This window comes from Anomalospiza imberbis, chromosome 27, assembly GCF_031753505.1.
Source record: "Anomalospiza imberbis isolate Cuckoo-Finch-1a 21T00152 chromosome 27, ASM3175350v1, whole genome shotgun sequence".
Classification (NCBI taxonomy): domain Eukaryota; kingdom Metazoa; phylum Chordata; class Aves; order Passeriformes; family Viduidae; genus Anomalospiza; species Anomalospiza imberbis.
The window spans coordinates 3,891,664-4,030,975 of NC_089707.1; the positions used below are offsets into that span (position 1 = coordinate 3,891,664).

The 139,312-nt window shown below is 49.4% G+C and overlaps 5 protein-coding genes and 2 long non-coding RNA genes across 13 annotated transcripts; 3 read left to right on the forward strand and 4 right to left on the reverse strand.

The window, feature by feature from the left end:
- Positions 1 to 5,399: 5,399 nt before the first annotated feature.
- On the reverse strand, positions 5,400 to 80,838 carry KDM4B (lysine demethylase 4B). 5 transcript variants are annotated; one of them, XM_068173897.1, is made up of 23 exons: positions 80,648 to 80,795; positions 69,463 to 69,613; positions 67,905 to 68,080; positions 66,834 to 66,948; positions 65,354 to 65,547; positions 50,066 to 50,115; positions 47,329 to 47,432; positions 44,632 to 44,769; positions 34,317 to 34,513; positions 33,812 to 33,844; positions 30,675 to 30,844; positions 24,175 to 24,617; positions 23,578 to 23,698; positions 20,680 to 20,858; positions 19,186 to 19,408; positions 16,328 to 16,404; positions 16,086 to 16,141; positions 15,504 to 15,612; positions 9,754 to 9,936; positions 9,125 to 9,289; positions 8,300 to 8,419; positions 7,385 to 7,477; positions 5,400 to 6,701 (listed from the first exon to the last, which is right to left on the reverse strand). In XM_068173897.1, exons 1-23 carry the CDS (start codon positions 80,785 to 80,787, stop codon positions 6,516 to 6,518), a joined length of 3,423 nt encoding a protein of 1,140 aa, XP_068029998.1. In that variant the 5' UTR covers positions 80,788 to 80,795; the 3' UTR covers positions 5,400 to 6,515. The 5 variants fall into 5 exon arrangements, with proteins under 5 accessions (XP_068029998.1, XP_068029999.1, XP_068029997.1 ...); XM_068173898.1 differs by having other exon boundaries at positions 19,186 to 19,399; positions 24,175 to 24,620; XM_068173896.1 differs by having other exon boundaries at positions 24,175 to 24,620.
- LOC137463011 (uncharacterized) lies at positions 53,918 to 57,113 on the forward strand. Its single transcript, XR_010993818.1, has 2 exons — positions 53,918 to 54,596; positions 55,450 to 57,113. It is a non-coding gene; the product is annotated as an uncharacterized lncRNA (long non-coding RNA).
- A 2,923-nt stretch (positions 80,839 to 83,761) lies between the features above and the next one.
- UHRF1 (ubiquitin like with PHD and ring finger domains 1) lies at positions 83,762 to 95,926 on the reverse strand. Its single transcript, XM_068174112.1, has 16 exons — positions 95,737 to 95,926; positions 92,911 to 93,174; positions 91,989 to 92,161; positions 91,380 to 91,595; positions 90,539 to 90,645; positions 90,179 to 90,365; positions 89,323 to 89,446; positions 89,141 to 89,248; positions 88,262 to 88,366; positions 87,625 to 87,731; positions 86,930 to 87,092; positions 86,691 to 86,828; positions 86,215 to 86,326; positions 85,941 to 86,098; positions 85,582 to 85,680; positions 83,762 to 85,192 (listed from the first exon to the last, which is right to left on the reverse strand). Exons 1-16 carry the CDS (start codon positions 95,887 to 95,889, stop codon positions 85,046 to 85,048), a joined length of 2,361 nt encoding a protein of 786 aa, XP_068030213.1. The 5' UTR covers positions 95,890 to 95,926; the 3' UTR covers positions 83,762 to 85,045.
- A 6,486-nt stretch (positions 95,927 to 102,412) lies between these two features.
- On the forward strand, positions 102,413 to 111,345 carry LOC137463122 (perilipin-3-like). 2 transcript variants are annotated; one of them, XM_068174108.1, is made up of 8 exons: positions 102,413 to 102,473; positions 106,342 to 106,412; positions 106,858 to 107,053; positions 107,620 to 107,702; positions 107,983 to 109,198; positions 109,616 to 109,815; positions 110,000 to 110,128; positions 110,206 to 111,345. In XM_068174108.1, exons 2-8 carry the CDS (start codon positions 106,353 to 106,355, stop codon positions 110,764 to 110,766), a joined length of 2,445 nt encoding a protein of 814 aa, XP_068030209.1. In that variant the 5' UTR covers positions 102,413 to 102,473; positions 106,342 to 106,352; the 3' UTR covers positions 110,767 to 111,345. The 2 variants fall into 2 exon arrangements, with proteins under 2 accessions (XP_068030209.1, XP_068030212.1); XM_068174111.1 differs by lacking the exons at positions 102,413 to 102,473; positions 106,858 to 107,053.
- Positions 111,346 to 112,093: 748 nt separating this feature from the next.
- Positions 112,094 to 116,301, forward strand: TICAM1 (TIR domain containing adaptor molecule 1). Its single transcript, XM_068174113.1, has 2 exons — positions 112,094 to 112,190; positions 113,000 to 116,301. Exon 2 carries the CDS (start codon positions 113,528 to 113,530, stop codon positions 115,589 to 115,591), a length of 2,064 nt encoding a protein of 687 aa, XP_068030214.1. The 5' UTR covers positions 112,094 to 112,190; positions 113,000 to 113,527; the 3' UTR covers positions 115,592 to 116,301.
- Positions 116,302 to 118,135: 1,834 nt separating this feature from the next.
- Positions 118,136 to 122,148, reverse strand: FEM1A (fem-1 homolog A). Its single transcript, XM_068174114.1, has one exon. It carries the CDS (start codon positions 121,991 to 121,993, stop codon positions 119,999 to 120,001), a length of 1,995 nt encoding a protein of 664 aa, XP_068030215.1. The 5' UTR covers positions 121,994 to 122,148; the 3' UTR covers positions 118,136 to 119,998.
- A 3,927-nt stretch (positions 122,149 to 126,075) lies between these two features.
- Positions 126,076 to 138,132, reverse strand: LOC137463132 (uncharacterized). Of its 2 annotated transcripts, XR_010993848.1 has the most exons (5): positions 137,572 to 138,132; positions 135,052 to 135,129; positions 131,913 to 132,048; positions 131,523 to 131,671; positions 126,076 to 127,357 (listed from the first exon to the last, which is right to left on the reverse strand). It is a non-coding gene; the product is annotated as an uncharacterized lncRNA (long non-coding RNA). The 2 variants fall into 2 exon arrangements; XR_010993849.1 differs by lacking the exon at positions 135,052 to 135,129.
- Positions 138,133 to 139,312: the final 1,180 nt, after the last annotated feature.

The window sequence follows — 139,312 nt, forward strand, 5'->3', positions numbered from 1 at the left end:
CTGGAGGAAGCCCTAAGGGAACCACCAGGAGCTCCTTGAACTGGCAGCCTGCTCGTGGAAGGAATTTTCTTCCTCCTCTCCCAACACGGTGCAGTCAAATCCTGAGGAAAGAAATGGAGTGGGAACAAAGCAGCTGGGAGAGCCCACTTGCAATTTTCTACAGGAAAGCAGAGCTGTTCAATTGAAAGCAAAGCTGTACAAAAGGAAAAACTTCCCCCACTGAGCACTGACATAAAAATAAGGAGGAGGAGGAGGATGGCAGGAGAAGAAGCAGATTATAACCATGGCCCTGGGAAGTGTGGCACAGAGAGGCTGCACTGCAGGAAAAGGAAAAGGGGAAAAAGGGAAAAGGGAAAAGGGAAAAGGGAAGAGGAAAAAGGGAAGAGGAAGAAGGGAAGAGGGAGAAGGGAACAGGGAAAAGAGGAAAGGGAAAAGAGGAAAGGGAAGAGGAAGAAGGGAAGAGGGAGAAGAGAAAAGGGGAAAAGGGAAAAGAGGGAAGGGGAAAGAGAAAAGGGGAAAAGGGAAAAAGGGGAAAGGGAAAAGGGAAAAGGGAAAAGAGAACAGGGAAAAAGGAAAAAGGGAAAAAGGAAAAGGGAACAGGGAAAAGGGAACAGGGAGAAGGGGAAAGGGAAATGGGAAAAGGGAAAATGGAAAATGGAAAAGAGAACAGGGAAAAAGGAAAAGGGAAAAGACAAAAGGGAGCATGGAAAAGACAAAAGGGAAAAGGGGAAAGGGAAAAGGGAAAAGGAAAAAGGAAAAAGAACATCAGTGCTGGGAAGCTGCAGCAGGACACGGCAGCTCCCGGGACAGGCTGATCCCTGTTCCCAGGCTGGCAGGTCCCAGGTGCAGGGCTGGAGGTGTTGTCACCTCTGTGCCACCCCTGTGCCACCCCTGTGCCACAGCAGCTCCCAGCCCAAGCTCCCTCTGCCCTCACACCCAGACTGAGCCCGAAACTCTTCCCATCTTGGTACAACCACAGGAACTTCTCAGCTCAGGGGTGGTTTTTGCTCAGCTGTATCCAGGTGTAAATCAGGAGTGGAAAACCAACAAAAAAATCGAATTTCAACAAGTTTTGTCTCTCATCGCATTCCACCCCTGCCATGGCAGGGACACCTTCCCCTGTCCCAGGCTGCTCCAAGCCCCATCCAGCCTGGCCTTGGACATTCCAGGGATCCAGGGGCAGCCCCAGCTGCTCTGGGCACCCTGTGCCAGGACCTGTCACTGCTGCTGCTCAGGGCAGAGCTCCACCAGGTCCATGTCACCTGCAGGTGCTTCACCACGTGGGTCTGAGCACAAACACCCGAAGCCTGGAAAAATCCCGAGGACACCTCTCACTTCTGAGAAAAACTGCAGGGAAATTTATTTGGACAAAATGGATTTAAGTGCTCGATTTGGGAGCATCACAGAAGTGAGAGAAATCACAGCATTTAACAAGCAGCCAATTGTCTCTAAGCTGAATTAGTGAAAAATGTGATGATAAATTGCTTCTGTAGCCCAGGCCCATCCCCAAGCAGAGGGATCTCACACAGTTGTGCTCAGGCAGATTTTTCACTTCGTGCTGACAAAAATCTCACACTAATCACCCAGCCCAGGCCACAAAGCTCCTGGATTGCAGTGTTAATTCCATGTTACAGCTGAATCCCAGATTAACCAGACACACCACGTCCCCAGCTCCAAGTGGCTCTGAGCTATTCAGGTGACACAGAGAAGGAAACCTCAGCTCTAAGCAGAGCCACGAGAAATCAGACTTGCACCAGAGCTCTTCTCCCACCTCGTGGCTTCTCCACAGAGAAAACTGCCCAGCAACCCTTCTGCATCCCAAATCAACTCAGATTCATCTCTTTAGTCAGGCAGATGAATCCCTGCTCCTCTCCAGGCAGCAGCATCTTGGCCTGGATCATGGGTAACTGACCATTCACTCCTAATCAAAGACAATTTGCTGCATTTTCCAGAGATGGCTCCGTTAAATGAAGCAGATGAGCAGTGGATCTGGCCATTTCTTTATTTTTAAACCCTGATCTGAGGCATAGGGGAGGGTATCACTCCTGTTTCAGACACAGGCTGGCTGTGAGCTCGTTTGCTAGGGGATATTAGCAGCTGGCATCTGAAATGGCAAAGCTGGGTTGGAGAGGTAAGCCAAAGTGAACTGTGCTGAAACAGAGCCAAAATCCTGTTTGTTCCACAGGAAAAATGGTTAAACTGTGGTCACTGTGTAATTCCAAACAGTATTTGCACAGTGACCTTTACATTTCCCCTGTTGGAAACCAAAAATTTAATTGTTTTGCTGCTCTCATGCAGAATAAATAACTCCCAGTGATTTTCTATTGGTGAGCAAGTAACCCAAGGACTTCTCTTCTTCTGCTACCAAAGCTGCCAAATAATTCTATGTCAACAGCTCCAGCTCATCTGAGTCTCAGGATTGTGCCAAAACTGCCTTTTTTCGTGTGCCTGTGCCAGCAGAGTCGTTCATGGGACGAGGAACAAAAGATGACCTGAAAGTGGGGCTGGAAATCAGGAACCCACAGGGGAATCTCTTCCCGGGAGCGCCAAGCAGTTTGTTCACTCTGTCCCTGTAACTTCGGGATCCCTGCAGGTCCCACCTGTGCCCTCGGACTCGGGCACTGCTCCAGTGTCAGGCTTGGACTCGCTGGTGTGAGCTCAGCCCGGGCCTCCTGGCGTTGCCATGTGTGGGAACCCAGCACATCCCTCTGGCTGCCCTGGCTGGCTCCAGACCCTGGCAGGGGGCTCAGGGACCTTGGCACCAAGTCAAAAACACCTGTGGCTTCCATTTTAGCCCATGGGAAAAGCTGCCAACTTTGTGTGAGGAATTACAAGCCACAGGGGTTTGAGTAGTGTGGTAGTTGAATTAACACAGGGTGGAAAAGTGGAATTTTGGGGCTTTTTAGAATGGGGTTCAGGGGACAAGATGGAGGGGTTTGGGCGTGTCCTGACCTCCTCCTATGTGTTGCTGTGATGGTGACACTTTTCTGTTGGTTTAAGGCACAGACACACTGCCCAACAGAAATGACAGACATTGGCACGTTACTGTAAACGTGGCACACGGAGTTTTTGGTATAAAATGTGAACACCGCCCTGAGGGCAGACAGAATGCCATGGCCGACCTGCTGGACAGAGCTCAGCAGGGCAGAGAGAGAATGTTCTGGATAAGGGAAATAAACAACCTGGAGAAGCCGACCCTGCGCATCCAGACTCCTCCTTTGGCTGCTCGGGCTGGGAAACGAGGACTTTTACACTCTCGGGGTCATCCCAACACCCAGACCCCAAGAGCCATGCCCGGGTCAGCAGAACCCCCTGGAGCCCCACAGCTCCCAGAGCAGCCCCGGGGAGCAGCAGAACCCGGGAATGCCCATCCCACCCTGATTCATCGGGCAGCTCCTGCCAGAGACATCTCCAAAATCACACAGCAGAGTTCAACCTCCAAAAGCTTGGTGGGTTTCAGTTCCTTTGTGGGCTTTTTGTGGGTGTAAATTCCAAGAGTTCCTCCCCACTGGACAATTCCTCAGGAAAACTAAAAAGCTGCAAAAGACTGGAAGTTGGAGATTTCTTTCACATAACCTGCAGCATCAGCCTCATCCTGCAAGAACTGGAGAGGAGTTTATCAAAAAGCTCTGGATGGGAAATTTAAGGTGTTTAAATGAAGTTTCAGGAAGATGCTGCTGTTTGAGGAGGTTCAACGACCTCCTGCTGCACAAGACTTTAAACTTAAGAAATGAAGAGACTTCAACCCCCCAAAAAGTGTCATTCTGAAATGCTCAACAGCTTTTAATTCATTTTGAACCTAGAGGCAGAGGAAAAAATAGGCAAAAAATACATCACAGCCTTAATCTAGGGGGAGAAAGAAAAAAAAAAATCATTGTTTTTATAGCACATAATCAGACACAAATATATTTCACTGGAGGAAGGGGTAGGAATGTGCATTTCCTATTTCTTTTTCAACAGGCTGATGCCCAGAGGCCATCAGTATGGCCACTATCCTGAATCTGCACAAGTCATTCCTAAACCAAAAAGAGGGATTTTAAAAGTCAACAAAAAGAGAGAAAAGCCTTGTACCAAGGGCGGGCATTCGACAGTTCCAGGTTCATGTTTCAACATAACTCAGCATCTGAATATGGGGTGAGGAAACACACTTCTGTTTTTACAATATAAATAGTATTTGGGAAAGGTACTACATATGGATACAGCTATTGCAGGACTCGAACATGCAGAGGAAATTCCCCGTCGCTCACAACCACTCATCCCATCCCACCCTTCCCTTCCCTCCCACCTCCAAAAAAATTCCTCTGCTGGTTAAATTTCTCTTTCAATGGTTTTAAATATTTCTCCCGTGGCCTGGCAACATTCTTAGTCTTTTACACAGCAAGTTTTCTACTTAATCACATTTCAACCGACAGGAGACAGCTCTGTAGGAGGAACAACCGAGGCTCGGGAGAACCTTGCCATTTTTTTCAAACTTTTATTAGTCTCAGTTTGGTTTTATTCGTGGAGACATCTACTGAAAACGTCAAAAACTCAGAAATAAAATAAAAAAAACCAAAAGCAGAACCCTGTTTCCAAGGTCTTACAACCAGGCACGCGCAGCCACGCACACAAAAAGGACCCGTAGCAGAGGCAGGAGAAAGGAAGAGACCTCCAATCCTCAAGGGAGAACAAAACCAAAGTAAAAAAAGAATTAAATTGCTTTATTCTATCTCCACTCTTTCACTAGGACAGTTTAATACCCACGGAGTCTCTTAAGATGCTAATCTACCATCTGCTAGCCCACAAATCCTTCCCACTTATTCCCTTAAAGATCCAGCCAGAGCGTTGCTTAACAGCCTCTCCCCTGGAACAACGACCACCTTGGAAAGGGGCTTAAAAATAAGAATATAAACAAGAATATTGTCTCTCTCCATCCAGTAATTTCAGGGAATTAAGTGGAAAAGATTGCAGTGCAGCATTCCAGGTTGCTTGCTGGCCCGGCCGGGGCGTGGAGGGAGGGGAAGGTCTGGGTGCTCCCTCCTCTCCCCCCTGCACCTGAACCTTCCCAGCTCTGCCACGGCCCCTTCCAGCTCGGGACCAGCACTGCCTTGTTCTGTTCTCTCCCTCTGAACTGACTGAGGTCCTCCAAAGAGAGTGGAAGACTTTCCAGTGGCTTCGGCAGGGTTTGGATCAGGCTCTTTCCCAAGCACTGCTCCACATCAGCTCTTCAGCCTGAGGCGACTTCCAAACGTCCAGGTGGGAGCTGCCCACTCAACACTTCAGGGTTGGGGTTTGCCTTTAATGCTCCTTCAATCCTCAGTGAGCTGAGTCCAATCAAAGGCAGGGCTTGCACTCTTCTTCCCCAGGAGTAACTCACAGGCTCAGTCTTTACTTAAGGAAAGGATGTCACGACAATCAGATGTTTGAGGAATTTCTTCTTTAATAGGATAAAAGAAAAACATACAAACACCTCCCAAGCTTCTGTCATGGAATGATTCTCACACTGTAAGGAGCACAACTCAAAAAAAAAAAAATTAGAAAATAAAGAGACAAAGGAAAGAGAAAGGAGAAGTGCTAAGGGAGAAGTGCCGGGGAGCCTCTCACCGCAGCAGACGGGGCAGCTCGTGGGGAGCTAACACAAGCAGCAACAGAACACTTGCCAAACCAGGGTGGCACACTGGAACTCAAAGCCATGCTGATCCTGAACTAGAAAGCAACCGTGATGGCAAAGATGGGGAAGGAAGATGACAGGAATGACCCAAACCTGGCCATTTCTTCCCTAAGCCCCTCCCCGGTGACGTGGCAGCGATGCCAACATCCATCCCAGGGCTTTCAGAGAGCCAATGGCAGAAACATCCCAGCGGAGAACATTTCTTCCCCCACCTTCCCCAGCTTACAAAGATAGTGTTTCTTTACAAAAGAAGAACCCAGAACATTCCAGGACATCTGCTCTTGCTCTCCCTCTCCCCGCTGTAACATCAGTCACAATTCATTTGGGGGCGAGGGGGGAGGATTTAATTTATTTTCTGTTTTAAAGCCATAATCTAGAAAAATGTTTTGTGGAAACTTTCATTTTCCTATTTTTGCTTGCTTTTTTTTTTAATAATGCTCATTCATAGAAAACTTCACAAAGGTGACGTCTATGTACAGAAAACACGATTCCAAAGGCTGCTTCAGTAGTCAATGTAATAGCACCTTGAAAGACAAAAGTTTGACAGATTTGAAAAAGTCATTTTGTTAAATTTTAACCCTTTCCTCATAAAAAAGAACCAGTCACAAAGCTCCATCTGTAGAAACTCTTCCAAAGTCTCCGTGTGAAAAGCTGAAGGGTTTCCAAGATCCCCAGCTCTTGGTCAGTAACTCCTGGCAAGGTCGAGGTAGCAGCCAGACAAGGATTTCCTGCAGTCCAAACCAAGAGGAGATGAAAGAAATTCACAGCAGACTATTGCACAGGGCTGGTCTTCCATTCCACAGTTTCCTAATTATTTTTCCACTAACTCAAAAAGGGTTAATTGAATATTTTCAATGAATCCTGGTTAAAACATGTTGCTCTGAGTCCCAGGCTGGTACTGTGTCTGCAACAGGCTCTCCATAAAGGCCAGGTAATCTGGGGTCTGTCCATATTCTTCAGGATTTCTTGGATTCCCCAGCCGGGGACGCTTGGCTGCTCTCACTTCATCTCCTGAAAATACATCTTCCTGAGGGGCCCCAGTGCTGAGGGACTGCAGGAGACACAAAACAACCATTAGGGGCACAGCAGGAAAACAGGAGAGACCCACAGTCCCCTTGGGCTGGGAACAACCTGGGCATTCTCCAGCCCCATCACCTGGTAAAAGGAAATGGCTTTAAAGGGTAAAGCACCAGGTCTGAAAACAGCCAGCAGGTCTGGAACCGAAAAAAAAAAGCTAGGAAATAAATCCCTCATCTTTTCTAGGCTCTGTAATTCCACTGTATGCACTTAAAGACAGCCTGATCTTGTAGATTAAGAGATTTGTAGGTAAGAGCCACACTCTAAATCTCCAGTTTGGTGAGAAAAGGGGGTTTGGTCTCAAGGTGATAATCAGTTCTCCAGAAACCCCCGAGCTGCAGCCCAGCTCACCTCACACTTGGACAGGATGACTCCATATAACTGAATTCATATGGTGTAAAATGATCTGAACATAATCTTTTAACCAGAGAAAATAAAACTCTGAGCTGAACACGTGCAAGGGGAAATCATTTCTGTGCCTCTCAAGCATCCATGGCCAGGATTTCTTCCACTCTGTGTATTTTGGGAATGACAAGCAGTTTTACAGCCACAGAAATCGGAGGCTGCATTCACCTAATGTCTAAAAAATACATGAAGAAAATGTGAAGGGGTTCTGCAAGCTGCAGCTGGTTTATTGTTTGCTTTTTTGGTACCCACCAGGCGAGACTTGACTCTCTTGGGAAGCTCTTCCTCCAAGGTATAAATATCCCCACGCTTTACCATTAGCTGAGAGCCATCTTCAAACTCCACCTGTAGGGAAGCAGAAGATGAACTCAGAGCCAGCCTGTGCCACACCTGGGCCCTCCAGGAACACCCAGCAAGCATCAGGGGCTCAGCTCCCATGGATGTCTCCAGGGCTGCTGTGGAATGAGCACTCCCAAGCTCTGGTGAGGATGCTGAGCCCAAAAAGTGCTGCTTTCAGTGCTGTTCAGGCACCTCTGCCTTATCCAAGTGGATTCATTCAGCTCTCCATGAATCCTAAAATATCTGTACTCCAGCTGGCCCAGCACCTCACATTTCTACTGATTTTTGATTCATATTCTGAAAAAAGCAGCTTTTCACTTATAATGAAAGCAGCCCTCTATTCAGGCCAATATGGTAATAAGAATTTCTTTCATCTTAAACAAAGCATTTTCACAGGTCACAAGGAAACAATTCCAGCTACTAAAGTACATTTGTATTTCAACCAGCAGAAATAGTCAGCCAGGTACAAAAAACTCCTCCCATGAAACTCTTTTTGCTAAGCACTGATTATATAATGAATTATGCATCAGATGTTCCAGGGATGTTTATTCATGGAAACGTGCACAGCAAAATGTTAAAACTATTAAAAGTTTTTAAGGGATTCTTATTTCCTTTGCCCAAGACTTTAATACACTTTTCTGCATAAAGCAGAAGGACACAGAGCACAGTTTAATAGGGGTGTCAAGTTCAGGCTAGACAAACTCAGAGGAAATAAATCATCTGCTCCCAATATCTCCTCCTGCTCTGCCCAGCTCCAGCAGCCCATCCCTGGGCTGCTCAGCTCTCCCATCCTGGAGCACACCCCAGGGATCCCTCTGCCACACTCACCTGGTAAATCTGACTGATCTGGGCTGCAATGAACTTGGCCTTGTAGATGATCCCATCCGTCCACTGCAGCTGCACCAGCTCCCCCTCCGGAGGGGGCCCCATCCGGATGCAGTCCCTGCTCTGAGGACAGAGAGAGAGGGGTCAGAAACACAACTCCACCAGAGCTCAGGAGCCAGAGGTGTGCTAAAATCACATGGTAATGAGCAATAAGGTACATTTCTGCACTTGTGATTAATTGTGGGCATCTCAAACAAAACCAGCCTGAGAGACCAGCAATCGACTCTGGCAGCTCCTTCTGCTGCCAACACCAGTTCATGGACATTTCTCATTACAAATCCCACAACATCACATCTCCTGTATCTCAAAAACAAGCAGGACAACTCAGTGAATCAGTGGCACGATCAGGAAGGCAATGCATGAGCTGACAAATCAGCCTCTTCTAGACATTCTCTCTATTAAGTGAATTCCCTGTTTTGAACCAGAAGTGCTTACGAACAATCTGCTTCCCCCATGAATCACACTTGTCAGTTGAAAAATAAGATTATTCAACCACAAAACAAATAGGATGAAATTTAGAACAAACACTGCTTTCTGTGAAGTCATCTGCATTCAGCAAGATCACATCTTTGTAAAGCAACCAAAAAATAAATGAGACAATGTCAGAAACAAGATCTGTCATGAAGAGCGGGATGAGATTTTCTAGGCAAGCAGCAACTTAAAAATTAAAATGAAAAAGTTGAGTTTTGCTTTGCTGTTCCACCCCAAGGCACAGATCACAGTTTGTACACTGCCTGTGACACAGCAGTGTCCCCAGAGCTGCCTTACAATGATGCTCTCGGGGTAAACGTTGTCACTGTAGGAGCCATCGTCGAAGTTCACTTCGTAGAAGGTCTGGGTGCTGGTGCCGATGACCCTGCAGCGATAGTAGAGCCCGTTCCTGTTCTTGGTGATCACTGTCTGCCCCAGGGCCACCTCCCTCCGGAACGGGACCTGCAGGGACACAGCAGGATCAGCTGCCAGCCACAACTGCAAAAGCTGGAATGGTTTGGGTGAGGAGGACCTTAAAGTCCATCCAGTCCCACTCCTGCCACGGCAGGGACACCTCCCACACTCCCAGGGTGCTCCAAGCCCTGTCCAACCTGGCCTTGGACGCTTCCAGGGATCCAGGGGCAGCCACAGCTGCTCTGAGCACCCCCTGCCAGTGTTCTACACTCTTCACAGCTAGGAATTCCTTCCCAATATCCCACCCAAAGCAGCCCTCTTGCAGATTAAAGCCATCCCCAACAATGGCTCCCTGGACAACCCTTCTGCATTAAAAGCACAAAACGTTTTGAGCCAGCACAAGCAGGGAGAAACTATTTTTGAAAACCCCAAAAACCAAGCAACACAACAAAACTCCAAATCCCCCAATCCAACCACCAGCACAGAAGCCCCAATCCCAGCCCAAAACCTACGTTCTGGTTTGCTTTGTGCTTGAAGCAGGTGATGGACACGACGTAGGGCCAGTCGTCAGGCTCCATGGGCACGCCGGCCGCGTGCGCGCACGTCACGTGGAAGGACGTGGAGCAGTGCTCGTAGGAGCACTGGACACAGGCCCCTGACACCTTCTTCATCCTCTTCCTGCAGTACACACACCTCTGCAAGGGAACACAGCTGGAGTCACACCCAGCTCTGCAGGGGAGCACAGCTGGAGTCACCTCTGCAAGGGAACACAGCTGGAGTCACACCCAGCTCTGCAGGGGAGCACAGCTGGAGTCACACCCAGCTCTGCAGGGAAACACAGCTGGAGTCACCTCTGCAAAGGAGCACAGCTGGAATTGCACCCAGCTCTGCAAGGGAACACAGCTGGAGTCACACCCAGCTCTGCAGGGGAGCACAGCTGGAGTCACCTCTGCAAGGGAACACAGCTGGAGTCACACCCAGCTCTGCAAGGGAGCACAGCTGGAGTCACACCCAGCTCTGCAGGGGAGCACAGCTGGAGTCACACCCAGCTCTGCAGGGGAGCACAGCTGGAATTGCACCCAGCTCTGCATGGGAGCACAGCTGGAGTCACACCCAGCTCTGCAAGGGAGCACAGCTGGAATCACACCCAGCTCTGCAGGGAAACACAGCTGGAGTCACACCCAGCTCTGCAGGGGAGCACAGCTGGAATTGCACCCAGCTCTGCAAGGGAGCACAGCTGGAGTCACACCCAGCTCTGCAAGGGAACACAGCTGGAGTCACACCCAGCTCTGCAAGGGAACACAGCTGGAGTCACACCCAGCTCTGCCAGGGAGCACAGCTGGAGTCACACCCAGCTCTGCAAGGGAACACAGCTGGAATCACACCCAGCTCTGCCAGGGAACACAGCTGGAGTCACACCCAGCTCTGCAGGGGAACACAGCTGGAGTCACACCCAGCTCTGCAAAGGAGCACAGCTGGAGTCACACCCAGCTCTGCAAGGGAGCACAGCTGGAGTTACACCCAGCTCTGCAAGGGAGCACACTTGGGGCTCACACCCAGCTCTGCAGGGGAGCACACCCAGAGCTCAGATCACTGCTGGAGCCCTGCAGAGACCCCACAGCCCCCACGGGACGTGGCACACAGCACAGAGCCCGTGGCTGCAGTGCCACAGCCAAAGTGCCCTTCTGTGCCAAGGGGTCAGGCCCACACGGCCAGGACTGTCTGTGTGCACCCACTCAGGATCTCTGCAAGCCAAGAAACTCCAGCAGACATTGTCATTCCCTACCTCAGCACTCCCGTGGCCATGCCAGCACCCCCAGTCACTCAGCCCTGCAGAGCCACGCTGGGCACAGACAGACTGGACTCCAGTTTGGACTGGGCTCACTGGAACCAGGCAAACACCCACCAGTGGTACCAGAGAACTGCTGCCCCCTCACCCTCCTCACAAAAACAGTGCACCTACACTTCATTAATTCCAACAGCAGCTGGATCCTCCCAGGTGCACTGCTGGAAAATAACATTTCCATTTTTCTGAAAGAACAGAATGCAGTAACTGGGTGGCAATTTGCTCGATTATATTTAATGGGACATTGTATTGATCAGATCTCATGGAATATAAAATCATAAAATGGAACAAAAATACTGTGTGTTTATTTTAGATGCATAAGCATATCAACCATAAATATTTTATTGGCATCCATGTCAGATGAGCCACTGTAGATAATTCAGTCAGTTTTGCAAACAAAAGAAATAAACACATTGTATGAAAAAAAACCCAAAATTATGGGGGAAAAAGGTCTGAAATCTTGGAGACATTTTCACACTCATTTTCTGCAAAGCAGATCCAGTTATAAGGTAAATCGATAGGTGTGACTGCTTTAGAAAGAAATTACATTTTCTCAAAGCTAAAAATCCTGAGCCTGATGGCACTGACAGTGAGCAGGAGCTGTAGTGGGAACAAGACAAAGTTTCTCACTCCCTATAACAGCACCAATTCTTGTTTCCAGCCCCTCAGAAATACAGAATAGGAGATTTTGGGAATCCCAGTCTAAAGAATGGATGCTTGCATAATGTTTCCAGGGATCCATTTGGAAACACCACTCAGTTTTTTAACATTTCCAGGAATCTGTCACTGATCAGCAAATCCCAAAATGCTTTGTGCTGGAAGGACCTTAAAGCTCATCCCACTTATCCAGCCCCATCCAACCTGGCCTTGGACACTTCCAGGGATGGGGCAGCTTCTTTACCTTATCCAAGGCTGGGACAAGGCAAATCAGGGCAAAATTAATATCACACACACGAGACAAATGTGCCTTTCATGATTAAAATGAACAAAAGATGTCCCTGACCATGGCAGGGGGTGGAACTCCAAAACCTTCAAGGTTCCATCCAACCCAAACCATTCTGGGATTCTGTGATTTCTTCTCCAGGAATACTTCTCTTCCTTGAAAGCAAAAGATGCCAAAGAACAGATTTGTTCTTCCTTATTCCTGTGCAACACCCCACTCCCTGCCTGGGCTCTGCCCCACATTTATATGAAATAAGTCCCATTCCTTCCTATGAATTAACTGAAGGCAGTTTGTTTACACCAAAGATTAATTTGGCCTTTTTACACAAACGCACAAAAGCCAGGAAATTCAAAGCCAGAGCCTGAGTGCTGCCAGAACGTGGGTTTAGCCTTTAATAAGCTGAGCCTTTATCACTCTGCAAACCATGTTCCAGAGGCTGATAAGCACCAGGAAAGTGCACAGCAGGACTGAGGGGAGTCAATAGCACAGATGCCTTCATTAACCTGTCGATGTCCCCTTGTCCCAGCAGTAGGGACAGCTGCTGACACACAGGGGGCCTGGGGAGCATTAACCCTCCCAGGGCAGGAATCTGCCCCTCCTGATGCCAGCAGGACTCTGCCAAGCCAGGATTAGCACACAGCCAGTGCCACCCTGTGCCCACACAAACTCCCTGTGACAGGCACAAAAGCTGCAGCAAAGGGATGTTCAGAGCAAATATAATCAAAAGATAAATGTGAGTGACAGTGAGCCTGATGTGTAAGGAGTGATGGAGGAACTGACAATTTTTGGCTGTGAGGGTGGTAAAACACTGGCACAGGGTGCCCAGAGAAGCTGTGGCTGCTCCATCCCTGGGAGGCCGGACACTTGGAGCAGCCTGGGACGGTGGAAGGTGTCCCTGCCCATGGCAGGAGTGGCACTGGGTGGGATTTAAGGTCCCTTCAAACCCAAACCAGTCTGGGATTGTATGAAAATGCAGATCTGGAAGTGTGAGAGATGGGATGGACAGAAATACCAGTGCCAAGTGCTGTGGGAGAGCTGCACATGGAGATTTAAAGGCATTTTCTGTGGGAGGGAAAAGAGTCCAAAGCACAGGAGAGAAATCTTCGGAATAAACGCACACCAGAGTCAGGTCACTGCTGAGAGTAAGAAATGGGCTGTCTGCTGCATGATGAACACTGCAATTCATTTACTCCACTGAGGAATGACAGCTAATTATTCCAAATTTCCACGTCATAAATAATTTACGTGCACAGGCCTGTAATGTGCCATCAATCTGGGAGCAGGAAACTGCAGTCCTGAAAATGGTGCCATACCCACAAAAGGACTGAAAAGTCTGTGCTTGCACAGGGAGACCTGGTCCATGCTTAGAGAACAGGATATACCTTTCACCAGATCACTGCCACTCCTTGGTACCTCAGCCCTCATCACAGGAACTTAAAACAATAAAAACATATTAAAAATCAAATTGTAACCATGGATAACCCCTACCCTCTCTCTCCTCCACTGCCCTCATCTATTTACATCAACTGTCCTCATCCTTCACATCACTCCTCCTCTCCTTTTCCATCTTTTCCAGCCACAAAGGCCATCTTCCCAATTTTATCAAATACTGCACCAAGTCCATCGTTGCCAAAGTCAGGAGCTCCAATGCCATCACCTTTTAGTCACCCTCAGTTTATCTTCCTAACTGCAGCTGCTCACCTCCAAAGCACTCAGCCCCCAGCTCCTCCACTGACTCCCCACATGCTCCAGGAATTACCTGCAAATTCCCACAAAGAATCCTAAAACTCCCCACCATGGCTCATGAGTCCCTGCACACAATCTTATCCAATTTACACTCCCTTTGTACCTCACACCCCAAACCAAAGCCTCTGCATTCTGCCATCCAAATTAATTATTTCATCCTTACCTAACTGATAACTCTAAAACTTTCCAAGTGAAGGGCTTAAAGCCAGGCTTTGACATTTGAGCTACAAGCCAGGCTCTGGCTAACAGCAGCATAAGGAATATGTGCCTGTAAATTCCAACACTGGCCTGTGTAAGTCGAGGCACTTGGAGCAAAAATTCTCCAGAATTCCTGAGAAAGGAAGAAAACACGAGGTGCAAATGGAATGCAACAAACAAAATTTCTTTCCAGAGCTCCAGCAGCATTTGGACAACACTCTCAGGGTGGGATTGTTGGGGTATCTGTGCAGGGCCAGGAGTTGGACTGATGGTCTTTAGGGACCCTCCCAACTCAGGATATTCTAGGATTCTATGAAACTTTGCAGTTTTAATTGAGGAATGAAGGAGAAATGGGTGCAGTGGGTCCGTGCAGAGGTTCTGGAAGGCACAGGCTCTGCTTTGGAGCAGAGCAAAACAACAGAGTCAGACACACACAGACACTGCCCTGACCCTGCAGGACTGCCAGGCAGCCAAGGAAGGGTTAAAGAATTAAGTCATGTTTCCTTGAGAGGCTCCATTAAGCAATACAAGTGAGTGTTGTGTAAAAGGATTTTAAGTTCAGCGTTACAAGTGCTGGTAATGAAGAGGATGCACGTTGCAAGTGTCAGCTGATCCATAAAGAACCACCGCTGCAAGATTTATCACCCTGGCACTGCGCTGCCCCATCACTCCTGCTGAATAATGAATGCTTTTTACATTCACATTTGTGTACAAAACCCATTTGCACAACAGAGAAATAACTCTGGAAGCAGGGATAGGTTCCTCCTAATCTCTCACCCGGGCTCGCTGCACTAAGTAGCAGCTCTGTTAACGAATCCATCAGCACCAACCCATCTATCACTGCTCCAGCACCTTCCCCATCCCACACTGTGTCACCCAGCTGACTTCTGTACCAAAAAAGCAGCAAAAGCACAATTTATTTTGCAATAACACACTATAGTGATGGAGCATTAACTAACATTAAGATAAATTGCTCTGAGCTAATGAATCGTCCATTACTAATCCCTCGGATGAGGCCACACAGCTAAATAACAACTTGGAGCTGGGCTTGTATTAAAATCCTTGCAGTCTTGCCTTGCAGTCAGGGTCACAGGAATGTTTATTCATTTCTACAAGAGATTTCTTGATAGAAAAAGAGAAATGCTGTAAGGAAAGGTGAATTAAGAGATGAACGAGTCAGATTCTCTCTAGTCACCACGTCCCTCTGCACTGCTGCTGTGCAGTACTCAGAGTAAACGGAGCTTTCAGGCCCTTTACACCTGACTGCAGGTGGGAAGGAGTCCCAGACTCTGCCCAGGGTACGCCACACACCCAGAGAGTACAGGCACATCTGGAAATCAGAGCTGGTTGTGTGTCAAAGCACTGACAGAGCTCAGCAGACACAAACGATGCGGCTTTTGTTTGGAAATGAGAGCGAGATCACCTCCAACCTCAGCTGCTTCACGAACCCACACAATGATTTTCTGTCCAGGTACATCTTTTCCCTTTGCCTCTTGTTCCCAAACACTGCCCCAGTGAAAGACACCCACCAGTTTCCACCTCTGCTCGGGGATGGCGCTGATATCCACAGGATGACGCTCTATGACATTGAGGAAACGCGCCTCGGGGACAGCAATAGCACAGATTACGTGGACCCACCTGGGGAGCAAAGTGAAGACACAAATCAGGGCCTGCCATCATTTGAATGAAATGCTCAGGAGGGCAGTTAGCATTTCCCTGCCTCCCTCAGCATCGAAGCACATTTCCTGGGGTTGGCAGCCTTGGCAACGCTCCCAATTGACTGTTAATCAGGGTGGCACAAGGTAAATGTCTCGGGAACAACAGAGATCAACCTTCTTCTACACCTGATATTGCACAGTGCTAAACATTGTCTGAGAAGACTTTTCTCTGAGAAACAACCACATTCAGCAGGAGTTCAGAAGCTCTGCTGTCGAGCAGCCTGGTGCAGTGTAGGGCAGCACAGTCACTTGGGCTCATCCTGCCAAGTCAACAAGGAGCAGTTCCTCCAGAACCCCAAAACTTGCTGCTACCCTGAGCATTAAGAACAAATTCACAAGACAATGAGATAAGGTGCAGTATGGAAGGAAAACACACTCAGAACCAGCACTCACCGGCCATCAGTGGTCATCTGGAGAGCTCCTCCCCTGAGATTGCACAGGCAACATTCCTGCGGGAACACAACTCCTTCAGCACGCGACCCAAAAGCTCTGCCAGGCTGTTCATCCTCCCCAGAAAGTGACTACACCCCACCTGGGATGTCAAAGGCAACGTGAATCCTCCCACCACCCATGTGTGTTAGGCAGTGAGTGATGCCAGCAGTGCCAGTGGGAAGGGTGCTGTGTGCAGTCCTTACCGCTGCCCAGGCGCCGGCCGAGCACCGCGAGCACGACCAGCTCTCGTTCACCAGCTCCGGGCGTATCCCGTAACAGCCTGCAACAAACAGAGCCACAGCCTCGTCAGAGCAGGCCTTTCACAGCACTTCTTAGTTTGACTCCATGATTTTTCAGTTCAGAAGCAACTTTGAGAGCGTTTGAGGAACTGTATTCCACAGGCTCCGACAAAATCGGAATTGGGACCAGCAGGTCTGATAACAAACAAACCAAGACCCCCCACCACAGGTAACCCTCACGTTTGTTTTTCACTTTTCTAAGGACTACAACAGCAAGACTCGGTTTCTTTAGGCAGGAACTGGGCTCCAAGGTGATGCCACCACTGCTGGAGTGCACTCACACATCCAAACAGGGAAGGGCGTTGAATTTTGGCAAGGTTGAAGCAGCTACTTTTGCTGTGTGGTGTTATGAGGAAGGACAAGCCTAATAATACTGCAAGGAAATTAAATACCTGCATTCCACATGGTTAACAGTATTTAATTTATGGTTATAGGAAGTGTTAAAAACATTTCATTTTACAGAGCATCAATTACTGTTACATGCAAGCACCAAATCCTCCTACAACAACACTAAAATAGTAAAGTGGTATTATGCCCATTATAAAGACAGGGAAATAAGAACAAAAAAAGTCCTCAAAATGCTATAAAAGGCACTGAGGTTTGTCACTGAAACAACAGAGAAAAGACACAAATACAGTTTTGGAAAAGTAGATCTATGTGATTCCTGCAAGCTTGTAAAGTGAGTGGAAAATTGAAGATAAGCATCTCAACTAACACACAGCTCGTTCCACCCAGCCTCTATCCCTCCTAAAAAAATCTCATCCAGCCTTCACCTCTCCTAACAAACTGAACAGAAAATTTCAGCTGGGAACAACAATCTCAAATTACTGAATTAAACTTAAAAGAAGACATTCAGAAAGTACTGGGATTGCTACCACAGCCTGATTTATAAATATCATCCACTTAACCAGATAAACAGCATGTCAAAAAAAGTCAATACTATGGATCTGCAGCTGCTCTCCACTTCTCAGGTCTCTTTTCATCATATGGCAAATCAGGGCAGCAAATTCCACCCAGGCCTAGAACAGGGACAGGGGTGTTCAGTCCAAAATTGAGCTGAGGGAGAGCCAGACTCTGAGCACAGCCTCAAGCTGCACCAGGGGAGGTTTAGATTGAAAAAGGTTTAGAGGAAAAATGTCTTCATGGAAAGGGTTGTAAAGCACTGGAACAGCCTGCCCAGGGCAGAGGTGGAATCACCATCTCTGGAAGTGTTCAAAACATTCATGGATGTGGCATCTGGGGACATGGCTACTGGTGGGCAGGGTGGTGATGCTGGGCTGACATCTGGCCTCAAAGGTTTTTTCCAACCTCAGTGATTGTGTAAGGGCAGAACAGTCCCATTTACTGAACCCCAGGTTGTCCCATAAGGATAATCCAAGAAAAATATGCTTTTTTAATGGATTTTGTCAGTGCCTCAAAAGTCCAGAAACCTTCCCAAACCTTCCCCTCTCTGTAGGGCCTGGCTGTTGGAACCCAGCACAGTTTGAGAGGGCACTTCCCAAGAACACACAGGCTGCCAGCTGGTTTTAGTCAGCCAAAATACATCTCACCACTGCAATCCTGCAATAAAAGCAAATGGATTCTCTGCAGCAAAGTCAAAGGGATGTCACAGAGCACAAGGAAACAACCAGGCACTGGAGCCTCCATCAGATTTAACACCTGTCCTGTCCTACCCTCAAGGGGAGAGTACAGCCAAAATATAAAACTGAGTCTCTCTAAAAAAAGATGGATCTCAGGTCTGAGCCTGCAGATTAAGATCATCTTGTCCATACCCCTCTGTCCTTAAACAGAACTTGGCCACAGAAACCATCCTGATAGACTGGACTATTGCAGGCCTAAGGATGGACAAGATGCAGCAGCCCTGAATTGTGAAGGCAGGATGAAATCTTCCTCCTCACACGCACTCTGCATCCCATGGCCTGATTAGCCAGAAATGACCATAATCGAGGATTCAGCACAGAAACAAAAGTTCCCTTCCAGTTCCCCAGCCCTGCCGAGCTGCATGGGGACCTGCAGACTCTAAAACTGGAACAACAAAAGTAATTCCAGCTGATGCAAGTCAAATAAGATTCCCCATCTGTCAAGATCAAACAGCTGAACAGTAATTCGTCACAAATGTTAACTGGAGCCTGTACAATCTCCACGAAGGTACACTCCACCAGGATTAATCAGATCTTCTTTTAGACATAACTATCAGGGAAGCAAACAGACATATGTTCCCTTTTGTAATCAAGTGCCATTACTACAAACACTATCAGAGACACTAATAAAATAGATCTCAAACTACTCCATAATCTCTGCTGCATGCAGGAACAATATAGCCTCCCCCAGCAGAACAATATTGGAACGAAATATGTGAGAGAAAAGAGTGCAATAAAGCCTTTGAGTTCTGCTTTATTACAAAAAAATGAAAGGTATCAAAAGAAAGAATCTTTTCTGTGAGACAGAGAAGAATCAGCCAACAAAATAAGCAGTAAAAAGAATATTGGTGTGTATTTTTAAGATCAGTGACTGCCAAGATGGACTTGAATACACAGATGTGCTTTGAAAGGTTCCCTGCCCATGGCAGGGGATGGGAACTGGATGAGCTTTAAGGTGCTTCCAACACAAACCTTTCTGGGATTCCTGATATCCTTGTACCAAGAAACATAAAAATGGGAGTGACAGGATACAAACCTGCCGAGAAGGAACTCAAATACAGCAACACACAGACTCCTGAGTCTCTCAGGACCCGAAGGCTTTGGGGAAGGTGAAACACTCACTAGCATGAACCTGCAGGCAGCATTTGGCACAGGATATCAAGGGACTGGTTCCATCCTCTCCAATGTAGGAATTTGAAGGAAGGGGCTCGGTGTTTTCTCCACTTGAGGTAAAGCACATCTCTGGGATCAGGGGCTTGGTCTTCTGCCCACACTTGGAAAGGTGCACGAACGAGGACGGCTCCCCTGTGGAGATGGGGGCAGCTTCCTTCTCCACCTGTGAGGACTGCAGAGAAAACCCCATCACTGGAACCACCTCTTCCTGGCCATGGTTTTCACTTTCCACTCTGAGCACTCCCCTTGCAAAAAAGTCACTCAACACCTGACACCCAAAAACGGCCTAAAATCCTGATTTCCCCCCCTTGCTTCTCCCCCTCTTCCTCGGGCATCGACTGGGATCTGTAATTTGTTGTGGAAGCTCAAAGAAGCATTAGAATAATGAACAGCTTTTCCTGGTTTTCTTCTGCAAAAATCTAAATTCCTAAATTGCAGCTGAAAACACCAAGGAAAAATAAAAAGGAAAACATTGCTAAAAGCAAAGCCTTCCCTCCCCCTCTCCCATCCCCTTGGCATCCTTCCCTACTTTTCCTGCAAGAAGTTCTCCTGAAGGACATCTCAAGGTTTCTGGTAGCAGACAGGGTTAAAAGCAATGAATAAAACCAGCTCAGCTGCACCCAGTTTTCCTCACAACAGCCAGCAATCGGAACAGATATTTTATTTTCAGTCTGTATAATAAATCAAGGGATTTTATTGAAGGGGGAGGTGGGTTCTGCTTTCCTCAGGAAAAGCTTCCAACACAGCTACAAGTATCTAAGGCACGAATTCCTGGTGGGCACACAAAGCCAGATTTGGCTTTATGTGAGAACAAATCAATGCACAACTGCACAAATAACTAATTCATCTGATGAATTTTGCCTTTCTGCTCATAACATCTCCCAAAGCATATTGGTAGTTTCCAAAAAAAGGTGATAGATGTGCTTACTCAGTAAATTTTTATTTTGTGGCTTGTTTGCATAAATTCAGCAAGTCAGGCCTGTATGGAAACAGGAGCCTGGTGTGACTTTTCTCTGCATGGAACTGTGTTTGCAAAGCTCTTTCAGTGTGATTTCAAAATGAACACTGAGCAAGCCAGAGAAGCCAGGAAAGATAACAAAAAAGGCTCCAGCCACTGCCAAATCCAAACACATTTCTTTGGTGTGCAAATTTGTATGGGTTTGTCTGTATCAGAAATGTCTGCATCCTAACTCACCCATCTGAGCAGTGTCAGAGGTTTAAATGAGACATTAGAGAAAATCTCTTCATGGAAGGTGTGGTCAGGCAATGGCACAGGCTGCCCAGGGAACTGGTGGAGTCACTATCCCAAAAAAAAACACATGGATAACAGAGTGGGGGACATGGCTTTAGGGTGAACACAGTGGTGGGGGAGTGATAGCTGGACTTGATCCTAGAGGTCTTTTCCAACCTTAATGATTCCCTGTCTCTGTGATGAGGAATTACCTGGTTATAGGGGTAGAAGAGGGTGCAGACAGCACAGTATGGCTCACTCAGGGCAGCAGCTGCATTGAACTTCCTTTCAGCTGGGAAATTAAGTGCTTTGTTCTTCCACTGGAAGGAAAGTAAAGATTTCAAAGCCTCTGGATCACTCATATCTTCCTCTCCAGAAAATGGAAACATTTCTAGAATGAAAAGGAAAAAAAAATCCCAAAACAATGAGCAGTAAGTAAAGACAAAAGAGTTTATGGTTAGAAGAGGCAAAAGGAGCCAAGGGTGAATTAAACAGCTCAGGTCTCAACAACACAAGAAGTGCAATAAACAAAAACATTCGACTCTCCATGGCCTCCCATATGCCTATGCCCCAAATACTTCTTTAAATGGACAGGAATCCCCTTTGGGGATAGAATACTCAAGACAGGGACAGCAGTGACCTGAAGGAACAGGCCACGAGGAAGGACAGAATGGAGATTTATTGCCTTTGTAACTCCCTCCCCTTTCCAGCTGGGAAACCTCCACCATCCTTTTCATGAAGATTTAATTTGACTTTTGGTAAGTTCAAAACACATGATGCCAGTGCAAGGAAATGCCCCTTTCCTGCCCCCAGCAGGGAGCTGCATGCTCTGGGAGGTGGGGATGCAGCTGGTGGTGCTGTGGCCAGGCCAGCTCCCAGTTCCCACCCCCCAGGCCAACCCAACCCTCCCAAGGTGCATCCCAGAGCCGCCCTGCCCACACTGACCCTGGCTGGGGTTCAGTGTTCTGGTACAGCCATTCCCACACCACTGAACCTCCCACCTGCACTCCCCACCATCCCTCCCTCTGCCAGAGCTCTGCCAGCGACTGCTCCTGCTAATCAGTTTGCTAATTCCTTATTTTATAAACCTTAAAAAGGTCCTTGGCATTTCATGATTAAACCACTGCAGAATCCATTTGTGGCAGTCTGGGGGTCTGAGTTTCTTACCCTTCCTTATGAAGGAGTTTTGAGTCACTGTTAAGTGTTAAAGACATTTTCCACACAAGGCTGAATGTAAATCATTCCCTGCATCACCAATCTGCAAAGTTTCCAAAAGAACAGGGAACTCAAAAACATCTTGGAAGAACATTATCCCCAGAGCTCAGCACATTAAACCAAATTGTTCACTGCTTCACTGTTAATTACTGGAAATAAGCAGTTTATGTTCTGCTCTACAAGTCTAAGTCTCTTCCCCAGTTCTCCCTCCCTTTAAAGGTTTTCTGACTCTTGGGTTACCTAAAAGGATAAAAGGAACTTGGAGTAAAATGTTAATGGCTGAGTTTACATCTCAGATTTTAAATGTTGGTCATAACGTATTTGTCAGACAATGTGGAAATTTTATTGTGTTTGATGAATCCCTTTTTTGAGGTGATGAGTGCTGGGTGTGTGGCTCTATCACATTTTGTCTGAGGGTTACCCTCTAAAAAGTGTTTATTTCTAAGACATGTATCAAAACCCACATTTCTCCAAATTCCAGTCAAGGCACATCAGGTGACAGACCAGGATTTATGACACCAGTGAAATCAGTGAAACCAGCTGCTTAATCCAGAGTGACAGAGGGAGAGAAGAAAGGGAATGACTGTCGTGTGCTATCACCTTGGCTCCTCCCAGGATGGATCCAGGGGGACACAAGGCATTCAGGATGGCTCCCACGTTGCAAACAACTTGTCTGGGCTGAATCTTTGTGTAACATGTGCGTTCCCTTAATTTACATGCTCACTGTTCCTCCTGCAGATCATCCTGCACATCATTCCCTGAAAAAGCCCGGGGTGCAGAGAGCTGCCTCTATTCCCTGGTGGGGTGGGAAAAATCTGTTTGATCAGATTTTGCCCAGCAGAGCTGTAAATCAGTCCCCAAGAAATGCCAGCTTCCACAAGAGCTGCTCCTGCTCCACCAGCCAAGCCCCCAAACACCATCCAACAAGTCAAAGCAGTGAGAAGAATCCGCCTAATGAGGATCCTCCAGCACAGAGCTGGTTCCAAGGTCTCACACCAAAACAACATAACAAGTCTCAGCTGCCTCTGCACACTTCACTCCATGTTACACACTTGGAAGGCATCAAATGCATCCTCCTTGGTGAGGGAAGGAGCTCTGTGTGCTCAGGAGAAGCTCTTCCTGCAGGAGGCTGCTCTAAAAACAATGGATGCACTCCTGAAGGAGAGTGAACAGGAAAGATGATGTCCTTTGGAATGAGGAGTTGTGAGCAGGGACTGCCAGCTACACCCACATGCATGACCCAGCACACAAAAGCTCTTTGCTGGGGGATTGTCCATATTCTGAGTAATGTGGAAAACGCCTCAAAGTGGGAAATTACACCACAAAACAGAGCTGAGAGGTAAGAATCTTTTCTTTCCCCTCGGTCCAGACTGTTAGGGACTGAAGTGTGGGGAAAGAAGAATCAGTGATGTACAGTTAAAAACCAAAAAACATTTTAATTCTCATTTCTTCATCTGCCAAGGAAAGCTGGACCCCAACACTGATGTGAATTAGGACACAAGCAAAAGGTTAGAACTGACTTTCCTCACACACATGAGAGCAGATCTGACCTCCACTGCCTCCGAGGGGAACAGCTCTCATCCCACTGCAATATCCAAAACAGAGCTTTGCCTTTAAGATATTTTCTGCAAACTCTTTTTTCCCTTTGCCCAAAACGCTGCCTCATTCTGCAGCCAGCAAAATATTTTTCTTGAGTGAAAAAAGGGTGGGAGGTGAGAAGTGACACCTCCCACGGAGGAGTTTTGTTTCCAGCTGGGTTATCAAAACGGGAACACGCTGCATTTCCTACCAGCTACGTGTAACACAGACTTTCAGGCCACCCAGTTTTGTCAAAGGCTTCAGCAATTCCCTGGCTCACAAAGGACATCCACGGGTCCCTGGTGCTGCTCACTCACCTTCATCACTCGAGGTCTCCTGTTTGACCACGGACAGCGGGGAGCGTGTCGGGGGCTTGCCCAGCGGGTGCCGGCGGCTCTTCTTGATCTCCATCTTCATCTTGGAGAAGGCAGAAGCAGCCTGGAAGGAAGCACAACAAGCTGGATGGACACCCCGAAGGAGGGAACAGGACAAGAGAGGCAGAACCCCTGTCATAGAGAGTTCTTGGATTCACACAGCAAACTTTTCTCTGCCTTTTGGCTGAACCACTGAAGCCTTCCGGGCCAATTTCCTGGAGCAGATAAAAGCCAACACCAACTCTTAAGAAGTTGGGTAAACTACAGAGTTTTCTTCAAATCAGGCCAGCCTCAGAACATCTGCAAGCTGCCAATTCCATCAGCTCACGAAAAGTCTGCTCAACCACATACACAGCTGGGAACTCCACGGAAATTGCGACTCATAGAATCCCAGACTGGTTTGGGTTGGAAGGGACCCCAAAGACCATCCAGTCCCAACCCTGCCACAGGGTTGTACACCTCTAGACCAGGTGGTGCTTGCACCCAGCCTGACCTTGGAGCTGTCCTCACGCCAGCCACGGCAGCCTGCGAGCCACTGACCTCCGCCGCGAGCTCGGCGCGCTCCGCCTCGGCGCCGTCCTGCTCCTTGCCGGGGCCCTGCTCGCGCCAGCCCAGCCCCTTCTGCGTGGCGAACTGCTCGAAGGCCTGCTGGCAGGACATGTGCTCCTTGTCGAACACCACCTTCTTGCTGCGGGGCACCACGTACAGCATGGGGATGATGGGCCGCGGCTTGAAGTCGTCCTCCTCGGCCGGCGCCTCCGAGGGCTGCACCACGTTCAGGGGAGCCGCGGGCCGGCCCTGCTCCGTGCCCGGGGCTGAGGGGGGCCCCGGGGGCCGTGCTGCCCCCCCCGGGCCGGCCTCGGGAGGCGGCTGGGGGGCCGGGATGGGCCCCGGCGGCGGCACGGGGGGCTGAGGGGGGAACAGCTGCTTCTTCTTCCGCTCGCCCTTGGCCTTCGGGGGCCGCGCCTTGGCCTTGCACTCCCCTGCTGGAGAGAAAGGCGACACTGAACCCCCACGCCAAATTCTGGGAATGCAGCATTTCCCTGCCTTCCCAGAGCTCTGTGCTGGGCTGGCACGTTCCACCATGGAATATTGTTTCCTCTCCCTTCTCAGAGCCCTGTGCTGGGCTAGCACGTTCCACCATGGAATTCAGCATTTCCCTGCCTTCCCAGAGCTCAGTGCTGGGCTAGCACGTTCCACCATGGAATTCAGCAATTCCTTCCCTTCTCAGAGCTCTGTGATGGGCTAGCATGTTCCACCATGGAATTCAGCATTTCCCTCCCTTCCCAGAGCCCTGTGATGGGCTGGCATGTTCCATCATGGAATTCAGCATCTCCCTGCCTTCCCAGAGCTCTGTGCTGGGCTGGCACATTCCACCATGGAATTCAGCATTTCCCTCCCTTCCCAGAGCTCTGTGATGGGCTAGCACGTTCCACCATGGAATTCAGCATTTCCCTGCCTTCCCAGACCTCAGTGCTGGGCTGGCACATTCCACCATGGAATATTGTTTCCTCTCCCTTCTCAGAACCCTGTGATGGGCTAGCACGTTCCACCATGGAATTCAGCAATTCCTTCCCTTATCAGAGCTCTGTGATGGGCTAGCATGTTCCACCAAGGAATTCAGCATTTCCCTCCCTTCCCAGAGCTCTGTGATGGGCTAGCACATTCCACCATGGAATTCAGCATTTCCCTCCCTTCTCAGAACCCTGTGCTGGGCTAGCACGTTCCACCATGGAATATTGTTTCCTCTCCCTTCTCAGAGCCCTGTGCTGGGCTAGCACGTTCCACCATGGAATTCAGCATTTCCCTGCCTTCCCAGAGCTCTGTGATGGGCTAGCACATTCCACCATGGAATTCAGCAATTCCTTCCCTTCTCAGAGCTCTGTGATGGGCTAGCATGTTCCACCATGGAATTCAGCATTTCCCTCCCTTCTCAGACCTCAGTGCTGGGCTGGCACATTCCACCATGGAATATTGTTTCCTCTCCCTTCTCAGAACCCTGTGATGGGCTAGCACGTTCCACCATGGAATTCAGCATTTCCCTCCCTTCTCAGAACCCTGTGCTGGGCTGGCACATTCCACCATGGAATATTGTTTCCTCTCCCTTCCCAGAGCTCTGTGCTGGGCTAGCATGTTCCATCATGGAATATTGCTTTCTCTCCCTTCCCAGAGCTCTGTGCTGGGCTGGCACGTTCCACCATGGAATTCAGCATTTCCCTGCCTTCCCAGAGCTCTTTGCTGGGCTGGCACATTCCATCATGGAATTATTGCTTTATTGCTTTCCAACGGGCACTGTGAAAGCTGCACACATTCAGCGGTGCCTCAGCACTGACCTAAAGAAGCCACTTCAGAAAGAAAATTCTTGTGTCATTTCTATGGACTGTTAAATTCCTGACTGGAACACAAAGGCTACTAAAAGCAGCGTTTCCTGCAGGGAAAATATCTAAATCCCTAGGAAACTGGACAGTGTGCCAAAAAACCTGTAATATGTCACATTAGCCATGACTCTGTGCTTCAAGTTTTTTGTCCTCCTAAGTCAGGGGCACAAAACCATCCACTGGTGTGCAGGAATTAAATATTTTTGTATCATTAATAAAATAAATATTTTAAACAGTATTTTTTTATCTTTACGCTTTCCTTTTCTAATCTATTTTTCTGTATATTTATATTAGCACAGAAATACACTTGTACATTACAAGTGTACACTTGTGCATTTCTGTGCTATATATGAATAAATGTGTATATAAATAAAGACATACATCAGGAGGTGTGCTCAGATTTTTTTTTTTTTGTGCTGATAAGGAAGTGCAATCAACAGAGCTTGGAGACCCCTATTCTGTTTTAGTAGTTTGCTGCTCCCTGTGTTTGCAAGCACAGCTCTCATCTGGGTATTACTGTGTGTCAATGCACCCAACAGCCCCAGGAAATGAAGAACTGAACAAAGATACTTGAATCATTATTGCCCAAAGATTTCTGCTATCAAGCTTTTTTAAAAAATGCTTTTGAAGCATAAATCAGGTGCAGCACGGAGCTCAGCTGGATCCTGAGATATCTTTTACTCACACCCATGTCCTTGTTTCCCCCAGCTCACTGTCACTCAGTTTATCTGCACAGCTCTCGCGGATGTGACAACACTTCTTGAGCAGATAAACATCCCAGTATTGTCACCAGAGGCAGAACTGGCCTGTGAAAGTCTTCCCCACCTCTCTTCTCTGTGAAGGGATTCACACACTCCCATTTTAGAGCAGTGATTAACATTCCTGCTCTCCACTGAGGGGGGGTCTCAAGGTTGGGATCATCAGGGACAGCCTGTTCACCCCAGTGAAGAAGTTTCACCAACCCCAACCCACCCAGACCCCTCTGTCAGAACCCAGAATGTCCCTTGGACACTCTTGGATGTTCCAGGCCCAGGTCAGAAGCATTTCAGACCCCGGAGTGCAGCCACAGACCCCTGTGGCTTTGAACCTGATCCATGGAACAATTTACCAACCTTGCAGGAAGAACAAGAAATCACAAAAGTTTAGATGTTATAGTAGAAGTAGTCACAAAGTGAGAGGAAGAGTTTTTGAGTGCTGTACAGGGGGGGTTTAGGCCTTGTACAGAGGGGTCTGAGTTTTGTACATGGGGGTCAGAAGTTCTAAGATGGAGGGACTTGGGTGTGCCCTGTCCTCCTTCTTTCTCCTTCCTAACCTCCATGTTCTTGGTGATGTTGGCACTCACAGATTGGTTTAGAGTAGAAAGTCACTGTTCAATACAGGTGATGGGCATTGGGGTAAAACCATAAACATTTAACACTCAATGTGTGATATAAAAGAGGGCACCGGCCCCCTGGGAGTCAGTGTGTGCCCTCTCCTGACTGCTGAACGGACCGCAGCAGCTCAGGGAGAAATCTTTTAGATAACACACAAAAACTACCTTGAGAACGGACCACTGAAGACTACTGAGCCTTTCTTTAGAGGCACAGGTTGGAGGAGAGACTTTTCCATCTTTCAGGGTCACCCCAATCTGGGGGTGAGCCCTGACACCCCTCCACTTCAGGCTACACCAAACCTGACCAGCCCAACCCAAGAATGGAAAATCAGCATAACCATCACATAATAGAGGTTTCTGCATGAAGAAGGGTGAATAATCCCACAACAGGATAAAGTGCCAAAATCCCTGCTGAAATCCCCTAGGGATCACCTTAACCCAAGCATCTCCCAGAAGTCTGATCACTTTATTTACACTAACTTATAAAAATGGGAACAAGTCCAGCTCAAATAATTATAGTTGTACTCATGTAGGCAGTCCATCAGATAAACTGGTTTGTTCTATCACAGAGAAAGGAATATTGAATTTCCTTAGAGAAACAAACATATTGAATGAAAGGCAAATTGGATTTCTCCCCAGTTGCACAAAACCAGATCATATTTACTCTCTATACACTCCAAGAATTCTCTCCCCAACAGCACCACAAATGCCATTCACCAGCTTTATTGACTTCTAAAGGGTAATTTGACAGCAGCTGGCACTGAGAACTGTGCTTGAAAGTTTTTGCATTAAGATGAACAAACGAGTTTGCAAGTGAATCTATGGAATCAGAAGCCAGGAAAATGGGAGGAAAAATTCCAAGAGCCTATCTGGCTATCCTGAACACTTCCAGGAAGGAAAAGGATCTGAAGGCACACATGCACAGGTAGATTAAATGTCTTTCCTGTCCTTCCACTGCAGGAGGATGGCAGGTGTGGGTGGGACACAAGGAACTGCCGGTGACACAAGGTGACACAAGGTGACACAAGGAACACGTGTGGCAGCGCTGTGCTGCCTGTCCAGGGACAATCTGAATCCTCAACAGACCTCTGGAAACTGAGGAGCAGCTGAGGAGCTGGAAAGGGGCTCAGCCTGCAGAAAAGGAGGCTCAGGGGGGACCTTCTGTCTCTGCACAACTCCTGACAGGAGGGGACAGCTGGGGGGGTCGGGCTGGGAACAGGGAACAGGGACAGGAGGAGAGGGAACGGCCTCACATTGCACCAGGGGAGGGTCAGGCTGGACACCAGCAGGAATTCCTCCCTGGAAATGGTGGGGAGGGCTTGGAAGGGGCTGCCCAGGGAGGTTTGGAGCCCCCAGGCCTGGAGGTGGCACTCAGGTTTGCAGTTCCCCTCCTGGGCACAGCCCCAGAAGGAAGAGCTGCTGACTCACAGGAGGATTTCTGCTGCTCAGCACACCCAGACAAGGGCAAAGCCTCAACACTCTCCTTCCTAACGTCCCAAGACAACCTGCTAAAATTCAAAATATATTAATAGCAACATAATAAATTATGAATATAAAGCTGAGTCATAAAAACCAAAAGTAAACACCATAAGGGATCTGGGTCAGAAATCCTGAAAACCTCGAGTTATAAATACTCAGCTTGTCCAAATAACCAACACAAAGCACAAGACCTACTTTGGAACCATGACTACTTTGAAATCTCATTCTTTCTCCTTCTCAAGGTCATGTCTTCTGGTGTAATAGAAAATGAAGTCAAATTAAAACCAGAGAGATAAAGAAAGGAAGTGCAGGAGGTGGGGGGAGCAGAATTACCACGAGCAGGGCCATCCAAACAGATGCTGTTTTCTTCTTCAAGATGAAACCCTAAGACACTGGTGAGAGGCAATGTAGACAGCAGGATGTGGAAAACCAGAGAAGTCATTGGGATTTAATTGCTGTATTGCAGTAGGAAAGCTGAATATTTGTGAGCAGCCACACCAAGCTGGAGTTTGCTCCAGTGGCACTTCTGCAACAGTGCTGAAAATAAGCTTTTCCCTCCTGAGCCAACAGTTACAGAGCTCTTAAGAAGCAGTGGAAGTGTATGATTTGGAAGCCATTCAGCTAGAACAGAGTTTTCATTATTCCTTGGCCATTCTAATGATCTCAGATCTGTCCTTGTCACTTATCTCTCGTCTCCAAAGAAAAATCAGCATTTTTGGGCCATTTATTACAAGCATCAAGTGTTAAACTTGTACAAGAGCCAGGAGCAGACAATTTAACACACTGCTGATGCTCTAAAGCTTAGGGCAATAGAAATTAAGTATCTGCACTGTGCAACAATGGTTTTCCAACTCCTTATTTCTCAAGAAAAGAGAAAATACACTGTCTAGCTGAGAGACTGAACAAAGCCCTCCATTCTCTTCCCAGAGCTTCCACAGATTTCCTTTAAGATCATTATCAAGGTTCTCTAAACAGTTTTCAGCATCAGTTTCTCCAAATGCTAAACAAATAATGGATATATACAATAGATGCAAATTAATTCCCTAGTAAGTAGTGCTGGAGGAGCCTCAAAGAGGGAGTGAGTGTGTCACAGACACAAAAACCACTTAACCACACATCAGGGGGGAAAAAGCAGCTTTTCCCCAGCAAGAACTCCAACCTTTTCTACACAGCCAAGGAAAAGGTGCCACAGAAAGAGCCCCCTGCACAAAGGGTGTGTACAGGCCTGGGGACTGGGTGTGCAGAAGGAATCCCAAAGGACTGGGAGTTGTCATGGCCTGGTTTTAGTTCCAGCAAAGGTTTAATATTTCACGCAGAAGAAGCTGAAAAGCTTCCCTGCTCCAGCTAAACTTGAAGAAACCCAAGTGGGACTCGTGCAGCAGCTGTGGATCCCACCCAAACTGAGGCTCTCTGGATTCAGCCTCTGAAAAATGGGAACAAAGGGAGGGGAAAAGGAAAGAGGAATTGCACAAGGCAGTGCACAAATCATTCTTTTTCAGAGCAGGACACAAAAATACATCTATTTGTTTCTCTATGAAATAATTCAAAATATTCCTCACACAATATATATTTTTTACAATCCTGCAATAGTTTGAGCCTATAGAATTTTCAAGCCCTGCCAAGAAAGCTATTTGGATTGAATCCTTAAAGAGAGGGAAAAATCAATTGCTGCTGTGAATGATGACATATTTCAGTGAGTTTTTAATATTGGGAAAAACTGCTGATATTTCAACAGAAACCAACAGCAGCAGACAAGTTATTCACAGAGGTGTTTTAGAGCTCACCCCAGCTCCTCACTGGTCTGGCCTCACCTTCTCCCTCCATCCCTTTGCTTCTCTCCTCTTCCTCCAGATCCGGCCCCCTTTTCAGCTCCTCTTTTACTTTCACATCTTCCAAGGCAGTTTCAATAGCCATGACATCCCCAAGAGACTTCTGATCCTCTGTTTTGTGTCTTCTGGGTTGACTCCTTTTTCTGTGAGACCTGAAAGCACAGAAGTGTGATTTGACATAAAAGAACAGCCTTCAAAATAGAAAACCATCACTGACTTTAAAAGCTGAATAAAAAACAAAAGGATCTTCTTTGGAGAGAAAACACAAGGTAGCTAAAATAGCTACAGGGCAAAAGAGATATCTGAAAGGGAGCAGATGAACCTTGCATAACACAACATTTAAGATCCATTCACAGCAGCCATTAATTGTCTGGGTTTCCTGAAGAGCTTTTTCCTACCATTACTAATGTAAGCTCACAAGCTGCAGTTAAAGTGATTTTAATTGTGTTTTCAATCTATTTTGCTTGTATTTCAAAATACACATGAAAACTTGTTTAAATCTCTCTTTCATCCTCTGCCTCCATTCCATTATTTCTTTTCATTCTGTCCGTTGCCTCCCTTTGGCAAGCTGCTGGAAGTCTGCAAAACATCATCTTCCAGCTCTGAGACATTACCCAGCACTGCCAGTTCCCAAAAACACACTATAATGAATGCTCAGAGCAAAATCAATAGGCAGTCCGTGATTTTTCAGCAGTAAATTCAGAAGGTCCAAGGCCTTGAAGAAATCTAACTAAAAAATATGCATATTAATAAGAACAGACAAATACTAACGAGGCAATAGCAATGCTGTTCATTCTTTTTAAAGTCAATGCCACTAAGGCAAAGATTACAGGAGCCACAATGCAAAGAGAATGGAAATTCAGAAATCAGGACAAGATTTTTGGGTTGAGAACTGTACCCTCACAGACACTCCCCACTGCTCAAGAGGGACAGGGAGGGAAAACTGGAAGAACAAGAGCCAGAAACTTGTAAGTCAAGACAAATGCAGTTTAATAAGTGAAGGAAAAAGAAATAAAGAAGCCCAGGAAATCCACTCACCACCTCCCCAGGCAGAGCAATGCTCAGCCAGCCCCCAAAAAAGGCACCTCAGAAACCAAACCCCTCCTTTCCTCCTCTCTCCCAGTTTTTATTGCTCCCCATAACATTTTATGGCACAGAATTTCCCCTTGGCCACTCAGGGCCAGCTGGGTCCCCTCCCCACCTCTCACTCACCCCCAGGGTCCCACTGGGCCAGAGTGGGACAAGATAAAGCCTCGACACTGTGCGAGCAACAGCCAAAACTTCAGAGCCTTATGAGCACTGGTGCAGCCCCAAATCCCAGTCACTCCATCCCAGCCAGCCCCAGCACGGGGCTTTACAGAATCTGTAGAATTGCTCCTTGAATTTCAGGTTTAAATCTAACAAGCTGTCTTCTTCCAAAAGGACTGATTCAGAAACTTGCAATTTTTTTAGCATGTAGGCATTTCTTCTTCGGTTGAAAGCTGCATTTTCCTTATGGCCTCACATCCATCATCATGTGACAAAGACTAAAACACACTTTACTCATCGGTCCCAAAGTGCAGAAAAGCTAAAAAGCAGGTCCCCATCCTCAGAGCCCAGAAAACTCAGCTGCTAATTACATTTGGAGCACAACAGAGTTAAGAGCCCTTAACCAGCCTTTAAACTGACAAAGAAGGGAGAAAAAAATTCAACCTGAGATGAATGATGAATAGAAAAGTAAGTTGATCCATATGCACAGGGCCTCTAATTGCCAGACTCTGAGCAGATGGTGGCCCTCCAAGAAGAGCTGGTGCCTTCACACCTGCAGGACAGTCATTAGCAGGAACAGGGGCTGAGCCCAGAAGGATCAGCTCTGCTCCTCTCCCATATTCCAAGAACACACCACCTTCCCTGGGAGGGGAGTGTAGGGTGGGAGGTGAAGATAAAGCTGTAAGACTTTGCCACTGCAGCTGGAACGTTCTGTGGCTGAAGGAGGAGTAGAGTCAAGTGTTACAAGCTGGTTTTAGCAAAGTGTGTTTTATTCCTGTGGCGTGGAAGTGCCAGGCAAAAATTACACCACAGAGCTTTATACTCAGAGGAGAGAAAAAAATTATCTGTTTTGCAGTGCTCTTCTCACTCAGGGGTTGTGGGGGAGAGAGGCAGAAAGCTCAGCATTTAAAGAAAGTGCTTCCAGAACTACAGGCTGAAGGCTGAGCACTTCCAGAAGTGAAGCTGTTCTGTGTCTGACAGAATTCACACACCAGAAATGAAATGGGGACTGGACTAAAACAGTCTCTTGCTGAAGCCATAAAGTAAACAAAGTTGGGTTTTTTAAGGTAACCAAGTCTGACTGACCTTAGAGAAGAAATAACACCTCTCTGCAGAGTTTAAAAGCTCCATTTTTCCAAGAGGGCTGACAAAAAAGCAGCGTTTGTACTCTTTGAAGAACAGACCACAAAGTGACTTAAATTAAGTAGCTACAACTGTGAAGGTTTGGGCAGAGGTGAATCCCCTCCCTCCATCCTGCTGAGAAAAGTCAGGCTTCAAGTAAAACGTTGTCTTGGAAAGACATAAGCACAGGAGAAAGTACAGCTAAGGAGTATTGAACAGCTTCAAAACTGCTTCAGGATAATGCTGGAATAATCCAGGGAACACTGAACAGATAAGCAAAAAAAGGACCTGGATCTTTTGCAATAGGCTCAGGCTGAGAGAGAGGCTTCTCTGCTGGGTAATAGGCTCAGGGAGGGAAAATAATCCTTGGTGTTCATACAGTACCTTACACTGTGCACATCAGCTACATCAGGAACCCTGAACAGTCACAAAACTGCAGCAGCACTTCTATCAGTGACCAGTTCCCTTTCCCCACCCCCAGTTCCCACCACACATCCCTGCCAGCCCAGGAGAGCAGCTCAAGAGGGAAAACCAGAAGAGCCATGAGACAGTTGAGGTTCTCCAGTGATGGAGATCACAGAAATCCAAACCAAGACAAAACCTGAGGAACCTCAAGGCCTGAAGATTTCCTGGGGGCTTTCACAAAAAAAAAACTCAGTGACTGAGGAAAAGAGTCCCAGAGCTGCTATTTAAGAAACTTGCCAGGAAAAAGAATGAAGGGATTGACATTGCTGAGGGAGGTCACATACCGGTGTTTGTTGTCCTCTTCCTCATCTCCTATCCTATAAAGCAAGATTCCAACAGGAAAAGGTTAGCATGCCAAATTTTCAATTCAAGCATGCTGTAACACACAAAAATCACAGACTTGTAGAAAATTAATACAAAGATCAAAGGAAGCACAGAAAGGCATGCATAAAATCCCCTTTGCAACTGATGGGCTTTTTTAAACTCCTGCTTTCTGATCAGTGAAGCTCTAAATGTTCACCATAGATTTTTTTTTTGTCTTCTAGGATAAGAGATGAGATGTGAGGGAGCACAAAGTGTCCCACTTTGAAAAGCATGTGCTTTTATAACATGGGAAGGGAACAGGACCATGAGGGACACATCACCCCAGACAAATGACACGAGGAACTGCATGAAAAGAACAAAAAGAAGAAAATAAAAGAGTTTGAACTATCTCCAGTGGAGAAGGGCAGCATTGACAATCTCAGCAGTTAAACTCCAGGGCAGGGCTCAGACACTGCCTGTCTTTACCTGCGGAGCAGTTTTGCCTTCAGCTCTGCCTTGGTCTCGTTCCAGGCGTCGAGCTCGGGGCTGCTCAGGGCCGTGGGCTTCATGTGGTCCAGGACAGCGATGTCCTTGCCCTGCTTCCAGAGGTCGTAGCGCTCGGGCTGCAGCACCCTGACAAACACGTCCATGGAGATCTTCACCATGTCCTTGCGGCACGTGCACTGCAAGAAACGCCGCACGCGTCACCAGGGGCCTCCAGAGGGAAATCTGCTCTCCCACAGCTGCCTAGAGAGGGTTTCTGGAAGGGCCACTGCTGGCAATGCCTCGGCTCCACCTGCTCCTGGAAAACCAGCTGCCACTCCAATACTCTTCGAGGCTAGTGGAAAACTCTTTCCCAAGGATTTTGTTCTCCCTCTAAGCCCCCCAACAAGCCAAAGCCTCCTGGGATTGGCACTGCTCGAGTCCTGTGCTGCAGGCATTAGACACAATTACTCTGTCTGGTCTAGCCCAGGTCAGAGTCTGCCCTCAAGCCCACGTTCCCTCCATCAGCCTCTGTCTGGCAGAGTTTTCCAGGCTGAAAAGATATTATTGGTACCACTTCATAACTCAGAAAAGCCTTACAGGAACCAAAGCCTGACCTAGAGCACAGGGCAGTTAAACTTCATAATGATACATCCTGACATGGCACAGCAATCCTGCACAAAAGGGAAGAAATAAAAACCCTGCAGTAACTACAACCTGCATCCAAACCATTACGTGGGAGAAAATGTGCTTTATTCATTTCAACTGGCATATGCTCATTAAAACTAACTTGGAGTTACACCCCTGCCATTGCAAGGTGGTTTTCCTTGGATGTATCCCTTTGCTGTGATGAATCAACAGACTGAGTGCAGCAAGGGGATTCTCACCCTGGGCACTGGTGTCAGTCTCAAAGAATGAGCCTTTATAAACTTCATCAGAAGAAGGTAGAGGATGGAAAAGGACCCAGGAACCCCCCAGGTGCCTCTGGGGGCTGCAGACACAGCTCTCTTGGGGGCTCTGCTCTAAGGTGCAAAGCTTTGCTTGCACTAAATTGCTTTTCAGCTCCAAGCTGAGGCTGAGGTAATTGGAGCCACTTTGCAGGATTGATTTGGGTTTTTTTCCACCCTTCCTTTACACTTTTTCAAAACCATTCTATAGATTCTTTTGGCAGAAGTGCCTGAAATTAAACCTGCTTCTCCCCTTTCTCCCTTCCCTTTTCACCACCATCACTAAATAATTTATGGCCATAGCTGAGAATTCACTGAGAGAGGGAGAGAGAAGAGTCCTTCTGTACAGTTCTCTACCATCCCACATCCTCCAGCTCCTGTTTCCCATTGTGCAGGGACTGGGGCAGTGTTGGTAACCCGAGTGTGCTGAGTGGGAAGGAGCATTTATGGATGGACACTTTCAGGAAAACTACATTTAATGAAAAGCAGCTGAGGCCAGAAAGGCTGGAAATACAATTTGGCCACAGCACAGCAGGAACACAGATGGCACCCAAGCTTCCAACCCCAGCCCAGGCAGGAGCTTCCCACAGCACCTCCATCAATCCTGGCCTGAGGGATTGAGCAGGTTTTTTTAAAAGAAAGTTTAGGAGCATCTGAGCAGAGCTACAAAGAGGAACTCAGAGGAGCATCCCCAGCAGAGCTGGGGACTGACCTCCTCAGAGGCTGAAAAATGGCTTCAAAGGGGAGCTCTGTGTTTGGTGATCTTGACCTGGACCCAAGAGGTGCAGCACAGACAAACCCACACCTTCAACTCTGCCAGCAAAGCCTGAGGCACTCGGGGCCAGAGATCTCCAGAGCAGTTTCCAGGCACCAGCAGCTCCAGAGGCTCCCCAGCTGCACCCCCTGGGCAGTGCTGGAGAAGCCCACGCCGAGCTCTGGGGATGCTGCTGGGCTGGACCCAGCACTGGCACTGTGGCCTCCACATCCCACAGCAGCCAAGCTCCTTTCTGTCCACAAATCTACCATGATGTATGCTTATATTTCAATTTTAATTTAATCCTATCGCTTTCACAGCAGCCAGCATGAATAATTTACAAAGCCTCTTTCCTCTGGGGCTCCTTCTGGACCGTGCAGTGCTATTTCCTCAGCTGCTGCAGTTGTGTCCCAGCCACATTCCCAGCATGGCCAGGACATTTTTCCACACCCTCCCCTCAGACAGCAGTGGGATCCTGCTGGTGCTTCCAATACAGCTGGAAAAGGGAATGTTCTTGTGTGTGTGAGAGAGTTGGAGAGGGAGAATGGGGGAGACCAGGAGGAGAATGAGGGTACAGAAGGGTGAGGAGTTGCTTTTGCAATAAATTCCCTGCTCTGCTCCATTCCAGCAGGACAAAAGCAGCAAGGTTGTTTCCTGGCAATGATCTCCAGTCCCACACTCTGCCTTCCCCCTTCCACATACACAGAGCTGTATTTCTTTCAAAGTGTTTCATTGTGGTCATAAACACATGTATTTCCTAAAAGACATTATGCCTACACCCCCATCTCTGTCCATCCCTACCCCAATTTCTGCAGAATATATCCTCCCAAATTCCCTCCAATTCCAACACTTTTATATTCCACTATTATTAAACTTTATAGGAAAAAAAATAAAAACGAACATGTCAACACTAAAACCCCACCACTAAAAGAGAGATCTGAAACCTCATTTCCTTTACATGAGACAAAACTGAACCACAAAGCTCCAGTTTGGGAATTCACAGAACTCCTGTGGATCAATAGCCCTGAAAAGGATTTCAGGGTGATGCAATCACCCAAAAGCACAGGATTGAATGGCAACAGAGACATTTTGTCCAAATGGCAGGTGAGAAATTCCAAGAACTCTGAGATCCCATCCAGAACCTTCCCCTCTCCCCTCCATCACTCTCAGTCTGGCTGCCAGACCCTGCTCCTGGGAGCAGCAGGGCTGGCAGAGCCACAGATCAAACATCAGAATAAACAACAGAATATTCATAACCAGCATCTCCAAGGACCCACTGCAAGTCCTGAAAATGGGAGTGGAAAAAAAACCAAAGCAAAAACCAATGGCTTTAGGGTCAGTTCTGTGCCTTAGGTTACAGGGGAGCTGAGACCCAAAAGAGCAACAAGAGAGGAGTTTCCATATTCACCAAATCTGCAGGAACTTCACTCATTCCACCTTCTGAAGGCTTTTCCCAGCCTCACCTCTCCTTTTCCATGAGTTAATGGCTCTATTAACTATAAGCACATGGAAAAACACTGTAAGGAAATGCTCAATTAAACCTTTTTCCAGCCTAAAACCCCAACCTTCTTCCTTTCCTCATTATTTTATTATCTGCAACTCTAATTTGGAGTCTGTGGTAAAATGTGTGACCACACCAGGAGCCCTGTCCCATCAATTCTAACTCCAAGACTGATAGGGGGGAATTTGTGGCTATGGAATGTGCAACCATTATCTTATTTGCAATATTTTTTAACATAAAAACACAAATAAGCCTCTATAAAATAACAGTCCAATAAAATGACTGTCTCCTTGAAGTCATAAAATCAAATTATTTATGGAAAAGTGCAGACTCATTCAACTTCAACCTTCAGCAACAGTTTTGTGAGGATATTTCCCTCAACTGCCAACTATTAACACTGAACTGAACCTCAGCAGTTCCACCACATAGGAAAGGTTAATGGAAAACAAGCCTTTTCCTTATGCAGAAATAGTGACCAAAATTACATATATAAAGTGGCACCATTGGTTTTGATGGACAAAACTCTTCATATTCAGATGAAAGCAGTTGGTAAGACTGAGCTGAGCCTCCCACTTCACCTTAATGGAAATTTATCCATCACAAAACCCAACATGCTCAAAATTGAAGCTCTTTCAGCTTTTAAATGCCAGACCAAAATCTTTGCTTAAAGCCTTTCTGCCTGCTTTTTCATAAAAATGGAGCCTAAAAGCAAGTTGCTGGGAAAGAGGGGTGGTTCTGGGGAAAGGCTGTTCCAGGAACACAGGCAACACCTCTCAGCTTCTCCTTGTGCATTGCCAGCACAAAGCAGAGTTTCAGCTTTTGGGAGAAACAAGCCCCCAGTATAATCAGTGCTTCCAAGCAGCAGCAATCCAGTTTGTTCCCACATTACAGGTGTGCTACTGGGATCCAACAGGACAGAAAAAAAAACAGTTTGGGGCTCCAGTTTCCTTTTCCTTGCACAAGCAGGCTCCTGAAAGATGAATGGCAGCAATTCTCTAAGTGAGGAGTTCAGCTCTGAGGAGGAGAAGGAAGAAAAGCCCAAAACTGCATCGTTTGTGTGTTTGGAAGCTTGTGGGAAAGAAGATGAGCCTTGACCCCCTGTTTGCAGAGTAATTACCGGTATCAACAACAAAGCAGTTCATTAGGAAACCCACTGGAAACCCTTCCCAGGGCTCCACAAACAAAACAATTAGGGAAGATTTCCATGGACTCCCCCTGTCCCTGGCTGCAGGGCACCATTCCTGCCTGCCTGCTTCCCTGCCTGCCCCCAAATGCTCTCTGAGGGTTCCTGGGGTGCAGGAGTGGGCTTGGGGGGGCAGAGTCACCCCCTCCCTTCAGACACAGCATTTAATGTGGGACACAAATGCTCTGGGACTTGTCCCAGCCTAAGCAAACAAAATAATCCATCCCAACATCCAGAAGGACCTGGTGGCACCGATCCCCCCCACCACGGGGACATTCAGCCACCCCACCCAGCAGCACCCCCAGCACTGGAATCCTGGAAATCCCAGTAAATCCAGGGATTCATTCTGCTCACGGAACCCCATTTTGTTTGTTTTCATCAAGAAAAATCGTGCCCAGAACCTCCCAGCCAGAACTTCAGGAGAGGAGCTCGGAAAAGAGCTGATAAAACAAAGCTTCCAGACAGTTTCCAAAAAAATAACCATCCCCTTTCCACCTCAGCACAAAAAAAAAAGCTGTAAAAGTTCCTTTTTCTTGCACAGAATCAAGAGCATTAGAAGTGTTTACAAATAATACAAGAAAATAAGTATGAAGAAAGGTGGAAGAATTTGTACAAGAGCAATTTTGAATCTGCCTGACAAAAATAAACCATGGAAATGTTATTCCATAATAGATTTCTTTAATGTATTCTAAGCTTAAAAGGTCTAATTAGAGTAAAAGAGCAATTTTGAACATCTGACAAAAATAAACTATGGAAATGCTATTTCATAATAGTTTTTTTTATGTGTTCTAAGCTTAAAAGGTCTAATTAGAGTCAGTTGAAGCACAGACACAAAGTAATGCAAAAATACAGTTCTGATTTGCCTTATTTTAGGGACCAACTTTGCAGTATTACCAAACAGGTTTCTGCAAAAACCTCACAAGTTTTATTTTCTTGGGAAATACAGACCTATTGAAGGAAAAAAAAAAAAAACACTACTAAAATGTGACTAGTAAGAAGAAAGCTTCCATTTTACCTGGAAAATTCTATGCTAGACAACACTAAATCACAGATATTCCAAGTGCAACTTTGAGATTATTTCTATATTATATATACAGCACAGGAAAAAATGAGTGAACAGAAGGTTTAGAAGCAACAAACCATGTAAAGGATCCTAGGCTGGGACCCAAAAGGTCCCTTTTTAGGCAGAGCAGGAAAATCCAAAGGGAGGAGTTTTCTTTGTGCCCCCCTTCCCCAGAGGAGAGAGCAGCAGAGCAGGGCTGCTCTGGAGTGAGGGGTTTGATGGGAGCACTGCCTGGGATGAGGTGAAAGCTGTTTATTTCAGAGCCCAAAATGCAGGATTTGGGCAGGAAGGGCAGCCTGACCCTGTTTGATGCTGAGAGAGAGAATTCCAGCAGTTTCTCTGGAGTAAACAGGAGATAAAGGAAGGTATGAAAGTGGCAGCCAGCAGGAACCCAGACCTTCTCCAGGAGTGGCTGCACTTAATTGAAAGAAAAGTGCAGAAATTGCTCCCCTCCCATCCACTTATTTTCAGTCCAGTTTGCCAAAGAAATAGAAAAGCTGAGCTGGGATTTGAATTTCTGCTAAAAATCTACACTCTGAAAGGGTCTCTGAATAGCAGGAGGCTCACAGGCCACCTCAACTACAGGGAGGGCACTTTCCTGAAGCCCCTGGTTTAAAAGGGTTGTTTGGGCAAAGACACAGCTGTTAAAATCCTCTGGTGGTGGCATCAGAAGGGTTTTCAGAAACAAAAAAAAAACAGGAGTGCAGGCAGGAACTGCAGGCTCATGGTGCAAAATAAAAAGAAATTTAATAAAAGAGATGGTAAGGAATGAAAATTATAATTTCCTGCCTTTCACTCAGCAGCTTTTTTCAACAACCAAACAGAAAAAAACATATGACAAACGGAAGACAAATGACTGAGGAACTCCAACTACAGAGAACAAAGGGAAATATTTCTCCCTAATTCCTAAGCTCTGCCTATGCAGGCAAACATTAACTGCAGTATATACAAATAAACCCATCCCTCCTCAGCTGAATCAGGAATGCTGAAGTCCAAAGCAAATATTTGGATTACAGCTGACTGAAACATTGTGCCAGGATCTCGTAGGCTGTGAAAACCCCTCTGAACTCCAAGCTGTGAAATCCCCTCTGAACTCCAAGCTGTGAAAACCCCTCTGAACTCCTTTCTCCTGGGTCTCTTTTTGCTGAGCATTGTGACAGTGACACCACGTCAGCCAAACAGGACTGCAGCTCTCTGGAGCTTCCCTGCCAGAGCTCTGCAAAGGTCTGGGATGCTGGGATGAATCCCCACCAAACCCTTGGGAAGGGCTGCTGACAGCACAGGGGATTATCCCAGGATCAGCTGGAGGTCTCTCCCTGTTGCTCTGATTTTTAAAAGTGTTAAGTTTTCTTTTATAGTTCCTTTAAAAGTTTTAAAGTTCTTCTAACAGTTTTCCATGCCTTCTGATGTTTACATGTTTCTACTGGAGTTCTCACACACTGTTCATGTAAATAATGATTCTTTTGCATTCTTCTTTGTGGGAGGAGAGAATTGTTGGACTGTTGGTTTGACCAGTGTGGTTGGAGAGGTGGCAATTTCACCCTCCAATCCACTGCCACTTTTAGAACTCTATATATTGCAAGGTAAGAAATAAAATTCACTCTTTTTTCTCTTTTGAACTTATCAAGCTTCTGCGTACTCATTTTGTGTCCAATAGCAACATCTCCCATCCCTAAACAAAGATCTGCTGCTCAGCTTTTGCCCAGAATCAGGTGCAAGAGGAAAGCTGAGGTTGGCCTCAAAGTCACCTTGGCTGGGAGGGAGTCAGCTGCAGCACGAGGCTCCTCCAGGCCAGATGGAGACATTTACATCAGCAATACATGGGAGAACAGCTAAAAGCTGTTCTTTCTTCTGGGCACACTGTCCAGCTGGATCGGGGACATCCACCTCCCAGTGGGGCACCCTCAAGGCTGTGAAGGAGGATGTCAGACCCTTCCTCTGGATCTGGCACTTGCTGAGAGCACAGAGAACCAGTCCTGAAGATTTCTGCACATCACGAAAGACAATGTGGAATTTGTCTGTCACAAACCACACTCAGCACTAGGGCTGGAGGAGCAATTAAAAGGAGGATCAGAAAATCAGACCCAAGGGGCAAAAGCACCTGTTCTAACTAAAAACCCAAGGAGAGAAAGACTCCACGTTCTCAAAAAGCTTTGAACCAAACAGAACAGCTCAGATTATTCACTTGGTATTCACCAAACCAATTTCCACTGGAATTTCTAAGGATTTGTCCATCCTGGTTACTCATTTACAGATACAAGTGGATTTACCCACTGTTAGTTTCCCACACTACTCTGCAGCCATTGCTATTTTTTTTTGCTAATCCTGACACTTGTTCTACAATTAGAGCAGGACCAGTGTCTCAGAAGGTGATCTTTACACTCCAGGCTGGTTGTTCTGTATTTTTTACAGGCCAGGCAGGCTCTCTGTGGGATGCAGAACATTGCACCCATCTGGCAGGCAATTAGCACAGCTCTGCTCTCCGAGGTGAACCACTACCTTCCCCTCCTGCACTGCACCACTGACACACAGCTCTCAGCAGAGCAGAATCCAAATCTCCTCCCCAGGATAATGTCCAGGAGACCATTACAACTGGCTAATTATGAACCTTGCCTTGTCCCCATTCTCCTGAGTGCTGGCAGGACAAGAGAGCTGTGCTGGCAGCCCAAGGAAAGGAGGGAATCACCCCCAGGCAGCTGGCTCACTGCAGGAAGCAGGAGCAGGTGCCTGCAGAGCTTTGCCCAGCTCAGACATCCCAAGAACTTCCATAAATGAGTATATGGTAAGGAAAAAAAACTCCTAAACTGCCTGCATGTGAGCAAGGATAATCTAATTCTGCCTGGGAGCATATAAATCAATGAAGCCATTTTTGAAATAGAGGAAAGCTGTAGTAGTTAAGTAAAAATCACATACTCAGGAATAGTGTGGGTTGGGAGGGACCTTAAATCTCACCTCATCCCACCCCTGCCATGGCAGGGACACCTTCCACTGCCCCAGGCTGCTCCAGCCTGGCCTTGGGCACTGCCAGGGATGCAGGGGCAGCCCCAGCTGCTCTGGGCACCCTGTGCCAGGGCCTGTCCACCCTCCCAGGGAGGAATTTCCTCCTGATGTCTCTCCAGGAATTCTCTCCCCGCAGAGGTGCAGGCAGCTGCCAGTGCACACCCTCAGCTGATCCTTCCTTAGCTCCCTGCCTAACCTCAAATGAGATTTAAACAAAGCTTTGCCCTCACAGTGTAACAAACTCCCCCCTCAGCTGGGACCCCCAGCCAGGCATCCCAGGGTTAGTTAACACGTGGTTTAGAGCAATCTTAACCAGGAAGCTCAGAACAGACAAGTGCCACGGAGTGCAATGGGAATAAATTGGGCATCTCCTTCCACACTTCCACTTTGTGTCCCCAGATCTGCTCCGAGCTCTGCTGCTGCTTGTTCAGTAATTTCACGCTACGCTGCTTAACAATGTAAGCATGGAGGCTCCATCTAAAACTGCACTTCCCAAATGTCACTTGTTTGTGAACACATGGCTGAACCCAAAATTACTTTTAATATTCGAGTGGTGCCTGCTGGCTCTGTTGTAGTTAAGGGTCTGTCTGAATTTCCATGATAAACCCCATTTTCTGGGGTGTAATACCATGACCACTCACTACACATAAACCTGCTTTACAAGGTCACAGCAGACAAACACCACTTTTTACATTTTTAAACCAAGATTGCTTGGCTGTTTTTTGAGTTTCAGACACCTGACACTGATTTGAGGTCTCTTACAGTTTAAGGTTTTTCTTACCATCCCTTTAACTCCAGAACAAATCCAAATGTCTGACCCATCCCTGGAAGTGTCCAAGGCCAGGCTGGACAGGGCTTGGAGCAACCTGGGATAGTGGAAGGTGCCTCTGCCCATGGCAAAACTTCCCAGATTCTACTGAATGAGCTTTGCTGGTCAGTTATTCTGCAGACTTCAAAGCAGGGGAGCACAGGTGCTGTCACAAACCAAAGTACACCAGGAATCTGCCCTAATGAGAAATAACCACAGAAATGTAACTCTCCAAACTTAACTGAGTGCACAGATTAGAGGAATTCAGGTATTTTCAGTGTTATTACCATAGTGTTATTAAAGCTTAAAAGTATTTCCAGCTTATTCCTTCCCCTCCAGTGTGTACCTAATGAGTTGTGCTCAGTTACATCAGTCACCTTATTCACTGTGAAACACAGTCTGCATGCACCAGAAAACTAATTCCAATTTACCAGTCCCAAAACAACCTGTTCACAACCTGAATGCAACACTTGAGAAAGCCATTCCTACACCCTCAGAATATAATGGAGCTGGGGTTGTTTAGCCTGGAGAAAAGGAGACTCAGGGATGACCTTATCTCTACCTTATCTCTACTCTCTTCAACTTCCTGAAAGGTGGTTGTAGTCAGGTGGGGCTGGTCTCTTTCTCCAGGCAACAACTGACAGAACCAGAGGACACAGCCTTAAGCTGTGTTAAGGGAAATATAGGTTGGATATTAGGAAGAAGTTTTTCACAGAAAGGGTGATAAAGCTCTGGAGTGGCTGCCCGGGGAGGTGGTGGAGTCACCATCCCTGGATGTGTTTAAACAAAGCCTGGATGTGGCACTGGGTGCCAGGGTTCAGTTGAGGCACTGGGGCTGGGTTGGACTCGGTGATCTTTAAGGTCTTTTCCAACCCGGTGATTCTGTGAATTCTCTGAAAACAAATTATCGAGAGGCAAAACCAGCAACGTGGGACAGTAAGAGAGCACATCCCAAAGCAGAGGCATTTTCCATGCTGTCCTGAGGAATAAGGACAAACAACTGGCACTGCTGTGTGTTCCAGGAGCTGGTGGCTCGCCCCAGCCCCTCCCAGCTGGCCCCACCTGTGTTGCCATTTTGCCATAGTCGATCCAGCGCAGGGTGGCGAAGTTGGTGGACTCGGCGCAGTTGAAGCCGTGGTTGAAGCCAGCGTGGTAACCATAAGGAAATGTGATCATAAACTCCCCAGCTTCCTGGGTGATCTGAAAAACAAAGGAAAAGGAGGAGACACCCCACTTAATGCAGCAGCTTGAGAACACAGACCCATTAGAAAACCCCACTGATGAAATCTCTTTCCACTGGAGGGTCGGCAGAGCCAGCTCTTGGCTGAGCCTGGAACATTCCTGGTGAACTGCAGGAATACTCAAGGATTTCTCTTAAGGGAAAAACTCAGAACAGTGGATGGGAAGAGTCACATGACCTGAACTATTTTCACCTGCAGGCTCCAGTTACAAAGGGGTCTCAGGCTGCAACATTCCAAAAGATCAATAAATCTTTAATGTGACCACTTTGGCTCATGGCACTTCCAAACCTTCCTTCCCATCCCCAAGAGTTCTGGATTTCCCTCCTAACATTCCCTCTGCATGGCAAGGTCCTTCTGAAGCAACTCCTGCACTTCCCTGTATTTATTTCCCCACTCACATTTATCAGCCTCACTGTTCACCCTAAAAATTACAGCCTAGCTTTGGTCTGCTTTGGGAATTGCCCAGAGCAGCTGTGGCTGCCCCATCCCTGGGAGTGTCCAGGGCCAGGCTGGGCTGGGAGCACCCTGGGACAGTGGGAGGTGTCCTCGCCCATGGCAGGGGTGGCACTGGATGAGCTTTAACGTCCCCTTCACCACAGATCATCCTGTGACTCGACTTTAATAAAATTAAAACAACAATAAGCATCACGGGCATTATTAATAAGGGTTGAACTCTACAGATCATAGCTGGAACCAGAGGCAAAATCAATCTTGATGCTTTGAAAAAAAAAAAAACTCTCTTTTTATATCTTGTGCAGAAAAAACATTTTGGTAAAAAAAGAAGTTTAATTGTTAAGAGCATGGCCTGAACCACAGGAGCAACTCCCAGCCCAGCTGCCCCTCATGCAGCAGCACCTCCCCTCCATGGGGTATGGAAGAGGCAAAGCTTGACCTTCCCTGTCCTTCCAACCAGCAGTGCTGACAGAGCTCTCACAGCTGTCACAGGCCAAGAATTCTGTTTGGATTCCTTCCCACAGCCATAGCCCACACCCCAGCAGCTCTGAGCCCACAGAGACTCCAGGGGACTGCACTTCCAAACACAAGGATGGGACCAAAGGCAAATTGTAAACAGACAGAAGTTCAAACACCTCCCCCTCGGCTGGGCCAACATCTCAACTTGCAGATGTCATTAACATGAGAAGAATAATTTTAAAAAGAGGGAATAAAAGCTGCTGTGATGCACAAGAAGCTCCTGCAGGATTTCAGGAGGAGGTGCTGAAGTCCAGGCTGCACACAGCACCCTGCATCCATCCCCTCCACAAACCCCAGCAGTGCTGCTCTGCTGGCTGCAGAAGATGAAGAGATTATGTTTCTGTCAGTGAATGCACATCCTGGTGTCTCCATTTCAAGCCCACATCATCCATGGCACTGCTGTCAACATTATCCCACAATAAATTAGAAAACACTCCAGATGATGGATAGGCCATGCAGAAAAGTAATAACTATTGAAGGAAAGCCAGCACAAACTGCCACTCATGAAGAAAGCCCCAAATTTACTGACTTCTGCAAGCTCTTGAGGAATAAATGGAGAAATCAATAGGAGATTACAGAAATACATATTTTTAATTATTAAAAAGCCCTAGTATTGATCTGTTTCTTTTTTTTCCAGAACAGCATTATAGAGATTTATAAATGCTGCCTATTTCAACTTCATTGAAATCTGCCAAGGATTCAGAAGAAGGGATCCTATCTCTGTTCCTCAGGAAAAAATGGCACTCGTTCCCTGTTTGTGAATAACAGTGATCCTCCTCCAACAGCCACTATTTCAGGACAGGGTTTAGAGTTTGGGACAGTGGAAGGTGTCCCTGCCCATGGTAGGGGTGGGACTGTTTGGGATTTAAGGTCCCTTCCCACTTCATGATTCCATGAAACCAGTTTGGAGCAGGCCTCTTTGACACTTCCCACATCCACAGGCAGCTCTGGCTCCGTGTGCTGAGAACATGCAGCAGCAGCAGCAGCAGTTTGAGTGATTCTGCACAGATACAAATCCCTGTAACCACCCCTGGCTGAGGAGATTTACTTCTTGCCACAAGACTTTAAGAATAAGCACATTAAAACGATCATACCAAATAAACATGACCCCTCTTTTCAAATCAGGGCTTAAGAGCTGCAGGGATCCTTCCAGGCTTAGAGCAGCAGGAACACTTACACAACAGGGAACCAGCACAGCCAGCTGCACTTTGGGTCACACTGGATCCACAAGAAAACAAAAAAGTGTTTCTGAATCACCACTGGGGTTTTGCTGCCTCTAGACGAGCCAGAACATCCTTATCAGCTCGTCCCTCTCTACCTGAGAGGTTCCCTAACTGCCAGAGTTTGTTCAGTGACAGCTTTTCTTCCCTTCAGTGTCTCAGCCAAAGCCCAACCCCTCCTTTTTGCAGGCAGACCTGTTTTGAACAGCGGGCTGCACTCAGCATAACAGCGCCCTTGGAAATGAAGCCAATTTCCCCCGGTGGCTCTGCTGGATTGATTCCTCAGGAGAGAGGTGCTGTGCTCCCAACAGCCTGCAGGGACCTACCCTGTCAAAGGGAATCCCGTATTTCTTCAGGATGGAGGGAGAAATGAGGGTCATCTTGTGACGGAGGAAAGCATCACATCCCTGAGAGCTTCCTGGGAAAAATCCTGTGGAGACATTCAAAGGAGGAGCATCACTACATGCTACACTATGACAGGAAATAACTCACAGAAGCAGGCTGGAGGTAAAAGGAAAGAAAAAGAACTAAAAAAAGCCAACTTTATTTTCTGACATGACTATATATACAACAGCAAAAGTGGCAGTGGATTGGAGGGTGAAACTGCCACCTCTCCAGCCACACTGGTCAAACCAACAGTCTGTCAATTCTCTCTACCCACAGAGAAGAATGTAAAACAATTGTTGTTTATATGAACAGTGTGAGAAAATTCGGTAGAAATATGTAAACATCAGAAGGTATAAGAAACTTTTAGAAAAACTTTAAAACTCTCAAAAAAAAACCAGGGTGACAACTACAGGACTGTTCTTGGGAAAACAATACAATCTGCTACATTCCAGATCAATCTGCCCTACATATTGCTACCTAAAGGGAAAAAATGTTAATATTCAGTGAAAAGAAAGGAAGGAAAGATCTCTGTCCCAGGCAGTGGCACGAGGGACACATTTACAGTGGTCACCAACAAGTGGCAGAGGCAGCAGGACCTGACCCAGTCAGCACCTCAACACCATTAAGTGTTAAATTCTACCACTGAGTTACTAAAACAAATCACAAATAATTAAGAAAATGAAAACAGTGGTCATCACTGACCAAACCCCTCAATGGCAGCTCAGCCAATGTAATCCAATTTTCCTCATGATCATGTCCTTCCCTCCAAGTGGCTGATTCCATGACAAACTGTGTGTTTGTAGGGACTCAAACCCATCACAGTTTAGGAAAACAAATCACCCAAGCTCTGGAACCAAAACTAATTGATGAGACATAATGGAAGTGGTTTCAGAAAGTCAAAAGGATTACTGGATTCCAGGTTTTCTTATATTTTTGTACTAAAAGCATTTCAATTCAAATTATGACTGTCTGCTACCCAGTCTGAAGTCCCTCTCTGCAGTTCCTCTTTTTAATGCACAGTTTAAGTGGCTCTCATTAAAGCCACTAATAAAGAAGCACATTTTAAGTGATTAGCACCAATAACATGACAACACATTAACATTCTCTCCATGGGCTCCATGGCTCTCCCAGTGAGCCCATTTACAGCTCAGCTATTCATTTTCCATATTAATTGCACACTCATTTCTCCATGGTAAACTTCTCCCCATTGATGCACAGGACAGGGGTATGGCCAGGCAGCAATTTTGGCTCTTTGCAGAGTTAAATCATCACCCACCCAGCTTCCAAAAACAGGAAACTAAAATAAAGACCAGATCATTGATAATTTGCTCCTGGTTTTAGAGCACAAACCACCTCCATGCCTCAAAATTGATCATCCGTAAAAATTAGTTACAAACAGCAAGAAACTTATTATTGCTCCTGTCAGACTTGGAGTGGTATTTCAGAGTCTGCAGAACACAAGTCATCTGATTGATTGACTTCTTATAAAAATTACTTTTTTCATCTATTAAAACCTGGCAAATTACTGAGCTGTAGCTTTGAAATGCAACATTTTTGAGCAGCCGTTTCCAGTGTTATTTGTATTTAGGGATCATGGAGCTCAGTGCCCAGGAGAACAGCACCAAGCCCCAGGACACTCATCCCCAGTTATTCTGCATTTACCCCACACCATCAGCTGCTCCTCTTGACACCCTGGAGTATGCTCAGCAGGAAAAGGCAGTACAGGAATTTGCCTGTTTTCTGGGAAATCAGCATTAGAACTTCTTTTCTTTTGCATCAGAGTAGAACCTTCCAGATTTCCCTGCCTGCTCCTACCTTCACCACCAGATTTAAACCACCCCAGCTGCCTCGCTGGAGATGAACCACAGAGATTTGGAATTAATTATTCTGGGCTAGCAGCTTTTTTTAGCTGGGCAGCTCCTTGAACATTTGCAAGCGAACAAAAATAGAAACAACACCAATAAATTAAAACATATCCAATTCTGCAGCCAGACATCTTCCCTGAAGCTTGAGAGGTGGGAGTTTGCCACAGCTCAAAGTAACTCTCCCTTCCCTTCACTTCCATTTTCCTTTTCTTTTTCTCTCCCTTTCATTTTTTTTTCTTTTTAATATGAACTTTATAGCACTGAAAAACAAAGGAGGACGAGGCTAAAATTAAAGGAAAACCAATAAATACAGAATGTATTTATAGGGTGAAGGAGCAATGGGTACAAACTGGAAGAGGGGAAATTTAGGTTCAAAATCAGGCAGAAAATGTCTTCTGTGAGGGTGGTGAGACACTGGAACAGGTTGTGGCTGCCCCATCCCTGGAGCATTCCTGGTCCAGTGGAAGGTGGCCCTGCCCATGGCAGGGTGTAATGAAAGGGTTTTTAGGGTCCTTTCCAACCCAAACCCTTGTGGATTAAACCCATTGCCCAGACATGGGAGGATTTGGCCTCAATGCCTCAAAACTCAAGTTTTGTTTTTTTTTTTTTAAGGAATTTTAGTTCAGGTCAGGTTTAGTTCAGGTCAGGCCATGCCAGGAGACTGAGGCTTGGAGGGAAGAGTTGGAAGGGAATTTTGCTGACTCTGAAGCTGCTCCAGCAGCTCAGCAGGTTCCTCAAGCAGCCCTTGAAGTCACCAGCAGCCTCAGTTAGTGCCAGTCCTTCCTCAGCCCAGCCCAAAGCCAGGGCTCACCTTTTGCCAGGCGTTCCAGCCTCTTGCCGTGTTCCGGGGGAATGGCATACCTGGGAGGAGGGAACAGAACAGACAGAAACCAAAATATCAGTCTTTAATGTCAGAACAGTGAAAGGAAAAGGCTAGGAACAAGTGGGGCAATAACCCTCAGCACAGCACACAATGGCTGGCAATAAAACCAAAATTCTGTATGTCTGAAAGGCATCAGTAACACACAATCCATGGGAAAAAAACAGCATTTAATAAAAGTCCTTAGATATGTTACATGAAGTGTGTGTTTTCCTGTCATTTTCTCAAACAGCATCACAGGATTTCACAAGGTAGAAGGAAAATGGAGAAGACAAAGTGATGACACAGCACTGGAAACCCCAGAAATAACTGAGTGCAGGGAACAGCAGGTGTGTTCTCCATGGGGAAAATATCTGCAAAATAAAACTGTGCTAAATATTAATAAGCAAGAAACAGATGGGCTGAAAAGGTGTGAAGGAGGGTCTGTGTGCTTTGGAAAACAATAAACCTTTTTCTGTGCAAATAGCTTTCATTCTCTTCAAAAAAGTAAATATTCTTCAGCACAGCTCAAGCAGTCATGGCTCAACCCTTACGTCCCTGCTGGATTTTATTGTCTGATGGGAAATAATGGAATTCAAGTATTCAATAATTTTCTTGATGAGGTGACCCTGAACATGCAGGGTCTGCTGATGAAAACATCATTAAAGGGTATAAGGAAAAACTTCTACACTTCCTAAAGACAGTTTTCTTAGATTTGGGGTCAGTAAGGTGCAAAAGAATTTGACTGGAATTTTTTTTTGGAGTGCAAATTACTGAATGTAATTCTGGAAAAACAATCAACTGTCCCTCAGGTCTCAGACACAGGGCTGGGTGTGCCCAGCACGTACAAACATCAGGGAAGTTTCAAATGGCTTTTTCTTCCCAAAAGCTGTTAGTTCTCTTACTGCTTTGAGGTTCACAATACTCTCAGGAGCAAAGCCCAGGTGACAAAGATTTATGTGCTCAGGTTATAAGAAGGGAACTGAATACCAGGACACATTTAAACGTGTTTAACATGATGACACACAATAATATTGCCAATGGAAATCTGTAAATCATCGGTTACATTCTGTAGCAAATTAAATATGGCTCTCCCTGCTTTTTGTGACAGAGAATTCTGAGAATTTACATTTGTGGGAATGGCATTTATTGCCAGCTATAACTTCTCTTCAAAGTGAATAATAAAAAATGCATTATTTTTGCTATTTCCAATGAAGATGTCAAACCCATCCTTCTCATTATCCCATGCTGGGATCAGGATATTGCAGGAGGGCACTCAACAACAGGTGCCCAGCACTGCCCCTCCTGGGGTGGGGGCTCAGAATGCATCTGATTTTGGGGGATTTCAGCCAGACAAATTCTGCATTTTCAGTGCAAAACCATAACTGGAGAGGAGCAGCTGGAAAACCCAACCTGTGCCAGGAAATCAAACACACCTGTGCTGGCCTGGCAGGGGGGATGACAGCACACAAATCCCACACAGGGGCCATCAGGGTTTAGGCACTAAGCTGATTTGAACTGATGGCTTGAAAAAAAAAATAAGGTAAAACACTATGTAGCACCTAATCTTGTAAAATAATAAATGCAGCAATGGACTCCCAACATTCCCTGACCAAAGTTTGACAGTGCCTTAAATTGCATAATTATCAAACAATTCAATTTCATTTGTCTGGGACAAAGCTAGTGGCTTTTATTTTACAAAGACCATTCATCACTTACATAAATGTGATAAAACTAATCCCGATCCAAAGCTCCTTTGTGGGATTAATGTCCCTTAAAACAGGGAAATGAGACATTCCATTCCTTCTGGGAAAAATGCTGAAGGATTGGGAAAGAACTAATTTATGGCTACAAGGCTGCTGATGATTAATGTAATATCCCCAGTCTACAATGCAACCTTCACTTAATTAGTGCCTGTAATTGGGAGTTGTAAAGATAAGATTAATTGAATCTTGAGGATGTTAAAAGTTTAATACATTGGAACACGGTTATTGTGTTATCTGAAACTGCAGCCTGCAAAAAGCCAAGCGAGGCTTTAGAGAACAGCCCATGGAGAGACAAAGAAAAAAGACTTGCTTGGACAGAAACCAGCCAGAGAGGAGGAATTTCCAGCTTGTAAAAAAGAACTATATGCAATAATATACAAATGAAAATACCCCAGCACAGAATGGTAATAGCTGACTCCAATTTTAGAAATTAACTTTTTTCTTTGGGCCAGTCTTTAGGAAGCAGAGCCTACACATCCCTCTGCATTTTTTCTTAGGAATTCAAAATATTAACTGCAGAAGAGAATTAAAAGTAGGTCAAATTCTGCTTTAAGTTATGCTCACAAATCTGACTGATTTACATAAAGATAGGCAATAAAGACAGATTTTGTGCTGCTATTTAAAACTAGGAAGAGAAACAGAAGGCTCCTGCATGTATGGCACAGATTGAGCTCCATCTACACACAAAATGATTAATTATGAGGCAGAACAACAATGGGAAGATTAAAAACTGCTGCAATGCAAGGGGTGCAGTCATGGAGCAATGAACACCCAGCAAGGGCTGGCTCAGGGTGCCACTGATGACCCCTGCTCTCTGTGACAACCAGCAGTCCTGGTGTCCCTCAGCACACTTTGTCACCATCCCCACAGCTGGGGCTCAGCTCAGCTGCAAAACCTCAACTCCACAGGCAAGCCACAGGTAAAATACATCCAATAATTTCCTTTTCTACAGGCATGACTTCAAGAGCCCCCCAGTGCTGGGAACACTGAGCTGGATGTGCCCCTCTGGCTCAGCCTGTCCCCAGGACAAGGGACATGATGACCACGGAGCCAAACCAGCAGCTGGGTGGAGATAAATCAAAGCTCCAAGGCACTGGGCATGCAAATCACCCTCCAGTTCTTATTCCAAGGGTCAGCCTTGCACAGGGTGACCAAGACAAAGGGCCAGGCTTCACCCAAAACCCTGCCACTCAGCAGTTTGGGGATTACAGCAGGAAAAATGTGCTGCTGCTCTGCCAGAGAGCACGAGATTTACACAACGGGGAAAGAAAAACCAGCTCGAGATAAAAAAAAAAGTTATAGTTCTGTGACTCAAATGTCATCTTACCCCCAAGTCAACAACCTGAAAGTAATATACTGAGCCTTTTAAATTACTTTTTTCTACTTTCCACGAAAACAACAGAAAATCCCTGAAGTGGATCAAGTACCATTTGTACACATCTAGAACTTGCTGTTCTGTGGGAAAGATTCTCAGCTTCCAAACTTATTTCATGAAATAATTCCAGCATTTCTGATCTCTACTTCCAAGTAATTTTCTGAGTTCTTGAGTCAGAATCACAAGTCCAAAAGATTTTGCCCCAAAGCTATAAATGTGTTAGAAAATGATCTTCCTGGAGTGGTGGCTTGCTTTTGTTAATATGGAATCATGGAATCCCAAAATGGTTTGGGTTGGAAGAGATCTTAAATATCCATTTCCACCCCTGCCATGGGCAGGGACATCTTCCACTGTCCCAGGCTGCTCCAAGCCCTGTCCAACCTGGCCTTGGACACTGCCAGGGATCCAGGGGCAGCCCCAGCTGCTCTGGGCACCCTGTGCCAGGGCCTGCCCACCCTCAGAGAGAGGAATTCCTTCCCAACATGAATTTTACTGGACAGTCCCCGCTCCATCCTTAACACAAAAGAGAGGTCTGTCCTATTTGCCATCATAGGATACCATTAATAGAGTCATTTTCTTGGTGTTTTGTCTATTCCCCTGGAATGGAGCTTGATGGATGTGGATAATTATCAGACTATAAAAGCCAGCAAATGTGCTATTTTCTATCGCTCTAAATCATCAAACAAATAAAGTGTGAAACAGCATTTCTGAATACAATTTTCCCCTCTAATGGTTTAGAATTATTATCAGGAACAATGAGAATAAATAAGCAAATGTCTTGTGAATTAAGAATTAAACAAGTGTGTCAGTAAAAAGAAGCATTCAGGCCATCCTGGGATGCATGGATGCCTTTGGAGGCCACCAAGGAATGATGGAACAGGGAATTCACTTGGGCAGCTCCCAGCACCAGGTGCTCCTCAGGGACCTCCCAGTCCCAGGTTCTCCCCTCCCTGCTGCTTCCTCAAAGGCAGCCAGCTCAGTTTTGGCTTCCAGTGGCCAAAAAACTAAAACTTCATCCCTAGCAAAGGCCTGCTCATAGCTGTTTTCTCCTTGTTTAAGAGGAATTTTTCTCACCTGAAACCATCCCTACCTATGGCAGAGGACCAAACCATCCTGTCCCTTCATCCAAAGCCTCCAAGACCTCTTCACTCCCAGAGTTTTTGCTAGTTGCACCTTGTTCCACACCTCATTTACATTCTCTTGCACCAACACAGAGCAATTAAGCAGTGATTAGTTCACCAAATCCCACGCCCCGCTCTCTGGGAGTCTGGGCTCCATGGGCAGGGGAGGGTTCAACCACAACACTTTGGAAATGTCACTTCAGTGCCATTCCTGGGAGAAGGTAAGAAACTCAATTTCACAGTGTCTGCACAAGGTCTGCCCAAGCAGCCCCACACAGTTTAACACACCATAATTATGGAATAAGGAACAGAAACAGAACGGGAGCAGCACATTTAAAATGTCCAGGCCAACGTGTCAAGCTGGGGTGAGTTATCTGTCTTCAACGCAGATTTAATTGTGCCAAGAACAGTGACCCTTTAAGATTCAAATGCCAACCTGCTCTCAGCCACGACAGGCAGAATGAAAAGCTGCTATTTCAGCCTCTGTAAGGCAAAGGGTGCCCATAAACCCAGAATCTGAACCCTGACCTTCAACTTCTTTAGCCCCCACGACAGCAGCAAAGCCTCCAAAGAAAACCCCTTGGTCCATCAGGAATATTTATCACCCAACAGAAGCATTAAGAACCAGCATTAGCACAGGGTGGTCCCTCCCTGCAAAGTTCAGATCCTGCTCCTGAGGCCTCATTTTTCTACAAGGTAAATCATTAAACAACATCTCACTGTGTCAGAGCAAAGCTCAGAGTAGAAGTGGGGGTTTCCATGCTAGAATCTACCAGAATACCCTGAGCTGAAAAGGACCCACAGGGATCAGAGACCAACTCCTGCTGTGCAACACTATTTTTAAGCTGTTTTGCCTGTATGTGAAAAGAAAAAAGGTATTTCAACAAGAAGAACTGACTGTTCCTTTGTTGGTAGCACTGTCACCTCCCTTCCATGGTCACCTCTCTTTTCCTCACCTTTACCCTCCTCCATAATTAACCTCCCTTCATCCCTCTCTCCCAACAACTTAAACAGTTAAAAGTTAAAATACTGAAATCAACTCCCTTTCTTCTTCTCCTCCTCATCAAATCTGAGGTTGGCCCACACTGAATGGGCTGGAAATCTCCCATTTCCCTTCTCAAGAGCCTGGTTAGGAAAGGAGAATCCCTGGCCTCCTTCTCCTCTCCCCTTCTGCTGTGGCTCCTTCCCATCAGCAATGCAAACCCTGCCTGGAGATAAGATCACACAGGGACCAGAGAGCTCCTTGTTCCTAGGAAAGAGCCTTTATCAAGTGCCTGCAGTTTTATCTTGAATGGATCACTTCACAGGACAATGGATGATGGAATTCAGTATCTTTAACCAACAGTGTCAATGATTTCAAATAATGACATTTTTATTGAAATACACCCAGAGTGAGAGATAAACACAGAGGCTGGGGAGTATCAACTCCAAAAGCCATAATTAGGAGCAAATAGATAATGACAGGACCAAATCACAACCCCAAAACACACCAAACCCACCTGCCTCCCACAGCTGCTCAATGCAACCCTTGGGGAAGTAGCACAGGGAGAAAATCAGGGCAAACCTGCTCAGGAAGGGCCTGGGCACCACCAAACACACCCAGCACAGGGCCCATTTCACTCCAGACAATCCCTTCTCCACACACAGGACTTTCTCATTTTCCACAATATGAAGAAATGGCAATAATTTTGCTGCCAATGGAACAGCAGGATGAAAAATTTCCTCCTTCCCCAAAGAAACTGAAGTTGTGACTGCAAACTCTCCATTTGTTTTCCAGTAAGGATGGGTAGAATATCTCGGGTTACTCTGAAGCTGGGATCAAATCCCTGGAGACTGAGTACTGGAAGATTAGAGTCAAGCCTAACTTGTGCCAATCATGTACTTCTGAAAGACTCTTCAACCCTTAGAGTTGCCTTGAGCTAGAAATAGGATTAAAGAGCCATTAGTTTCAAGAAGTGACATTAGACAGGAGCTTTTTAAAATTCTGATTTTAAAGCAATATGAATTTTCAAGAGGTACAACTGAGCTCCAAGATTAGCACAATGGGCTACTTTCACTGTGACTCACTAACCCCCGACTCAACGAACACAAAGAGGAGATTTTTCCAGAACTCCAAATGCAATTTTCAAATACATTTTGTTAAAAGCAGAGAATTTAATGTGAACAACCATCTGCTCTTGGAAGGACTCGCAGTGCCCCAGTCCAGTCAGCTCCACAGCACAAGTGCCAGGCACAAAGCACAAAATTACAGAGCACATTGGAGTCTCTCCCTCCACGTGTAAAAATAACCCATAGCCTGCCTCTGCCTGCAGTGAATGAGCAGCATGAAGGAGCCATTTTACTAAGAAAAGGTGTTTGGGGAAAAACATTATGAAGTCATTTACTCATTCAGTTTAGCCAAGAAGATAATTAGTACACAATTCAACAGAGATGAATGACTACAATATTCATCCCCTTGCCATTCCCCGTTATTTGTTTGGAAGAACCTGTTCACATCAGATTTATTTCCCTAAACTGGCAATCAGATTATTAATTACTGGTTGTTTTTGTAGTGGATACCATACAAATAGAAAGAAAAGCAAAGATTATCCTTCAAAGAGCCTGTATTTTAAAATAAAAGCTCATTTCAGCTCCAGAAACAAGGAGAAAAAAGGTAACCAGGGGAGATCAGAGCTATCTGTGCCTTGTACCAAGTGACCTGTGTGAGCTGCCTCCCTCACCGGGCACAGCAACATGTATTCCTGAAAAAACCATGGATAATTGCCTCCAGCAGAACAAAAGAAATTTGCTCATGAGTAATGAAAGATATTCTTAGATTAGGAAACCCCTTGTGCTAGAGGTGCAATGCCTCTACACACACACTCTTTTCTTTTCCGAGGAGAAAAAAAATCCAGCATTCCAAAGGTTTAATGCTCCTCATCCATCAAACTGCACCGTTCCCAACTACAACTGCTTTGAAGTGAGAGCTGTGTTCTTGTCAGCATCAAAGCCACAAGTGTTGTAGCTGAGATTTGATAAAGATCACTGACACAGTTTGTAAAGTTTCCTTTATTTCTCCTGTTTGATCCCCTTTGTGTGGCTGATTGGGCAGGTGGAAATGAAGTGGATGCAAACCCAGCACATTTATTCCTTGGAACATTAAGGGGTTAATGAGTGTACAGCTCTCAGACAGCACCAAGTGCTATTCAAGTGCTGTCATTACTACGGGCTCCTCTTATTTTAAACCTCACTTGTGCTGCACTTGGCATCACCCCTCGACAATTTTCCCTGCTGAGTAAAGAAAGAAAAAAATCCCCGCTGATTTCTGCCAGCGTGTTAACAAAATGTGAATAAAGACAAAGCTCTGCAGCACCACTCCTGGTTCCTCCCAGCCTTCCCAAGCCCTGCTTCCAGCTCTGTGCCAAGCTGGAATTTGCAAGCTCATTGTCCCACGGGGAGTCAGATCAGGCTGAAGGAGTGAGGTGGAGCATGGAAGCACATCTCCCTCCCCTCCAGTCTCAGGGCTCTGCTCAAAAGCCTCTGTTATTAAACCAATCTGTGATCCTGTCAGACTTCCATAGATCTTCATTTCAAACCAGGCCTGAGCTCTGAGCAGACACTTTCAGAAGGCAGGAAGGGGTTGGAGCAAGAGCCTTCCTGGATCAAAGACCTGCTTCTCTCAGTCCAGCTGGGGCTCCTGGGCTGACAGCAATTCCTGGGCTGCAGCCACAGCAGGGACCACCCCAGGATGCTGCTGTGGAAATGAGACACGACCCCAGATCAGCACCTCCTCCTGCTAAAATCATTCTGGAAAGTGCCAAGAGGAACCACAGGTGGGAAGGGTCCTTTCTTTGCTGGGTCAGGTACAACAGCTCACAGATGAGCCTCAACCTCTGAGATTTCTAATTTCAACCAATGGAACAGGCTCAGTAAAGATGGAAATGCACAGATTGAAAACTGAAATGGCGGCAAAGCACAAAGTCATTCCGTGCCTTTTGCAGTGGGTTTGGGTGAGAATAAAAACCAAAGAGGGCTCTGGAGCTGAGTGAAAGGGGTGCTGAGGCTGAGATCAATCCATCTGTGCCTCCTCAGGCAAGTCCCACAGCTGATTCCATCAATCCCAGAGCCTGGCTTGACCTTCATGGCATTTTCTCTCAGTCAGATGAGGGTGAATGAAGAAAGGCAATACTTGAGTCCTAACTTCCCAAATCCCGTGCCTCCTCTGCAGCAGAAAAATGACCTTTTAATAATCTGTCTACAACAGCCTAATGAAAGACCACAAAAACCTGAGTCTATCAAAAAGAGAAATCTCCGCTATTCCAGTTGCAGCACCTGATTGGGAAGATAATCCAAGCCAGAGCTCATTCAGGTCCTGGACAACATGGTGACCCCGTGGATTCTGAAAGCAAACCAGCAGTGAGCACTGAGGGACCCCCTCATCCTTCTCCCACAGCACCACCTTCCAGGAAGAAGGGCTGGGGAGCCGGGCTGGGAGGGGTTTGTGTTGATTAACTAATGACTGCAGGCTTGCAGGGCTGGATTAACGACTCTCTGCTCTCAGTTATCAGAGAATTACAGGGGGATACAGCTCTGCATCCCAACACATCCCTCCTTCCATGCATCTCCCAGCAAACCCACATGCACACGGATTCTCAGTGCAGAAAGCCCATTCCAAAGCAGATTTCACCTTCATTTTAGAAAAGTCAGGAGAGTGAAAAGCTGTTCTGCCTGGCCATACTTTATCTCACATTCCTTTTATCCTTTTTAATGAATATCCCTGTTCCTTTCTCTCTCCCTTTTATCAACAGAAAAGGGTCTTGCTCTGCCAAATCTGCCTGAGAGCAAATGGTGTTGCAGTTAATCTATAAATCAACCATCACCATAAATTCTGCTCTTTCTCCATCCAAAACAGCAGAGCTGTAAAACAGATTACATGGGACAGCAAAGGCAGGAAGGAAATCTGGGAGCTGTGAGGAGCTGCCATCATGGCCAAATGGCCTTCCCTGCTTCTCCTCTCTCCCAACTCCACCCAAAAAGCCTCCAAACCTCTGCTGCCAGGTCTGGAACACTTTTAGGAGCAAGGACACCTCACACGCTTCCCATGGAAGATGATGCAGACCTTGGGGATTGAGGGAGGAAAGGCTGCAGAATCCTCTCCTGAATTCCCTAACACCAAGAAACAGGAAAAGCAAAACTCAGGAAAATAAAAATTCTCAATGTGGAGCATCAGCTCCCTCAAGGGCAAATCTCAGCTGTGATTCCAGCTAATGCAGCCTAAGGAATCTCCAGGGTGCAAGGGCTACTGAGACCCCAAAAACCAACACGTGCAGTGACATCTGATCCCTGCAGTGATTCCAGCAGCCTGGGCAGTGCCCCCTGAGAGGAGGGAATGGTGGGAGGCAATAAATGATGAAGGGACAATGGCCTGCCCCCTGCAGCCACACAGTTCTGTAGCAAACATAAAAGCAGCTGCTTGCAATGGGATTACACCGAGCCCAGGAACATCTGGGAGAGTGTTAAAGCAGGGGGCAGAGCAGAACATCACAGAGATGGTGACAGGGGTGAGGGGCAGCATCCTGCACAGCAAATGAGCAGAGAGGCTGCCAGAGTTAAGCTCCGTGACTGTACTGGGTCATTCTCCTCCTCCAAGGCAGTTTTCCAGGGATTAACATTTCCTGTCCTGAGGAGAGGACAGGACAAGAGTTCAGCAAAGAAAGCTGCAGTTCTTGCAGACCAGAGTGAGAAATAAAACCAGGGAAATCCTCAGCACTTCAGATCTGCTGCTGCTTCAGGAGGGGCTCTCAGCCAAGGCCAGAGAGGGCTCCCTTGAGAATCCCTCAAGGGAACACCCGCCGAGTCCTGGCTGGAATCTCCCCTCACAGGCCTGTTAGGAAAGGTGAGCTTTCCCTGCTGACAGCAGCACTACCAGATACTACAAATGCATTAAACTGTAGATGTTACAAGAAAGCCATGGAACTCCTGCCTGGTTTGGCTTGGAAAAGACCTTCAATCCCATCCAGTGCCACCCCTGCCATGGCAGGGACACCTTCCACTGTCCCAGGCTGCTCCAAGCCCCGTCCAGCCTGGCCCTGGACACTTCCAGGGATCCAGGGGCAGCCACAAGGAGGATGTGCCCTCCTTGCCTGCTCCTTGACTGGACTTGTCCCACCCAGGGAGCCTCACTGGGCACCTGGAGGGAAGAAAGCAGAAATTCTAAACTATTTTAACCAACAAAGGTTAGGGGTAACTCCATGGACTCTCAGGTTTGCAGTCCTCAGACTTTCACCAGACAGAATTCCAGAAGTGTTTCTGGAATGTAATTGTATCTGTGACCAGTGCTTCCAACTAATCATATTATTTTAAAGTTCCTTTGGTAATTTGTCCTTAATTCCACACAAACTGCTGTTCTGGCATAAAGTGTACTTTGTGATATCAAAGTCAAACAGATTAGGCATGATCCACTTCCAGCGAGGGAGTGTTTTGGAGAGGAGATGATATAACTTAAAAGCTAAAGCTGGCTCCCTGTTTTAATTAAAGGGGATTAAACATCCATCATGATAAGGGAAAAGGGACATTTTATAAAAATCAATTACCTTCCTCGGTGTCAGTCTGGTTTAACACCTGCAGTTTCAGAGAGAAGGAAGAGTGCAACATCCCACCAGCACTCAGGGAAGGTAAATTAAATAGTGTTACGGCAAGATCACAAAATATCCAAGAGAAATAACTGTATCACCCAATCAGGTGGCATTGACAAAACAAGATGTTACACTCTTAAAGTGTATCAGGCAAATTCACAATACTCAGGTTCAAAGTCTCCCTGCAGCACTTCCCCACGCCAGGAAGCCTCCAGGTAGGGATTGCACATCTTTATGGAGATAAAAGGAAGTGCTGGTGGAGCACCTCAGCATCTAAAAATATTCTTTTGGAATTGCAAAGGCTGAGGCACATCCATTCCTCAATAAAATGCCATAATAACCATGAAGAATGAGGCTTGGCACTCAGCTTTGTTGCTTCTGTCATTATAAAATCAGTTTCTGCTTGCACCGTTTGACAATATGCTCAATTTTAGATCTCACACAGGAGTGTATGAGGTAATTATACACAATATGTATAATTGATACAGCAAAAATTCCCACCATGAGAGGTTTAATATGGGGCTGCAGAATTAAATACATTTCAGTTTTTTCAAAAGTTTGAGACTATGAAAAGGTGGCAATTAAATTCCTAATGCGAGAGGGACATTTTACTGTAATTTGAGAAAAAAAAAAAAAGCAAGTGAAAGGCTGGATCTGGCAGCTCCCTGCCCGAGGGGCTTCACATGAGGTTACACAACTGCTCCCAACGCTGGGGGTGCTGCATGGGAAGTGCCCACACCTCCCATGCTTCCTGCTCAAGCTGTCAGACTGATTTTCCAGCTGCAACAGCAGCAGTGTGAGAACAGTGAGGAGCAGAGCCTGTGCCTGGGAACAGCACATCCAGAGGGAAAATCCCCCTGGAATGGGGTGAGGCCAGCCCAGAGCAGGGTGGGATGAACAAAACCAGCCCTGCTACAACAGAACTCAATAAACAAATGCACTGCAATCTAGAGGCACAGATAAATCATTTGATGAGGCTGCAAACAGGAAAATGGCTGTTCTCCATTACGTCCTTGCTCTCCCTCATCACTGGGTGACCTTTTGTTGCTCAGCTGCTTCTCTTGGTGCTGAAGGAGCTCTCGAGCTGCATCCGTCCCAGTGCCCCAGCTGAGTGCAGCCCCTGTGAGTGCTGCAGCCTGTCCTGCTCTGCCAGGGCCAGAGCCAGCCAGGGAGGGCTGGCAGCAGCACCTCTGCAGTGACAGGGACACTCATTCAGCACGGACGTGTCACACCAGGCACATGCTCTTCAGCCTGGTGAAGCCCTTCAGCCACTTTCAGCTGGTGAAGCCACACATTGATTTTACCTGCAATCCCAACAGCCCCCAAAACAACTGTCTGGTTGGGGGGAAAACTCAACAGTGCAAGACAGAAATGAGAGACATGAAATACTCAATAGTGATCTCCCCTGGCCCAGGAGAACAATGGCTTTGCCACCCAGAAATGGTTCTTTGTGGTCCAAACATTCCACCCAGAGCTTCCTGAGAAGGAATTTCAGCTCTCCCACAGCTCTGCTGTGAGGAGGGACTGCAGGAGCTGGGCCTGGGCAGTCTGGGGAAGGGAAGGCTGAGAGAGGATCCCATCAATCCATACAAACACCTCATCCATCCATGCAAACATCCCCAGGGTGTCAGAGGATGGTGTCCCACCCCACTATGAGGAAGAATTTATTTCCATGGATGGTGGCAGAGCTCTGGGACAGCTGCCCATGGAGTCTCCCTCTCTGGAGACATCCCAAACCCACCTGGACATATTCCTGTGTCACCTGCTCCAGGTGATCCCACCTTGGCAAGGGTTGGACTGGGGAGTCCCCAGAGGTCCCTTCCAACCCAAACAATTCTGGGATTCTGTGAAATAAACACAGATTTTTCCTAAAACCCACTCAAAGGAGGTTTGTGAGGGAAGCATCTGCATTCTCCCCTGCCCTTCAGAAGGCAGCAGGGCTGGTGGCTCCTCACTCTTCCCACAGCCTGGAGAGAAGCACCCCCAGATAATTTATGGGAGGCATGAAGGAAGAGTTACGGTTTTTAACGAGCAATTTTGAAGCAGATACTACCAATATACAGAGTCCTTGGTTCCACTGAATAAATATCTCTGACAGCCAAACAATAACTCTGCCTCTTATTTTAGAGCTCAACCCCAAACTGGTAGACTTTGTAACTCTCCACACTCCTGCTATTCCCTGAGGTGCTTCCAAGATGATCACTGTCAGAGTCACGGAGTCTATAAAAAGGATGAAGGAAGCTGGGAAATTTCCACAGAGGTGACGCCAGCAAAACAGAACGAACATTTTAGCCATCCCTGAGCAAAGCCGGGCTGCAGCACTGGAATTCCAGCAGTGCAGTCCAAGAGCTCCCCCAGCTGAGCTCTGGGCCAGCTGCAGTCACTCCCAGAAAAGCTCAGGTACCTGGAAAGTTCCAGATCTGCTCCAAGGGGATTCAGATTTACTCTTTGCAGCCAATGCTTGTTCAGAGAAGAGATGGAGAACTCCTTAAGAGGAGCTGTCACGGTACAGAACAAGGAAGGAGGAGCTTGGGAAGTGGCAAACTCCTGCCTGATGCTCAAGGGAAGAGCAGGGAGGCCCTGCCGAAGCAGCATGGCATTCTGTCACAACCCATCCCATTCTGTGTCACACACTGTCACCTACCTATGAAAACTCCACTGAAAGGGAAAAGCTTCTGCTCCAAACATGGCCTGTCTTCAAAACCCTCACTTTCCCCCAGCTGGGGCAGCTTTAGAGGAGTGACTCTCACAAACACAGGATGGCTGGAGAAAGGATGGAATAACCCAACCCAAAGCTCAGGCCAGCTGCTGCCACCCCTCCTGGAGCAGCCCAGTCCTGCTGGGACTGTGCTGGTGTCCCTGAGCTCCTGCTGGGACTGTGCTGGTGTCCCTGAGCTCCTGCTGGGACTGTGCTGGTGTCCCCGAGCTCCTGCTGGGACTGTGCTGGTGTCCCCGAGCTCCATGGGCAACAGGGATAAGGAGCTTCCCATGGGCTGTGGCACCATCTGCTGGAGATGGGACCAGGAAAATGGGTTGGAATTAAGGGATTCTGGAGGAAGAACTGACAGGATCCAAACTGAATCATATTCTGAGCTGGAAACCCACAGGATTATCTGTCCAACCCCTGGCCCTGCACAGGACATCCTAAAAATCCCACCCCGTCCCAGAGCAGTGTTCAAATACTCCTGGAGCTCTGGCACCCTTGGGGCTGTGACCATTCCCTGGGCAGTGCCCCAGCACCCTCTGGGGGGAAGAACCTTTCCCTGGGATCAGTCACATCCCAGTCATAATCCAGAAACACATTTCTGGAGCTCCACCTTGTTTAACAGAGGTATCACAAGAGATTCTGCAAAATCCTCGTGCATCTGCCTCAGACAGTGAGCCCAAGGTTCAGGAATGCTGAGAAACAGATTTCATGACGTGTTGGAAGGATTTTAAAATTCCCATTCACGTTCCACAGAGTCAGCCCCTCCCTGCACCCCTTTGCAGGCCTGGAAAAGAGCACTGGAGCCATTCATTTACAGCCTCCTGGCTCTTGGGGGCTTTTATGTGCCACAGGCACCAACACCCAGAGCCACCAGGGAGCCATAGCCCTGAGAGGTGGGAGGATCTCGCCTGCCACTGCCAGGGCACGGTGACAGCAGAGCTTCCCTGTGACATTTCTGCTCTAATTTGCACGCAAATGTCAATATTTATTAGTCACATCAAGATCTTCAGCAAAGCTCCCCTGGGTTGCCGAGTCTCTGCACTTACACTTTTAAATTGCTTTAAAAAGAAGCATATTGGCTCTTGGTAACTTATCCCAGACTTCCTACATTCTTTATTTCATCCTTAACTATCTACTGCTTTTGTGGGAAGTTATTTCCAACCAGTCTATGCATCAACAGTGTTGAAAAATGCTTTACCATCATGCCAAAAAATGACCATGTAAAGTAACCTTTTCACTTAACTTGTCCCTGGAGCTGTGAACATATTTATGCATTTCAATAATGGAAATTTGAAAGTAACAGATGTTTCCTGCCTAGAGCACAGTGCAAGAACAACAGTGTTTCACTATTACAGTGCCTCTGAAGCATCCACACATTCCCATCCCCATTTGCTCTCCTGTGCATTAGTTTGCAAAAATCCCCAAGTGCTGAAATCTGGTTTTAATCGTGATGTCAACAAGTCTCCCTAATCCTGCTGAAAGTCAGGAATTAGGCCTCTGAGCAAGCCAGCATGAAAGAAAGTGAAATTGCTTTTAAATGTAAAGTAGAAGGGAAGAGGAGAGAAAAAAATGGGAATTGAGAGATTAGGTAAACCTGATGGAATTTGGTAGAGCTGGGGAAAGGATTTTTTAGTGGTGTCCAAGAGCCCTCACTTACCAGGATTTGGGCTCCCCAAAATGCAAGTAGTTGATGCTGTAGAGATCCATGTCCTCTGTATGCCAAGCAAAAGTTGTCTTCCACATCCCAAAGTAGAGGTAGGGAGTGTTCACACCCTCGATGATGATGCCACACTCGTGTTCCACCATGTCCAGGAGGGTGTTCAGATTGCCAATGTTCCACTCATCCACGTCCTGGAACCCATCAGAAATGGTTTGTACTGGGAATGCCAGGAGCAAGCACAGCCCACAGCTCCCTCCCAGTGCCTCAGTGTGCAGGTACTGCTGTCACCTGCATTAACTGAACACCTCCTGCTTCCAGGAAGGTTTATTTGATGTTCCTCTCTGACCACAGGCAGGAGGCAGCTCCAGCACTCTGAAGAGGCTCTTGCACTGTGCAATACCCCAGCAGTAATTAACCATTCTGGTAATGAACACAGCATAAACTCAGGGTAAAGCACACTCCTCTCAGATGTTCTTCCCCTGATCAGAAACACCTCAAAGTGCCCAAAGGGGCAGAACCTTCCACCTCAGCTCAGAGCTGGAGGTAAAAACAGGAAACCATCTGGAGAACAGCTGTGTTGGTGCCTGGTTGTGTCCCACCCTGATCACAGCAGGGAAAGGATGTGATACTCCCACCCAAGCACCAAATCCTCTGCACCCCTGCCATGTCCATGGCTCCGAGCAGCTCAGATATCTCTGCTTATTCTAATTAATCCCAAATTAAACCATACTGATAATAAAAAGACACTCATACATTCACACACAATCAGACAGCACTCCAAAAAAGGCCACTTCCCACTCAAAAGAAAACTACACAGGAAGAGATTTAAATTATCTGCCTAAAAGAGTAAGAAGAGAGAAACCTTTATCATTTACAGCATTACTTGAAGCAGAGGATGAAATTTTACCATGGAAAAGATTAAACAATTTGAATTGTAAAATAATTCAGTGTGCAGGTGCATTGTATCCTAATGGAGCTGCCTACAAGGAAAAAATCCAAATGCAAATAATTTAAAACCCAAATGTAAACAATTTAAAATCCAAATGCAAATTATTTAAGTTAAGAATCAAAAAATATTTTTGATGAAGCACCATTTCCTCGAAATGCTGCTTTTTCCTGGCTTTCTAAGGAGCTTCAGCAGAAATCTCCATTTTATTCCCTTAAGAAAGAAACGGAATAAAACCCAAGGTACAGACAATTTTTTGCCACAGTCTGCAAAAGAATTTGTTTAAATCACACTTTTCCTCATTTTTCTACTAAAAGTCAGCTTTTCACAGCTCCCACTGACTAGTATCCTGAATCTCAGGGGAAGTTTAGTCCCACTTTTGTAATGAAGGGAAAAACCAAAGGCATTGGGTTTTTTTTTTAGGGTGGCTACATCAATGAAATTCTGAATTACTGCTCCTTAATGAGAAAAGTGCAAAAAGGAAGTCAGTGTCCGTGTCTGAAATAAATAAAGGAGAAGCACTGCACTTACTGCATCATACAGGGAGCCACTGATATCAGCCCCATAAATGGGAGACACAAAGGTGAGATTCTTCCAGTACTTGCGCTCCAGGTCCTCAAAATCCTGGTGGCGAGGGGTGCAGTACCTGCCAGGGAACACAGGGATGTGAGGAGTCCTGAGAGCAGCCAGCACAGCAGGTGCTGAGGGTGCATTTCACCTTTAATTCACAGAGTTTCTGCCTTTTCCACCTCTGCACAAACCCTCTCTGGGCAGGGTGACTGACAGGACGTGCAGCACCACATCCCCATCCCATGGAAACGTGAGGTGAGGTTACCCCACAGCTCTCAGGTGGCAGGAGAACTCCAAAGCTGATTATCCTGGAATGGCTTGGCTTGGAAGGGACCTTAAATCCCACCCAGTTCCACCCCTGCCATGGGCAGGGACACCTTCCACTGTCCCAGGCTGCTCCATCCTGGCCTTGGGCACTGCCAGGGATGCAGGGGCAGCCCCAGCTGCTCTGGGCACCCTGTGCCAGGGCCTGCCCACCCTCCCAGGGAGGAATTTCTTCCTAATATCCCATCTAAATCCACCCTCCTTCAGCTTAAAGCTGTGACTGCATAAACTCAGTACTGATTAAAACCCAGGGTCCTCCAGAACTCTGGAGAACTCCAGACTCTGAAAGCAGGATGAAACAACAGCTGGCACATCCCAGCTGACTGAAGTGCCCTGCAGAGTCCCCAGGCACTCTGGAAGACACTTGTGTCACCAGTCTCAGCCCAAGCACCTCAAGGTATTTAGATTTCCATGGCACACCTTTTCCAGAACAGTCAAGAGATCCTTTTTTGGTCCCAAGCCATTCTTTTCAGAAATATTCTCAGCCAAACACTGACCTTGAACAATCCTTCTACACCAACTCCCAGAAAAAGATCCGAGATACACCAAAACCCAAGTCACAAACTTGTTTGAGACTCAAGGAAAAGCAGTTTCCCCCAAAATGCTTCACATTTAACATGGCTGCATTTTCTTGTCAGCTAGTTTCTGGAAAGAAAAGCTTCCCTGGAGCTGCCCCATCCCCAGTTTGAAGCCCCTCCAGCCACGCACTTCTCGCTGTTGGCCAGGCGCCGGTACTCGCCCACGGTCATGGGCTTCTTCTGGATGTTGTACTGGGTGAAGAGCCCTGACTGGCCCGTGACCACCTGCTGGATGGGGGCTGGGATCACCATGTCATCGATGTCATCGTACGTCCGCCGGGGCTTCCACTCCTTGGGGGGGATCACCTGCAACGGGGGGACAACAAAAAACATGGAATTGTTACGGACGCTGGAGATGTGGGTTTTGGTGGGCACCATGGGCTCTGAACTGCAGCTGCAAGAGACACAAAACTGACCTGCAATGCTCACATTAATCCTACAAGTAAAGTCATTTCTTTACAATATCTGGAAGTCACCAACAAGCTCTATTAAAATAATCTCCCTAGCAGAGTCCTGGAAGGTAATTGCTTGTACACTTGAGTGGACAAGGAAACATTCCACGGAGAGCTCTTCATCAATAGCCAGCTCTCTTTAGAGCAGCAATAAACCCAGTAATTGACCTGTGTTTTAGAAGAAATAAGAATTATTTCATGCCTAACAGCTTTATTTCTCCACTGTGCTTTATTAAGGCCAGCTAAACACCACTCCTAACAAGTCCTTGTCAGAAAAAATGATCTCATCAGCCTGTGCTGACATGGCCACAGAAATACCCTTTCTAATCACTTCGTCTTGGAGTTTTCCAAGCAGTTCCATGTCAGGTACTGGAATTTAGAAGCTTCACATGAAAAGTTCTCATAACCAGAGGGTGCTGGGCACTGCCCAGGCTCCCAGAGCTCCAGGAGCTCTCAGGGATGCACAAGATGGGATTGTTGGGATGTCTGTGCAGGGCCAGAAGCTGGACTGGATGATCCTGTGGGTCCCTCCCAGCTCAGGACATTCCATGGCTCTACAAAAGCCCTGTAGCTCCTCTCCTTTCCTCTCTCCATAACCAAACCAGAGATTCCAGGTACAGTGCTGCAAAAACCACACTGTGCTCAGCTCCACGAACACAAACAAGATCTCGGGCCCTCAGAAGGCAGTTCCACCCCCCGAGCAGCCCTCACCTCGGCCAGCCCTGCCCCGAGCAGCCCTCACATGGTCAGCTCCTCACCTCGGCCAGCCCTGCCCCGAGCAGCCCTTGCCCTTGACCAGCCCCTCACCTTGGCCAGCTCCTCACCTTGGCTGACTCCTCATCTCGGCCAGCCCTGCCCTGAGCAGCCCTTGCCCTCGGCCAGCTCGGCCATCCCCTCACCTCGGCCAGCTCCTCACCTCAGCCAGCTCCTCACCTTGGCCATCCCCTCACCTTGGCCATCCCCTCACTTCGGCCAGCCCTGCTCCGAGCAGCCCTTGCCCTTGGCCATCCCCCTCACCTCGGCCATCCCCTCACCTCGGCCATCCCCTCACCTCGGCCATCCCCTCACCTCGGCCATCCCCTCACCTCGGCCATCCCCTCACCTCGGCCATCCCCTCACCTCGGCCATGCCCTCACCTTGGCCATCCCTTCACCTTGGCCATCCCCTCACCTCGGCCATCCCCTCACCTCGGCCATCCTCGCCCCGAGCAGCCCTTGCCCTTGGCCAGCCCCTCACCTTAGCCAGCCCTGCCCGGTGGGCTCCCTGGGACTCCATGAAGGCGATGAACCTCCCGAAGTCGCGGAACTCCTCCAGCGAGGGCCGGAAGGTCATGATCTTGCAGCCAGGGTTCTGCGGGCTCGGGTTTTCCGACCCCATAGTTCCAGTCCTGCAGAGGGGACACAGCGGGACACAGGAAGGAAAAGGGGCAGGAAAAGATACTGGTTAAAACTTTTGGGTTTTAACTCCCAGCTCTAAGGAGTTCCACAGAAAGCCTGGAGAGGTTTTTCCTTTCCTCCCTCTACTCCAGCAAGGGGGGATTTGTAAGAACTACCCTCTAACATGGACATGAGGAGCTTCCAGCCAAAAATCCACTTAGTCAGGAACTCCTGATACCAGGATCACCCGAGAGCTCGGACAAGGGCTAAATATAGACCAGGGGCTTAACATCTGCCCCCAGTTCACCACAGAAAGTGGTGCCTCATCAGGATGGTGTCACAAAAATAACAACTTCTCACCACCTCCAGCTTTGTCGGTGTGTAAAACTTGCCACCCCACAAGTTTTCCACCAAAATGCTTCACCATTTTCTGTTTAGGTTCAAACCCAACAGCTTTCCCCAATTTTGGGGTTTTTTTTATGTGCTAAACTACATTAAAAATTACAAAATTAAGGGTTGGTTTTTTTTTTAATGTAGCTTCATTATACTTTGTATTTGCAATGTACAGAAATAGAATTAAATGTCAGGCAAGCCTTACAAGAAATACAGATGCACAACGCCAAAACATCCAAAACAAACTCTCAAACCATTCAGGATGAAATCACAATTTTTAAAACAGACTTTTTTAAGGTTATGCTGGGAATCTGTAGGGGAAATAAAAGGGTTTAGCGGCGTTTCAGTCGCAAACATCCCCATGGGGGAGTTCTCCATGCGAGGAGCTGCAGCAGCTCCACACGCCGAGCGCTCACGAGATGGCAGTGCTGGGCTGTGGAGGATGAACTTCAGGAAAACGGCTCCTACCAGACTTCTACATGGAAAAAAAAAGCATTTAAAGTGCCTTTAAACTGATTTCGAAGCAGCCAGGAAGTATTGCAGATGCTCCTGGAAGTACTCGTAGCGTTAGGAAAACACAAAATAAAGCAGGGAGTGCTCCCAGGTCTGTGTTTGAACGGGTGAGTGTGGCACACAACTCACTCCTGACACAGCCAGTGCTCCCAGCTCCTGGAATTAAAACCAGCTTCACACACTAAAGTGGGCACATTCCACACCCAGGGCACCAAGGTTTCGTTTTAACTGGGTAAAACTTTTCATTTCAAAGGCACGTGAACAGTTTTGAGCGAAATTTTAGAAGCCAGAAAACATTCGAATTTTACACAGTAACTTTTATGCAAATGTGTTTCAAAACAGGGATCTGCAAGTCTTACGTCCTTCCCCAAGGAGTATTTAAAGGAATTTTATGCATAAAATCACAGCTTCTCACAGGCAGAAAAGCCCTTCCCAAGCCAGGAGCCAGAGATGCAGAACCCAGTCCAGAATAAAATCAAATTATGAATCCCAGTATTGCAGGAAATCCCAGAGCAAAACCAATTGAGGGAGAAAAACACCATTTCACCCCCTTCACCCCAAGATACTTCCCATTTCCAACAGAAATTGCTGCAGTTTGGAAACCAAAGGGCCATTTAACCAACCCCTCCATCTTCAGGGTGGCCCTGCCCAAGGAGATTCCCAACCTTGCCAAACGAGGAACAAAAATTGCCTTTTGAGAACAAAATCTGCTGTTTGCACGTGAGGAGAAGCAGCAGATTGATCCGTGCCCATGGGAAGGCTTTCCTCCACAAATGTTTTGCAGGAATACAAGCAGGAAATCCCTGGGATGAGCCACGGGAGCTGTGGGACCCATCTGCCAGAGGTTTGCTGAAATCCCCCAAGGCCAGCGCTGATCCCAGGAAAACGGGGCTGAGCTGGAGGGAAAGGGGCTGCTGGGGAGTGGGACAGGGACAGAACCATCCCAAACCCTGACACAACCTTCCCAGGAATACTGGGGCTATTTTTGAGCAGGGTCTGGAAATGCCACGGGGCCGAGGGGAGCGGGGAGCCCCGCCAGGATCCTGGGAGGAGCTGGCTCGGGAGCGGCGCCCGAATTCCGTCCTGAGGAGGAGCCCTGCCAGCACCATCTGCTCCAGAGAGGCTTCCCAGGATTTGCAGCTTTACCCACAACCAGGGGGAAAACAAACAGTCAAAGCCCGGCTTTATCCCATCTTTCCCTCAAGATTCTCTCACCAAATTCCAATTTTTAGTTAATAAACTCAGAGCAAAGAGTGAAAATACATGCTCCAGTAAGGAAGGGAGATCAAAAACTACTTCATGCAAAGCTTAATCAATTAATTAAAGGATAAAATTATTTCCTGCAAAGCTTAATTAATTAATTAAAAGGTCTACTGCCTCAGTACAAACAGCATCACCTGGCACTCTGGAATTCTTTAGTCCAGAGACAGCAAAGCACAAGATTTTCCCATGTACAGTCCTACCTAAAGAACATTTCAACACCTACCCTAGATAATGTACTTTTAGCTCATCAAACTAATTAAGCTATTACAATAAAATGGCCACAGAGCTGATGGGAAGGGAGAATCAGGTCCATGACCTCAGTGAGATGTGGGAGCTTGCCCCACCAGCCCCAAGGAGCCGGGAACACCCAGGCCACAGGAAAAGCTCGGGGAGAAGAGAATTTCTTCCCCAAGTGCTTCCCACGTGGCAGCAGGGATGTGTTTAGGGAAAGCAGTGCCAGGGGTCGTGGTCACCTCTGTCCCAGGATTCATGGTCAGCTCTGCCCCAGGACTCGTGGTCACCTCTGTCCCAGCTCCTGGGATCACGCAGGACAAGGCAGCAGGACAGGGCTGCAGCTTCATCTGCGATTTTCAGGAGATGGCCCCAATTAACCAGTGTCCTAAAAAGCTCTGGAAGGTTCCAGAGCAGAATCTGACTATTCTGAGAACACTGAGAGCCCCTTTCAGCCTGGCAGGGCTGTGGGTGAGGGCCAGATGGGAACAAACCCTTCTCTCAGTACTGAGGAGGATTCTGCAGTCAGAGCCCCCATTAGCTCCTGAAAAGAAGAGTGGAGGTATTTTTCTTAGCTGGATACATTCTGTTTCTTTGTAAGAGAGTAACAACCTGAAATATTATGAAAACCTTCTAATTTTCAACCATTGTGAGGAAGCACAAAAACATGTCTCCAGAGGGACGATCTCGGTGCACACAAAGAACTGAGTTTTAATTTCAATGACTTTTACATGAGACCTTTCCCTTCCAAAATTGATGTGAACCAAGACAGTTTTGTGACTGAAATCCTGCACCTGTTGACTGAAGCCTTTGTACAGCACAGAAAAATTCCAAGACACCCAGCTGAGATCAATGACTCGAGCTTGCGACAGGACTGCCAGGACTGGGAATCCTTCCTCCAGGAAAAGGTTTGGGATTTCTGAGCAGCTCCTGCTGCTGCCCCACTATTGATGTCTGCAGAGCCGATAATGGCAGCTCGTTCTCCTCCACCCACGAGCCAGGGGTGACTTTGACTAAAGCAGTGCCTGTTGTGGGAACAAACGTGGCTTTAGGCAGCAGCACCGGGGCCCATCCTGTCCCCAGCGCCAGGCCAGGGACAGCAAACCGGTGCTGCTGGGTGGCTGCGAGTGCCAGCATCGACCTGGCAGCACTGAGAGCACAGCAACACCACAAAAACCACTTCTGATCTGGTTAAACAAAGTTCATGCTTGTTTCTCCACAGACCAGAACACGAGTTCCTGCAGGACCTTTGCAGAAGGCAGCAGGTCTCAGGGTAAAGCTGTGCCCAGGTGACGAGGATGCTGCTACCCTGTGACAGCACCAACCAGAACAAACCCACTCCTGACCCAACAACACCCCCAGGATTTCCCTGGGGCTGCGCTGGAAAGGGCGAAAAAGACAAAAGGAATGCTGCCAGCCCTGCAAGCTGCTGCCAGCCCCCAGCAGAGAACACAGGTGAGGCTCACAGGAGGTGGGCACAGACTGGCACGGGCACCACGCCCTGCGGAGGGGGCAGAACCCCACTCCGGAATTCCAGGGGATAAACAAAGCTCCAGCTGGGAGCAGGAGGGAATCTCCCAATGTGGATGGGGCAGAGCCTGTGGCTGTCTGTCCCTCTGCCGTGCCAGGGGATGAGCTGGGATGGCTCTGGCTCCAGGGCTGGGCACTGGCAGGGAAATGGGGCAGAGCCTCCCCGTGTCAGACACCTGACACAAAATGACACCGGCAAAATGCAGATTTCAAGCGTGCCTGGATTAACTTTTCCTGTCCCACTCAGTATCTGAGGCATTTCCCCAACAATAATGAGAACCCTGCTCATGAAAAACTCCTTTAAACTTGCTCTTAACTCATTATTTAACTATTAACACACAAATATTAATGGAAACCTCATGTGTTTATCTGAAATGGCATTTTTAGATTAATTAGGCTGGAACACAAAGGACAGATTCTTCCATTTCCATCTACTTCCTTTCTCTCTAAGCCAACAAATTACTCTGATTTCCATCAATTCTCATGGATCAGGCTCTATCCAAAGTTTCTTTGCAGAATCAAAGACAAACTTTTGCAAGACATCAGGTCTGTGTATAAAATAGACTACTAAAAAATATACATATTTATATTAAAACTATAATGGTACAGATATCTGAGACAACTTTCCTTCCTTGCCCTCTATTCCCAAGAATCAGATTCCAGCATTTAGACAAACAAAATATAATTTTTTAAGTCTGAAGTTTGCTGTTGCTCAGCCCAGTTTTAAACAACTGTACAATTACAGCAAGGATTTAAACTACTCCTTTCCCCCAAAAATATTTATTGATTCAATTCACTGCATTTTTAACATTCAAATTGCTTTGAGTTTCGTATATCCTCCATAAAGGCTAAGCAAACACAACAGAGGAAATATTTGGGAAAGAGGAACAGAGACAACATTCCCATCCAGCACAGTGATGAAGATCTACAGTGCTCGGGATTTGACAAATTGAGAGTTATTTTCTATTAAATTTTACACTCCACAAGACTCCTCCACAATTCCAGATCCTCCTGTACTTGAAATCAAGCAGCATATGTAGCTCATTAAGGGAAAATAAAATTTTCCCCCAAAACACCCTCTTTGTTGTAGAAGTGCACAGTTAGTCACACATTTTTTCTAACAACAAAATTATTTAGTCACAAACAGTATTTAAAATGGGGGGGGGGGGGAAGTGGTTACATTTAAGAGCAATAAATCTGGATGACTTTAAAACAGTTTATTATTGCCTGGGGCAAGGTAGTTAACATGTAATGGTCATTTCTGACTAAATCCAGATCAGAACCTCAAAAACTCAAAAGTTGGACTGAACAGACGAGATAAACTCATCCGAAACCCACACAAATCAGTTCACAAAGCACTGCTGAGGCCCAGCCTTTCCAAGGACTGCAGGAGCCTCAGTTTGCTGCATGGCACGAGTTATCTCTGCTGCATTTTGTTATCTTCACTGGATTCACTGCAAGGCTTCAGGAGTCTTTCAAAAACAACTTAAGTATTATAAAAGGCACTTTCATATGGACTGAGCTGTTGAGTCTGAACAGGAATTCCAAGTTTTAACCCATGGCACCTCAATCCAAGGCAGCAGCACTGCAAATGCTAAAATAAAGCATCCACAGTCTCTTATTCTTAGGGGAAAGGAAACCTTGCAAAGAAACCTTGTAAAGCAAGCAGGAACCTCAATTACTGCAATGCTTTGCCCAAAAGGTGATTCCTGCATCAGATAACACCTTAATAAGGACTAATTCCCAGTTTTCCTTCCACAACCCTGCCAGAACGAAAAGCCTGGCGTTCTCAGCAACTTGCTCGACTTCTCTAAGCTCTTTTAGGTTTTTAGAACAAAAACCCTCCACAAATGGGGCTGTGGAGGCGTTTTTTTTAACCACCCTGCCCGTACAAAAGGAAGCCCTGGGCTGGTTTTGTGCCCGAGGCAATGCCCGGGCTGGGTGTGACACACTGACCCAGTTCCAGCTGCCAGCACATCCCGGAGCTCGGGCAGAGGAGCAGTGAGCCTGGCACAGCCCTGCAGAACCACGGCTCACCTGGCCAGGTACCCCCAGGTACCCCAGCCCCTCCCTGGCACACCTGGCCAGGTACCCCCAGGAACCTCAGTCTGCAGCATGGCCCTGCAGAACCCTGGCACACCTGGCCAGGTACCCCCAGGTACCCCAGCCCCTCCCTGGCACACCTGCCCAGCTATGCCCAGGTACCCCCAGGTACCCCAGCCCCTCCCTGGCACACCTGGCCAGGTACCCCAGCCCCTCCCTGGCTCACCTGCCCAGCTATGCCCAGGTACCCCCAGGTGCCCCAGCCCCTCCCTGGCTCACCTGGCCAGGTACCCCCAGGTACCCCAGCCCCTCCCTGGCTCACCTGGCCATTACCCCCAGGAACCTTAGTCTGCAGCATGGCCCTGCAGAACCCTGGCACACCTGGCCAGGTACCCCCAGGTGCCCCAGCCCCTCCCTGGCACACCTGACCAGGTACCCCCAGGTGCCCCAGCCCCTCCCTGGCACACCTGGCCAGGTACCCCCAGGAACCTCAGTCTGCAGCATGGCCCTGCAGAACCCTGGCACACCTGGGCAGGTAGCCCCAGGTGCCCCAGCCCCTCCCTGGCACACCTGGCCAGGTACCCCAGCCCCTCTCTGGCTCACCTGCCCAGCTATGCCCAGGTACCCCCAGGTGCCCCAGCCCCTCCCTGGCACACCTGGCCAGGTACCCCCAGGTACCCCCAGGTGCCCCAGCCCCTCCCTGGCACACCTGGCCAGGTACCCCCAGGTACCCCAACCCTTCTCTGGCTCACCTGGCCATTACCCCCAGGAACCTCAGCCTGCAGCATGGCCCTGCAGAACCCTGGCTCACCTGGCCAGGTACCCCAGCCCCTCCCTGGCACACCTGGCCAGGTACCCCCAGGTACCCCAGCCCCTCCCTGGCTCACCTGCCCAGCTATGCCCAGGTACCCCCAGGTACCCCAGCCCCTCCCTGGCACACCTGGCCATTACCCCCAGGAACCTCAGTCTGCAGCATGGCCCTGCAGAACCCTGGCACACCTGGCCAGGTACCCCCAGGTGCCCCAGCCCCTCCCTGGCACACCTGGCCAGGTACCCCCAGGTGCCCCAGCCCCTCCCTGGCACACCTGCCCAGCTATGCCCAGGTACCCCCAGGTACCCCAGCCCCTCCCTGGCTCACCTGCCCAGGTAACCCCCAGGTACCCCCAGGAACCTCAGCCCCCCCTGAGCTTCTCCCAGCCATTTCACACCTTTCAGCCACCTGTAACTCAAGGAGTGACAAATTAAAGCCTAAATTAAACCCAGAGCTTCAAGGTGAAATGAGACAATTTGAATCTCTCCCAGCTCTGTTTTATCCAGGTCTCCCTGGAAGCTGCAGCTCCAAACTTGACACACCCCTCCCAGGCAAAGCTGTGCTGCTTATTCTGCCAACAGAACTGAGATCAAATATGGGAAACTTCACAAAAACTTCTTATCTGCACCAAAACCTCACCAAAGGCCTCTCCTTTGCCCTGGGGTGTATCCAAAATCATGAAGGAATATCAGAAAACCTCAGAAGTCACCTTAACCCCCCACCCACTTCCAACATTCACTTCTTGGATCATATTTAAAAGCAGGATTTCTAACAGCTTTAGGAACAAAAGGACAATCCTGTATTCTCTAAGGAGCTGGGCACTGTGGCTTGTTCATGAGCCTCATAAAACATAAAAATAATGAAGCTTCAGGTTACTCCTGCCATGAGTGAAGCACACACAAGGAAGGGCAGAATACAAATGTGCTCTGCTGTGTAATCCAGTACGAGCATGACTGAGGAACTGCCTCATTTATAAAGGAGAGTGATTTACCCTATGAAAACATAAATGAAAATAAGTACCTTAATTAAGCCATGGTAGCAAATGGCTCTATCCCTAAGTTGTGACAAGGCAGAACACATTTTGTCCAGAACAAAGGTTAAAAAGAGAAAATCTTATTAGGCAACAATCAGTTTAGTGGAAAACACTGAAAATAGAAAAACACCTTCCTCATCCCACGGTGATAAGTCATTAATATCCCCCAACCTGTGTGAAATGACAGGATTCCTGCCAGCATTTTGCAGTACTCCAGGATTTCAGCTGCTACTGCAAACGGACAAACCCTCTTGAATTCTTCACCAGATGACAAATAATTATTTCCAGCAGCGCCCTGTGCAGCCCGGGAGGATCCCAGTGGCATCCAAATCCATTAAGCAAATCCCTCACTTGCGGTGACATACTTAGCTGTCATCCATCTTTGCTATTAACAGATGCTCCAGTGAAGGAACGTGGAGCAGCACAGGCTCTGCAAACCCTTCCCCACAGCACACCCTGAGCTCTGGATGAGTCAGGAAAAGGGGAAATCCACCAGTCCCCAGTCCTCCTGACTGCCCCCAGAATTAATTAAGGAACACCAAGTTTCTCCTGACTGCCAAGAGCTTTCCCTCCCTGCTGCCTGGGTGGCTCAGCCTGCAGCTCACGATGATTTTTTTCTGCTCTCAGGTGGATTGCCTGCTCTCAAAAACGAGATTTAAACTTGCAAGGTGAATCAGAGCCTCCTGATGCTGACACTGTTTGCTGTAGTGCAGCTGGACATCCCAGGAGGAAGTAAAACAGAACCCTGTTTAAATGTAAAATCCCCACAGAGCTCCCGTGCCCTTCCAGCAGGGCTGGCCCAACTGGTTTTCCCAACTCACATCAAATTTCTGATGACCTTTTATATGGAAATAGCTCCGAGTTTTCAGGAGCTGTCTGTGTTTTGGGTGATCTAAAACACCTGCAGAGCTGTGGAACTCCCACTTCATCTGCTAAATCTTTCTCTGGTGCACGACAGGATTTCCGAACAGTTCCCAGTGAGAGCAGCACTGTCCCCACAGCTCAGGGTAACAGGTAAGCACTTCCCATGACCAATAGCCAGAATTATCTACAGGAAATGGGTGGGATTCTCCCTGAAAGTGAATTCTGCTCTTGACTTCCCATCAAAAACTGGTGAAACCTCTCATGTGTGTGAGGTTTTATTTATAAAAGCCCACGTTCACCCTAAAGCCAAACTTGGAACATGACACTTGTGTACTTTGGGTCTTTACCAAAGTGTTCTGACTTACTGACAAAACTGACTCCTTCTATATATTTTATATGTATATAAATATATTTTACATCCTTTTGTATATATATTACATATTTCATGCATCTTGTTTATATATAGGACCATAGATAAGCTGGTCCCACTGGGCCAGTCAAGGGAATTATCTCTTTCCAATCAGCATAAAAAGAACAATCCACCACAGAGTGTTAGACAGAATTTTCCTGTCAAAAGATGCTCCAGTGAATGTTTCATCCATGAATATCAGCTCTGGAACAAGGAATCACTTTATATCCACCTACATCTCCTTTGCATGGGAGGAACTCCTGCCTCTCATGAGACAGGAACAGCCGTGGATTCCTTCAGGATTCCTTCAGGATTCCTTCAGGATTCCTTCTGGCACTGCAGGAGTGGGTCAGCCTGCCCCAACTTCCTTCTCTTGTTACAGAGAAGCCCAAGAACTGGGAACTTGCTGTCACAGAGCAATTACTGGGTGCTCCAACTGTTACTTGATGGAATTGCTGAAATGTAACTGTAAGTTTGAGATCCTAGGCTTAAGGTTTCCCTGACTCTGTGAATTTCAGTGAAACAGGAAAAGGAAAGTGATGAGAAAAAAGCAAAAGATGCCAGGAAAGAAGCGATGTTGTGGGTGAAATGCTATCAGGTTTCAGATGGACAGAGCTCCTTAAAATTAACTCTTTTTGGTTAAAGGAAACTTAGTTTTGGGAGGGTCATACTTGATACAACACAGGTTTACACTGGCCCAGCACAAACGAGTTACAGAGCACAAATCCAACGTCCCAGCAGCAGCAGCAGCTTCATTACAAAACAGAATACACGGATGAACCTGAACCTTACTGGTGACTTCATTCTCCAATACAAAGGGGTCCAAAGCTGCAACACCCCTGGCTCCTGAACAGCTTCAAAACCAAGAGCTCCAGGAAAGCCAAGAACCACCTTTGGGTGAATCCCAGAACGTCCTGAGCTGGGAGGGACCCACAGGGATCATTGATCAGCCCCTGGCCCTGCACAGACCCCCAGCAATCCCACCCTGAGCATCTCTGGGAGCTCTGACAGGGCTGGGACCATTCCCTGGGGAGCCTGGGCAGTGCCAGCACCCTCGGGGGGAAGAACCTTTCCCTGAGCTCCGTGCCAAGCCCTGGCACAGCTCCAGCCCTTCCTGGGCTCCTGTCCCTGTCCCCTCTGCAGACCCCTAGGATGGGTTTCCTGAAGAGTTCCCCTTCCACCACATCCCCTCCATCTTCCAGAGCAGCTGGAAGCCGGGGAAGCCAGCAAAGCTGCCTGGACACACAAATCCCGCAGCTCTCCGGGCTCTGGGGGCTGTCCCCGCTCCCCCCGGCCCGGGGACACCGGGGCCGTGCCGGGGCCCCGCTCACCGCGCACATGTACGAGTAACGCAAGAATTCAGAGAAACGGGACCGGAAGAGCTCCGGCTCGGCCCCACACTTTGACAGTCTCCGGAGGAGGAAAGCGGACATGGACCAGCCAAACCCCTCGCCGCTGTCACGTTCCTGCCCCCGGCTTTCCCAGCACGGAGCGCCCGCACCGAATCACGGGGCCAGCGGCAGCTTCTGCTCGCCCCCAACCCAGGGCCCCGAGCCGAACCCCCGGGACCGCCATTTATCCACGTCTGCGGCCCAAACCCCCGCGCTGGCGGCGAATCCCCGCCGGCACCGCGGGCTCGGGGGGACCAGGGACCCCCGGGGCCGCCGCTGCCCGGGCTGCCACCCACACAAAGCGCGGCGGGGCCGGGGTGCGGAACCGTCCGAGCCGGCCCGCGGGGGAGGCCGCGCGGGGACCGCGGCCGCGGGCCCGGAAGGGAGCGGCAGCGCCGGGGCCGGGCCGGGAGCGGCGGCGGCGGCGGGCCCGGCGCCGCGGGGGGCGCAGCGCGGGGTGCCGGGGCGCGGGGGCGGCGGGCCCGCTCGGGCCGGGCCGGGCCGGGGCCGGGGCCGGGATCGGGGCCGGGGCCGGTGCGGGGCGGGGGCGCGGTCCGGCCGTACCTGCGCGCGGGGCCCTCGGCGGCGCGGGGGGCGCAGCGAAGGGGGGGGCGCCCAGGCGAGCGCAGCGCCCCGCGGCCACCACCTGCGCCCGCCTCCCCGCCGCGCCCATTGGCCGCGCGCGGCACCGCCCTCGCGCCCATTGGCCGCGCCGCCGGGGACGGACGGCGGGCCCAGCCAGTGGCGAGGCCGATCGCCGAACAACAAGGCGAGCGCGGGCGCTGATTGGCCGGTGGCGCGGAGAGGCGGCCCGCCCACCGACGGGCGGGGCGGCGGGGAGCGCTCCCGTCGCTCAGGCGCTTTGCGCCAATCGCACGCGGCCTTCTGCTGCCGGCGGCCCGCCCCCAGCGGCCATTGGGCGAGGCGGGCGGCGGGCGGGCTCTGATTGGCGGAGCGCGGTGCCCGTCGGGCGCGGGGCGGGGCGGTGAGGACGTGAGGAGCCGCACAGCGCGGGGCGGGGGCGCTGCGGCCGCGCTGCGCCAATGGGGGAGCGGCGAGCGCGCGCGCCCCCGCGCGGCCGGGCGGGGCATGGCGGGACCGGGGGACAGCGGGGAGCGGGGGATGGTGGGGAGCGGGGGATGGTGGGGATTGGGGGGATATTGGGGATCGGGGAGATATTGGGGACTGGGGGGAAAATTGGGGATCGGGGAGATATTGGGGACCGGGGAGATGTTGGGGATTGGTGGGATGTTGGGGATTGGTGGGATATTGGGGACCGGGGGATGGTGGGGACCGGGGAGATGTTGGGGATTGGTGGGACATTGGGGATCGGGGGGATGTTGGGGACTGGGGAGATATTGGGAACCGGGGGGATATTGGGGATTGGGGGGATGGTGGGGACCGGGGGATATTTGGGATCGGGGGGATATTGGGGATCGGGGGGATATTGGGGATCGGGGAGATGTTGGGGACCGGGGAGATATTGGGGATTGGTGGGATATTGGGGACCGGGGAGATATTGGGGATTGGGGGGATGTTGGGGACCGGAGGATATTGGGGACCGGGGGATGGTGGGGACCGGGGGATGTTGGGGATCGGGGGATGTTGGGGATTGGTGGGATATTGGGGATCGGGGAGATATTGGGGACCGGGGGGATGTTGGGGACCGGAGGATATTGGGGACCGGGGGGATGTTGGGGATCAGGGAGATATTGGGGACCGGGGAGATATTGGGGACTGGGGGGATATTGGGGATCGGGGAGATATTGGGAACCGGGGAGATATTGGGGATCGGGGAGATATTGGGAATTGGTGGGATGTTGGGGACCGGGGGGGATATTGGGGACCGGGGAGATAATAGGGACCGGGGGGATATTGGGGATCAGGGAGATATTTGGCATCAGGGGGATACTGGAGATTGCAGGACAGTGGGAATTAGAGAGATATTGGGGATCGGGGGGATATTGGGGACCAGGGGGGACAGCGGGAATTAGGGGGACATTGGGGATCAGGGGGATATTGGGGACCAGGGGGATATTGGGGATTGGGGGACAGCGGGAATTAGGGGGACATTGGGCATTGGTGGGATATTTGGGACTGGGGGGACATTGGGGACCAGGAAGATATTGGGGACCGGGGGGATATTGGGGGACAGCGGGAATTGGGGGGACATTGGGGATCAGGGGGATATTGGGGACCGGGGGGATATTGGGGATTGGGGGACAGCGGGAATTAGGGGGACATTGGGCATTGGTGGGACATTTGGGACTGGGGGGACATTGGGGATCAGGGGGATATTGGGGACCGGGGGGATATTGGGGGGATATTTGGGATCGGGGGGACGGCGGTGACCGGCGGGTCCCGGGACCATCGATCCCCGTCCCCGCAGCGCCGCCGGGACTGGACGAGGCCTTGGTCGGCGCCGCCTGGGGAGGTTTGGGGGTCCCCATCCCTGCAGGTGTCCGGGACACAGCGGGGACCCCTGGCCAGCCCCGGGCTCCCTCCGCACGCTGGCTGCGGCCACGGTGCCGCCAGCACCGGGAGCGACCGGGGGCATTCGCCAGTTTGCACTCAATTACGCCAGCAGAGCTCGGAGCCTGTGCCCGCCCTGGGAATTCCCAGAATAGAAGCGGATCCTCGGTTGGGTTTTTGCTGCTGTCACTCCCCTTCCCGAGTCTTTACCCAGGAAACTTTGTTCCCGTTCCCGTCTCGGGGATTTGCCCCAGAAACGGACCCGGGTGTGAGTGGGAGGTGGAACACCACCCCAGCACGAAATTCCTTTGTACCCGCAGCCAAACCCGCTCGCTGTGCAGCACAGGCATTTTCCTAGCAGGGCTTGGTAATTTGGGACAGATAATTTTGGCAGATCTCACCAGAAAGTGTCCAATTTGCAGAGGAATTCTAATTGTTGCTTAAAAAAGCCACGAACAGAACAGTACATTGGCACCTATGGAGGAAACAAAGTTTGTTTTTCAAGTTCCAAATAACAACAAAATAAATAAACGAAGGAAGTCATTGCAGTTATTGCAATTTAAATGCAGAAACACTCCCTCACTTTCACTCACTCACCCCCAGTTCTTCCTATCACAACACAGAATAAAAAGTGCAAGGACATTTTCAATGACATCTAAATATCTGAAAGTGTTTCATGTTAACAATGACCTTAAAATAAACATATTTTAAAGAGGGCAGATGGTGCTACTGCTGCTTAATTTCACAGGTTTTGTTCTTACCACCTTAATGTTGCTTTATTTCCTTCATCTGCATTTGTGAAAACCCCAGTGGCTGAATTTATTCCTCACACTTGTTCCTGTAACACCTTAAATATGATGCAGGACTTGGCACTTGCAACAATTTTGGAGTTTATTCATTAAATGGACACACAATTCCAACTGCCAGTTGATATTTGGATTCTGGAGCAGTGGAAATCTAATGCAAGTTAAAAGTCTGGGGAATCTTGAACATAACACATGCCCTCACTAGTGCCTAGAAGCAATTATGTTGAAGAACAGCAAATGAGGATTTTCCAAATTTGCAGTGAAAAATCATAATGAAAATCATAGCCCTTAGAAAAACAAATGCCTTGGCTTAATGGGACATAAATTCAAATTCCTGCACAAGGAATTTGGTTTGAAAATCCACTTTGGATCAAAAGAATTGAAGGAGAACAGTCAACAATTAATTTGAAATGATATTTATTTTGAGAACATCAACTTGCACATTATACAAAAAATTGACAGATTCACCAAAAAATTTATAAAGTGTTGCAGGGTCTTTTTCCCTAACATATTAACATAATCACTTTCCCAAGGTTAAGAGTTGAGGAAACCAATAACAGGCACATTTGTTCCAGTCTGTCTGCAGAAAAGTGTGATTAAAAACATCCCTGTCTTGCTGAGGTATCAAACTGCAAACTTTGGTAATGTTAGAGGGAAACCAAGAGAGCCTTCTCCAGGCACGGCCAATACAAAATGGTTCATAAAAAAGCCAGAATTGGTTATTTTTCATTTCCAGGTAGAAATGCAGTGAAACAAAGAAAAAAAAAAACTCCCCAATACAGCTCTAACTAGGAAATTTGATCCTCTGCAAATCCCCACTAATCACACACAGCTACAGTGATCCACGCTCCCAAAGAATCCGGCTGGCAAGTCCCAACAATTCAGTGCTTATGAAAAAAAAAGGAGACCTTGATGGTGATTCAGAGCCCAGTCTTCCAGCAAAGGACAAAAGGCACTTAAGAATGGCTTTAGGATATTCCACAATGGCATTTCGGGATAGGGGACAGCACCTGGCTGAACAAATCCTTCCCTAAGAGAAGTCCAGTGAGGTAGTACTTCATATTGCTCCAACCACTTGGCTCTAAGCAAGCAGCCTTCTGGTTCTGAGATACAAAATTAGCAGGAAATGGCTTTTTGTCAAATGTATAAAACCCAGTTCTTACAAAAACAAATAGTAAAAACCCACTTGTGGTACAAAAGCCAGGAACCATCTTGTACAAATTGAGTATCAAAATGCTGCCAAGGTGATGCACAAGTCTACCTTGATGGCCAAATCCCCAGACAGTGAAGATTGTTCTAGCAACCAAGCCATTTTTGGAATAAAAAATAAAAATAAAAGGGGCACAGGGGCACTCTGAGAACTTTCCTCATCATTAGCAGCCTCACCGGAAGCACTTTCAGTCCATTAGAAACAAAAAATTCTGTGCTGATGAATGACAGTTTTGAGGGGATGAAAAAAAAAAAAATGCACAGTTCAACATAGAGAACAAAAATAAAATCCACGAACATACAAAAGGATAATCCTTGGAGTTTACAGGGTTTTTTTTAAAAACAAGAAAGACTTAAAACCATTTTTGCGGAGGGTGGGAGAAAACACAGACTACCTTTTTTTTTTGTTTTGTTTTAAATTAAGCCCAGGGTTAGGTTTGGGGAGGGAGGGAGGGAGGGAGAAGTGCTTTGGGGATCACCGGCCGCTGCCGTAGCCGGGGAAGAGCTGGGCCAGGACGCTCTGCAGGGCCTCGTTCACCTCCATGCTGTAGCTGCGGCCCAGCTCGTAGCGACACGCGGGGCAGCTGAACACCGAGGCCTTGAAGGACCTGTCCAGGCAGTCCTGGGGACAGAAGCCAGCAGGGGTCAGGGACAGGGAGCTGGGCTCCTTTGGCACAGCCCGGACACAGCGAGCCAGCCCCGAGATTGTTGGGAATGGCCCAGAGGGAGCAGGGGCACTGCGCTCCCAGGTGAGAGCATTGCTGCGGGACACAGCAGAGATCAGGGAATTCCAGCCTGGGTGGGGATGGAGAGGCCTTAAACCCCAGCCAGCGCCACCCCTGCCATGGCAGGGACACCTCCCACTGTCCCAGGCTGCTCCAAGCCCTGTCCAGCCTGGCCTCGGGCACTGCCAGGGATCCAGGAATAGCCCCAGCTGCTCTGGGAATGCCACCAGCCTCACAGGGAACAATTCCTCCCCAGCAGAGCCCAGCCCAGCAGAGCCCAGCCCACCTTGCAGACGTTGTGCTGGCACACGGTGGTGACTGGCCGGAACACGACCTCCTGACAGCAAATACAAAGAAAGGCCTCCTCCACTTTATTCAGAAATTTCTGCAAAGAGAACTTTTAAATCAACTTAGTGCTGAAAGACACATAAATTAACCCAAAACCCCACCATTAAAAGCAAGGGACTACTTTGGTCATAGAAAGAGTCTCAACAAATCTTAATATGCAAAATCTGTCCCATTAAACCTGCTGGGGGTGTCTGCACTAAAATAAGATCATTTTAGGTCCGAGGCTGTTCTTTAACTCAGCCAAGGGTTTGTGTCTGGGGACAGCACAACTGCAGCTGGGGGAAAAGCCCAACGTACCGGTCCATCTTTGAGAGCCTCTAGGACTTCGTTCCACAGTTTTTCATTGGCTTCATCACTTTTTATCAGAGATTTCTGCTGGGATGTCAGCTTGTATGGCTCAACTTTAGTTTTCTTTGGAGTCCCTGCTGGAGAGGTGACGGGTGTTTCCTCCCCACCTGAAAGAAAACACAAAGATTCTTTTAAAAAGCAAAAAACCACCAGAAAAGAATAACCAGGTAAAATGCACAAAAACCTCCAAGGCTTTCTATATCCACTTGCCTACTCCACAAACCTGCTGATTTCCTTTTCCTCTTCCCTTTCCCCGGGGTATCAAACCCATCATCTCCATTATTTTCTTTTTCCTTATCTTTGTTTGCAACAGCTTCCAAATATCCTTCAGGATACTGCAGGGAAACAAAACAAAGAGCATTCAATGCAAACACACCAGGTCAGACTTGCAGATCAAGATAGGTCCAAGAGTGACCTCTGGAGAACTGCTCCAGGGGCACTTTAAATCTATTTTAAGTAACAGATTCCCTGCTATAGGGAAGCACTTCACAGCCTATAGAAATTCCATACCAGAAATAAAGTCAGTTTTGTCCTTTTAGCCTCTTGATGTGTGAAAACAAACAATCCAGCAGACTGGAAGCATTTATGTCCCACTTAGTCTCGATTTTTAGCTAAGGACCATCCTCAGTAAGAACATGTAACAGAAAAATCCCTGCTCTCCATCAGGTTCAGAGTCCAGGTGATGTCCCAGGGCAGTACCTGCATTGTCAGGCCAAGCTTTTTCATCCTGTCCTTTCCCTCTTTGGTCCATGGAGCAGGTTCTTCATCGTCCCTCCTAAGCAGGTAACGCCACACTAGAAACCCAGATTTCCCTGTCTCAGGCCAGTATTTCACAACCTGAAAAAGCCAGAGCAAGTCCATCACACTCTGTAAAAGCCCCTTGGCCATCACCACATCTTCTTTTCCTGGTTCAGCCAGCGAGTCCCAGCCCTCCTTACCTTGTAGATGCCATCATATCTGTTGCCCTCCAGAGGAGCATACTTGCTGTGCTTGCCTCCCTTGACGTTCCTGACCACCCGCACCGGCTTCCCCGCCCGCCAGTCCTTGGCCTCGGCCCCGTGCTTGTCGTTGATGGGGGCACTGCAGTTCAGAGCCAGGGCTCTGCAGGAGAGGCCAGAGTTCAGTTGTGTTTGCCTGAATACAGCACTGCCATGTAACCTGTGTGACACTGACACCTCTGCACTCAGTGATAGGGACACATTTTTGACAGCTGATTATTCATGGCATTACCCTCATGCACCAGCCCAGATCACTTCCTCCACTCAAGTCCAGGCTTATCTGTGAGAGTAACAGTCCAGAATTACAAATGGTCTGGTCTCCTGAGGTGACCAGTGGCTACAAAGGTCTCCAGGTGAGAGCAGAACTCCTACACCAATTTACTGCTCTGTTCCTTAAGTTTCAGCCAGTATGGTATGTGACACCAGCCCCACTCACAGTTCTGTCCCATTACAGTGCACTGAAAGGAACACTCCCATTCTGCAACTGATCTGCAGCCCAAACCGCAGCCCAGACCCAATTCTGGCCCTTGTTCCGAAGCTCAGCCAGTTTCCCTGGATGCAAACAGCCCCACCAACCCCTTGTGCTGACACACTGCCGGGTGCTGAGGGTAGAACGGAGCACAGACGCTGCCAACCTGTTCATGTTGGTGAGTTTCTGATCACAGGACTGCTCTGCAGTGCGCTTGTTCCCGGAGAGGTCTCTCCCCCCACTCCCTGTGTACGTGAAGGAATTCCCGTGATCCTGAAATGAACACGGATGGTTTTCACACAGTTACAAAAAGAATTCAACAAAAGCAGAAAGGTCTTTCAACCAGGTAGGTTTAGCAGGGCATTCTCAAAAAGGAAAGATGCTTCCTGTATTTAAGCTCCCAGACTGGGCCAGTCTCTGGCTCTCCCTCAGGCTGCCAGGAGAGGAGACCAGGTGACAATGTTGTCTTGTCACATCCCTGAGCAGTGCAAGGACCCCTGAGCAGCCCAGGCTCACACAGGATCTGCTGGAAGTGAACAGCCGGCAGCACAGCCCACGAGAATGTTCCAAATGTGGGTGTAATGCAGACCTCGAAAAGTCAGAACTCTGGGATCTGGGAAAAGCTGACACAGGGATATTAAACTGGGTTTGGATGGTCCTGTGGCTGAGGCTGGCACAGATTACTGCAGTTTTTCCTTGCCTCGTTTGCTTCTGAAGGAAGTGGGTGAAGCTGGACAAGTGTTTGGTGTGGAGTTTTAACAAGTTTGTTTGGTTCTGTGCATAAATAATGAGAATCCACTCACAATGTCATCTTCATATCCTCCTGCCAGCACCAAGGAATAGGCCCCATCGTTGCTCCTGCCGTGGATCCCCGCCACGTGGGGCCTGTGCACCCCGGACTCGCTCACCTGGGAGACAAAATCAGGTTTGGAGGTGCCTGCTCTCAACAGGCCCCACACAGCACTGGGCTTGGAGCTGAATCAACTGTGCTATTTCACATTTGCCTTCCGTGTATCACAGGGGGAAGCCACTCTCACCATCATCCTCCAAAAAGCTCCAGGCAGAAGAAAGAAAAATAAAAATGCATCTACAAAAATAAAGCACTGACTGCACCAGTACATTGATCGCATAGATAAATAAGGTTCATGGTGTAAATGTAACAGTTTGGATATTTCTCTCTGAAATTGCTTATTAAAAGGCTCCAGGTATTTAGGAATAATACAGATATTAAATATTTGTATAATGTTTTGAAAGAGTTGTAATAGTAACCTTCCCTCAATACTTGAAAACAAGATCTGGATAGGCCAGTGCTTTTTTTCTGCCCCGACTTTCTAACAGGATGAGAAACCTTCTGTTTCACATATGTGGATATTTGAGACACCCTTGCCAGGGCACACTACACACTTCCAGGACAAACTACTGGGAACAAATCTGCTTGCTTTGGGGGTTTTGAGTTACCAAAAAGAGGGCTAAAACAAAATAAACCAGCACTTGATGGGCCCAACAATGCAGCATTAGTTATGGAACGCTTGATCCAGACAAAGCCAGAATTCTTTTCCTTCTGCACTTCCATATATCCAGTGACACATGCATTTCCACATTAACCGTTTCAGGTTTCTTGTAGGAGCTGGATCATTCCCACGTTTCCCGCAGTAGGTCAAGGCCAGGGTTCAGCTTCATACCTGAACTCTGAATTTCCACATGGTGCCAACGGGGATGCCAGGAATTGGTCCATAGTGGTTGGAGGGGACAATGGTACATTCCTTGGTGCGCCCAACACACGCCATGCCCTGGGCAGAGAATAGGATCAGCCAAGAGCCCAAAGGAACAAACACAATTCCAAGTAAAACAGCTTTGGACTGACCTTGCCCCAGTCTCTCTGGGAGGAGGAATTAGCAGATGCCATCTTTTGTTTCTTTTTACTTTCTTTTAATTTCTCTCCTGCTAAAACCACCTCACTTGCATCATTTCGACATTCAGGGCAATACCTAAAGTCAATAAAAATTAACAAGTAGCAAAGCCTTCAATTAGGAGCATTTCCTCCAAACACAGTGAGTTATGTTACAATTTCCCCATGTGGAACCAGACAGGACGTGGAAACACTCTCCATACTGGAATTTGACCTACAACAGCTCCTGTCCTTGCACCAGCCACTGCAGATGTGTCAGGAAACAGCTGTGTCATAAAACCACTGTATACAGTGTTGAAACAGGCCAGAGGGAATAAACCAGTGCATTTCACTAACTCTGTGTCTATTGAAAGATGCATTTCACTACCCACACCTCTCACTGTACATATCTCATATACAAACCAGCCTGATCTGATGATGGGGCCTGCCTGTAGTGGCCCATAAAAGCCACTGCACAGCTGAAGCCTCCCAGCATCAAGTTCTCATTTGCTCCTCTTTGGATCCCAGGCTGGTTTGGGTTGGAAGGACCTCAAAGTTCATCTCATTCCATGCCCTGCTATGGCAGGGACACCCTCCACTATCCCAGGCTGCTCCAAGCCCTGGCCTTAGGCAGGTACACAAAAAAGGCATCTAGATCTCAGAACTAGGAAAAGGAGTGTGCAAGCCACGGGCTTAAAACCTACTCTCATTAAGCTCAAGGAAAGCTATGAAGTTTTACCAAAAAGAAAAAAAAAAAAAAACCCAAAACACACACATCCCTGTTCCTAGTTAGATGTAATTGTGACACCCCACACACCTCCTCAGAACCTACCAGTCCTCATCATCTGGGATTCTGCTGAGGGGAGGGTTGAGGCAGTAGATGTGGAAGGCCATGTCACACTCGTCACACATGAGCTGCTTATCTGGATCCTGCTTCCCCCCACAGATGTGACAAGCACAGACCCTGCAGGTCTTGTTTGGGTTGTCCTTGCAGGCTTTACATACAGGTCCACTCTGTCCTGTGGGCAAACACAAACCACAGTTAGCAAATGCCAAGAGCCACTGGAAATGGTCAAAGGAGGCACAACTGAACACGTCTATGAAAAACCCTTAAACCTTTGACGCTCACAGAGACAACTGGCAGGACATCACAAGGTAAGACAGACATGCAAGAGCTCCACATCAGACTCACGTTTTGGGGTACCAGCACTGATGGGAGAAGCAGTGCCTGGCTCTTCAATTTTATAGATTTCATCCACTAATATAATTGTGCAGTCATTCAAGGAATCACCAGCTTCCCTAGAAGGTGAGGAAAGATCAGAGTTTGGAAGTGTCCCACAGCTCGAGTTCACAGCTGTGCATGCATCAGACTGCTCTGGTATTAAAAATCAAATCATTTTCATGCAATTAGAATTAACCCCATCTTGTCTCAGGGAGAATCCAGGCACTTGTAGCTTTTCAATTATCAAGAGTAACTGTTCTCCCTACCCCCAAATATATTTCAGACTAATGCTTCTTATATTTTATAGTTTAAAAGTCAAAATCACTGTGGTGAGAGGAAAAAGGAGAACTATTCTGACAACTGTGAAAATTACCTGAAATTTAAAAAAAATATATCCTTGTCTTTTTGAAGTTGAGAGTCTCCTTCAGGAGAGAACTGGAATAATTTTTCATCACCTTTATAAAGTGAGAGTCCATTCCATATCATCCTATCTCCACAAAATATTACACTGCAGTTTTTGTAAAGCCATTATGGATAATTAACACTTAAGCAATCATTTGCCTCATGGTGAACATGGAGCTTTGCATCCTTTCAGCATTAAGTGAATCCATGGATTAGCATTCCTTAAAGTGTCCAATTCCTGAGTGGAAGTTAATCAGAATTGCAGAATGCTGAAGTTAATCACCCAAAAAGGACAGGCCACTTTTCACCTGTCCCCAGCACTACTGTTGCACCATTTTTTGCCAGCAGAGTCACTCAGATCTCAGAAAGCTAAAAGGAGAATTCCATTTATTCCACATGAACAGCTTACCCAAGTAATATTTTTGCATTGAGCTCCCTGGTCATTTTTGTTTCCCTTTTCTGCAGGATCTCAGCATCGTACCAGAAGCCCCTCTCCTTGGGCTCATCAGGGTTGTAGTTGACCATCACCACCTGCCCCACCTCCAGCTGGTGCCACTTGAGGATGGTCCGTGCCCGAGCCCGCACGTTACCCGAGCTCATCTGCACCACCCCGTTCTCTGGATAACTTGAAGGGAGGGACACAACAGAAATCAGATTCAGCATCACTTCTGAGGAGGAACAGGTGTTATGCAGACAGGTTGATTTTGCTGTGCAAGACAAGAATACCATCAAGGATAAAATCTCCTCCCACACAGACACAGCCAGAACCAACCAGTCTGACTTTCCTACTATTGCCTCCCTTTAACACTTTTCCTATAAATGCTGGTATCCACAAAAACATTATTCCAGCCCCTTGGAATTCCAACTGCAAAACAACCTTACAGTTGCCAGGGCCCAATGACACAATTACTATGTCACCGCCTTGTTTTAATTTGCGCAATATCTGCAGTAAAATTTCCCATCAACATCACGACCCGAATGACTTTATTGGCCAAGAAGGCAACAAAACAAAACTCACTCATCATATTTCACATGATAAATTACATCTTTTTCAGGGACAGCTGTGGGCTGGTCAGGATCTGTGCAGCTATCAGCTGATTCACTGGTGGGTTTTTTCCTGGTTACATTCACAACCGTGGCTTCAAACCACGCTCCCATGTCCGTGTCCCGAGCATCCACCAAGTCATTGATCTACACAGAGCAAAGAGCACAGCTCAGCAAAAGGGATCTGCAAATTAGGCATTCATTTCCCATCTACTTGAAGATTTAACCATCTCAAGAAGTGCACCATTATCAAGATATTTAACTGATCACCTCAAAAATTATTTCCTCTGCTTTCCTGGTCCTGTTGTGCAGCCCTACAGTCTGCCTAGGTTGAATTTGTAAGGTTATAAATCTATTCTACACCAGCACATGTAAACTCAGCCTTGTCAGAAAGCCCAAACCATTATTGGTTAGTCTGTAATAGAGTTTCAAAGTGTCTTGCTCACAACCTGGCAAAGACATCACTAGATCTGTAATAAAACCCATTGAAACACAGAAATAAAATTATTCTGAACAGCTGCTTGAGATTTTCTTTTGTTCATTCAAGAAAGTTTCAGCTTTGACAAATGTAGTGACTCCAAGCAAAAATATTGTGAAAATTTGTAAAAAATCAAACCAGGCACTCTGAATACTTTTTTTTTTAAATCAATTAATGTATTGTAGTTTTAGTTCAAAGGAAAAAATGAAAAAATTAAGTATTTTGACCTACAGCATGTTGCATTGAATTGGTTTGTGGGTTGGTTGGTATTTTTGTCTTTGTCGTTGGAGGGTTTGAGAGGAAGAAAGGAACTGCCCACACAATTGGAGTGTGCAAGATTTTCAGCAATTCTCCACCACAGAGAACAATTCCTCTGGAAGGGCGCAGGTCTGAGGGCTCTCAGCGTGTGAGCACCCACCTTGTAGAGGCCGAAGCAGGGGTCGGTCCAGTCGGGCTGAGCTGCCGTGCTGGGCTGTCCCTCCAGCTCCAGGGCAGCCTCCCCGTTGTGGGAGCTCTTGTCGGACTCGCTGGGGCCGGAGCCGCAGCCGGAGTCGGTGTCCGAGAGCTCCGAGTCCTTCTCCTTGCTCCCAGCAGGCAGCACGGCCGGGCTTTGTCTGACCAGCAGCTGAACAATATCGTTCAGCCCCACGCTGTAATCGAACAGGGAGTGACCATCTTCCATCTGCAGGGAAAGCACCAAACTGGCTGGTCATTGCCTGCACCCGGGCTGACTCCAGCCTCCCATCGCACTCAGAGCGGCTCTGCCCGCCAACATCCACCACGTGGCTTTAGAACCTTTATCAGCCAGATCTGGGCCCTTCTTCTCCCCTAGTGCTGCTATTTAAATGCTCTTTTTTTCAGTCACCCCACAATCTGAAAGAGCAAGGCTTCCATGCTGCTCTGGATTTGCTACCCAGCCTCTAGGAGATCTGGAAAAGTTTGCAGCACGTTCCCTAGAAACATCAATTAAACAACTACACCCCCCACACTCCCATCAGGATTGAAAGATAATTCCACATTACCTACAAATTCAAAGGGAAATTATTTCTTCCCCAATTCAGACACATCCCAAATGCTAAAGCAGATTGTCTTTATATTTTAATTGTGTGTGATCCAGATTATTGTTACACCACCTCCATTAATCGCAACATTAAATAGAAGCCAGAGTTAATCACACACTCTTCTCCCAGCAAACACACATTTTTTCCATTGAAAGTAAAATCAAAAAAGATTCAATTCAACTTGAAACTACCCAATTGCTCTTCAGCATAGCCAGGAGTGTCCTAATTTCACACTCTCTCTAATTCTAAGAGTTTATCTGGCAAGTCTGGCCCAGTCTATAGTCAAATCAAGACCCTGCCCCTGCAAAAAGAAAAGTGCAGAGGAAGAAAGAGGTCCCTCAATAACCTCTCAAGAGCCCTAAGGAGCACAACCATTTTAGAGTTAACACGTAAGGCTGGAGCCCACGGAGCAGTCAGAAGTTCAGACAAGCTTCCCCACATATTTAAGGTCTGACTAAGAAATTATACAGGAAATGATCATCCCTTTCCAGCCTAAACCACCAGAAAAAGCAATCCCTGGAGCTTTGTTCTCTATCAGGGGGAAGCAGAGCAAAACCACAAAAATTTACACTTCACAGGAATCACTATGATAATTCAATTCTGATTTATGGCATCAAATGGCTATGGAACAATCCCTGGAAATCTGACTGCACAGGAAGAGGTCTGAGCTTGTTGCTGGTTTAGAGATGAAAACTCCTCGAGGTGCATAAGAACACACCAGAAATTGGTTGTTTCTTCTCAGCCAGGACACGGTGTCACAAACATGGGAACAAGAGCAGCAGAGGACACGAGTGACAACAGGTGCAAAGTGAAATAGGAACGGGACAGGAAACCACAGGAGTTCAAAGCAGAGCTGGAAAGAAGAGCCCAGGACTGAGGACAAACCTCAAACAAAGGAGGCAGGTTTTAACTAACAGCTAATCTTCTAGCCCCATTGAAAAATATTCACGAGTAAGAAATGGAACATTTGCAGGGATTCCAAGAGCCAGACAAAGCACAGTGGGAACAAGGCCTAAGAGAGGCTGGAACTGGAACGCTGGAACTGCAGGAGGAGGGCTTCCCTTTGTAGGGCAAGGGCATCCTCACTGAGAAGTCACCACTTCTGAAAATCTGTTTAACCCCAGCTGCCTGCAGGCTTCAGGGAAAGGCTGACAGGTGGCACCTGCCCTGAACCAACCCCTCCTTATCGCTTGATTTACAACACAAACGGGTCATTAATGCATCCAAATCTACACCAACCCAACAGAAAGGTGGGTTACACCTAACAGCCCTTCAGAGATGTTACACCGTCCTACTGGCCTCTTTTTATGCTAGAACTGGTACCTGAGCTTAGATTGAGGCTAGTCCAGGTGTATTTCCATTTTCTACAGCCACACCTGCTAATTACAGAGCACAGTTAGCTCAAGACTGCCTAAAACAGAAAGAAAAGCAGCTAGAAAACGTTGTCCATCTGCAGGCAACTCAGCATCCCGCTGCTTTTCCTGAAATTAATCATGTGATCAATCAAACACCAGATCAGGAGTTTCTCTGTCATGAAAGTTTAGCAGCATAGGACTAGACAGAATACAGCAACTGTATTTTAAAATGGTTTTGATTGACTTCAGTGCTAATTTAGTTACATTATTAACTCACAGGGAATAAAACAGTTGCACAACAGCAATTGTAAACGTATTATTGAGAACATAACACAGCACTGAGCCGCTCAAGTGCTCTGTACCTAGCGAGAATTTGATCTCAGAGCTGAAGAACTTCAAAATCATGAGTTGCTTTTCCCAATTTACAAAGAAAAATGAGATCTTTACGGCTTTCAGAGCGGTGAAACTTGCAAGGCTCAATACCATTAAGCACGTTAAAGACCATAAAATCACTGGTAATTTCCAGACACTTCATAAAGAAGATGTCAAGGCAGACGAGCAACACATTAGGTGGAAAACAGTAAAGCAAAGTAAGAATAAAGGCTTCTCAGCAGCTGGCACCTCTCCTCGCAAACCCACGGACGGAGCAGCGCGGGAGGGAGCCGGGGTCACTAGATGGCAGCAAAACCCCTCATTTCCACGCAATTAAAACTAAATAAATTAAAACATCCGTCCTCAGCTGGAGGGGAGCACGGGGCCGGGTGGGGGCGTCCGGGCACCGCGCTGTTGCCGCTCCGAGGCTGTCAATGCCCCCCGCCGCGCCGGTACCTGCTTGCCGCGGTAGAAGAGCCGCTGCCGGTGGGGCTCCACGCCGAACACCTCGTGTATCCGCAGGCGCAGCCCCTCCACCTTGGTGAGCTTGGAGAGGGAGTCCACGCGGTGCGTCTGGCTGCCGTCCATGGTGCGCACCTGGATCCACATGGCGCCGGTGCTGCCCCGGGAATGGGACCGCGCTCAGGCGGCGGCACCGGCGGGGCGGGCCCGCCGCGCGCGGCCGCGCCTCCCTCACGGGCCCGCCGCACGCCATTGGCCGGCGGCCCGGCCGGCTCGGCCGCTGATTGGCTGCGCGGGGCTGGCCCCGCCCACCCCCCACGCGGGAGCCTAACGGCTCCGCTCGCGCCGGCCGCATCTCGCGCCACAATTGAAACCCGCCCGCCGCGCCCACGGGCAAAGTCTCGCGCGATCATGCAAATGAGAGAAGGCATAAAGGGGGTACGGGTGGGGACGCGTGTGGTCTTAAAGGGGCCGCCACCGGCGCCCGCCCGCCGTCCCGGCACACCGGTCCCCTCGGCCGCACACCCGCCCCGGGACAGGAGGCGAATCGCGGGGCGTCAGCGACCCCCGCCGCGCCCGGACCCGCCCCAGCCCGGCCGCGTCATCCCCGCGCAGCCCCCGGGGCGATGCCACTCCCCGGGCCCGCAGGGCACCGGTGCCGCCGGCACCGCCCCTGACGGCCACACCCCCTCCCGCGGGCCCGTTCAGGGGCGGGGGTCGGTCCCGCTGTCGCGGCCCCGAGCGAAGCGTCCCCTCCGGGGCACCCGACCCAGCTGTCACCGGCCGGGCACCGCGGAGCGCTCCCGGCGCTTCCCGCAGCGCCCGGGCAGGACGAGGAAACCCCCGCGCCCCTCGCTGTCCTCCCGCTCCCGGGCGCCACCGGCCGCTCCCCGGCCGGCGGCGGTGCCGGGGCTGGGGGATCCCGGCGGACTCACCGGGGTGCGGTGCCGGGGTCGGCGGGTCCAGACGGACTCACCGGGTGCGATGGAGGGGTTGAGGGGTTCCGGCGGACTCACCGGGTGCGGTGCCGGGGCTGGGGCTGGGGGTTCCCGGCGGACTCACCGGGTGCGGTGCTGGAGCCGGTGCCGCGCGCGCTTTCCGCGGGCTTTGGAGTTTGGCGCGGAAAAGCCCCGCGCGCGCCCCGCGCGCGCCCATTGGCCGCCGCTGGCGGGAACGCGCGGGCGGGGCGGGGCCGCCGCCGCCTCCCGGGGCCGGGAGGGGGGCCCTGGGGGGAAAACGGGACCGGGAAAACACCCCCTGGAAACCGGGGCGACAACGGAGATCCCCCGCCAGTGCCCCGGCCCGGCGCCCTCCGCTGCGCTGCGATGGTGGGGGCAGCACCCGAATCGCCAAGGGCTCCATCACCCCTGAACCCCCCGGGGCCGTGGGCACGGTACCGGTTATTGTGCTAAAAACTGGTGAGCCCCAGCCGGAGAGGAGACTCCAATGACCCCCCTGTGACAGCCACCCTTCCCAGGGTGTCCTGTTCCCCGGGGGGGCTCCAGGAGGGCTGCTGTCCCACTGGGGGGCTGCAGGCCCTACCCTGATGCGAATAAACCGCATAATCCGAATGATGCGAATAAACGGAATAATCCGAATAACCGAATGTGAATAAACAGAGCAGTCCGAATAAACCAAATGATCCGCAAAGGGACTCTAACTCCCCAGGCCGTTAGCTCCAGGGGGACTCAGTGCAAGGCCCCACTGGTGACAACGTGGCCTGGGTGACACGGCAGGGCCATGGCGTGGCCGCGTGAGCCGACAGAAAGGGCAGATCCAGCAGGATGTTTATCCCCAAAACCCACCGATGCTATGAGGAAATTAAAAATTATAATGTTTGCTTAAAACAACCGTTGGATGGATGGGGGGAAAGCGTGGCCAAGAGGCCCCTGAGAGAATCTTGCTCGAAGAGAAAGATGAAAGGCCAAGGATTGGTGTTTGTGGGGGAGAGAGGCCGGGTTGGGGACGCGGGGATGGCGCGGCTTGGGCCGGAACAGCCGCGCCGAGGCTGCGCCCGCCCGGCCCCGCGGACAAAGGAACACGAGGCCACGGCAAAGCCCGGCAAACCCCGTTTCCCGTGCTCCCCTCCCCGCCCCCACGGCCTCCCCTCGGCACTAGAACACAGAAAGCAGCGGGATGTGGTGCCCTCCCGCCCCGGTGTGCCGGCTGCCGCAGAGGACGCGCAGGGCAGCGCCTCTGCCGCGTCCCACGCCTTTCGTGGACCCGCCATGGACCCCACAGGCTGGCAGAAGGCCTGGATGGGCTCAGTGCCAGGGGGCTGGGGGGTTTCAGGGCACTCAGGCAGCCTGCAGCGGCCAGGCTTCATTTCCTGCCAGGGCTGAAGGCTCTGCCTTGACACAAAGTCATTTCTTGCCCTTGTAGATGTACTGGAGGATTAACCTGAAGCCACCGCAGTACATCCTGCAGCCTGAGAGGGTTCTCGCATATTGGGAAGGAATTCCTCCCTGCCAGAGCTGCCCAACGCAGTGGTTCACCACCCCTGGCCCAGCTCGTCCCACAGCGATGACAGACACGTCCCAGCCCCCCAGTTTCTGTACTGGCAGGATGTTCTGTGGAATGGGATATCCCTCTGGCCACTCCAGGTCAGCTCTCCTGGCCATGCTCTCACCCAGCTCCTTGTGCCCCTGCTCGCTGGCAGAGCCTGGGAAACTGAAAAGTCCTTGATTTGGAGTAAGCACAACTCAGCCACAACCACAACATTGGTTGTTACCAACATCATTCCCATGCTAAATCAAAAACACAGCTCTGGACCAGCTACTGGGAAGAAAATTAACACTATCCTAGCCAAAACCAGGTCACAGGCACTGGCATTTATGCTTTTATGTGCATAAATACCTATTCCTTGCATAGCTGTTCCCAGGGACAGGTGAGGATTGAGGCCTGTCACACACAGCACAGTGAGAAACCTGCCCCAGGTGAGGCAGTGGGGCTGCAGGTCAGGGGGAGCAGTGCAGGGCTGTTCCAGCCCCACGTGCTGTGGGGTCATCCAGAGTCATGCTGCACCCAGGAACTCTCCAGATTCCATGTTCCCCTCCCTCCATGCAGAGCTCTGAACAAGCAGCAGTTTCCAGGGGCAAAGCTGGCCAAAGCCCAGGCCTGGGGAGTGCAAAGGAGGCCTGTGGCTCTGGGGAAGCAGGACCTGGGGTCTCAGCCACAGTTGAAGATGGAGGGGACACATTTAGCAGGCCCGGGGGACATCCCCTCTCCCATCTACCAGAGCCAAGCAGCATTACACTACCCCAGCTCACCTCTACCTCAGGCAAGAGAGCAGCAGCAGAGGGAGGAGCAGCCAGGCATGTAGAAAACCATCCTGCAGCCTGAAAAAGCAGTAGAAAGGTGAACTGGAATACTGGGAGAGCAGCCAGGAACCATCAGGCTGTTCCCTGCTGTGAGAGCAAAGTGGCTGGAAGGGGAGCAGGAACCTGCCACCACCTGTCCTTCTGGGAGGGCCTGCTGGAAGGGGAGCAGGGCCTGGAGAGGGAACAGGGGCTGGGGAGCCCAGGTGAGCTGCTGGAAGGGGAGCAGGAGCCCAGGTGAGCTGCTGGAAGGGGAGCAGGAGCCCAGGTGAGCTGCTGGAAGGGGAGCAGGAGCCCAGGTGAGCTGCTGGAAGGGGAGCAGGAGCCCAGGTGAGCTGCTGGAAGGGGAGCAGGAGTGGCTCACCTCGAGGTGAGCCAAGCAGGCACAGGAGACAGGAGGGTCCTGCTGGGCTGATGCAGCAGGAGGGCAGCAGAGACCTGCAGCAGGTCCTGACCCAGGAGAGTGCTCAGAAGGCCTGGGGGGACCAGGAAGGTTGGTGGGCTTTGTACAGCAGTGAATGACAATGACACAGAGCTGTCCCCTCTGTGGGCCCTGCAGAGCTGCCCAGGCAGCTCTGGAAGCCCAAGGGTTGTGCTTACCTGAGGAACAGAACCAAAGCTCCTCATGCCCCAACCCTGAATCATCATTCTCATCACTTCTCGTGCCTGCCCCAGGGGAGGTGACATGGGGAAGGTGACTGTGGCACGGTGGCAGATTACTCATGGAGTCAGTGCCCTGGGAGAGCAGCAAGATGATTTCCGCTGCAGCAGATGAACATTTGCAGTGGGAACTCCAGTGTCACGTGTGGCCTCTGGGCCCCAAAGGGACAATGCTGAGCTATGACACACCACAGAGCAGGGAAAGGAATGGCTCCCAACACAGGGGTGCGACCCTCCAAATCCCACACACACCTGCAGGTTTGCACTCCACAGAAACCCCAACAGAACGGGACAAGTGAGAAGCTCGAGGCTGAGGCCTCGTCCCCAGGCAGAGCCAGGAGGCAGCTGAAGGAGCCAGGAGGCAGCTGAAGGAGGCAGGAGGCAGCTGAAGTAGCAGGGCTGAGGGACAGGGGCTCCTGGCTCCCACAGGTGCAGCAGGTGGGGTTCACACCTGAAGGATCCTGCCCCGGGTCTGGATGCTGCAGCTTTGCTCAGGGCTGCACAGGGCTCCCGTGCTCCAACCAACACAGCTCCTCTCCCTTCCCCAAACGTGTTTCTCCACTTCCTCCCACGCCCTTCCAACCCCACCAAACCTCTTATGATGACTTTATCTCAGATTTAAATCTGTGTCTTTCATACAGCACCAAGGGTCACAGAAACAATTGTGCAAACCTTTGCTCTGACACTGCAATCCCCCAAATCCAGTGTCCTGACCCTGCAGGCAGTTCTGCCACCCAGCAGGAAATCCCAGCACTGACATTTTACCCTAATATCAAAGGCACACATTAGATATTAAACACTGCCTGGTTAATTTTAATTACTGGTTAACACTTCTTACATTTCCCTGTGCCCCACCACAGCCACATGAAGGTGCATCATGCAGACAGTGCTGTTTCACTCACCTAGGGGATGAAATAGAACTTGTCCCAGGAGACTTTCACCATCCCCACCACAACTGACCCACTGGGGCACTTCACACCCATGAACCACCTGGCAGCTGGATCACTGACATTACCTGAGGATGCAGCACTGCTCACGTCAGGCCAACACTCCAAAATACACTGGACTCGTTTCTTGATTCCCTGTTCCTGTAAAAAAAACCCTTCATTTCATCAATTCTTCACAGGACAGACAAGAACAATTTTTATTTCCCTTACAAACATCACAGTTGTTAAAAGCTGGCTTCAGTTTTAGTACAAGATATCAAACACTTCAGAACTGCATCAAAAACTTAAGGTCCTTCCCACCCAGACCATTCTGGATCCCGTGACTCTGTGAGTGGTTCCCAGGTTATGATGGAATATGGAGTTTATATCACACAGACAAATGCACAAGGTCTGTTTCCGGCAGTGCAGGTGATCAAACAAGAGGCAAAAGCCACAATTTGTAGCTGGAGAGGCTCAGAGCAGACATCGTGAGCAGTTTCTCCATTAATGCAACATCCAGACCCAATGGGTCCAGCAGCCAGAGAGGCTACGGGAGATCTCCACCCCGGGGAGGTTTCCAGACTCAGCCAGGTCCCAGCTCTCCAGGAGTGCCTGAGCTCCAGAGGCCTTTCCAGCCAGCACTCCCAGCTAAGCCAGCCTCAGGGTGAGGATTCCTCCCAGCCCCAAAGCTGAGGAGTGACAATTGTCTACATTTTTGTCAGCTTAACAGCACATTTTTCAAACACCACTGGCACCCCCCCCACCTGAATGGCAATACAGAAACAGAGCCAAGGTCTCCTGCATCCAGAGGCCCAAAACAAGGTGACTCAATCACTGTAATAGTGTTAGAAGACTTCAGATAATTTTACCTGTGCCTCAGTTTCCTCCCCCGCTGATCTTGCAAACAGACAACAGGAAGCTTAATTGATGTTTTCAAACCAGTTTTTGAGAGCTGAAGATGAAAAGGCACAGATAGAAAAGAAAAGCATTAATTGGAGTTTTCAATATTTGTTATAGCTGTTAAAAAGCCCTGAGCTCCCTGAAGTCCTGCCCTGCTGGGCCCTCTGCAAGGATAAAAACATAAATCAACTCCTACCCTGAAAATCCCTGCAAACAGGAGGAGCAGAATGTTTCATCATCGCGTGTCTGCTGGGGCCTGGCACGGGCTGAGGTGGGAGAGCACTTCTGAATCCTCAGGGAGGCACAGCAGCCCCCATGTGGGGAGGGGGAGCTTTGCCAAGAAAACATCGGGATGGTGATGATGATGGTTCACACCACAAACACCATGTCCTGCTTCCCTGGGACTTGGTGACAACATCTGTGACCCCCTGCAAGGAGCAGCCCCAGGACAGTCCCTGTCCCCCCAGCTGGGGGACAGACAGGGGCTCAGCTCCTGTCCCAGCACCCTGTCCCCAAGCAGCTCCAGTGCTTGAGCAGCTCTTTGCAGGAACAGTTCCCAGGCACGGGGGGATTGTTGGGGTGTCTGTGCAGGGCCAGGGGATCCCTGTGGGACCCTCCCAACCCAGAGTACTCCACGATTCCATGACCCCAAGGCCAAAGCACCAGGGGATGGGACAGCCTCTGACAGATCCCCTGCGCACCCTGCCAGCTCTGTCCCTCCTGGGGGGACAAACAGCAGCTCCCAACACCCTCCAAGGCCCCGAGGGGACCTCGTTCCTCACCTGCCAGCCCCACCCCACTGAGCTCCCCATTGGCCAGGCCGGCTCCTGATTCCGCAGCCCCGCAGTGCCAATCACCCTGCGGGGTATTTAACTGGGGCGGCGCCCAGCGCTCCCAGTCTCACCAGTGCCGGGCGCCGAGCAGGCAGGTAAGGCTGGGCTGGGCGAGGTGGGTAAGGTGTGGGAGCTGGGGGGGCTCTGTGACTTGTCGGGGGTTTGGGGTGGCTCCCCAGGGCTTGGCCCTGCTCTCCCAGGGGCTCCGCAGGGCAGAGGATGGGTGGCCCCGGCTCGGTGCCCACAGCCGGTGGCTGCAGGAGCTGTGGCTCAGAGGTCCCTGCGGTGGGAGCTGTGTGTGCCACGGGGCCCTTCAGCACCCTGGCAGAGCAGGAGCTGGGTGCTCTGTCCCTGCTTTTTCTGTGTGTGTGGGGGGCTTTGTTTTCTGAGGCCAAAGGTGGCATTTTCTGGTGTCATGATGTGTCTGCCTTGGGTAATAACTGAGACTTGGGGGTGGAACTAGGTGATCTTTAAGGCCTTTCCCTCTAGGGAATGGTTTGGGATCTAAACCCTTCCCTAAAGGCTCCTTCTCAGCTTTGAGATGACTCCTTGGTAACTCCATGGATCTCTGAGCTGTGATTGAGCCGTTTGGGGTTTAAAAGCTCTTTTCTGTTTCTTGTTTGCTGAGGATCCCGGCTGGGGGGTCCACAGGAGGTGACTCCCACCAGTCACCCGCACGTGCACAGCCCAGCGTTGTGTTTGGGATGGTGGGGACAAGGTGGATGCTCCAGGGGCAGGTGACACCCTGGGGACAGGTGCTGCAGGTGACCAGCCGGGCATTCCCTTCCCGTGACAGCGCTGCCAGCCCTGCCTGGGGCTGTTTCTCATGATCTCTTGGTGGAGGCACGAGAACTGAGTGACAAGAGAACTCCTGCTCAGGAGCACCCTGTCCCTGCAGGGCTCTGCCAGCTCCCAGAGGGAGCTTTGGCAAACTGGATTAGTGTTTCTCAAGACTAACAAGGCTTTAAATGTGGTCATGACTACCCTGAGCTGTGGATGGCTGGGAAGGATTTCAGTTTCTGAAGCTGGTTCTGCTGAAAATTCCAGATGGAAATGTGCTGAGCTGCTTGCTCTGCAAGTTACAGCTTCCAGATGAAACCAAGAGCTCTGTCTGTCCTCATGGATTGGGAAGCACTGAGAAGCTGTTTCTCAGTAAAACTTCCTCTCCTCTTTCCTAAAATCTCTCTGTTCCAAGCAGTTACTGGCCCAGTGGTGGCCACTGGCTGTGGCGTTTAATTTCTGCTGGAGGTGTGTGGGGGAAGCCCTGCATCCATCAGCAAGGGTGGCTTTGATCTTCGAGGTTTCCTAATGCTGCTGGTTTATCCAGAAAGGTGAGATGGGCACCTCTGTCAGCCCTCGAGAAACTACAGTCCTCAGGTCAAAGCTGAGAATCATTTGATCTTCCTCCTAAAACTAATTCTGTCCTCAGAGCATTTGCAGCCCATTCCCCACAGATATCCCGTGACCCAGTTCTGCATTTTTGGGAACCGGGTATCAGTGGCAAATCTCGAAAAGAATGTAAATAGGTGCTTTAACTACAATTGAATTCCTGTGCCCTGATTAGCCCTCCCTGCTCACATCTAAAGCACCACATTTAGCTTTGCTTTCCTCAGTGGTCATTAAGGAATTGCCAGTTAAGCCACTGAACCAGCCGTGCTGGCTGTGGCTCAGTCTGTCTCCCAAGGTAAAATCCCTGAACGTGAAGATGCTACAGGAGCACACACCAGCAGCCTGTTCCCATGGAGCTGAGCTGCTTCCCACAGGGAAACCTTCCAGCCAAGGGGAGTAAAGAACCAGTTTTACATGAACTGGTCACTGCCAGTGCCAGGAATCAGAGAGCCAGCCCTTGCTCTTTGATGGACTCCAACTGGGCAATGATCAGGAGTTCAGCTCCTGATCCCAGAAAATCTCTTGACCTTGATGTTAGAAAAGGGCACTGAAGTTTCATCGTTCTGAAACCACCTGTTTCAAGAGCTTTCTCCAGCAGTGACCCAATAGTTCAGATGTAGCAATGGTGTGAAGTCATCTGATCATCACTTTCATATGAAGGAAACCACAGCCAAAACAAAGTGCTGCTGTTTCTGTTCTCCTGCCCACTGGGATTTCCACTCCCAACCATCCTGGCTTGGCTGTGGCTTCTCCAAAGGATTCAGAACCACCTGACCCAGAGTTGCCAAGCACTGGGCTTTCCTGCAATCTCTGAAGAAAAGCAAGGGCTGCTCAGCACTTCTGCAGGGAAAGAGAAAATAAAACCAAGCTGTGGAGATCTGCCCACACTGCAAATCCGGGTGTTGCAAAACATGGATTTCTCCTATACAGCAGAGAACAAACCTTGTTCCAACATGACTGTGCTGAAGGATTGTCCCTGGCAGCCTGCATCCATAATTAACACGAGGTTCCTGTACTCCAGAGGCTGATCTAACCTTACACCAGTTTTTACATCAGCCAAGAAGTTACTCCTGAATTATTCTAACCAGAGTCCTCCCCTCGTCCTTTTGCTGCTGTGTCTCTGAGCTGGCCTTGACAGAAGGCCACCACAGTGTCAAACTCCACAGTCTGAGCTTTTTCCACCTGTCCAGAAGTAAAATAACTGAGCAAAGGGGTTGTTTGTGTTGGTGTTGAAAGAGCTGTGCTTTGCCCCTAAGTCAGCCCTGCTTGGCTCCAAAGAAATAACAAACCTGCCCTGAGGCAGAGCAGAGGGACAGCCACTGACAGCAAACCCCGTGGACTTTGGGACTTGGCTTTCATATTCAGCCTTGCTTTCTCTGGAGCAGCTTTTTACAACTTCTCCCAGCCTGGTGAGGCTCCATTGGTGTTTCTGCTGTGCAGATAACCTGGGGAGGGCTCCCAGAGGAGCGCTGGCTCCCAGCTTCTCACTGGAGAGGCTGGAGGTGACAACCTGTGTGACACTTTTGTTACAGGCACGTGGCACTCAGCATCCCTGCCCTGCTCAAATCTCACTGAATTCTGACTAATTCAGTGGTTAATGCAGCAATATTTTGTGTTTTGTCAAGTCGCCCCCTGAGATGTCCCTGGCCAGTGTCAGAGCCCAGTCCAGGGCTCACAAATGCTGGTTTCACTACTTCTCTCCGTCTCTCTGTTCCTGTTTCTCAGCAAAATCAAAACCTTGCACGAGGCAAAGAACACAAGAAAAAAGACAATGGGCTCCACCACAACTCAGATGGCAATTTTTTTTTTCTTTTTTGGGAAGAGTCTGCCAGTGAGCCTGGAGCAGTGCGTAGCTTGGAAATCCAGTTTGGGAGGAATTTTGGTTTGAGAGTTTTCCACTGGAAAATGTCATAGCAAATCTAAGAATAGGAATTAACTGGCAAAGGAGAGAAAAGCAGACTCTGTCCCAAAGAACAAATGTGCTGAAATCCCTGCTGTGTCTGACTAAGGCTCAGAGTAATCCTGGGTTTATTACCAATACAGGAGTGTCCAGATACCATAGGAGATCTATGCTGGGGGACCAATATCCGTTCAGATTATTGCAACATTTTATATTTCTTCAATCCCATTATGTCATGAGAATGAAACCAAGGCTCAGAGACACAGGAAGTGAGATTTCCTGCTTTGCTGGTCAGTACGATGTGAAGGCAAGACTCCATGTAGCCATGGAATGCTATACCTGGAAAACCTGGTTCATCCTCCAGGGAAAACTCCACAGGATTTTCATGTCCTTCCCAAACTGGTTATATTGTTACATTTTTCTCTCCCCTGTCCAGCTGAGGAGTTGTTTTAGTGCGTACCTGGTGTGCAGCCAGGGTTATCCCACCCCACAGAGAAGACACAAGACAGATAAAATAGTTCTCATCTATTTCTAACCTGAACCTTCCTGGGAGCAGCTGAATGATGGATCCCAGCTTTGTTGCCCTCTGCTTTTCCCCTGTTCTGGCAGGATTTTATTTCTTTGGAGGCAATGAATTGTGCTTATGATACTCTTGTTTTTCCTTCCAGCTGCAGCTGAAGTCAGTATGGCCTCAGGAAAGACCCCAACCCCAGACCTGCTGAAGGCTGAGGAGCAGCAGACTGTGGTAGGTGCCAGGGCACCCACAGCTGTTAAATCACCCACTGACATGTGCTGGTAAACCTCTGCCAACACCCCAAAACCAGGCTGGGGGGACAGAAAGATTAGCCCTATGAAGCTGTGGCCAAATCACAACCCCCTCACTACAGAAGGTAATTGTTTTGCTCAAGAGACAGCTTCAGGGCAGGCCAATTGATGCAAGTAGTTCTGAAACAGGAGCTGTTACAGGTCCTACTTCCACATCTGGTTTGGTGCTGAAAGCAGCGTGACTCAGAATTCATGAGCACAGAGTTCAGACTTCTAAAGCCTGGCTCGTTCACTTGGTGGAGGCCTTTGGATGAGTTGGAGGATGAGGAGATGGATTTGCTGGGACCTTTTCTGGACAGACACATGGCTGTGCTCACCCTCCAGCTCGGGCTGGGCTCTAATGTCAGGGTTTCTCTTGGGTTTAGAGCGCTGTCAATCGAGTCACCAACCTGCCCTTGCTCAATTCTGCCTTCAACCTGGTCTCCTCTGCCTACAACCACACCAAGGAGTCCCACCCCTGCCTCAGTGGTGTCTGCAGCGTGGCTGAGACCGTGGCTGCTGTGGCTGTGGGCAGCGTGGTCGGAGGGGCACAGCCCATCCTGAGCCAGCTCGAGCCACAGAGTAAGTGCAGGGCTGGGGGGACCCTTGGGACAGCAGGGGAGGGGAGGTTCCTGTGCCTGTAGGGTGATCCCACCTTCCACAGCACCTTCTCCTCTAGCACAGAGCCTCCCACTCAACAGCTCCTGGACACTGAACTGCCTGGGAATTAAACTGTTTCCAGGAGGAGCAGAGTTTGATTTCTTGAGGTTACTGAGTAGTAACTCCCTGCTCGCTGGCTCTCACTGGAGATTCTGACCATCCCAGGCAGAAGCTGTGTCAGTCTGGCTTATCCCAACACCTTTCAACCCTTTAAACCCAATGCCCTACCCACCAAGGGCAGCTGCCACAGTCCAGTTGGATTAAAGTCTACTGTTAGGAAGCTGGGAAGGCAAAATGGAGACTACTGGAACCTGACAAATTTTAGGGTTTGTTCACTTTTAACAAGATGCCCACACTCATCCCACCCTAGAATAGGAATTTATTTTTATGGGGTTTCTTTTCATGAGTATATCCTGAACTGGCCACTGTAGGGTCAAAAACCCATCCCCAAATGTAAGAATAAGCTGGTGCCTTTTTGTCTCCTCCAGTCACTCTTGTGAATGAATATGCCTGTAAAGGTCTGGATCAGCTGGAGCAGAACTTGCCCTTCCTGCAGCAGCCAGCAGACAAGGTAAGGAAAGGCTTTTCCTGGGGGAAGCCATGGCTTGGTGGAACTGTTGTGGGTACAGAAGAATATGGGGAAATAAATAAAGCTCAGCAGCAGGGAAAGCTAGAGAGGTGCCCTCAGCATGCAGGAGTGAACGTGTCCATGTCAGTACAGGTGTGCTCACCTCCCTGGCCCTCCCCCACACTGCAAGCACAACTAACCCAAATGGAGAAGCTTTTTCAGGCAGGGAAAACATATTTTGGAACAACAACAAAAAATCTTTCTCTGCCTCTCCCTGGTGCAGGTAATCTCAGACACCAAGCAGCTGGTGTCCACCAAAGTGACATCTGCCATGGATGCTGCCTGTGAGGCGAAGGAAGCAGTGGCTGATAAAGTCACTGAAGCTGTGGACCTCACTAAAAATGTTGTTGGGGACAGTGTCAAGCTGACCAGGTCTGTGGTCACCTCCACTGTCAGCAGTGCTGTGGAGGCTGCCCAGGGTGCCAAGGAGCTGGTGACCAGCAAGGTGACAGAGGCTGTGGATGTCACCAAGCACATGGTGGAGGACAGCGTTGACAGGACCAAGATTGCTGTTGCCTCTACGATTGTCAACGCTGTGGAGGCTGCCCAGGGTGCCAAGGAGCTGGTGACCAGCAAGGTGACAGAGGCTGTGGACCTCAGCAAGCACCTTGTGGAGGACAGCGTTGACAGGACCAAGTCTGCTGTGACTTCCACCATCACTGCAGCTGTAGGGGCTGCCCAGGGAGCCAAGGACCTGGTGGCCAACAAGGTGACAGATGCTATGGACAAGGTCAGCAAAGCTGTGGATGTCACCAAGCACATGGTGGAGGACAGTGTTGACCTGACCAAGTCTGCAGTTGCTTCCACGATTGTCAGTGCTGTGGAGGCTGCTCAAGGGGCTAAGGAGCTGGTGACAGACAAGGTGACCAAGGCAGTGGACCTCAGTAAACACATTGTAGAAGACAGTGTTGATCTGACCAAGTCTGCAGTTGCCTCTACGATTGTCAATGCTGTGGAGGCTGCCCAGGGTGCCAAGGAGCTGGTGACCAACAAGGTGACAGAGGCCGTGGATGTCACCAAGCACACGGTGGAGGACAGCATTGACAGGACCAAGTCTGCTGTTGCTTCCACCATCACTGCAGCTGTGGGGGCTGCCCAGGGGGCCAAGGACCTGGTGGCCAACAAGGTGACCGAAGCAGTGGACCTGACCAAAGGGGCTGTTCAAGACAGCGTTGAGAAGACCAAATCCATGGTCACCTCTACGGTCAGTACAGCTCTGGATGCTGCCTATGGCACCATCACCAGCAAGATCAACACAGCCCTGGAGCAGGGCAAGGAGGCTCTCCAGGAGGGCGTGGAGATGACCAACTCGGTGGTGACCAACAGCATAAGCAAAGCCAAGGCAGTGAGCCAGGCAGTGGCTGGAGGTGTGGAATCTGTCCTGGGAATGTCAGAAGATCTGGTGGATCATTACCTCCCGATGACCGAGGAGGAACTAGGTAAGAAAATACTTACCTGGCGCTTGTAGATGCAAGTCCTTTCCCATGTGAGCAGAGAGCACCTGACACAGCAAGACTCAGCTTCTGAAGCAGACAGGTAGCTCTGAATCTGTCACCAAGTTGCTGGCTATCAACACCGAATTGCCACATGGCATGGGACAGAGATCAAGCACTTGCTGGCTGGTCCTTGTCCATCAGCCTCAAAGTAAATAAACACATGGGTTCACGCTTCAACTTCTCCATCAAGTCTGCTTACCTGAAGATTGAGCAGGGACTAACCTGCCTTTAACACACGAGCAAACCTCCTGCTCCCACAGCAAGCTCCAACCTTCATGTTTTCCAATGGGTGATCCAACCTCTTCCACCCCTCCCAGCTGGCAGTGAGCCCAGCTGCAGCTCTGTTCTTGTTTCCTCCAGGTAAACTGGCCACCACGGTGCAGGGGTTTGGCGTGGCCTCCGTGGAGGAGCAGAAGAGGCAGCAGAGTTACTTTGTGCGCCTGGGCTCGCTGTCAGGCAGGGTCCGGCACCGAGCCTACCAGCACTCCCTGGCCAAGCTGCAGGGCTTCAGGCACCGCACCCAGGACACCCTGTCACGGCTTCAGCTGGCAATAAAACTGGTACCAACACGCTTTGCCCTTCTTCCTCCTGTCTGTAGCCTTTCCTGCCCTGCTATCCAGCTGGAAGCTCTTCCTCCATCCCGCACCAGCTCCGTGTCACCTTGGATCCTTCCCTGGCAGGGAAGCACTTGTGCCTCTCTGTGTGTGCTTGCAGTACAACTTTTCCTCTCATTTTTCCTATCAGATTGAATCTGTGAAACAGGAGGTTGGCCAGAAGCTGCTGGAGGGGCAGGAGAAGCTCCATCAGCTGTGGGTGGACTGGAGCCTGACGCAGCCCAAAGGAAACCAAGTCAGGACTGCGTGCCAGCCAGAGGTATCCCCGGAGGGGCACGGAGCAGCCCCGCGGGCCGGGCCCTCCCGAGCCGTCCCTGAGCTGTTCTCTCCCAGCAGGTGGAGCCGCGCACTCTCGCCATGCTGAGGATCATCACCCAGCAGCTCCAGCCCGCCTACCACAGCCTCAGGCTCAGCATCCACGGCCTCCCCAGCAGCATCCAGGAAGCTGTGTCTCGGGCTGCTCGACACATCCACAAGCTCCACAGCTCTTTTTCCAGGGCCGTGTCCTTCCAGGACCTCTCCAGAACCACCCTGGCCCGCAGCCAGGACCGTGTGGCAGAGGCCCGGAGGTCCCTCAATGTCCTCTTTGAGTATGTCACTCACAACATCCCTCTGAACTGGATTGTGGGGCCCTTCAGGGCCATGGCTAAGGTGGCACAGGACAGCAGAAAGCACAAGAAGAGAGAGATGGGGAGTGATAGAAAATTACCCAAGTTGGAAAATGCTCCACTATCACAGGAGGTGACAAAGGCACCTGAAGAGCCAAAGGGAACCAACAGGCTCTCAGAAAAATGGTGTGAAGTACTAGAGAAGCTGGAGGAGAAGGCAGGGAAGGACACAGAGGCAGCCCTGGCTGCAAAGGAGCTAAAAACCAGCGCAGCAGAGGAAGATCTCTGATAAATCCCAGCTCTTCTGGCCAAGGCTACTTGGCTAGAACAGCACTGGATCTTCTAATTGTGCGCCCACTTATGCCAGGAGTGCCTCTGCTCTCTGAATTTAGAGTCAGATGTAGTTGTAAGGAGATTTGATAACCAAGGTGGGGAGATTCTGAATCTTGATTTACTGTTTTTAAATCCATCTGCTGTGCTGAAAGGGGAGATGGGACCTGCACTGCAGCTTTTGAACTCAGCCCAGCTGTAGCTGTGAGTAGCTAAATCTTGCTGAGATAAGTTGTGGGAGAGAAGTGATCTCAACTTATTTTTAATGCTGGATTTGTTTTTAATTTACCCAAGCTGTGGAACTCTTGAGAAGATGCTATGCTTGACCTTTGATACCATTTCCCACCTTCTCCACATTTAAAAATACAAGTTCCAGACCCAGCTTCCTTTGTGCCTGTTGTGCTTCTGGGGAGGCTTGGCCCTGCAGCACATCTGGCACAGCTGGGGGCAAGGAGCTGCTTCTCCAGGAGAGATTTCTCTTCATGGATCAGCCAAACACTTTTTCCTTCATGGAGAAGCACTCGGCAGTGTGGGGTTTTCTTTAACCATCTTTCCTAGTTCTGTGGATGACTTCAAGGATTATCTGTGAGTAATTCCATGTGTGAAACACTTCACAGCCATTTAATGAGGCAGCTTTTCCCAGGAGTTACTCTGCCATGGGATTAGGATATCCTGTTATTAAAATAGGGGGGGGGATTTTAATCCAGGTGCTGGTTCTTTTCCAGAAAACACTACTTTGTAACTTATTTTGGTAACTGTTCCTGGCATTGTCCCTGTGCCAGGGCTGGTGAGCAGACAGTGGAATAAAGTGTGACCTGTGTTCAAAACCATGTGGGGTTGTGTGTACCTAAAGCTGCAGGGTTGTGTTCTCCCTTACCTGAGCTGTGATGAAGCCTTGCCTTTACCAAATCTTGTCCCTGCCTAGCTAGTCTGTTCCCTGCTCTTGCTGGAGGGAAAAAACAAAGTTCCTTTAGCAGGTTCCAGGCTTTCTTAACCAGAAAAATGCATTACTCATTTTGTTTCCCTGACTTCTGCCTGTACTCTTGAGGCTCAGGTGCATCTGTCCATGCCCCACTCTTCCTCCTCACCCCCAGCTCCCTCTGCCACCCCTGGGCTTTGCATTGCTCGTGCCTATTCCAACACTTCTCACCGGCACTGCCCGCAGGGAAAGGTCGGTCCCTGCCTGTCCCCAGCGCTCTGTGTCACCTCCGGGGTCTGGCTAGGGGAGGTGGCGGGTGGCCCACCCGGGACAGGGCCCTCCTGCCGCGGTTCCCGAGCCCGGGCTGTGCCCTGCCGGTCCCCGCGTTCCTGCTCCGCCCCGCTCTGCCCCGCCCGTGCTCATCGGCCCGCGCCGCTTCCGCCTGTCCCGGGCACCGGCCGCAGGTAGGCTGCTCCCTTCCCTTCCCTTCCCGGCTGACCCCTTCCGTCCCGACTCATCCCTTCCCGGCTGACCCCTGCCCTTCCCGGGGGAGCGGGCCCGCGGTCGCGGCGCTGGGCTCGCCCCGAGCGCTGTCCCGGCCCGCGCTCCGACTTCCTCCCGCTCTGCCGTGCCACCCCCGCGCCCGTCGGGAGACACAAGGCAGGGCTGGCCCGGCCCGGGGACCGAGGGCAATTGGGCAATTGCAGGGTTTTCATGAGACAGGAAAACAAAATTGAAATTGGAAACTTTCCCCAGTTGAGAGTTATTTCGGGGCCTTTGCTGGGGCTGCCTTTAAATAGGGAAAGTTTCTGCGGCAGGCTCAGGCAGCGCCTGGAGCCGTGTCCCACCGGGACCCCACTCCTCCCCTCCAGACACTCCTGTTGTTTAATTAAAATCCCATCAGAGGCCTGGGGTGAGTGCAGGGGCTCAGGGATCACCTGTGGATGGGGATATAAAGTCTCCCACTGAAAGAAGGACGTGGAGCTGCTGGGACAGAGTCCAGAGGAGGCCACGGAGCTGCTCCAAGAGCCAGAGCCCCTCTGCCCTGGAGCCAGGCTGGGAGAGCTGGGGGTGCTCACCTGGAGAAGAGAAGGCTCCAGGGAGAGCTCAGAGCCCTTTCCAGTGCTTAAAGGGGCTCCAGGTGAGCTGGGGAGGGACGTGGGCCAAGGGATGGAGGGACAGGACACAGGGAATGGCGTCCTACTGCCAGAGAGCAGGTTAGGTGGGATATTGGGAAGGAATTATTTCCTGTGAATCTTCCCTGGTAACACAGGTTATCAGCTGGAAAGGGTTTCCTCTACTCCTGTTTTATTCCTCAACTGTCATCACAAGGAGCCTGCGAGACTCCCAGAACCAGCTGGCAGGAGGAGACACTTGGATTTGCCTAAATATTGCATTATTTAATCAATTATCTTAAACCAGTTGTAATTAATGTGAAATGAACACAAAGAATGTGCTTTTTGCTTAATCACAGAGTTGGAATAATGCACAGAGCACTGGCACAGCTGTGAGCACGGAACAGATGCAAAAATATTTGGGAGGTGTGAGAGAGAGAGCCTGGCAGCTCCAGGAACATCGCCCAGTGCCCGCATCACCCCTCTGAATGCTGTCCTCTGCTCTCCTCGCAGGCTCCCAGCACTGAGGAGCCCCAGTTCCGAGCAGAGTCCCTGGGCACCGGAGGTTTGTGTGCTACAAGGAGTGCGACCGGGGCACGCCGAGTCCCGCAGGCAGACAACCCTTTGGCAGAAGATGCTTTTCCCATCCCTGCTCCAGGCCGTGGTCTGGGCCAGCAGCTGATGAGATGGCAGAGAGCGCTGAGCTGCAGCCCAGCTTCGAGGACGTGTTCAACATTCTGTCCCAGGCGCCACCAGAGAAACTGCTGAGCCTCAAACTCAAACTGAAGCACTTGGTACCTGGGCCCTGCAGCAAGTTACTGCAAGCTATGGTCCTGCTTACTCTGGGGCAAGAAACGGATGCAAGAATTTGTCTGGATGCCTTGAGGGATAACCGGGCAGCCCAGTACGTCCACCAGATCAAACTGGGCGCTGCAGGAGTGCGGGAAGGCGGGGAGGATTTGCAGCCTCCCCAGCTGGATGCAGGTGCCGTGGCACTGCTGGCACAGGTGTACACAGTGCTGGCACAGGAAAAGCTGTGCAGTCCTGAGGCCAGGGACAAAGCCTGCCACGCCAGCAAGGACACTCAGCAGGGGACACTCAACAACATCCCACCTAAAGAACAGGACAAACAGGGCTCTGCAGCCAGCGGGGGCTCAGGGGACAGGTTTGGGACGCTGAGGTCCCATGAGGACACAGGATTTCCCCACACAGCCAGCTCCCACTACGTGGCGAGGAGTTCACCAGTGGAGATCAGGGGCAGCTCAGACTTTTCAGGCCCACGGACCCTGTGCTCTGTGGGGAGCTCCTCTCTGTCCAGCTGTTTGGAGATCAGCGCATCACCAACAGTTGCTTTTCACACCCAGCCTTCTGTGCCCGAGTGTGTCCCCTGGCTCAGCCGTGCTGGACACCCCGATGGGAACACACAGAGCCACGGCCCACAGGAATCCAGCTGGGCCAGTGCACCCAGCTCTCCCCCTGGGCAGGACACAGCTGCTCAAGGGCCCCAGCCAGAGAAGGTTCTGCAGGTCAATCCCTGTCACCCCAGCCCTCTCCCCTTTCCCGAGACACCGCTGCCCTCGGAGCCTGCTCAAAGCAGTGACGTATCCAGCACAGTGACAGAGCCTCACACACCAAGAGAAAAGCAGGATGAAAAGCAATTATCTGCTGACGTCCCTGATTCAAGGGCTGCAGTGGATACTGCTCCTGCCCTCGTGTCCATGCAGGACTCCAACATTCCAGCAGGCATTCCCTGTAACTCTGTACCTGCTTCTATTTCAACCTGTTCCCTTCCTCCTCCTACTTATTCCTTCTCAACTCCTCCTCCTCTTCAGGAATCTCCCTCTAAACTATCATATCCCCCTCCCCTGCATTCATCCCCCTCCCCAGCCAGGCCTCCTGCTCCCCCAGCCATGGATCCATCAGAGCCAGATGGTGCCAAGTTCTTCACGTTTGTCGTCCTGCATGCCAGTGAAGATGAGATTGTGGCCCACCAGGTCAAGAACCTGCTGGAGGGCATGGGGGTGTCCAACGGTGCCACGCTCAGTGAGGATTTCTTCATCACCGGGCGCAGCCACATGATTTGCTTCCAGGAGGCCATGGAAAACTCTGCCTTCGTGATCCTCCTGCTGACCAAGAACTTTCCCTGCAACCTGTGCCTGTACCAGACAGACACTGCTCTGATGCAGTCCATCCTGGACCCCTCCAAGCAAGACTCAGTCATCCCATTTCTACCCAAGGCAAACGCCCTGGAGCGCAGCCAGATCCCCAGGATGCTCAGTGTGCTCGTCACCCTGAACGAGAGCTCTCCTCTCTTCTCCAAGAATGTGCACAAGACTTTTAACCCCAAGAAGATCAGGGAGAAGAAAGCCCTATGGGACCAGATGCAGAGAAGGAAGCTCCAGGCACGTTGGGAACAGCACCAAGCCCAGCAGAACTTGGCTGCCCTGAGCCTGGGCTCCCCTCCCTGGCTGCCTCCAGCAGCACCACGGCCGTGGCCACCAGGGCCACCAGCCCAGCACTGGTGTCCCCCTGCCCCGATGGACCCCCCTCCTGCTCAGAGGGGTCCTCCCCCTTCCCAAGCACAGCTCCCCCCAGGCCACTACAACATCACACCAGGCCAGGGCGGGATGCCACCCCTCATCATCCAACACGCCCGCATGGTTCAGATCGGGAACCACAACGTGATGCAGGTGGAAACTGCCCCACCCGAGCCAGGGCACAGCCAGGAGCAAACCAAGCACAACGTCTGACCCAGGGCAGCCAAGGTCAGACAAAATTCATTTCAAATCCTGGATTAGAGTGCTTCTGCTGGGACTGGGACTGTTATTCTATGCATCATGAGTGCAATTTTCCTGAAGCACAAAAGAAAGTTCTTCATTTTATATTGGAAAAAAGATGTAGTGATCTCTTGGAATTGGTTTTACTTGTGCTTATTTTCAAGTAACTGAGAAAATTATTTTCCTGATTGTCTGGAGCTACTTGAAGATTTTATAAATAAATTTTAATTAATTTACTTGTGTTCCTCTGGTTCTTTCCTGTAGAATTAGAAAAGGGATAGTCAGGGATATATGGAAAACTATGTTGGCTGTATGTATGTAAGGAAAAGTATGTTGGCTGGAGGGGCTGGGAGATGGCACCGACCAAATGATTTGAGGGACAATCTGCAAGGGATGCTTTGGGAAGCTGCCTTTCAGTAAAAAGTGGAATGAAAAACTAAAACCAGTGAGCAGAGTGGTGCAGAAGGGTGGAGAAATCCAGGAATGCAGAGTGGGAGGGGTAATTTTGCAGCATCTGAGCAAGGGATCTACCAGGGTGGTACCTACTGAGCTTTAACACCAGGAGGGCACCTGGAGCAAAGCCCTCGCTCCTCCTCCCACGCTCCAGGCACAGCCATTTTCCTGATCGTCAGCAGAGGTCACCCCAAAGCCACCGAGAGACTGGAAAGGGGGATGTTGTTCTCTCCCGGAGCAGAGCCCAGAGCCAGCTCAGCCTGTGCCAGGAGCAGGGCAGAGCTCCGGGCTCCTCAGGAGCCACTCCCTGTGAACGTGGATGCCGCTGTGATCAGTACAGGGAAGTGACCCCATTCCAGGTATCCCTGCAGCTCTGTGTGTGCTCCTGGCACTCCTTGGCTTCCCCAGCAGGTTCCAGGAGGATCCAAGGCCACCCCTGCCCGAGCTGGGCCCTCATTCCAGACTGCAGCCTTGGTCCAAGAGCCCCCCGAGCCCCAAGCCAGCCCCTGAGTGAGACAGATGCTATTAAATCCTTGGAGGAGGCTCTGAGCTGGCCCCAGCTCTTGGCTTCCAGCTCTCAAATACTGGATTTTAACTCTGCAGGACTCAGTGACAATGGATTAACTCATCCACTCCTTCCAGAGCCTGCTGGCTTCCTCCAAGTGCTCAAATTCCTTTTATTTTCCTGGTTTCTCTCCTCCACAGCACCATTAAGAGTTGTTGTGTTACTGCAGTTCCTGTCCCCTGCTGTTGGTGCAGGACAGTCCCTCCTCTTGGGAACACTCCCACATCCCTCCTTTCCCAGCTCCTCTCCTACTATAAATAATCATGCAAAATTAGTCAACTGGAAGCTGCTCCAGCTTGTAAACAACCTCAGCACAGCCACATCCAGCGTGCTTGGCTCACACACAGGGGAGGGAGAGCTGAGAGGAGGGTCTGCAGCCACCACAGAGTGGAGAAAGAACTCCTCTCTGTCCAAGAATTAACAAAATAATCACTGAAACATTGCCCTGCTCCCCACAACTCCGTGTTTTGCCCACATGGAGCTGGCCCTACAGTCAATCAGGCCTGTTCAGTGTAATTACCCCTAAATGATGCAGTGATTTCTTCCACCCTGTAATTACTATCAACATTTAATTGCTGGGCCCTCTGTGTAATTACAGACTATTTATGTGTTTAAAAAAGTGAAGCCTTCTCCATCACACAGAGTATTCTCCTCCTTGGGGCTGTCGAACCTGACTGGATCCCCCAGCTCCCTGACCACAAGAGCCCAGCTCCAGCTTTGCTCCTGCCTGGATTAACTCTGTTCCCTCCCACCTCTCTCCTGCCAGCAGCCTGGGTGCAGATGGAATTGCCCTGAGGCCACCTGGCTCCTTGTACCTGCCTGGCAGCTGCTCTCCCCACACCTGGAGAGATCACCTGCAGCACAGGAGGAATGTCTGGGTGGGAGAAGCACATCCCCAGGCTCTACAAACACTGCTTAAATGGCATTTTTAGCACAAAGTTCAGCAAGGCATCAAGAACTAAGGATGGAGCAATAAACGACAGGACAAACATTCAAATATTTTATCCACCCACCCTCCCTGGGGAAGACCAAGCATTTTTGGGATCCAGGTCCCTGTGTGGAACTAACTCCAGTACCATTAATTCCTCTGTTTCTACAATCCCTGATGGATTTGGGGCTGGAAACCAAACTGATGACAGTGTCCCTCTTTCTTCTTGCTGTGTCCACTGTCCCTCACGTGTGAGGCAGGTAATACCCGGGTCAACAGAGATCCTCTCACGTTGTTTGATTTACATCAAAATATAAGGCGAAACTTAGAAGAAGAGGTGTCATTTCAGTGTCAGTGTTACTCTTTTCCAGGGGAAATGTTTGCCACCACAGCACAGATTGGTTTTTTCCACAGGAAAATGAAATTAAATGAAATGAACCAATCACACCAATTAATTGTAAACAGCCCAGAATTCTATACCCACAGTGTCCCATCCCTGGGAAACAAACTGAAAACAGAAAAAAACATCTGAATATATAAGCTTATCAGGAAGAACTCCAAGGCACTTGCATTCTAGCAGCCATTTTTTGTTTTATTATTTAAAGTTAAGAGCGCTCATCAGCTCACAAATGAACAAATCCCATTCCTGCAGTTTAGTTCAGGTTTCAGCCAAAAGGAAAAAAAAATAGAAGGCAGCTAAACTAACTCTGCACTTTACAGCTCAGTTCAAGTTAAACCTCCTCGCTTTATAAATAAATGTTATAGTTAACACTGCAAAATGTACTGGCAGATCTACAATATCTTGAAGGGGCAGAGAGCATGGTTATTGAGGCTGATAAATACAAGTAGAGAAGCTTCAGTAGCACAGAGAGCGAGGGTGGGGCCAGGGGTCTGCTCTCCCAGGTCTTTCCCAGAGCTCCAGGCAGCTGCTTCCCCCCTCAGCTGTGCTTCCCACCCTGCTCAGGGCCAGGGAAGGAGCCACAGGCTGCCCATCACCGCCTGCACAAGGACAAACTGCTGGAAACTCTTTGTTTTCCACCACGGAGGGGGCCTGCTCATAGAGGCAAAAACTTGCCATGAGACTACAGAGTTAAAAACAAGGTGTGTGCAGATCCTCATCAAAGGAAGGAGCTTGCCCAAACAGCAGCCAGGTGAGATTTCAAATTCCACCTTGGAAGTAGCACCATCCTCAGGGAAGTTACAAAACAAAAAAAATAAAAAAAGGAAAAAAAAAAAGAAGACTCAAAAGCCCAAACCAGCTGCTAAGAACCCACTGCATGAGCTTTCAGAATGGGGCAGTAACAGAGCCCAAGCACATGATACTAAATCCTCAGAAGGACAAGCAGGCACCTTAAACTTTCGTTTCTTGCTTCTTCCTTCAGCCCACCCTGGTGCAAACCCACCACAGACACTCACTTGCTTTCATAACCCCCTCCAAGCACCTCCACACTGCAGGTACCTCTTGGCCTAAAGGGCTTGCAAGAGCTCAGCTTTGAAAATAGTTCAGAATGTGCTGTTTTGGCTCCCAAATCGTCCACATTCACCCTTCCAGCTCAATCCCTGCTGCCCTCTGGAGCCAAAGCACGTACATGCTGGGAATGGAGCAAATGGGTGTGGAATGGACAAGCCAAGGGCCTGAACACCACATCAGGATTTTGTTCTTAAAGTAGTTTTTTCCTCCCCATTCATAAACTACAACATCTATGGATGAAACTGTATAACCAGAACTGACCTTCCTCTATCTTACAGGATTGGAGAAGTCTTGCAGCATAGATAGGGCCTGGCTCTACAAGAGAAAAAACATCCCAGCTTTATGCACAATCATGGAAATCTCAGGCCTTTAACACCATTTGCTACTTGGCCAACCAAGAGAGAGACAAACCCCATCCTCAGCACACCCAGCCCTGTGCCATCCCTGGGCAGAGTAAAGCCCCCGGGCTGTTGGGCATGGGCTGTCCCAAACCTGACAGGAGGGAGGGGAAGGGATTAGCTGGAGGGTATTTCATTCCTCACTCACTGTCTTATCTGTTGGGTGTGTGTGGTGGGAAGGGCCAGAGCATGTGGGGGACGTGTAGCTGCTCCAAAGCTGAACACTGAGTTAATCCAGCACTAACAGGAGAGGCAGCAGGTCCCAGGGAATCTCCATTTCCTTCCTTCTCAGGACATGATGGTGGCATGGGGAAGGGCAGGGGCTGTGGCCTCTGTGGACAGAGTGCACTGGAGAGAGCTGGTACCTGAAGGTGAAAACGAGGGACAGCCATGAGCTCTGAGGCCTCCTCCTCCCCTGCCCCAACACGCCAGCTGGGTGGTGACAGATGGGGACAAAGCTCAGCACAGCGACGGCCCTGGGCACTTTGGCACAGCCAGCCCAAGCCCTCCAGCTGCACAACCTCAGCGGGGTGGGACAGGCTGGGGACTGTTGGCTGTTCACACCCTAGTGCAGCTCAATGAAGGCTTCCAGCTCCTCGGGGATGAATCCCTTGTAGGGAATCTTGTGCTTGTCCAGGGCACGAGCAGCAAGGCACTGGAGGGTGATGTAGTTGAAGGGCTGCATGGTGCTCTTGGTGAGCAGCTTCTCGTCCAGCAGCTCGTAGGCCGTCTGCTTGAAGGCGTTGGTGGCGTCCATGTGCGCCCCGGCCTCCATCAGGGCGCTCATGATCAGCGGGCAGTTGTTGCGGGCAGCCACGTGCAGGGGGGTGTTGTTGTCATAGTCCCGGCTGTCCGGGTCCGCCCCGCACTCCAGCAGCAAGTTCACCACGTGCAGAGACGGGAATTTGCCCACGGGGTACCGCCCCACCGTCGTGGTGTCTTTGTCCACGGCCATGTGCAGGAGGGTGAAGCCGTTCTTGGCGCGGGGGCTGCACTTGAGCAGGCGGTAGATGGTCTGGCGTTTCTGGTGCTCCTGCTCCGGGGTGCACTCCACCTTCTCCAGCAGGAAAACCAGGTGCAGGATGATGGCCAACGTCTTGGTGAACTGCGCCGAGTCGGCCACGGGGTCTTTGCCGTGCACCAGGGCCCTCTCCACCTCCCGCACCCCTTTGCTCAGCACCCCGATGAGGTCGGAGAAGCCCAGGTGGGTGGCTAAAGTGCCTTTGGAACGGTCCTGGAGCACGTAGGAGTAAAGCTCGGCAAAGGAAAGGAAACTGCTGGCAGTCATGGGGCTGAGGGGCTCCAGGTTGCCTTGCTGCATGTCCAGGGCGTACTTCCACAGGTTAATGCAGCGCTCGAAGTTGCCGGAGTCGGCGTAGACGGCCCCGCGGTATCGGATGTAGTAGGAGGTGTCGGGGTGGGAAGGGCCCAGGATGCGCTCCCGGATCAGCAGCGCCTGCATGCGCATCTCGTCGGGGTCCGTGATCAGGGCTTCCAGCTCCTCCAGAGAGCTCACCTCCCGCGAGTAGTCGTAGGCCAGCACCAGCTGCCGGGGCTCGGGCTTAGGCAGGTACTTCCCACCCTCGCAGCGCAGCTCCATCGCCCTGCGCCAGTACTTGTGGGCTCCCAGCAGGTCTCGTTTCTTGTCCACAAACGTGGCACCCAGCAGCTCCAGCGCTTCCACAGCAGCCTCTCGAGTGCAGAACACGTTCGGGACCTCGTCCTGACTGGAAGCGGAAGCACCGCAGCCCTCACAGCCCTCTTCACTGCAGCCCCTCTGATGGCTCCCACCTGAGGCGCAGCTCCCCGCAGCCTCGTCCTGCTGCAGCCCCCCCTGGATCAGGTACTCCACGATGTTGGTGTGGCCGGTGACGCTGGCAGCGAGCAGAGGGGTCATGCCATAGCCGTCCTTCTCCATGCGCGCCTTGGAGCGGAGCAGGAGCTGCAGGATCTCCAGGCTGCCCGACTCGGCACAGTCGTGCAAGGCCGTGTTTCCCTTCACGCTGCGCCGGTTCACATCGGCCCCTTTCTCCAGCAAGTACCGGGCGATCTCCCGGTGCCCTTTGTAGCAGGAAATCATCAAGCACGTGTGGCCGTGCCGGTTGGCCACCTCCAGGTCGGCCCCGCGTTCGCCCACCAGGTACCGCACGATCTCCAGGTGCCCATCGAAGCAGGCGGCCCGCAGCGGGGTGGAGTTGGTCAGCGTGGTCTGGTTCACCGAGGCGCCGTGGTCCAGCAGGCTCCGCACCACGCCCAGGTGCCCGGCGGCCGAGGCCGCCCACAGCGGCGGGGCCCCCTCGATGGTCTCACCGTCGAAGCTGACGGAGCCGCCCTCCTCCACGCGGGCCCCGCAGTGATCCAGCAGGTACTCCACCACCTCCAGGTGTCCGTGCCGGGCCGCGATCAGCAGCGGGGTGCTGCCGGCCCCGGGGCCTCCCCCGCCGCCGGGCCCCGCCGTCAGCGCCTCCAGTTCCTCCCGGCTGCGGCTGCCCAGCAGCTTCTGCAGCAGCTTCAGCTTCCCGTCGCGGGCCGCATTGTACACGGCCGTGCGCAGGTCCATGGCGCCAGCGACCGCCTCCAGGCCATGGACCGGCGGCGGCGGCGCGGCCCCAGCGCGGCGCGGGGCGGGCGGGGGGCGGCGGGACCCCCCTGCCCTCAGCGCGGCGGGACCTTCACCGCCCGGGCCCGGCCGCCATCTCAGGCTGCGCCGCGGAACAAAATGGCGCCGTGCGGGGCGGAGCAGGACGCGCGGTGGCTGAGGGGAATTGTAGTCCCGGGAGCGGCACTGCTCGCCCGGCGCCGCACCGTGCGCACTCTGTTTCCCAGCAGGCAGAGCGGGTGGGGGGCGAGGTGGGAATGCTGTGTACCCTCTCGTTGCGGGGCATGCTGGGCAGTGTAGTCTCCTCGGCCCGCTGCGGGCAGCCTCGCTAACGGGATTTCCCCACCGCCGGGACTACACTTCCCAGTGTGCCCCGCGCGGACCAGGCGCTGTCCAGGTGTGGCTGTGGCTCCCGGCGTGCGCTGGTTTCATTGCGGTTTTATTTCTCTTAAATACCTTGATGTTATGGCACTTCAAAACACAGCGGCTGCACAGCATTACTCTAACGCGGTTTAATTGCAGGTTTTACGAAGTCATAACGTCCTGGGCTGTAACGGAGCCACAGAGATGACGCAGGCCAGCCCATGGGATGCAGTTTCCTGCCTTGGAGGTGGCAAAGCCTCGTCCCCACCAGCGAGCACAGATTTATTCACTCCGATTAGGTCCAATTCAATCCATTAGGTCCAGCTCACTCCATCCCTGAGCGACAATTCCTGCCCCGACTGAGGGGAAACACTCAAGCAATAAATAGCTCAGCTTAGATGAGCAAAGCTTTACTCACCAGAGTCTATTTTTAGGGCATACGTTGAGTTTAGGTGTCCCTAATCTTTATACAGCGAGCTGGCACAGGGTTTATCCCGTTGTATTTTATTTATAGCTGGGTCTCTCCTACCCAGGGAAACAAGCTTAGTCTCATTATTTCCATTATTATTATTCTGTCTGTCATGATTATTATTATTATTCAGTCCAGCCGCCCGTTTTAGGTCTTGTCTGGAATTACACTGGATTATCCCACTGATGCCTGTTGCCTTCACACAGAATATCACTTTTGTTGCTAAGAAACTGCTTTTGCATAACAGGCAGCAGGAGCCCAATTTTCACTTCAGCAGCTTCTGCAAGTCCCCGGGAGCAGCAGCAGCATGTCCGTGGCAGAATTCCCATGCGAGGTCTGTGCCCAGGGATTTTTCCCTGTGAGGCTGGGATGGAATTCCCAGAGCAGCTGTGGCTGCCCCTGGATCCCTGGAAGCGTTCAAGGCCAGGCTGGACAGGGTTTGGAGTGGCCTGGGGCAGTGGGAGATGTCCCTGCCGTGGCAGGGGATGGAACTGGATGGGCTTTGAGGTCCCTGCAGCCCAAAACTTGCTGGAATCCTGTGACACAGCGACTTTGTGTTTGAGAAGAAAAGGGGCAAAGGTCCCCTAAACATCTGCAGGGTGGCTGTGCTGTGCAGGGGCAGCTCCCTGCACGTCAGGGCAGGAGGAACCCGGGAATCCTTGAGCTTGGAAAAGCCCTCCAGCATCACCAAGTCCAACCTCTCCCTCAGGACTGTGGGAACACACGATTCTGGGCAGGAGTCCATCATGTTTTCACCCAGAAAAAAGCCCCACGAGCTCCATTTGAACAGGGTGAACCCCCTGGGTGTGACAGGGCATTCCTGGGCTGTGAATGTCCAGCCTGTCCCTGTCCCTGTCCCCTCTGTGAGCAGCCAGTGCAAACCCCCAGCTCCCAGGCTGTTTGTGCTGCAGGTCAAGGCACAGACACGGTGACATTTCCTCTCCCCGCTGGCTCTCGTGTTGCCATGGTGACCAGATGCACTCGCTCTTTTATCTGAAGTATCTATTAACCAAAGCTTCCTATTAATTTCCCCTCCATAGAATCCATTAGGAATTCACCAGAACACCACACAGGTTTTTTTAGGTCCCAGACCCAGCTCACAGCCCGCCCTTCGTTCCTGGCTGGGCTCTGAGACATCGTGGGGTAAAGTGCAGCTGATGGAAATGGTTTTTTCCACTAATAAGAAATTTCTCAGTAACGAGGGAATAAAGAGCAGGACGAGAAGTGTCACAGCAGCCTCTCCCTGCAGATCCCTGGGTGTGGAATGTGCTGCAGCCTCGGACTTCACCCCAAACCTTTTATAGACCGGGGCTCCACGCCCAGTCCAGCCTGGCCTCGGGCACTGCCAGGGATCCAGGGGCACCCACAGCTGCTCTGGGCACCCTGTGCCAGGGCCTGCCCACCCTCCCAGCCAGGAATTCCTGCCCAGTACCCCATCCATCCCTGCCCTCTGGCAGAGGGAAGCCATTCCCTGTGTCCTGTCCCTCCATCCCTTGTCCCGGGTCGCTCTCCTGGAGCCCCTTCATGCCCTGGATGTGTGGCTGCTCGCCCTCTGCTCTGTGCCATCCCTCTGGGGGTGCCAGGGACATGTGGCTGCTCCCGGCTGCTCCTGCTGAGCTCCAGCTGCTGCTGCTGCTCCCCGTGCCAGCAGCAGCTCAGGAACGTGGGTGAATCCCCACATCTGGGGCAGGAATGAGTGGCTCCAACCCCCCACATCCCTCCCCTACAGACCCCACGGGGGACACCTGTGTAGGGGTTTTGGGATAACACAGAAAAAGCCCCAGAAAGAGTTCTGGGAATAAGAGGGGAGTTAAAGCCCCACGGGAGGAAGAGCTGATAAAAAATGAGACGTTGTGACAGGGCTGCCAGGCTGCGTGGCAGGAGGGTTAATTTTTTGTGAAACTGCCATTTCATATTCCCTTTCAGACAAGCTGAATTACACGGTGCTGGCTGCTGCAGGAGGAGCATAATTTCCCTCACAGAAATAATGACAGGGTACTTAAAGAGCAAGTGAATGGATGGCTGAAGTACTGGGCAGAGACTTCAGAAATCCAGGCTGAGCCCTCACCTTTACAGAAGGCTCCTTTGGTGACCTTGGGCCAGTCATTTAATCTTCCTGTGTCTCAATTCCCTGCCAATAACACAGGAATAATAACTCTTCTCTGTCTGCCTGGCTTATTTAGGCTGCAAACTTGGAATTTACAGCTCATGTTTGCTCTGCTTTGAAGCCAAAGAGCTTCAATCCATGCTGAGGTGTCTGGGACAACCACGGTGTACAATGTGGAGAATAACAAAGGGCTGGGGTGGATGGTTTGGAACATCCTCAGTGTGAGAGGCTCCAGAATTCCTAATCCATTGCTCCCCATCTCTTTCCTCAAAAGTTGGAGAAGTTTGGTGCTGTGCTAAGAGTTCCAAAAGCATCAAAATAATTTAGGAGCAGAGTCCGTGCGGATTTATTGAATCCCTGAGTTCCTTCTGAAGCAGAGAGTGGATAATTTAGAAACCTGCAGAAATTTCCTTTGTGTTCAGTCAGGGCTGCAGCAGCTCCTCAGGTTTTTCAGTGTAAATTGAGGTTTGCAGGCTCCTGTGTACCCAGGTTTTATCCCTCTCCAGCTTTCAGCATTTGTGTGATTTCCTGAAGCCAGGAAAGATGGGTCCCTGCTCCCAGAGCCAGCGAACACCGGATTGTCCCTACAGTTAAGCAATTTGCTGTACAAAGGGAACAATTCTAAAAATAGGGAGAAATGGCACCCTGACATTAGCAGGAACGATGACCCAATCCCCACCTTGCTGCAGGGCCTTTGTCCTGTAACTGCCTCCATCAGCAGGGCTCTGATGACATTATTTTCTGTGCTTATGTGGGGCACGGGGGTACCTGGGAGGGAGGATTTTGATCAGCCTGCAGAGGATGAACACGCTGGGGAGGCTTCTGGGGGAGCACTAAATCAAAGTTTCATTTACATCAGACACCAGCCCGGCCATTGCAGCATTAGTGGCTGCACTGCTGCCCTCGAAATTTTGTGTGGATTTAATCTGTCAGTGGGGAAGTAAAAGACAGGGGGAGCGAGAGTCGTCGTGGTTTATGAAACCTGGATCTTTTCTCTCAGGCACCATCGAATGACAGCGATTTGTACAGGTTTAAAATCCTTCTGGCAACAGATTCATGGCTGCCCCTGGATCCCTGGAAGTGTCCAAGGCCAGGCTGGACAGTGCTTGGAGCAACCTGGGATAGGGGAAGGTGTCCCTGCCCGTGGCAGGGGTGGAGCTGGGAGAGCTTTAAGGTCCTTCCAACCCAAACCATTCCGTGATTCCTAAATCACATCTGCCATAGTACCAGTGATGTGGACAATGCTGAGCCTGGTAAGTTAAAAAAAAAATAAGGAAAAAGAGGAAAGTGCTCGACAGCACGAACAACCCAAATTATTAAAGATATTTCAGTGCTTTTACCACTAGCCTCGGCAGGATTCAAGAGTTTCATTTTCACACCTAAATACCTTTGAGAATGGAGGCTCTGAATGGTGTTGAAAATTTGTTCTTTTTATATTTTAAGGCCCTGTGGGAAGCAAAGGGCTCAGCTCTCCAAACAAGCCCTGCCAGGCATCGAAGTCCCAGCAGTGTCCGAGTGCCCTGACCCTGCTCTGGTGTGTTTGGGGCGGGTTCCTTGGGTCCTGTGCTGCCTTCAGCTGGGGCAGAGTGAATTTCCTTCTCAGTGGCTGGTCTGGGCTGTGTTTGGGTTTGTGCTGAGCACAGGGCTGGTAATTCAGAGATGTTTTTGTTCTTGCTGAGCTCACTCAGAGCCAAGGACTTTCCTGCCCTCGTCCAGCCACGCTGGGGAGGGGCTGGGGGTGCCTGGGACTGACCCCAACTGACCCCAGGGATGTTCCAGACCATAGGACATCATGCTCAGGATATAAATAACATTCCTTCATGCCAAAGGAGGAATTGAGGGACATTTGAACTGAGGAGCAGAACAAGCCATGACAGGAGCTCCAGCACCCCAAAACACTTGCACAGCTGGGCCGTGGCAGCCTGGGCTGTATGGCAGGCTATGATTTGTTGTCACCTTTACAAACACAACAACAAAATCACTAGTCTTCCACACAGAGCCAGGCCAGGAGAGCAGCGCTTCCTCCTCAGGGACATCCTCCTGCACGTCTTCTCCCAGCATCCTTCCCGAGTTCTTCTCATCCTGTAATCCTTGTTCCTGTCACTCCTTCAGGGATGGATGCTGCCCTTTGCAGCCTTCCTCCTGAGACCACATCAACCCTCCCTGTAATCATCTCTCCAATTTGTGCTGTTCCCTTGAGTTTCTGCTCCATTTTCTCACTCCAGAGACTCTACAGGGACGTCAGGACTCAGCAGGGGCTCCTCTTGCCTTACCCTGGGATAAACTTCTCCAGGAATGCTGTCAACTCTCTGTCTCCCAGCTGTATTTGAGTCTGACTACAATAAGCAAATGCAATATATGCTGGGGAACACTGGAGAAAAGGACTCTGCAAAGAGAAAGATAATGATAGTGCCAAGTTTCCTGGAATCCCACTGAGAGGCTGATTTAAGCAAGGAAAACAAACCCCTTTTGCTCTTCCCTTTCTCTGGATTTGTTGATGAGCAATCTTTGGTTCAGTCCAGCTTTTCTTTCACTGCCCAGGTTTTCTCTGTTAATCCCTCACATGGATGAGGTGTGGAAAGACAGTGCTGGCTCACACCCATGGAAAGGATCTGACTTTATTCCTTGTCCAGCAGAGCTTTACTCACCTCAGCCTCTGAAATCAGGCAGGCAACAGCCTCTTTCCATCTTCACCCATAGCTGTTATGGGTACTTTTTTAATCAGGTGAGGGAAAAAAGGAAAGAAATAAAACCATTCCTCAGCAGCCTTGACTGCTTCTTCCATGGGAGGATGAAGAGTGTGCAGCTACAGGAGAGGTTTGGGTTTGCTGCTGCTGGCAGGGGCTGTGCCCTGTGGGAGCTCATGGGGAGCAGTCCCATCCCTCCCTCCCTCCCTCTCCTTTTTTATAACATATGTGCTTTCTATGGACACTTTATTCCAACTCCAGATGGGTGTTTCAGTCTGGGGATTTGTGCTGCTCTGAGATAACAGCCCTTTGTGCTGGCCTAGGTAGCAGGAGTGTTTGTGATAGCTGGGGCTGATACTAGGAGATGTCCAGGTGGTCTTATTTAACAGGGAGCATTAGTGATACTGCCATTGTCCAGGAAATCAGATAAAAACGGGTCCAGGTGTTACCCAACACCGTGTTTGTGTAATGACACAGCCAGCTGCTGAACACAGGGGGATGTGTTCTTGTACAAAACTGCTGTCACCCCAAACCTCCCGGGTAAAATTTAACCAGGAGCTGAACTTGGATGGTCCTTGTGAGTCCCTTACAACTCAGGATATTCTGTGATCCTAATCTGACTATCAAGTGGAACAGTAGTGAGTATGCAGTGAAAACATGTGGGGAGTGAGACAATATTGAGAAATAGAAATTCAGGACAATTCAGTATTTGCCCCAAGTTAACTGGAAGTGAAAATAAATTGTAAAGAAGAATGAATTTGAAAGAGAAGACAGTTTGGGAAGTGCTAAGCTGGACTGGAATTCCAGGTGACCAGGACACTTTTCAGTCCTTGTTCTGGGACACAGCTTCACAAAGGGATTTACCACAAATCATTGCCAGACAGTCAGGTAAAAATCAAGACAGGATACATCTGAGTAAGAGCTCCTCTCTTGGTTTCACACCCAGCCTTTCCCTGTTTAGAGTGAGGTGTTAAGTAGGAAACATAAATTGCAGGCTCTGAGGCAGGTGAGGTTTTTGTCTAGACTGTCTCTGTGGGGCCCTCTTTCTCCGTGTGGTATTTGTCAGGAAAGGATCTGCCACTTCTGCTTCGTCCCAGAGCTTTCAGGGACGTGGCTCCTTGTACTGGTGGCAGCTGGACTTCTCCCCTCTTCCCTGCACTGGGAGGCTCCTTGGGAATTATTTCTATGGATGGGAGCTAAACTTAGCTCAGAACACGGGAAAAAGCCTGTCTGGAAAGAGTGGGGACTCTTGGCCTCCAGCTATCTCCAACCAGGCTCATCACAGAGAGATCCCCAGCTGCACTTCCAGGCTGTAAATTAAACAAACAGAATTTCCTCTACACCAGACCACAGGGAGGGCAGAGAGAACAATGTGGCCTTATTGCTGTTATTTCCTTTGGTTTCAATCTCTGTCCTCTGCCCCCCACCTCCTCCCCAGCCCCGTGTCTCCCACTTTACCCGATTTGTCATTTATTACTGTGCTTTAAAGAGAGGCAGGGGGAAAAATGCTCAGTGCAAATTATATTTTGAGCTGTTGTGCTTTGCCTCTTTGGTGGATAATAAATCTCTCTGGCAATGCTCCTCTGTATAGGATTTGTCATTAAATGCAATTAAACAAACCCTGCAGGTGTCCATGATCAGGCCTGCAGCAGCCCATTCACAACTGCAATGTTATTATCAGCCTGACAACAAAACACCAGATATTTCCTGAGCTCCTCTGATCGATGAGCTTGCCTGATTTGGAACTGGAGGGAGGAGAGAAGGGGGACCAGAGCAGTTCAAATGCTCTTTAGACTTATTGATGGAAAAGTCAAAAAGCTGCTCAGCAATCAGAGGGAAGGTGGAGAGAGAAAAGGGCTGAGGGACAGAAGAGCTAAAAGGGAAAAATGAGAGAGGAGTGTTTGGGAGTCAAAAGGCAGAAACAAGGCGAGTTATCCATGGTGCCCTTCCACCCAATGAGTTGGTTCATGCACAAGACTGGAGTTTAAGAGGCAAGGAGGGTATTTCAGGGACAATTCTATGGCAGCTGGGCTTTCCGTGTTGTGATGCAGCCTCCCTGCCCAGCTGGCACAACAATTCCTCTCACCCTGGGACAGGACTTGACTGGCAGGTTATCCCGTTGTCCAGGGACAACAGGACAAGTTTGACAGACAGTTTGTCTGTCTCCACAAACTGTAGCCAAATGGTTGGATCAGACACCCAACTAATTTCAAACCCCACCTGGAACAGTCAATGGAATTGGACAGGGCTTGGAGCAACCTGGGATAGTGGAAGGTGTCCCTGGCCATGGCAGCAGTGGCACTGGATGAGCTTTATGGTCCTTCCAGGCCAAACCATTTGGGATTCTGTGACTCTCTGAGTGCAAGTTCTTCCCTATCCTCATTCACACCCTGAAGCATGTCCTGGCACAGCTTTGGGAAGCTGCAGAGGTGCTGCTGACAGGACTTGTCCAAAGCAGAGGCAACAACATTCACACCAGAATTGCTGTGTGCTCTGACAATCAGGAACAGGAAAGAAATCTCCTGTGGTTTCTGTGAGCCATCCCAGGCAGCCTGTGGAGTGTGAAGGTCAGGGATTCACAGGGGACTGGCTGCCATCAAGTCCAGTGAGAGAGAAGAATTTGCCAACACCAGTGGAATTTTTCTGCCTGACTCGTTTGCTCAGCTCAGCCTCGGTGTGCTCTCAGGATGAACCTCTGTCCCCTCCTGTTCTCACCCCAGGAATCCTGGTTCAGCCCAGTTGATTCTGGGGCACACACGGAATTGCAGTGACAAGGGACAAAATCCACATTACTGATCTAGTGCCACCTAAAACAATGGATTTTGGGGTTGGATAAGGGGAGTCAAGGGTATCAGTAGTGCCTGTGTAGAGTGTAAGGGGTGGTTATTTACTCCTACATTAAAAAGGTTTTGCAGGGTTCTTTGACTTAAGTTTTAGAGCCTCATCTGTAAGGCAAATAGCCTGGGACCCTGTTTGCTGCCATCCAAGGTCACACTGGGATTGTGACAGAAGGAGCCAGGAATTCTGTGATCGAGCCATAGGTCTCAGAATGAAAATATCCCTGGAGCCTGCACCTAGATCACTCTGCAGCACTGGTCTCTGGCTCTCTGGCCCTTGTAAAAATCCATGAATAAAATTTATGAATAAATGTATTTTGCATGGCCTCTCCTACAGACCGTGGGGACATCTGAGGTGACACTGGGTCAGAACACCTGGGAGTCATGGATGTGGGCAAACCCAGCATCTTTACTGGAACAAGCATTGCCTCACTCCAGTCCCTTCCACCTCCCTCTGTTCCTGCCTGGACTCTGCCCTCGGCCCCATCTGCCAGCACCCGCAACCGCCTGTGAGTCCCTCCCGCGGTGCCGCGAGGTTTGCGGGGCGCTGAGGCTGTCACACAGGGACCTGCTGTCCCCTGGGACAGAGGGACAAGAGCCGGCACGTCCCAGGGCCAGCCCGAGGAGCTGGGGGCTGTTGATGAGCATCCCTGGGACGGGGCTGAGCGGCGTCAATGAGCCGGGGCTGCCGCGAGCCCTCGAGCGCCGCGCGGAGCTGCGGATTTCCACCACGGGAGCAGCGGGGCCGGGGCTGGGCTGGTGGGGAAACCCCCCGGAGCTTCCCTCAGTGGCTGCGAGAGCGGGGAGGCAGCAAATCTAGGGCAGGATGGAAATGCACAACTGATTGGATCGACTTCAGCAAACACATTTTCCCTCCCTTCCTTGCACTTCTCTTCCTCCCCACCTCCAGCAGTTCCTCTCTGCGCGCTGCTCATCTCCCTTTGTGCACCTCTTACCCGCACTCTCCTCTCCAAACAGGTGCAGTTGCCACTCAATAGACTTTAATTACCACTTCAAGGGCTCTCACCGGGGTCTGCGGGAGGGAGGAGATGAATTTTCCCGAGGATTTATGCGTGTGGCTGAGTTCTCTTCAGTCAGATGGTGATACTGCTGCCAGCCGGGATCCTTCGAGAGATCGGTTCTTCGGTTCTCTGTTCGTGTTAACAAAAAGGAAAACTGCTGCTGAAGGGAAAAAAAAAAAAAAAAAAAAACCAACAAAACAACCCAGCCATTACCTGGATTAATTAGCAGGACAGCAAATGGGGCTGGAGAAAAACATGATAGAAAATTTACAGCCCAGGAGTCTCAGCTGGGCTTCCAAACTATTATTCCTTGCAAATCAGAAGTGGAGAGCTCAGCATCTCAGAAGATTTCTGTGGGAGACTGGGCTCTAAAAATACAAGTTGTTTTTAACCACTTTACCTTTTTTTTTTGCTCCGTGCTCTTCCCATCACGGCTCACTGGAGAGAAGTGCTGTTAATGCATCCTGCTGGGGCCCTGGGGATTCCTCCCAGGGAACGTGTGGGTTCATTCCTGGCTTCAGCACAGTTTGCCTGTGATGGAGAAATTATCCCCAGTGTTTAACTAGTAACATAACATTATTTTTATTATTAAGATCCTCTTCAAAAGGCACTCCTGGAGAATGCAGAGCAGCTTATGCCTGTCAGGACTGCCTGGGATTGTTTGCCCAGGATGCGAGTGCACACTTGTGGGGATGTACACAGAAATTTGGATATGTGCTCCTCTGTGCTGATACATGCAGAGGGGAGCTGGGAATATAACAGGATCTTTTGGGACAAGGGAGATTTCCAAACATTTAAAAAATCATTTATTTCACTCAACATTAACATTTCTAATTTTTTTTCATAAAATGAAATGTAGGAAGGAGATTTTTATAGCAAATTAAGCAACAGTTTGTTCTGCTGCAATTAAGTTTGTTTTCCTAAACAAGAAATTCAGCAAAACTGGGGAAATATTGCAGCCAAATGTGCTTTTGCAGGTGTGTTTTCCATGAAACATTTTGCCTAGCTCCAAAACAGCTGGGTATGGGCAACATCTGGGGAGGGGAGGGGAGGGGAGGGGAGGGGAGGGGAGGGGAGGGAAGGGAAGGGAAGGGAAGGGAAGGGAAGGGAAGGGAAGGGAAGGGAAGGGAAGGGAAGGGAAGGGAAGGGAAGGGAAGGGAAGGGAAGGGAAGGGAAGGGAAGGGAAGGGAAGGGAAGGGAAGGGAAGGGAAGGGAAGGGAAGGGAAGGGAAGGGAAGGGAAGGGAAGGGAAGGGTCTATCTGATGGAATGGTTCATGGTTGGACTCGATGACCCAAACTCAATGGCTCTGTGCAATAACTCTGGAGAAAGAGCAGAGTGACCATAACACACCTGTTTCTCCTACAAACTACATTATCAACCCTGAGGCATCACCTCAGTCCCTGGGAATGTTCTGTTCCTCTTTCCTCAGGCTCGGGATGGAGCTGTGCCCCGATAAGTGAAGATGTGGAAGACACAGGGCCTGAGATGGGAAAAGGAAGTCACAGGTTCCCACTCACATTTCTCAGGTTCTCTCCTTCTCATGTAACAATTCTTTCAGCTTCTGTGATTTAAAATGCTTCATCACCTCTTCCTCCCACCCTTCTTTTCCTTGTGCATTTTGATTTCCAGGCCCATCTACCACATGTTTTCCTGCCATTTCTGCAGGACTGGGATGAACATTGATCACAGCCATCTCAAGCCCATCTCTCGTTTTTCCCAAAGAGCCGATGAAAATGTCACCCATGAGATAATAATCATGTTGCTTACATCCCTTAATTGCTCTCAAAGTACACGTCGAGGCTTCAGAGCCTCTTTGAAAGGCAGGCTCTGGCCTTTGGCACATTATTGACAGGCTGTTGATAAGCCCCTTTGTTGAGAAGCAATTTTGTCCTTTTTCCTGTACATTTTTTTGGTTTTTTTTAAAGACAGCCCTTTCAGAGAGAGTAGATTTTTAAAATAGAGGTGAGCTTTGAACGAACAGGCATCGGAGTTATTCCCGAGGAGCGGTGGAACACGTGGGACAGGAGAGCTACCAGCACACTTCGTGCAGGACTCTGCACAGGAAATCAAACTGAGATGACAAATGGCTTCATCCTTGTTGCTTTTTAGTCCTTCCCCTCTCAGACCTGATAATTAGATGTTTGTTTGCAGTGTATTACTAAAGCATTGGACGTCTTGTGTGTTCTAGTGGATTGTTCCATGGTAAACAGGAGAAAGTGGACACTTCAGCTGTGCAGTGACTCATTTGTATCTATTAGTGATAAATCTTAGGGGTTTTTAATACCTGCTGATAAAAGTGGACTGAGATTTCCCCATCACAACCTCCCCTCCTTGTCTCAAAAGCTTTGCAGGTCTGGGGCAGGGACAGAGCAGAGCCAGGCACACAGACAGAGCCTCCAGCAGCAGTGCGGAGCCTATGGCTTGTGCCTGAGCAATTCCCACATCAGCTGCTGATTCCCAGAGGACACACAGGCTTTTAAGTTACCCTTTTAACAAAGATTTATTGTAATGTGTCCCTGAGGTGAGCCAGGGTCCTTCTGGGGCAGATGCTGTGGGTCTCTCTCAAGGTAACCCCACCACAGCCTCTGGCACAGCCAAGCTCCAAACTCCAAGACAGCTTCCAACACAATCCTGAGCAAAATCCCCAGGCTCTTTGCAACTCAACCCCAGCCCTGAGAGAAATTAAATTCTTTCCTTTCTGAAACAATGTCCCTTGGAATGATTTTGCCCTTAATGAGCCCCGACTGGGCTGCTGTGTTCTGGAGCCACTGGTGTGCATGTTAACGAGGGGCTCTCTCCAGCGTGGAAGTGTGGAGATGGCTGCCCCTGTAATGGGAGTCTGTTCAGCATCCTAAGTCCTGCATTAGGCTGTGCCTGTAGGAACCCTGGGATGTTCCATGGAGACTGCCTGAAGGTAATCATCTCTCCCAGCCTCCTGGCTGTCCCTAACCGAGTGCTCAGCTTGCAGCTATTCCAGGAACCGCTGCAGACATGATAAAGTTTAGCCCCTAATGCGTTCACCAGCAACAAGGTGGGGAAAGTGCCCGTTGATTTGGGGTGGAAAGGGAAAAGGCAAAGGGCTGTGGTATCCAGAGAAACCTCCATCTCACTGGGATTTGGGTCTTGAACCTGCGAGGGACTGGGAGCCCTGGAATGTCATTGTTTTCTCTGAGTGGGTTCAAACCATGAGCGATACTCAAAAAACATCATCTGCCTCAAATTTACCTTTGAGTCCTGCTTGATTCAAATGATGCACACCACTACTTCCCATACCAGAAACCAATTTCATACGCCACATCCAATTAAATACACATTGTACAACAGGTGTAGGTACACACACACATTTAGATGCGCGTGTTATGTGGAATGTGTCCATTCTTTAAAAATTCTGGAAAAGGAGTTCTTCCAAACCCATTCCCTCATTGACAGACCAGCAGAAAGATATAATAACACTGCTCTTCTAGAAAAATATACCAGCTCATTTATTTTTGAAAGTTGTGAACTCATTAGCTGGCAATTAATGTTCCACCCACCTGTGCAGCCCCTCCTGAGGTCACATAAAACCTGCCCAGAGCTCCAAGCCCACCTTCGTCAGCACTGGGTGAGAACTGCTGAGATAAAATGTTGTCTGAATTAGATGGGGAGGATTAGAAAGGTGATAAAAGCTAAGCCAGGAGAAAATCAGACGATAAATAGGTCTGGCAAGATAGATGGATAATCTTCCTCCCAGGCCAAACCTGACAGGATAATCACCTTTTTCTGTTCTCTGGTTCCATTTGCTCTCAGATCACCAGAGCTTTACAGATATCACTGAATTTGGTTTTCTGGTACCCTGGAAATGGGGATGACAAGGTCTGTCCTTATGGACGAGGGATTTGAGGTGCTTCATTTAGGAATGGCTTTAGGTTTCAGATTAGCATTGCAAAAATCAGTGAAACCATTGCCTTTTCTCAGTTTTTCCTCGTCTCTCGCTGTGCCTCGGGCAGGGCCGAGGAGGAGTTGGTCAAACCAGAGCTGCAGCCACCTTTTCCCAGCTGAGCCAGTGTGGGAGTCAGTCCTGCCCTGTCCCAGGGGTGTCCCTGTCCCTGTCACCAGAGCCAGGCACTGTGCAAGGGCACAGCTCTGCTGCTGCTCCCTGATCCTGGGGGGATCTGGATTCAGCCGTGCACTGTCCTCCTGTCCCCTCTGCTTTCAGGGTACAGATTATCTCTGAGCAGATCTAAACAACCCATTGGAGCAACTGAAAACTCCTTAAACATTCCCAGCTCTTTCCCACTTGGGAAAGTGTTTGTCTGAACTGGCCTTTGCTCTCCTTGCTCCTGAGAAATTCCTATTGCTCCTGCTCCATGCAAGGTGTGAGCCTGCAAAGCACTGCCCTTTGCTGGAGACTTTGCCCTCCAGATGTGGACTCCTTGTCTGAGGGGAGGAACTCAGGATAAGTTTTCAATCTCTTTGTGGCATTGATTTCTCCGTGAACATTCGACTGGCAACACAGAGCAACGGAATATTTGATTAGCCAGAATTACAGACCACAACATTAATAATTTTGTGAGCTGAACTGAAAAGATTTGCACTTGTTCTCACTGGGAATGGTGCAATTTTCTCCTTTCTAAGAGAAACTTTGCTCTAATGGCAGGGTGCATTGTCATCCCACAGGAGCAGGTATTGACTATTGCCTCTGATTTTGGGGGGCTTGAATCCATGCAATTTTCATCTGGGCTGGAATCTTGTAGGTAGACTGTTCATCATGGCTCTGGATTTTCAAAAGAAGTTAGCAATTTTGGACACCTTATATTTGTGTTTGAGACACTCTGAAAGGGACCGATTACAAGAGGCAGGTGCTTAGAAGTCCCTGAAAATCAGGATTAATTGGAATATGTCATGCTGTGCACCTGAAAACACTAAAATGCTTGGAAAATCACAGGGGAGGGAGTTATGTTTCTGAACATGACTTGGGAAGAATGTACAGCCTTAAGTAACACAGGATAAAGAGAATTTTGCATAACATTATAGAAACATCCTTTAATCCTCAGTGCAGCCAAGAGCTTGACTTTAGTTTGATTCCTGAGGGAGTTCAGTGCTGAAGTTTGTGCATTTGTATTCTCCTGAAGTGGAGCCTGACATTGTGTAAGTTACTCTAGGTTTATGAACAATTCTGAGTCTCCAGATTAAAATAAATCAAAAGGCAAAGTTCTCTTCTAGAGGACGCACAGGGTTTGCTGGCTTGCTGCAGGTCCATGTGTTCACCTGCAGAGCCACAGACTGTGTGTGCCATGAAAGATCTTTTCTTTGTCCTTCCTAAACCCCTGATCCAGAGTCCCAGAGTCGGAATCTTTAAGCGCGGAACACACACGGAACATAATTTCCATGTCCCAAGGAGCTTTAAGGTCCCCTCCAACCCAAACCATTCTGTCATTCTATGGTTTGGGTGAGCAGAAAAACCAAATCCTTTGCTCAGACTTCCCTGAGATCTCCCTCTGGCCCTGAACTGTGGCCTGAAGCCTGCAGGACTGGGGTGGGTGTAGGGGGCAGGTGCTGTGTCCCCAGTGCGGCATTTGAGGCTGGAGGGGAACCCCTGCAGGTGGCTGGGGCAGAACAAATCCCTGCCAAAAGCACAACCACCTCATCCTGTTTATCCAGGCTCAAAAGCTGTTGCAGGTCTTGTGTCTGAAATCCACTCTCTTTTTCCTGCTGAGATTCCCAAGCACCTCCCAGTCTCCCAGCTACTACCAGATGCCACGGTTGCAGTGGAGTGGCAGCGACACACAGACAAATATTTGTGCAAGGCACACAGAGCCAGGAGCCTGGAACATTATCTGTGTGGTGGGAGGGGGAGAGGGCAAGAAGGATCCTGCCTTTAACAGGCTTTATTTCTATTGAATTTTAAACAACAAAAATCTGGATGTTTGTACGGTGTTTATTTCTAGCAAAATTTCAAATATTTCCTTCCAGCAGGTGACGTGGGACCCTCCTGCCAGATTCATTTCCAGTTTACTCATTTTGAAGAATACTTAAAGTGTCAGGAATTAAATTGAATTAAGTTCAGACCTTACCCTGAGTCCCCTGTTCTTCAGAGACCTCTGGGTTGGATCCATCTATGAGATCTACAGAAAATTGTCAGTAAAAAACAAAAGTGACAAAATGTGCCCTGAACAAATGGAAATGAAACTTTGATTAAGCAAGACTTCACAATACAAAATTTAGTTATCTTTGAGGATATGATATCATCTGCCCTACTATTTTTTATATTAAATATGAAATCTGATTAGGAAATTTCCCAGAATGTGGAGATAAACCCATAAAAGCAGGAATAGGTATTTGGTGCAATATAATTTTCTGGCTTCTTCTGCATGGCTTTTTGGGGCAGGAGGTGAAGAATATGGGATTTTTCCCCTTATTTTACAGCTGAACTTCAAGGAGAAAAGCCTGACATTGGTGTTGGCAGAAAGAAGGCACTGCCCAGACCGAACCTCAGCAGTTGTTGCATTCAGGACAGATCAGAATCACTGTGTGCACACAGAACTGATGGGAGATGTTAGAAGATTTACAGAGAGATAACAAAGATATCTCTCCACTCCAGTTCCATAGGGAAACATTACCACCCTTACTTTGTTCAATGTCTATAAAATATGTCTAAAGGCTGTATGGACATTCAAGGCCTGAAAGGAAATAACTTTCTTTTCAAGTGCTTTTCTTCTTTTTTCCCAAAAAATATTTAATTCTGAAGTAAAAAATAGGCGTTTCCTTAAAATGGAGAACAGCTTGTTTCCTTTTCCTCTCAGAGGCCAACATCACTCAGGAAAAATACAAGTGTAAGGACAGGAGATGTGGCCAGGCTGAGCCTGGATTAAATCACCTTGAGCCTCTGTTCAGCAAAGTGTTTAAACACACATGTAGCGCAGCTGGGAGAGAATTTCCAATGAACAGGGATTCATTCGGGGAATATCCCAGCTTCCAAAAATGGAGATAAACCAAATGCAGCAAATCACTTCAGCTGGCAATACCTCTGTGAAATGCCTAATTTCCAAAGTGCTCAAACACTTGAACATTTTTTTATACTTTCTCTTTTAGATCCTTGTTTTAATAATCTAAAGAGGAAAAAAATGCTTTATTTCAGCTTGAGCCAGAGATAAATACTTTGTTGTTTTAATTTTGTCAAATTTAAAAACAAAAAACAACCACTTTGTTTAATTTGATCACACTCAATTTTTAGTTTTTTTTTTTTTCCTCTGGGAGAAAGCATTTTGGGAAAAAATTCACTCTGATTTAGCCATCGAGCACTTCAAGATAACACAATCTGTCAGTGGACCCAAAGTGTGCCACTATTGCAAGGCAGATTTTGAGTAGTCAAATAGAATCAGCCATGGAGGAAAAATAATTTCAAGTAACTGTTCATGAAGCATCATCTCCCAACAGTATCTTGGTGAAATGTCCTGTTTCTCCTACAAACTAGGGAATTTTAAGAGCAACTTTACACATGAACTACCAGTCAGACACATTTTCAAAACAAGAGTGTTGGGTTTTCCAGCATAAAGCTTTGATGTTGAGTAGATGGGAAGCGCAGGTTACATTTGGATTCATGTAATCATTCCGTGCTTCCCAAATGTTTTCATTCCCTGCCCTACCCGAGGCTGTGAGTGTGTCTCAGCTAGGGCTGGCAGGGATGTTTGGAAAACGCATCCATCCCAACATCCCTTCCCACCTCATCCAGCCCTTGGCTCTCAGCCAGAGCCCGAGTCCCTCCCGAGCGCGGTGCTCGGGGCAGTGGCACGGCTCTCGGCCCCTGTGCGTCCG

Bases quoted from the DNA above. Each gene is read 5' to 3' on its own strand.
- KDM4B (XM_068173896.1), bottom strand. From the start codon at position 80,787: ATGGGCGCGAGGGCGGTGCCGCGCGCGGCCAATGGGCGCGGCGGGGAG. The intron at 47,433-50,065 runs GTGAGCCCTGGC...ATGTCTCCACAG, and splicing joins GCTGGAACGCCTGGCAAAAG to GATTTTTCCCAGGAAGCTCT. The intron at 44,770-47,328 runs GTAGGTCCCTGC...TTTGTTTTTCAG, and splicing joins ACGGGATTCCCTTTGACAGG to ATCACCCAGGAAGCTGGGGA.
- UHRF1 (XM_068174112.1), bottom strand. From the start codon at position 95,889: ATGTGGATCCAGGTGCGCACCATGGACGGCAGCCAGACGCACCGCGTG. The intron at 90,646-91,379 runs GTAAGCTGTTCA...CTCACCTTCTAG, and splicing joins AATGCAAAAATATTACTTGG to GGAAGCTGGTGATTCCTTGA. The intron at 89,447-90,178 runs GTAGGTTCTGAG...TATTGACTTTAG, and splicing joins ATCCCAGATGATGAGGACTG to GTATTGCCCTGAATGTCGAA.
- LOC137463122 (XM_068174108.1), top strand. From the start codon at position 106,353: ATGGCCTCAGGAAAGACCCCAACCCCAGACCTGCTGAAGGCTGAGGAG. The intron at 107,703-107,982 runs GTAAGGAAAGGC...TCCCTGGTGCAG, and splicing joins TGCAGCAGCCAGCAGACAAG to GTAATCTCAGACACCAAGCA. The intron at 109,816-109,999 runs GTACCAACACGC...TTTTCCTATCAG, and splicing joins TTCAGCTGGCAATAAAACTG to ATTGAATCTGTGAAACAGGA.
- TICAM1 (XM_068174113.1), top strand. From the start codon at position 113,528: ATGGCAGAGAGCGCTGAGCTGCAGCCCAGCTTCGAGGACGTGTTCAAC.
- FEM1A (XM_068174114.1), bottom strand. From the start codon at position 121,993: ATGGACCTGCGCACGGCCGTGTACAATGCGGCCCGCGACGGGAAGCTG.